Raw genomic sequence first — 144,179 nt, forward strand, 5'->3', positions numbered from 1 at the left:
TATGGAGCCTACTCACACTCAAAACAAGTTTAAGAGACATGCAGACACTAAAGAAAAAATAACTGATACAAAGTTATGTGGAACAAAATGATTTTGTTAATTTTCAGGCAATATTCAAAGTTGTAAACATGGCTCTCTACAATTAAAGATGTCTGGTGCAAGATTTTGAAGGCCATCAATCTTAAACCTCTTTGCACAAATGGCAAATGTGGCCTATCCTTTCCCATTCATGTTGTGTTCTATTTAAGGCTTTTTACAATACTATGCACAATTTGTTTATGTGCATAATTTAGGGAGAAATAAAGTGCAACAAATACAATTATCTTGGTGAAAATACAATAATAAAGCTGTTCTTTAGTTTGAAATGAAATGCCGAGAGATCATATATATATATATATATATATATATAACTATACATGTCCTGGATTATACGATTGTTGACCTCAAGTGTGCACAATCTGAGGGTGATATGCAGAACTACTACAGACCTATGAAGCAAAACAGTAACCTGGTGTCCATTAAACCATGCTCACACTACATGACTCTACGCCCGGTTTTATTCTACAGCTATATATATATATTCTATAGCTGTCAACTACTGATTTTCACATTTGGGCAGAAAAGCGCTCGTTGGTAGCTTGATTGGGTCATTTGGTCAGCACTGATCGTTTTGTAGTGTGCGCGGGTCAATGACACACCGTTGTCTTCATTTTTTTTCCTCAGTTGTCTGTAATCTTCTTTTTCCAACAGCAAGGCTAGAAATCTGAGCTTTATTCTTGCTGTACATGATAATATGTTTATATGATTAGTTGCTTCAGAGATAAATAGCTTGTTAGGCTACATTTTCTGTGTTAAACTTAGCATGAAACTTTTGTTACAAAGGTGATAATCTCTTATTGCGTTATGTTTTGCACAGACTGTGATATTTCTTTAAATGTGACCATTAAAAATGAGTTTTTAAAAATGAATCGATTTGTTAGTTTGAACAAAAAACCATTAGTGAAGTAATGTAAACATCAAAAGATTGAATAAGATGGATGAGATTGGATGTTCATGGATTTCTGCTGTAACATGTAGATGGTGGACTCAGAATTTGGTGCAAGCAGCATGAGTCCATGCATCGATCTTGGGTTGTGTCGACTGTGAGCCGGTGGCGGCGGTGTAATTGTGTGGGGAATGTTTTCCTGACACAAATTTGACCCCTTATTACCAACTAAGTATCATTTGAATGCCACAATGTCTCTAAGCATTGTTTCTGACCTTGGGCATCCCTTTATAGCCACAGTCTACTTTTTTTTCAAATGGATACTTCCAGCAGGATGATGTGCCAGGTCACAAAGCACACACATCCAATAGAGGTTCCATGAACGTGACAGTGCCTTCAGTTTATTCTGATGGCCTGCACAGGCCCCCTGATAATCACATTTTCTGCATCCATGATTAAGATAATAGCAAGTTGCCTGCCCTTAGCTAAGCTAGCTAGCTAATGGAAAAATGAATTATTATTATTATTAGTATTATTATTATTATTATTATTATTATTGTTATTATTGTTATTATTATTATTATGGGAAGTTATTTTTACATCTCCATAATTTCCTAATTTTCAGATAAACACATTTTATTATTATTATTATTATTATTATTATTATGTCCTACAACTCATTTAAACTAAAGCAAATTAGCAAACAAAACAATTTTCCATACATTTCTATGCTTTTGATCTGACGAAAGACTAAAAAGTCTATATGAAAAATCCCTTGGAAAATCTGCCAACAGGGTTATTGATAAACTGCAAGAAAATAAAACAAATGCATGCCTACCGTATTAATTAAGCCCTCTTAAGTATTAAGTATGCAAGGAATGAGTGTTCTTCAAACTGCTGTTCGTACTTCAATCGGCATGTAAGAAAGGTGTGCTGAAAATATAAAGTAACTTGGAAAATATCTTATTTTCTTTAGTTTTCCAAGAAGTTATTTTCTCGTCCCCATAATATTTTTCTTTATTATCGGTTGAGCACATTTTATTGAAGTTGCATGAGTTATTCTTATAATTGGTTGATATTTATCTTTGTATATTATTTGCCATCTGTTTTTTCAATGTCATTTTATGTTACAATTATTACATACGTACTATAATTTCTTTTATTCGCTCCGCAGATAACCTTATCTAGGTCAACTTGCATCACTTACTTTTTTTTTTTTTTTGCATATTGTTCATTTGTATAGCAGAGCTAAGTGCCTTGCTCAAGGATATGGGAGCGTCTCCCCACCCCGGAAACCTCCACACTACCGTCTGATGGAATCCCAGTTTCCTAACTACTGCTCCTTACTGCCACACACAATCTGAATTTAGCCAGTGATCTGTCTGTAGAAAATGGTTCAATCAGTGGTTACTTTTCTTAACTATATTTATTCAACAATCATGTCCTGCCACCAGTTAATTTAAGAAGTTAATGGTACACACTGTCTGAAATATAAGTGGCAAGTTTGACTTCTTCAAATTAATCAATATTATTATTGCATATGCAATATATATGTGCCAAATGCCACTTAAAATAAGCATGTTGAAAATCATTATATGGAAACAACCCCATGATGAAGTTGCATGATGTAATAGGATACATTTAGAGATTTTTTGTGACTGGGAATTATTAACTAAGGTAAATTGCATAGATGTCTTTTTTTTTCTTAAAACAGTTGTTGATTTTTGCCTGTACATAGCTTTCAATAAAGTGTAACACGCTATATGGATTACTGTAGGCTTGATTTCAATATCATGAAATATTCACAAAGTTAAATTATTGTTTGTGTGTTTCTGATAGATACATGAAAGGAAAAAAAAAGATGTACATGAATTAAACATTCAAATAATGTGGACCCTTAAAGGTTGATTTAATGAAACCACATATGTTTTTAGTTCCAGTAGTTCTTATACATAAACATTATTTCTCCAAATATGAATATCTGCCATTGGATGACCTTTATTACATCTGTTTTCTCTTATTGTGTTGAAAAAGTGTCTCTATTATTATGTAAAAATATGCTTATGAAAACACAAGCATGCCCCACTCATCCGCTCACCTTCACCTGGTGAATTTGTCTCAAATTCGCATTTCCCCTCAGTTGTGAACTACTTTTTCTTATTAAATCCAGGTGTACAGAAACCTCCTGACCTGGCAGTGCTCATCAGCATAAAAAACTATAGGTTTTCATGAAGGTGTTAATCTTCGTCTTGATGGAAAAAAAAACGATGCCTTTGTTGAAAATATGGTTGTTGTTTTTTTTTTTTTTTTCCTTTGTAGGAAATTGTCTCATATCGACGGTGTACGAGTATCAGTGTAGCTATTGCATCTGATTGCTGCTGCTGGTGAAGAGGGGGTGTGTGGGTAGTCACAGTTAAGCAACAGGAAAAGACCAAATTGCTATCCAAATTCACTGTGAATCTCTGTCCGTACCTGGTTTTCATTTTCGTTAACATAAATTTTACTGAAATGTAAAAAATTTCTGCCTGTGGTATTTACTGCCTTTTTTTTTTTTGGTTTTGTTTTTGTTAAACCGCAAAATTAATACAATTTGTAGCTCAAAGGAATGCACACAAATTTACTAGTCAGTGATAGTCTAGGATCCAGCTTCTTTGTGGTATAGCCCCTCTTCTCTTTTACCATTGGCGCAATAGCTTTTCTGAATTTATTGAGGCCAGCTGGAGAATTAGGTGTCTACACTTTTTCCCTCTTCTTCAATACTCTCTAGTGTTACTGTAAGAATAGATCCCCAGTCATTGGTTGAGTAGGCTGGACTGCCTACTGTGAGAGGGATTGAGCCGCTCAAACTCAAAAGCAGGGCATGCAGTAGTTCAAATGGAGTGGAAAATGGTCAACAGTGGCATATATTTATAGATAATCTACTTCACATTTTTTTTCCTCAGTTGTCTGTAATCTTCTTTTTCCAACAGCAAGGCTAAAAATCTGAGCTTTATTCTTGCTGTACATGATAATATGTTTATATGATTAGTTGCTTTGGAGCTGGGCAAGGGAAAGCTCATAGTGTGTGTGTGTGTGAGAGAGAGAGAAGGAGGAATCCATGTCAGGTTTTGACAGTAGCCCATTCAAAGCCAGCTCATGCAGAAGGCAGCCTGCACACGACTCACTGCACTGGTTCTGTGTACTGGGAGCCTGTTCCTCCGTTTTGAGCCATTCTGAGAGCGCTGTGAGCGGGACCTTCACCAAAAGCAAGCAGCTTGAAACTTAGCAGACACTCTGCTAAGGCCACATTGTCATTCAGGGGGACCCAAAGTGGATTGACATCAGCGGTGAAGAGGTTTCCTTTTCCCCCCTTTTTTCTTGCCATTTCAGACTGGAGCTGAAAACAGCTCTCCTCTTTTGCCTGATTTTGCTTCTCTCTCCTCTCACGTTGCCGTGTGCCGTGCTTTTCCTACATGTTTTGACTCCTGTGGAAGAGAGGGGACGAAATCAAATCCTTAAGCAGGACTGTTGATGACTTTAGACTGAGTAGCGGCTCGCCATGGAGCAGTTTGTCCGGTCTACGGGAATGTGCGGACTGAAAGAAAGACCTGCTGTCTGATAAAGCACTATCTGTCCCAGATAAGTGGAGCATGCATCAGAGCTGCAGAGCTTCTCTTTATGCTGCCTGCTGTGCATTGAGCTGCAGAGGAGTTCTCATTACAAGCCTGCCTGCCTTCTACTTACTTCCATTGTCTGACTGATTTTGCCATTGCCGTCAAAATATTCCACTTGTCCGTTTTCTCAAAAAAGGTAAGAATCCAAACCCGAGCATTCCCTTTTGCCCACAGTGTGTTTTGTCTCTGCCTTAGCATTGCTTCGCTACCTTATCCAAGCTTTTTACTTTTTTTTTTTTTTCTTTGCGCAAGTTGGAAACAAAGTATTGTAACTTTGGATACACAGTAGTAAAAGAAATGGCTCTCATTTATACTTTTTGTTTCCTGTCTACAGAAACTGTGTGCAGATAAAGCCGTAATCATATTTAAAAGTTTTATATATTCCTGTTGCCCAAGCTCAACCCAATACTTTCTGAGACTTCAAAATAAAAAAAGCACAGATAAAAAACATTAACAAACAGACTTAATCACGAATTACACTTTTAAAGAACAGAACCAGTCTGTTTGGAGTAATTAAAGTGATTGAAGGTATGCCATGTTTAATTGAAAAATGGTTAATCAAATGCTACCAGATGTGGATTGATTTAGTAGGTTGCAGTTTCTTTCAGAACTGGAATGAATGGAAACTATTAGAGAGAGAGAGAGAGTGTGTGTGCGTGCATGTGTGTGTGTTTGTGTGCGTGTATGTGTGTGCGCGCGCACATTTGTGTGTGTTACTTTCATATGAGGCAAAGCAAGTAAATCACCAATTAATTAGAAATTAGGCTTTTGAAGTAAGAAGGGACTGAGGGAATAATTGTTTATTGTCCAATATTAGAATGTACTGATGTGCTGGTAGGAAGAACGGGTTTGAAAGGCATGAATGTTTTTCACAGTGTTTCTGCGTGTGAATGTGTGAATGCATTTGAGCAATGAACCTTTTTCTATTTTGTACAATGCAGAGGCAGGGCCTAGACTAAAATTCTATGTAAAACAGGTTTCAGGAAATGTGAGACATGGTTGATTGAATAAACATAGCTGAAAGGAATGAGTTTTTTTTTAAATCCATTATTATAGTTTTTTAACTGGAAGATTATCTTGAATGCTCAATATTTTCCAATATATTCTCTATATCTTCTAGAAGAAGGGGAAAAAAAAACAAAAAAACATGGTCACTGTAGGTTTTAATCTCATTTGATACACCACAGCACATGGCGGCAGTAAAATTAGATCCTTTTACTACATATGCATTATTTACACATATCCCAGCCTTGCATGTCAACCATGTGCTAACGGCTGAGGAGAATGCTCAGAAGCTGAACGCGACTGTGCCATTGGCTCGGCAAGCTTAGCTTCCTAACGGCTGCTCAGAAGCAGGTTTGTGATGCAGAGGGGCTTGACGGTGGCTCAATTGATCGATCATTCGAAAGGATAAATTTAGCTCCAGTCAGTCTTTCTCCACTTGCCAGCGCGGGGAGACACCGCAATACCTGGGACTTTTTTTTGTAAAAATGCGCTGCTCACTGCGAACAGCCATTAAAAAATCCTGATTGGATTTATTCGAAAAGAAGCCGGATCGTTAGCATTTGCTTTTCTGTGGGACTATTGATTGTTAATAATCCAATGACCTTTAAAGGGGAAATTTAACTAGGTCAAGATATTTGAAATTCGATTTAAGTTCAATTTTGTAATAGATTTTTTTTTTTTCAATAGATATAGTCCCAATACACGCATAGCTGAATTTATATGCGTATAAACCATACATACACCTCATAAGAATGGACAAAATAACACTACAGCAATATGACAATAAGTTTGACTTAAATTCAATTTATTTTTGTCTTATTGAAATTATGCATGTGCAAAGAGCAACAGCTTTAATTTCCCACTTTATTAAGTTATAAAATATAAAAACTTCTAATGTTAAGTTTGTTCATATGATATGAGTCCCACATCAATTTTGAAACATGATAGCAATCACATCAACATCGTTGTAGTTTTATTTAAAATCTTCGGCAAACAACAGCAGTATTTTTGTTTTAATGTGGCCGGGTCTAACTGAAAGGAGGAATTCAGCAGAACAAATGTGCTGTTGTTTGATTTCCTTGGCCACACTGTGATACACTCCTTTTGTTCTGCTTCTCTTAAAAGAGATGCCATTTCACATCATTCTGCACAAATTGTTTGAATTAATGCAAGTGCAAATTCTTACTGTTTGAAGGCATTGATTAGCATATCAAAGTAGTCACTGCTCCTGCTCAATGGAGGGAACTTCAGCCCTGTCCCCCATTTGTTTTGGCTCAGGCCAAAAGGGCAGGGGGGAATGTGAAGAAGTAAAATGGGGAGGTGGACTTGGAGCCTGTCTCCACACTTTTTTGTCTTTCTGTGTGAAAACACGCACAACATGCTGTCCTTCGCTTGCCAAGAGAATGACTTTTAGATGCAAAATTATTCAGGTGCTTCAGTGTGGAGTAATATTACTTCAAGAAATGTCTTTACCCCCCCTCTCTCTCTTTGTATGTGTATGCGTGTGTGTGCATGTGTGCGCGCATGCAAGTGTGCACATTTGTAATCCATTGATGTATAAAATGAATCTTTGCTGTCATGGTGCTGTTAATATGTCTGCTGAAGGAAACCTTTATGTAGAAACTTGAGCAGCTTAGCCAGTTTACTGTATTTTCTATATTCAATTTAGAGTGGATATTCTATGTGGCACCTTTTTAAAAAAAAAGAGAGACTGGGTATTCTTTTATGTTGCTAAACCTGGAACTTGAAAACAACGTATTCTCTGCAATTGCTTGAAAGGAGCCACAGATCAAAATGTTTGCACACAAAACCTGATTATTGGTAAAAAAAGCATTTAGTGTGTACGGTCTGTGCTCATAGAAACCTACTTAAGCTCAGTTGCACTGATAGTCATACATTTTTCTATTGCACGATTGGTTGGTGTCGTTTTCTGTGCCTCATATGTGAAAATCAGGTCAACAATATAGAATTAGGCCTATGATTTTCATGTGTGACAGTTGGATATTCTCATTCGCAGTGGGCCTAGAGTTCTACTTTATGGAAAATTAAGAAATTGTTTTTTTTTAGAGTTTACAGTATGTTTGAGAGTAGACCCTGGTCTTCTCAGTGGTTATTAACTGCTATTAGACTCAAACTGATTACTTTTTGTAACTCTTTAGCCATTTAGTGGCAAGAGATAGCATATTTATTTTCTGTGAACTGCAGCTGTTGTTTATCTGTCAGTACAAGGGATTGCTTTGCTTCTCTATTCATTTCCACTCACAGATCAATAGCTCAGCGTAGCACAGCATAGATTTTTGGAGAAAACACTGAGATATATGATTAGTTTGGCTCTCTTAATGATGGCAGACAGTTATAAGACTTTGTCAGTCATACAACATGCAAGACAATTTTTTATTTTTTTTTTGTTTAATTACAGAATGTATTAATTTTGTTTGCAAAATGAGTAATGTGTCCAGATGGACTGACTCATGCACATACATAAGATAATTACATGTAGTGTGAAATCCCCTAATATATAAAACATGTTTCCACACATTACCACAAACATAAAATCGCATAATAAATAAATAAATAAATGAATAATGGCTGCCATCTATCAGTTTGCTTTTGGAGAGTAAAGAGTAAAGAGGTTTTTCCAGCGTGTACAGGATTTTCAGATAATTGGTTATGTGTCAGATTATGAAGTCTGCACCTGCAACTAAATTCCTTGAAAATGTTTCCATCAGTTAGGCACAGAATGTGTTTGTTGTGGCATAGGCACATGCACCGTTGTAATCACCATTATCACACCAGAGCTTTGATTAACTGTGCATTACACAGCATTGGTGGGAAAGTATATTAGCTACTATGTTCTTAGGGAATATACTGCAGGTTTAGAGCATTTTCATACAACATATTACATGTTTTCACAATGAAGATAGAATGTGTATTATTGGAAGAGTACAATATTTCCCATGATAACATGAGATCAAGTTGTAAAGAAACAACTTAAAGAAAAAAGTTAGCATTAGGAACAGGCCACCTAGCTTCATCTGATTTATCGCTTGTCGCGCTAAAAATAGGTATAGCTACAGAAAGGTCTGACAGTGAAATCAAATCAATGAATTATTTTCCCAACTACAGGAGTCATTACTAGACATTCAAATTGGCTCATTTTCATTGGTTTCTTCCCTTATTCCATATTTTTTGGTGACATGCTATTTAGATAACTGCCCACCATCAAAGGGAATAAGCAAGCTTGTTAAAACAGCACAATGCATTTGAAATAATACATATGCTGTGCAAGTCTTTGGTCAACTAGAATACCATTCCATGGCATTTTAAGCTTTGCATATGTTAATCGGTAAAATACTGAGAGCTTGCATTTTTTCAAAGAAACAATTGGTTTTCTACTTGCTAAAGACTTCTGTAATATTATGGGAATCCATGTCTCTTCCAATGGCAGATCAAACTTTGTGTATGTTCATTTCCCATTGGGACATTAAACACCAGATTAGGAATTTAAAAAGGGTCATTTCTATGCTTTTCTGGAAGACAAAGGGAAATTTTACTGCAGAGTTGTTTTTTTGGTTCCTTCCCTCTCTTTGGTCAGATGCAGTTACTTATTGTGCTTGTTTGTAGTATTTCGGTTTTTCTTTAAGCTTGTATGTAGTATAAATCTACCGATTTGCATAATATAGCTACCAGTGGAAATGAATCACTTTTACTAAAAGTGGCCATGTAATTAGCATGAAACTAGATTTATTTTAATGTGTGGTAGAAAAATTGAAAGCACCTGGGAATGTGTGTGATGTTTGATGATGGCAGTTTGATTTTTGGGCACATATCACTGAAGACACTAATCCCATGTGATGGATTGTCCAACATCACAATCTACATATATTTTAAGATTAGCACTCACCTGTGAAATGTTCAGGTCTACCTTAATTCATTCAATACCAGTACATTCACACCAGAGTGCTGTCATTACCATCACAGAAACTACCTGAGAGGTGTGGAAAATAATAATAATAATAATGATAATAGCAATTATTATTATTATTATTATTATTATTATACAAGTATTTATTTCAATACATTTATAATAATGGATTAATGAATTGGTTAATGTAGCTAGCTCTGTAATTCTCATTGACAAAATTGCCACCGTGCTATTATTTTTATAGTATGAGGGTATACTTTTAGTACTATTTGTATTTATTTAAAATAAATATTAAAATATAAGTACATCAGAAATCATTCTCAATCTGATAATATATAGAAATGGAACATTTTCTAGACTATGGTGCAGAAATACTGTAGTATTCAATACATTAAATGAATAAGCATACAGGGAATAACATAAACCGGGCAAAAACAGGCACGCACGTATTTGCAAACACGCACGTACATACACTCAGTTATGTGCTTACACACATCTGCTGGCAAATGAGTCACAACCTTATCATCACTTGGTGTCTTCATTGTAAGGGAATTGTTCCATTTAATTGTCAAAGAAGTGAGAAACTGTGGCAATGCTTAAAATAAATAGCAGTTACTGAGCAAAAGGCTTTGGCTGTTCAAAAAGAGGCCTAGCTTGAGAGTGAGAATCTGCCAGGTAACGATCACATCTCCACTGGATTATGAGAGAGTGCGATGCATCAATGATTAAAAGATCTGTTTGAACGAGAGGCCAGACATTTTGCCATGATGTATGAAGAGCTTGGTGTTTTTTATAACAATTTACATTTTTTCCTCAGAGCTAGTATATACACTAATAATAATAATAATAATAATAATAATAATAATAATAATTTTAATAATATCTTTTTTTTGTTTTGCTATAGTTAATCAGATCAGTCTGTGTTGGATTGTATGGAATAAATTAAGGAATTATTTATGACTGTATTATATGATTGCAGCATTGTGCTTGCTTCTATAAAAATATCAACAATAGTAAAAATATCCTACACTTCAATTTTTAACTAGAGGATTTGTTTGCATGACAATCTTATTTTAATTGATTTTGATGTTAACGGCTTTTATTATTTGTTGTCATGCACAAATGATGTAAATGTGGTGTATATACCCCTCTGACTGTACCATCCCTGAGTCAGTAAAAAGACCAAAATGTGCATAGGACTACAACACTTTGTCCATAATATGGTTTAAAGTCCACAGACAGGTGATGGGTATAATATGTCAGTCAGGAATGCCCTCTCCTAGTAATGTGCTGCACTGAATTCTTTTTTTATTATTAGCAACTACTCCACAAGCTTCTGTGTGGTCCCTATATGTTAGCTTGCTTCCCTGAATGTACATTTAGGGTTTTTCTCTGTAGATATCTATTTATGATTGTTTGTTGAGAAGGAAGGGGAAGAAATCATTCGCATTAAAGAACATGAAATCTTTCTCAGAAGTATTCTCACCTACTTTCCTATCAAACTGCACTTTGAATAGTTGGTCAGTTGGTCAAAAACAAAACATAAGATCATTTTAGCCTAGGGCAAATAATAACTTTATTTTCATGCAGTAAGTAATTTTGAATGCACTATAATGCTCAGGGCTATGTATGGCATGATTAGATGTCCAAACAATGGCCCCCACCTGCAGGTGAAATATAGCCCAACATGACATTGATTTCTTTTGAGGCACACAGCTACCTTTGCATATGAAATTACATGTAATTATCAACAAAAGCGGTATGATAAACAAATGCAATCAGCATTTTAGTTAAATTCAAACATTCCTCTAGACCCTGCAGATTTGTCTTGATTTGTGGAATTATAACATTTCTGAACAAAGAGTTTAATTGTGTAAAAGTAAATAAGCCATATTTGTTTGTATGATTTCTTATTGAATTGGCAGTTGCTTGTGCTTATTTGTTTAATTTCTTTGTTATGCTCAACTAACATTTTTCTTACACGTTTATAGACTTTTTGCTTTGTAACACCAAGGTCATAGTTGAATAATTTAAACGTGGCTGACCATTTGAGATAAGCCTGGCTTTTCTATGAGCTGCGCCACACTACAAATATTCATACAGAGATGGCCGGAGGGAAAGCTTCTCTGGACAAAGATGCTTTGTTGAAAGGAACCTATAAACCATTGCGCTGAATGGATACATCTGTGATTTTCATCTTTACTACTGTGAGGGCCAGTAACAACACAGCAACTGGCACCGTTGCACCTGCTGGTGTCTCTGCAAGAGGTTTTCTGTGGAGCCCAGCGTAATAATATCGCTCTCCCGATCCTGACAAGCCAGAAGCAATGGGCTACTCTTGGGTCACGCAGTCAACTTGAAGGAATTTCTGGGGAAAGTGCACCAAACGCGGAGGACAAACGTCAGCCCAAATAGAGATGTTTAAATCTGATTTCCGCCCTTGGGGTGAAATTTAGCTCCATTTGAGCCTTGATATAATGTCTCCCTCTGCAGAGTGTAGCATTAATCACAGACTGACAAGGGGGACCGAGGACCAGGTAAAACAGGACCCCTTTGGTCTTGTCATTGGTTTTCACAATCTGTTAGGGGTGCATTATTATCTTGAACACTCACACCTTGGGATTGAGACTGAGATGTTAAAGAAGGGGGGGGGGGGGGTGAGGAAGGGGTCTCAGGTTGTCAGTTTAATGTGAGGGGTCTTGGGGGATAGTTGTGACGGTCGCTCCGCTTCACGCCGTTGCTTGCACAGCTGCTTGTGACTTGGCAGACGGGTCACTTCGTTCATAAAATGCTATTCCTGGCCCCCCTCTGTTGCCTGTTTCTCAACATTTCACCCCAGCTTTGTCAGATCATGTGGCATTGACACAGACCTGCTTTGGTGTTTCTGCAATCAGGTAGCATTTATTATTAATAATGAGATTAATTGATATATACAGTATATATATATATATATATATATATATATATATATTATGATAAAAATTGAACTCGCGCAGGCCAAAAAACAATTTAGTATAATGCAAGTATACAGTAGATACATTTTTGTGTGCTATATTTGTATTGTAATTTCTGTTAGTAAGGCTTTGTACTGTGTGTGTGTGTGTGTGTGTGCGCGCGCGCGCAAAACTATTACTGTTACACCTACCACTACCACTAATGAAAATAAAATAAAAATAATCATGATAATAATACATTTATATTTCAAAGCCTTGTTTTTCTAAGCCATGGGAGTTGTTAAAGCATGAGGTAATGTGTTAAGATGAATGAATAATGGATTTAGTACAACTCCCACCTCCAATCTGCAATGTCAAAATTATTGTCTTTATCTTAGAATTTGAGAGATAATTCTTGTACAGTTATGTTGAGCAGTGGAAAGTAAATATGGACATTGAACTACAGGAATGTGGACTTGGATCCAATTCCAAAATAATTGTTTTGTTAAAATGGATAATATGGAATGTGCAAAAGATGTAAGCCATGCAAATCACTTAAAGAGAAATATAGTTTGCTGTCATTCTGTTTTGTAAAAATTATGATACCACCCTGTGTTGGAAAAAACAAAACAAAACAAACAAAACAACAATAATAACATTATGTTATGGTTTAAATAGGTGAAAATGTTTCACTTTGAATACAGTCATGAAGAAAGTGATAAATGTAAAAACAGTTTTATCCTTGAAAGAAACAGTGTAGTCACAGAAGTCAACAAAAATGTATGAAAACATTCTGCATAAAATGGAGGCCGTTGCATTGAATGGAATGCTTCTCCGTTCTTGCTTGGCATAGACAGTGAGCCAAGCTATTGTATTTCCTGTGGAAATGAAAAAAAGTGCAGAAGAAAAGGACAATAGGTTTAGGATCTTTGTCCTTACAGAGCAGTGTTGGCTGCTCAGGGCATTTCCATCATTCAGCACCTCGAGCTGATTACTACTGAACGTGGACCTAGCTGACGGGGTACTACTCTAACACCCATTACCATCCGAAATAAGTGCAGCGAGCCTGGGGGCAGCCAAGTAGCCACTGTGGGGAAAAAAATGTTCAAAGAATTTAATAGTTTCTTTGTTGTGCCTGATAACATCTAGGTGGATTTGAACAGGTTTTTTTTTTTCTTCCAAGCTTAGCTTAAAAGATCTTGCTGTTGTCCACCTTGTAACCCTAGTTCAATTACTGGTGATAATAGTCAGGCAAAACCACCAGCAACTGCGAGTATCCTTTAAGAAATAGAGACATAAAACCTGGATTCTGTGCAAAATCGGACACCTTCTTTTCCTGTGCATTAGCCTTGTCACCAATGAAAAATATCCAAGAAAATGTCAATAACTGAGCACGGCCTACAGCACTTCTTCCACTTTTAATGATCCGTGTATGGCCTTGTATGGTTATCGTCTCTGCTCTTTTGCCTGAGCTGCTTAAATGTGTGCAGTGAAATCTGCTTTCATTTGATAGTCTGAACTGTAATATGCAGCCAGTGAGGGAGGTATTTTTACTTGTTGTGATTAATTCTAAGCACACTTAGAAAATCACGTTGTGCCACGCGCACTGTTCTCTTTGGTCGGTATAAGATTTCAGCATGTTGCCTCAGCCTGCAACAAAAGTGTTAATTGGCGTGTCATAGCATCATCTGACCTGCTGGCCTTTAAGGGAGGTAAGGCAGGTTTAAAAACCATGCTCATTAATATCTTAACAAAAAAAAGAGTAGGTGTCTGTCATAATTATTTTATCTCGTATCCATATGGAGAGCTATAGGATGTTTCTTCAGACCTCACCATTCCTCACTTCTCACCTGTAGGGGGCGCCTGTGACGTGAGCTCAAAACCATGCAGTTCAGTCACAGAACAGCCTACTCCTTTACTTTTACATTGGAAGCGTATTTTATATTTACCAAAGCAATATTCCCAGTTGGTGATGAAATTAATGATCTAATGTAAAGTACACATCTCACTTGTAATTCACAATTATGGTGAATCACACATGCCAAATATGTTATGTTAAAAGCAGCCATCGTTGGACATATTTATAACATGATAAAAGCAAGATGCAAAGATGTGAACAAAAGCTGTATTATTGCTTATCACATGGTGAATAAAATTCTGATTTTAAAATTGCAATGGATTTAATTAGAAAAGTCATGTTGCGCTTCCTGTTTCTGCGCATGGTTAACTATCAAACATGCTTGAGTGAATGATTTATTATTTTGCCTGTGGTTAAATTGTAATAAAAAGTGCCATCTATGCTTTTATATGCAGTGGAGTATGGAGAAAGTGTGCGATTCAAATTTTAATTTATTTATAAAAAATTATAACTGTCAGTGCTATAAGGCTACATTTCATATTTTATGTCTGTAAAAGTCTTAGGAAATCTAAAACTTGTACATGTGCAAATAATGCAAATTATAGTATAGTATGCCATATACTGTATGTATTTTCATACACGCAAATAAACAGAGAGAGAGAGAGAGAGAGAGAGAGAGAGATGCTAGTAGTTTTGAATTTGAATGTGTTTTCTTTTCCATCTTGAGAATCCTGGATTGGCGATACTCAATTTGAGAAATTACCTTTGCTAAAGTCACATTAGTCCTGTAATAAGATAATCTTCTAGGCTCAGTGCATTCTCTGACTCAGAATGCTTTCTCGTGTCAAGAAACAGTTAAGTAGATGTCTTGCAGAGAGTCTGTTGTCTTACAAGGAGATTTCCTCCATCAACAAGAGCTATTGTCAAGGTATTACCTTCTCTCACAGCATGGAGCTGTGTTATCAGTATTGCTCCATATTCATTTAGAGTTTTATATTACTATTATTTATATAACTTTCAGTGTCTTAGTTGCACCAATTACACTTTAGTGAATCACCTAAAAGTAGATAAATAGAAATATTTATTTCATGCTTCCTCTCAGTACTGATTGAGAGGTATGTCCCTAACTGAATTTTTTTTGAAGAATGCAGCCTTGAGCAATCGCCCAGGATTTGCCAGAATATTGAAGTAAAATTAATTTTAAAATTAAATAAAAAGTTACATTACACATGATTATATATATATATATATATATATATATATATATATATATATATATATATATATATATATATATAATTATACAATTATTATTATTAATTTCTGTTTTTTTTTTGTAATCTTTTTTTGAGATTCATATCCAGCCAAAAATTATATTCTGATGTTTTTTATATAATATTGTGTGCCGCCAAACATTGTCAGGATTATTCAATATATATGTTTCATTTATCTTAGCATTTGTTCTAATACTTCCACAATGGACAAAATTAGTCATTACTTATTTGTCTGTTGTCTTGCCATCATGGTAGAATATGTCATATCCAGTAATCCACTTTCATTTAAGTTGTAATCATTTCTGCATCTTGATATTTTCAGACCTTGCCATGAACTGAAAGGGATAATTCTCAGGAAGGGGAGCTTATTTTCCGGCCTTCCATTATTGCAGAATGAGTTATAAACTTCAAACTCTCTATCTCACCATTTTATAAAAAATTAGGCCATGATAACACCATAATTTATGGATAATGTTTTTTATTTTGTTTTTCTTTTCTTCTTTTTTTATCCAGTAGCAGATACTGTCTCATGTTTTGTTGTGTTAATTTATCCGTCATATATAAGAGAAGCTACAATAAAATTATTTTAGTATATATATATATATGTATATGTATATATATATATATATATAAGTATATCTTTCTCTTCCTTCAAATTCAGTGGCATGTATTCTTAAATTAAACCTGCATTATACTTGTAGAGAATGCTTTTTTTTTCCTAAAGTGTGCATTTCATGCCTGGAAACAAGTCTGTTTTAAATTTAACTGTAGACTATGTGTGGAAAGTATCTCAACATAGTATTGCCCTGTTTTATTCTGTCGTGATTGCTTTTTAACTCTATCTGTGGGGGGAAAGACAGTAGAAACCCAATTGGGCTCCAGTGGCATTCTTTAATGCACACGGGCGTGCTCAATGAGCCAATCGAAGGACTTTTGCATCACAATGATTTTGATAACACTCGTGCTTAACACATGTTAATGAACATGTAACGATCCAGGCCAGTGTGCAGCGCGAAGCTCTCTTGTGTCCTGAGATTCTGTACCTCTGGGAGAGGAGCATTAGACACATTGAAACAGGATCTAATTGAACTATGCTAAGAAGAACTTCCCCGCATCCCTGCATCGACCACTGATTTCACATTTCCGTTGCTTTCCTTTGTATTTATCTGGAGTCGGCACATCACACAAGACTGGGAAGCCAAAATAGCATTTGTGCAGGCTAAAGGAGGAAACAAAATTAGCCTCTTGCCGTTGCTTCCCATGCAAGCTTATTGCTAGAGTCACACTGTACGTTTGGCTGGATGTATGAATTTGTTATTTCACTGCTGAACTAATTTTAAAAAGCTTTAAATCCAACAGTTTTGTAGCACACATGCTCTAGTTTGCACTGCAGAATTTACATAGCAGCTGCACCTTGATATCGCAATATATGTGAGTATGTTCTAATTAGATTGTTTTTATTTGACTTCACCTTTCATAGACAAAAAAGGATCATTTTAAAAGATAATTACATTTGAATTTGTATTGTGTAAGCATTTTGGAGAGTGCATTGGCCTCTCAAGTATTTTGGCTTTGAAAAAACAGCAGAGTAGCTTCATCATGTTTGGCAGACAGCGTTGTCATTTGGTTTGTCAGAACAAATTTAGTAGTGACAGCTGTTTCAGAAAAAAAGATGGTACACTTGCCACACATGTTCACATTTCCTCATTTCCTTACTTAGCTCACACCAGTCAAAAGGAAAGGCCATTAATCAAAAATTAAGTCAAAATCCTGGCCACATTATATCAACACTAAATGTCATCCAACCCACCTGATTGTTCACTCAACATACATGTGTTGGGTCTTTCTTTTGTAGTCTGGTTTCAGGTTAAGGTAAATTAATTATTGAACCATTCAGTGTATGTACAGCAATACCTGAGACATTTTGTAGCTATTACATCACTGTAGGTTCTGAAGATGTTGTAAAATGTACCATATGCTAGAGTAAATATGGCTTTTCTCGATATCTTGCCACAAAAATGTGGGTGAAATAATCTTTTTATTTGTTATTTGGCCTATCTTCAGCAAAAGCTGTTCTTACAAGTTGTCTCCTGTGGTACCTTTTTCGTGTTTTGCGTTGCCACCCGCTATCATTAAAATTAAAATGAATCATTCTTTTGAATAACATCTCGCGATCATAGTGAATTATTGATAGCCTGGTGCGTAACAGAGGGAACGAGCTGAATTTTTACTGGTAGTCTTTTTTTTTTCTTTATTCATGTTATAATGATATAGCACATCGCCACCCACTGGAGCAATTTGGTGAAAGTTGTAATACATCAGATGATTTTGTCGGGGGGGGGGGGGGGGAACAAAAAAAAAAAAAAAAAAAACTATGATTTATTTTAATATCAGGTATGTATACAACCATAGTGATACCAAACGCCATGGCATGGTAGTAAGACGGCAATCCAATGTGGGTGATAAAAGCAGTACCCTGTTTTCAAAACCCCTTTGGTTTTTTTCTGGGGCAATCTGTAGGATACTCGAAAAGACTGAGATATCTGTGGAGAGGAGCAGGGGCGTCGCTGGGAAATGAAGCCCAGACCCTTGGGTGCAGATGAACTTGAGGACTGTGACGACAGCGGCCCATTGATGTGCGGGTCTTTTACGCCCGTGCACTCTCTCTCTCTTTCTCTCTCTCTCTCTCTCTCGGTTTCAGCCTCGCTTTGTGTGCATCGCGCGAATGAAAAGCAACATTCATGCACTCGGCCGAAATTGAGAAGATGAGCCTCGGCAAGCTTGTCAGACGCAACTGCACTGCTTCGTTTGCGAATTCCTGATGTGTTGTGACTAATTTAGGCTCAGCGTGGCACAATTCATAATGCAGCATGTTTCATATATTGTTCATCCCTTTTCGCATAAAATTCACACCGAGAAAATGCATTCTAAATTTTGTTAATTCAGTGCATATTGGTTTATGTTTTTTTTTTTTTTTTTTTTTTTTTTTTTTCTCTTCCAAGCCGGCTAATGATAAAATACAGTTGGCCAATTAACAATTCTATATGATTTACGAAAAAGGATGTGCCTACGTGGAAGCGACTAAGATGCAATATTGTTCCGAGTTATTGTAAGAAGTGAGATCAATTAATGAGCATTTTTTCATTATATATATATCATAAAGGACATGTCAAGTTAAGATGTGCATTTCTGGATCAGCCTTTTTTTTATTCTGCAAAACTTGATTAGGTAAATTAATTTGTATGTATTCTGAGGAATTTAATTAGGGAACTAATTATTTTAAAAGGGAATGCATGCTATTCCTGGCTACTACAGCAGGTTGAAAACATTTGAGTAGTAAGTCTAATGTTTCAATATTATCCAATAAGATTGTTATGATGGATGTAATAAATAGAAGTACCAGGGCAGTTGATTTAAAAGCAAGAAGCAGAAGTGTATTTGTGTACTTTCAGTCAGATTTCAAGGAGAAATTTAAACAGTGCCATGGACTCATGTCAAAAGTTAAAGCGGTTGATTGGCAGGAACTGACGATGTGAGATGCCTATGTAATGGTGGCCCTTCCATATTTCTGACCTTCTCATACATCTGCTTGTATTAATGTCAGCCTATTAATTCCTAAGCTGAGAAGCATTTGGCAAAAACACCATTTACGGCCGTGGCAGAATTATCCTTATCATTCGAGGCCTGAAAGGAATCGTTTTGTGTTATCAGTAAATGGAAATGGCATTTCAAATTTCATTTGCGATAACCCACTTCACTCTCACTAAAACATCAGGATTATTGCTAACAATGTATAAACCCTGTATTAAAACTGTGTTACCTTTACCAATTATTCCTCTTCTAATCCATATTGAGAGACAGGTATACCATTGCATTTTACATTTTAAATGTTATTTATTTTATTTTTTTTCCTGGATGGCTAGCGTGAATATGAAGGTAGACATTTGTGCATTGAATTTCTCATAAAATACATGAAATTCCGCCAAGAAAAGTATTCCTATCAGCGTAGTAAAAAAAAAAAAATATATATATATATATATATATATATATATATATATTGAGCAACAATATAAAGCATATATATTTCAGATAGCTTCAAACATTGCACTTGCAGTGATTAAAAAAAAAAAATCTTATATGACCTTTATTTAAACCTTTTCACAAAGCAGAAATAATTTATTCCATACATCAAAACTGTAATTAGTTCATCCAACTCACAGCTTTTATTCATATTTCACAGATTGGTTGTAAAATGTGTTTATTATTCTCATTATGATATTTTAATTTTCTTTACCAAGATCTACCACTTTCTTGTTTACTTTGCGGAAATTGTGTGTACGAGAGTGTACGCGTCAATTTCAGACACACACACACACACACACACACACACTTCATCAGTTTTTTTCTAGAATCTTCATTATCAGAATGCCTCCAAAAATTCTTAAATTTAACTTTCACCTTCCTTTTAATGATGGCCTACAGCTATGACAGCTATGAGGCCATAATTGTTTCATTTAGTTGCCATATGTCTGAATCAATGGGGAATACAAGAATCGATTAATTGAATGGATAGTAAAAATGATGTATGGGGAGCACATTTAGAGCAATGAGTGAAACATGCTTCAGCTTACAAATTGTCTGACTATGGCTCGATATTGCTCTCTTAGACTTGGATAAAAGGCTGACTCATTCTCAAGAACCCTTTAAAGGAACACTTCACGAGAATCCCACCACTAAAACCGGCTGTCCAGCTTGCAATATATGAAATAATCCTATTGAAAAAGTTTATTGTGTAGCATCTTTTATAAAACATATCTCTTATGTATCCTAGTTTGCAGTTGTCAAATGTGCCTTTCCAGTTACCATTGTGGTACTGCAACTTGTGCAAGGAGCACTACAGCTGACATTTGCGGTTTTCCACTACCCTTGCTCAGGAGCTAGTGACTATTTTGCACATTACAGGCAACACAGTATTAAAGGACAGCCAACACCAATTGGAGGGAAGGTGTATCTGTCACTGACAACTTGAAGCCTGTGTCTGCCTGGTATGTCATTACCAACTGATACAGCAGTAACGTGAGGAACCGTGGTCAACTTAAATGCACCTTACTGTGCATGGGAGGAAACCAGTTGTTTACCATCACTGTGAACTCCCTAGCCAGCTAATGACACCCTAGGCTATAAGGCCCAGGTTGCAAGGCCCAGCCTACATCTGTGGTAAGCATCTCTTACAGACAAAGCAACTTGGGAGCTCAATTATGCACAGTATGGGTCATGGATCTGTCACAGAGTACAGGTGATACACAAAGTACAGTAGTATGCCTTTGGACCAAATACAAACCACAATAAATTCCATAATTGTAGGGAATAGACTGTTTTTAAGCAAACCAGGACATCATGTCTAAGAGTGTCTCACTCCTTATCATGACAACACAATTAAATTTGATTGCCATTTTTGTCTGAATGGGCCAACATTATGCCAAATATTTCATTTTGTTACAGTTTTTATCCACCAAATATAAGAACAGCTGCGGTAAATTATTTTATGTATCACGTTTTCTGGTTGTCTCATTACAAAAATAAGTAAATAAATAAGTTCAGAGTACAACAAAAACAGACATGAAATTGATGTAATATTATAATACAATGATATTAAATAAATACATAAGCAAATACATGAATGTTTGAGGTTTTCATTCATTTATTTATTTATTTTTACATTATTCTATCAAATTGGTTTCATCTGAAATATACACATATTGTAATGAAGTATCAAATTGCTTAAGATGCCATTATTTACATAGTATTTACTATCTTAGTTCTAATAATTCCAATATTGTGTGCACTTAGCACAAATTAAACTAGTGCATACTATTACAGATTACATACAATCGTATTGGGGCCATTCTAGAGCTGTAAAAGAATGTACTTTTTTATACAGTATTGAGAACTGAATACAGTATGCATGACGCTAGAAGTTGCATTACATTTTAGCCATTTAGCGGACACACATATCTAAAGCAGATTTCCTTTGTTCTTTTATACTCACAGTTCATTTGCAAAATATGGATATAATGGATATTTACTGACAAAATTCATGTTAGGTACCTTGCTTAAGGGTACAACGATTTCACCCCACCTGGGAATCGAACCTACAACCTTGGATTTTTAATCCCGGTTACCTAACCATTCCCTAGATTATCACATATAATTGTCCTCTAATGCTCAGTTTGTGGCACGTCAATTATTTAGATAATGTCGAATGTACTTCAACGTTTGTCCCTCCCATTGTGTAACACAGTATCTGTGTGTATTTGGGTGCCAGGCCATGTTTTTTTCTACATTTGACCTTTCTGTGTCCGTGGTTGTGTGCCGTGCCGAGGACAGCGTCTGACTCACTTGGTCAGCCGGTTTAGTCAGCCTTGCTCCTTGCTCTTTGCTCGAGCCGAGCTCCGCGCTCTCGCGTTGCTTCCCTTCACCTGGCCGGAGAAGGTCAGTCTCTTTCAGTGGTCTGCTCCCTGTAAGCCAGGAGCCAGTTTCCCTCTCTTGTGCATCTCTCTCTCTCTCTCCGTGTCAACATCTGCCAACATTTGATCGGCAGCTCCGTCTGAAAGCACGTCCGCAGTTCAAAGTTGCATTGAGCGTAGACTTTGCATTCACTGGTAGCCCCAAGGTGTGATTTTCACCACTGAATGATTTGTGGAAACAAACCACGACTGAAGCTGGATTTGATTGAAGTCGGAATCTGTGACAAATCTTCCTTATATGTCATTAATGCTCTGTATGTAGTGCAAAACCAGGCTCAATAGTGCACAGCAGGGAATATTGATTGCTACAAAGACTAAGAAATTTAAGTTGATGTTGCATGCCCTTGTAAACTCCAGAATTAAATGTATTAAAGAGCCACTGCAATACCTTCACAATAAGATATTTCCTTTTCTCAATCATCATTTGTTCTTAACATTGACTTGCAAATAAATTCATGTAATAGGTTACAAACACAATTTTGTGAGGATTGTTGAACTGTGTTTGTCAAATCCAAGTCAATAATAATAATAATAATAATAATAATAATAATAATACCTTTATATAGTGTTTTTCCTACAGTGTGCTGAAAGCACTTTACAAATTATAATTTAGCAGCACGCACAATCAAGAGGCAATGGAATGCAGACACAAATGTGAAATAAACATAAATGTTATTTATTTATAAAACTTGCAAGTATTGTAATATAATGGGCAACAGGCAGAAGTAGAATTTTTTTTTCCACTTCACTTGATACTGGAAAGACATTGAGTGACATCTGAATAGGTGTGTTTGCCTCTTCTTGTACAACACAATCGCAGGGCTCCCTTTCCTGCTTGATTTATCATGACAACATGGACCTTCAATCCTTTTCGCAGACAATGAGGAGGTTATTGTGGCTACAATTGAAATGCAAACCACCTTTTGCATCAAGCAAATTGCCCAGCTTCCTCTTCCAAACGAGTGGTGGTGGTTGTTCACTTATACCACCAAGGATGAAAGACCAATAAAATTTCCCTTTGAAGCAAATGTGCATATGCGAAACAGCTTCTTCCTCTCGCAAATAAATGGTTTCCCTTTGCTTCTGCAAGTTATGCATTCCCAGAAAAAGCCTAGAAAACAATGCTACATTTCTGAGGGATGCATATCATCTGAAAACCTTGTTGGGGGTTGTCTGTGTGGCTGTCCCACTGTGCCAAAGCATGAGGATCATATAAGGTGTGACAGGAGAACCGAGAAATGGAGAGGTGTGGAGTTTGTGCAACTGCCTCCCTGTGTTATGTTATGTGGATATACCATCAATCGTTAAATTGATGGTATATCAAGAGCATTCCTCTAGAGCACAAATATCTGAAACTTGTTATTTTGAATTCCCTTTGTATGTCATTTCAGATTTGCTTAGATTTAATCTGTGACATTTTGGGATAGTTTTTTTTATTTTTTTTTTTAGAAAAATCGTAACACCCCCTCCCCCCCCCCCCCCCCACCCCCCTTTCTTCCCTTGCTTTGAAAATTAACATCCCGGCTCTTTCTTTAAGTCCGTTGAAAGCTTGGGGGCTAATTCAGAGGTCAAGCAAGACTTGCAGGCTGTCAATCTTTTATAGTTACCTCTGTACCCTTCCCCCCTTTTAGTTCCTTTCTCTTGTCTCTTTCCTATTCATTCACCCTTTCCTTAATAGAATGGCCGGCTCTTCTTCTATTCTCTGGTGGCCCCCTCACCGGCTTGAGAGGAACAACCACAAGCTTTGTCGAAAGAATCCAGCATGCTTTCACATCTGCCTCTGATTTCATTCTGCTGCATCCTAATTGTGAACTCTTTTCAGGGGATATTTTAATAGCCCCCTTCCCTTAAAATTCTTGTCTTTTGTGCTTTTGATCGTAAGAACAATTCCGCACTGCAATTTTTGTTGCTTTTCCGCTGATTTGGTGATAAACCTGTTTCTTTTCTCTGGTGCAGAAAGCAGCAGATGTATCATGTGCACATATGTTTTAACCCTTTGGGTCCAAGCCCCCGTGGCTTTCTATCTATCAGAGCACTTGTCTGAACATCTGTCTGCAGTGGCTTCATATTTAGTGAAACAATGGAGTGCCTGTTGACATTTTGCAATCTGTGCATAACATTTACAGACCATAAGTACCAACCGTGTTTCTCCTGAAATATATAAAATCACACGGGGTGCCTGCAACAAGACAAAGGTTATGTAATATGTACATATTGTAATTAATTACAATAAAATATAATTAATTATAAAAATTACAATTACAATGCCCTTGTCATCTTTTTGAATTCTCCTAATCAGCTTAACCGTCATTTTAAGTCTGATCCAATCCTGTCAAAATCCATTAAAGAAAACAGTTTACAGATGATCATCAGTTGTTCATGTATAGGCTTAGGAGAAAAAAAGTCTCCAACTGAGAAGGGAGACCCAACATGTTTAATGAGGAAGACGGCAGTCAGGCAGACAGTCTTAGTCTTTGCCTTTGGTGTCTGGAATGATCAGCATGCTAAACCCTCTCAGCATGATTCAAAGATATTAAAGTTTATAACTGTTATCACTGATTTACAGAACACCCATCTCTATGTAGTGGGGATTTATTTATTTATTTTCAACATGGGGGAGCCAGCTGTCTCAGTGGCTTTTACTGCTGTTGACATTTTGCCTTTTTTTCTTCAGAGTATGTGAAGTGGAGATTTGGGGGTGTGAATGGGTCCTAAATTATTACTTCAATGTTGATTGAAATGAAATGTATGCTTTTTAAAGGGTTAAACTAAAATCCAAAGCCATGGATTCTTTATATGGTTTATTTTCCTTTCACATATGTACATTTTTATTTTACAATTTTACTTTCATTTATTAGATTTATCAATTTTGTAAATTTATTGTGTTCTTGATTTTTCTCTTACAATATGCTTCCATATAATATATAACTGGTTCATATGTGAGCAAATACATTGATGAACACATATTACATGTACATACACATACATGCTGCCCTCATAGTGATTGCGATTGTGAGCTTACAGAACTTTCCTTTTTACTTATGGTTGCCATTGGTTTCATTTTGGTTTATTTGGATACAGCATGGTGATGTTTGGAATATATATTTTTTTTTTTTTACATTTTTCGCAATGCTGGTTGCTTGCCATTGCAATAGTATATTAAAGGCAACAACACGATGCTGAACTATAGATCACAGCCCTGTTCACTTTGGAAGCTATAGTGACACACTGTATAAATCCAGTCCTAAATTCTGATTCATCTTTGGGAATGCCTTATTTGGAGAATGGATTCACTATTCACTTGTCCCTTAACAGTAATACATCAGAGAATTCATGAAGCATGCAATTTCAGCAACTGAAAGTTTTTATGTTTTTTTTATTTTTATTTTTTCTCTGGGTCAACTCCCAGGCTTGTTTAGACTGTATTCCTTTTGACCTGTTTTAAATGCTTCCTGGAATAAGAAGGCATAATGCAATTTCGAGTTAGTTAATCATGAAAAGCTCAACTGTGGCTTTTTCTGCTAATGTGGAAGATTCCAGTTTTCTGATGAATAATTACTTTGAAATAGTTTTCTTTGTTTTGTGCTGTTGGGGAAGAATTAGAAATGGATGTACACATGTTAACAATGTACAAAAAAAAAGAAAAAAGGCTGAAACTTTTGGTTGGGGATATTATTTAGCTTCATTAGAAACCTATAATCTTTTTTCTGCATTTCATTTAAAGCCTGAACACCATATTTACAGCAGAACATTTTTACATTTGCATCTCTGACAGAAACCTTTAACACAGACAAATCAGTCCGAGTTGTTTTTCTCCCCCTGAGTTAAGGACAAGACATAGAAAAACACAAAATGTCTTTAATGGTGTCCTGTGTGACTGGTTGCCAGAGTGACTGTGTTTTCCTGTGTGGACGTGATAATGGTTCACGGGAGGAAAGAGGTGGCGGGGGGAGGGGTTTTGGGGCGGGGGGGGGGGGGGGGGAGCCAGTCAGTGTAAACATTGAGACAAAGCAAGGCGGTAAAGATTGAGAACATACATACCTGAGCTTTCTGGTAGGTATCAGATTTCAGCAGTAGTCTACCAGTCATTTGTGCTTCGTCTTATCGACCCTGCAGCAATTAGAAGTGGGGAAAAAAAAATAGAAACGGCACAACAAGTGAGGCAGGTATGAATGGAGCGTGTGGGTGGAGGTGTGGGATTGTGGGTGGTACAGGTGACACGGGTGTGTGATCACTCAAAACAGCTTATTTAGCTGCTGCGTGTTTATTTTAAGATGCTTTTGTAAACAGTGGCAGCTCAGTTATGCAGCGTTGGAGGTCAGCCTTTTGGAAGTAGGAGGAGTGAACCAAACTGCTCTGCTTCATGAAACGGGCAGCATTTGCTGCCATTGAGCTGTCTTCCCTCTTCTGCGTTATTAACCTTTTTGCTTTTTTTCGGATTTGTGGCATTTTTCTGTTTGTTTGCCAGGACATCTTGTTTTTAACTCAATACTGGATGAAAATAAGTGACAACAGTGGCAAAAACATAAGGGAAGAAGCACATAGATGCAGAACTCATGAATTAAAAAATGAGGAACGGATTAAAGAAAGTATACCGTGTATTTTTAGCACATTGCACATGATTGGCTCCCTTCATTTTGCTTTCAGGTAAGAAGATCAATGATGAAGATCATTGAGATCTGCAAGTCTGGAGTTTTTTAACTACAGCCAACATCACCAAGCAAGTGAGGCCAACCAAGCAAAGCACAATGGCAAGCTCAGTGTGGAAACTACAAACCTTCTGCTGGCTGATGTTCACTATGGCTCATTTACAGTGTTCAGATGGTAAGTTGACATTATTTAAAATGTACTGCATCACTGTTGGAAAATTGAGTTGACTGAGGAATGCATTAGGAATATGAATATTGCATTTTTTTTCTACTGGATTTTCCCATATAAAATGCGTTATGATGTTATGATCTTGGCTCATGGTTCATGTATGTATGTATATATATATATATATATATATATATATACACACACACACACACACACACACACACACACATGCACATATATATCCACCCACCAAAAACATGTAGGAAGAGATAAACAAAGGTAACCCTTCAGGGTTTGACTCTCTCAGGGATTTAACTTTGCCAAAACAGCTCCAATGATCACATACATTTCTAGCAAGAGAGTGTAGCTTTGAAGACACTGGCCTCTGAGGAGTGGGTTAATCTTGAGTGGTTTCATTAGTTGGTAAATTGTGATTCGTTAGAGATTTTACGCTTCTGCGCTTTCTTTGCCCCTGGTGGCATTTGATGTGGATACATATTTAGGTAGTTTTTTATTGTGGGCTACAGATAGGATTGGATAAAAAAGGAACATTAATGCACCCAGACCATATTGGGCTGAAACGTTTTTTTGCCTTGATTATGTCTAAATATGGCACAGAGTAGCTGGTACAATTAAAATATTTCACAAAAAATCCTTGTTTATGAGTATATGTATTTAAGCATTATGACAGTATTTCTGAATTTGCGCTTTTATTTTCTCATTGCATAAACCTTTTAAATTAAATCTCCTAGTAGTATGCCAAACCTTTTATTTTATTTTATTTTATTTTTTAATGAAACAGCAGCACATTTTCTGGTGAATTACTTTGAAAGTACAAACATAATATCGCTTGAAACATTTTTTATTGACTTATTTTGCACTGTTTTGGTTTTACTTAATGGAATGGTTCAGTCTTGGAAAACCCTTAATTAAAGATGTGAATAAAAACAATGCTCCATGGGTAGTTGTTGGCAGTTTTCCAATCCATGTGATGTGCTGCTCATAAAAAATGCATCTTATTGTAATATCCAGAATTCTTTGCTTTGCAAATGCAAAATATTTTATTTCTGAAGTGCATGCTTTCTTGTCATTTTGGCAGAAACCAAATGATTCATCCCATTTGATGTTTTGTAGAATGCTGAACATATTGCTCTGTTCATTTTTTACTATTATTTTATATTAGCCTACATAGTCAAATTGATTTCAGGCATTGGGAAAAATGGCTTTATAAATGTTACCCTGAGCATTGTCTGTTTTTAACAGTTAATACATATTGGCATTATGTTTCATATCAGTTCATCTGCAATTATGTTTAAAAAATCCAGATATAAGATCATGTATTTATTGGACCATATATTTGCTTTACCATTCGGTTTTAACTACAGGGATCAACCCAGCAACCATTCAGTTTAAGCAAAAGCCCCACATAAATATGGCTCATTAAACTGCATCCTGTCTGTAATATCTTTTTAATGAATTTTTGTAATTGAATTAAATGGGTTACTGGCAAGCTATAAATGGCGAGAACTTTTCGATTTTCGTGAAGCTTGGCTTGAGATTGATGGCTTCAGGCCTTTTCCCTCCTACTTCCAGGGAAACTTCACATCTCATCTATCCTCTACTATCTTGTGGTCAGAGTCATTTTTTTTCTACATATGTGTAATTAGTCTCGATTTTACAATTCAGACTGTGGTTGCTTAGTAAGATGCAATTCTTTTCAGGGTCATTTTCAATATTTCTTTTTTTATTAGAAAATGCTGATTTCTGTTCTTATTCCATGTTTAGCAACATTGGAAACTAGGCATTAAATTCCATTATAAAATGTCTTCCTGTATATTAAAGCAGAGAGAATGAGTAGGAAACTTAGGGTCTTTGTGTTAGAAATGACCTTCCTGATTTACTGTTTGTGTCCAAAAGTGGCATTGCAAAAATTTTCGGAAACATTTTATGAAAATGTTGCTATATGCAATTTTTCACTGACCTTCCACCCACCCTTTTTTTAAAAAAAAAAAGTTTTAAAAAGTACTGATTCCTTAGGTAAACCAAATAAATTAGTATAATCAATATAATATTCTATGCAAAGAGCCATAAAAATTGTTTTTCAATTTTTTAAAATATTTTTTAAAAAAAAACTTTTCATGAGGTGACAGAAAAGGGAAAAGGCAGTTTCTAACCATATTCTTGTTGTCTTTGAATGGAGAAACCTGTGTGGACAAGTCTGCCTCCAAAAAAAAAATCCCGTTTCATCCTTGTACCTTGAAAATACCACATTGTTCTCCTGTGAAGCTTAGCGAGTTTGGAGCACTTGTCATTTCACAAGGGAAACCCAGCCGGATGCCCTGTAATTTGCATGTTGTGAGAATGTTGTGACAAAGCCTGATCATCTCATCAGATTACTACGTTCAATTCAATGCTTTGCATTCATAAGGGAATTTGCGCATAGCATTTTTTTTCACTGCACTGAATAAGTGTAATACATCTTTCGAACAGAGCGTAACCACAGCGAGTTTGAGTTTATTGCTTTCACAGCAATAATACGCATTCCCTTTTAAGGACCTTTTAAAATAGCCCCGCTCTTCTGCGTACAGGGAGTGGTTAGTGGAAAAGGAAAGGAAAGGTGCTCTCTTTCCGCACCTTTCAGTTAAATAGCTTCTATTGGTTTTGGCTTTCGCCTCCCCCCCCCCACAAGTTTCGCTGCCCTCCTGGTATTCACGGCCGGTTGAAGAAACAGGCTTCCCGAGGAGCTAAGAGGGGTGAGGGTGCTGATGGAGACTGGCCATACTGCCCTGGCCTGTCATCAAATGCTGGCCCTACGAGATGGGGAGATAAGGGCACAATGGACTGAAAACATGCAGCCGTAAGGTGTGACTGCAGCCCAGGTCCCCACCCTGCCGGGCACTTTTAATCCCCATTAGGATTTTCAGTAAGGAAGGAGGGATTTGGGTGGATTAGAGCTCATCACAGCTGGCTCCAGGTTTGTGTTTGTCATGCAAGAATTTGAATGACTGGGGTGCATGAATAACAATCCCCCCCCCCCCCCAGTTCCTCTTGAAGTATTTCCATCTCTATTGACACTCCCAGAATAAAGTCTAACACAGAGATAAGGGTGGGCGGAGGGGCTGGGGGGGGGGGGTTGTGAGCGTGTGATGCAGAGTATGTTGTTACTTTTTGTTCTCATAGTTGGGGGCTTCCAGTCAAAAATTGTGCATCTCTCACTCTCGTTGGGTGGTAATGTATGTTTTTAGTAGCACATCAGTAATATAAGATTTAATTTAATTTAAGACTATAAGGTCTTTCAAACAGAATGGAAATGTGACGGATTTGTTAAAGTCATAAATCACAATTATCATGATTGTGACAAGGTTAGGTCAAACCCCCCGGAAACACTGAGTATCTATTGTTTTTGCTTTGATTTTTTATTTATTTAATTTTTCTGAAGAGATATCCTACTGGGCTGTTTCTCCTACTTTGCCTAATTTTGACAGCAATACTATGCAGTCTACCATATAATAATATATGTATTTTTTTAATTACATGTGGACTTAGCTATAAAGTCAAAGGTTATCACCATGAACCCTTCATGATTTGGAATACCTATCTCATTAACAGTCTGATGCAGACACTATTATTGTGTTCAGAAGTTCCTAAATTTTTATATTTAATTAAGGGTTCCCAAGGTTCACCTGATATTCCCTTAACAGACATTCAGTACTCAAAGACAAATGGCCGAAAACACTTAAGACAAGGATGTTGATGAGTATTTGGTATTTCTGCATTTTACAACTTACTAGAACATATTAATGAGGGAATGTTACATTAACAGTGTCAAAATAGGGGAATGACTGAACTGCCCTCATTGAAAGTACTTGGAATAATATCCATTTATTGAGATTCAACAGTACTTAGGTTGTTACATTGTATTTAATGGTCTGTTTCTCATTTTCTGGAATTCTCTGGAAGTTGAGTTAAAGTATGTTTTCTAGTGTGCAATACCAATGTTTAAGTCATTGTCGAAGGTAAAGGAAAACAACTTAAATTTCTGTTTGTTATGCAAACACTAAAATCTTCCCACTGAGCAAGCGATGTCTAGTGGTGTTGCACGGTTGATCAGATTAAGTCGAAATGGGTTTGTCGATCTTGGCTCTCTTGTCAATGTCTAGTGAACATCCACATCAGATGGCATGTATGCCAATCTTGACCGAGACCACAAAAATATTGTTAAATGTCAAAACAGTGTCTTCTAATTCGACCTAAATCACAAAAAAGAGTGTCGTGTATGGACGTATGTAGGCGAAATCTGGATGAGATGTCTTAAAAACTTTCATTCTGGTTAGTTGGGAGACGTCAAACAGACAGCACGGTAATGTTCCACGTAGGTCGAATGTACACAGTTTTGCTCTGGGGGTTAGTTGATTAGTTTTCATTTCCGTGTAGAGAACATATATTGATTGTTACAACACTTGTGTAGTTTATTCTTAAATAACTATTGCAGGTTTAGCAAATGTTAATCAAACACCAGTGTGAATGGACGTGCATGTAATATACCCAGAGGAGGCACAGAACATTGATTTATAGGAACCCTGCACAAAATTAGCCATTTGCCCCCATCCTGTCCTTCTTGTATGTTGTCTTTTTATGCTTTGTCTTATTTCTTCTTGCTTTGACTGAATTATGAGGGCTTCTAACAACCCTATCGTGAATCATCGGCATAACATGGGGAGACAGATTGCAGCAATGTCTGCATACCAAGAAAAGGCAAAGATATGACTTATCAACCTTTTGTGCAGTAAGCCAAAAGAAATTGTTCCTGGAACAATGTTTTTATTTTTTTCCATAAACAATGCAGATTGACTGCAATCTAGTCATGACAGACATGTTTGCTGGAATGCGGGTGCAATGTGAAAAAAGCAAATCTCAATCTCCCTAAGACTTTATCAGTTTTTAGGCTCCGCATTTCATTGTTGATTCTGTTATTTCCTGAAATCCTCCCCCCCCCCCCTTTCCCTTACCCTAACTCCCACATTCACGTGCTTATATGTGTGAATGTCCAGAGGCCAGGGATATTTGGGCTTATTTTGATACCTCTTGTACTGTTTTAGAAACACACTGTAGAATTATCAAGGTTATCATCGCATAAGGCAGCTGGTGAATGACTGCGACAGTGGAGCCAGAATTGAGACATTAGCCCCTTTTCCACTACCATGCTGTACCGTCCTGTGAAATTGTGATCATGGGCTCTGAAATTAAATTTCACTACCCTTTCAGAGAGGTATCAAAAAGTTACCTGCAACTATAGCAAGTAATCATAGTACCGGTAAACGTAGCAAACAGTCTAAAAGTGGAAACTACATGTTTCTGTACATAGAATGTATCTTGAAGATTTAAAGAACCTTTATGCACAATTGTGAGGTGCTGGCTGCAGCAAGACAATACTGAGCATAGACAGCAATGGGGCATTGTTCATTCTGAATCTGCAAAAATCAGATTCATATTTGTTTTTTTTGCACAAGGAAAGTCCTGTTTTGAGTGGCTGACTCTCAGAAAGCTCGAGCTTTCCATACAAACTTATCATGCTTATATACAGCTGGTCACATTAACAGGCTGGGGGGATTTAAATGCTAACGGACTGGCTTCCTGTTTTCTCCCCTGATATTATGGAATTTGAAGGTGATTAGGCACTGCAGGATTAGGGTCACACAGGCTTTAACATTAATTTCACGTGACTCATCCAGGCTTACAGATGTTCATATTCTATAGGTGAGTGAAAATGAAAGCAGCAGTATATTACCCTTGAAAATGTCAAAATCATTTATTGTTAGTCATTTCATTTTTTTTATTTTTTATTTTTTTTTATTTTGAAAGTATTAGGACATTTTAGCTTGATTGACGGAATTGCATGCTGAATGTTCACAGCCAGAACAGGAACTGTTTGTTTTCACCAGCAGTGCTCCTGTGTGACAGTTTCCTTTCCGCCCTTGCCAGGTGTCGCTTCATTAGGCCCTTACAATTGCTGTTTAGAAATAAATGGTCCACACTTTTAAAGACAGTGTTATTGGACAACGGAAAACCAGGTTAGCGTGTGCAGAATTCTCCACAGGCAAGTGGATTGTAACACTAGACATGCATGCTATTTAAGCAGTAATTGAATTACCTTCAGACCTACTAATGGACAGACAATGGCATTAGTGTGCTCAGTGTATATTAACAGACTCATTTTATCCCTTACAAAGATTTGACTTTTTAACTTTTGGATTACAAATAAACATGATCACAACATGATTGTACCCGGAGAGGAGGGGGGGGGGGGGTGCTGTGTATAAAATGTGATGTCATTTCTACATGGTAATACCAAAATTAATATAAAATACTCTTTTTTTAACCCGTAAAAGCTGAAAGTCTGGCCTTTAGCCACATGTCAATTGTTTTATTACAAATCTGGAAAAAAAAAATAATAATTCTGGAACAATTAATGGAAAATTTTCTTCACCCACACAGTGATATAAATTAAGATGCAACTGTTGTTGGGTCTGAAGCAAAAAAAACAATGGGTATTGTTCATATAAGCATGGCTGCTCTTTGCCTTTTTTTGCCTCCTAGTGCCTCAATGTTACCCCAGTAGCTACTAAGTTAGAGAGTGAGGAATGTTCATGGTTTGAGAGCTGTTTTTTTCTTGACACGTGGAGTTCCAGCTAAATATATTAGAAAAAACACAGCAACCTGCATACTGCCTTTATATGTGTACACCTAACTATTTATTGGCATTCAAAATAATGAATACCTTACCTTTCTACCCTTGTACACTCACAGAGATTCTGCGTAGTGGTGTCATAGTATTTTAATGGACGCAGTGGGTGCATGTAATATAGAAAGCATAATGTTCGGAAATAAGTATGTAGATGCTGTTCCTGGCTGATACCTTAACACAGACCTACGGCCAGCTATAATTTTAGCTTAACATAATTTGGCCTCAGACTAACCTGCCTCACTCCACTCATACGATTACATGCTGGTTTGCAGGTCTCTTCTAAAAACTGATTTTAGGACTTAAATTGTTCAGTGTATCTTACCGTTCCTCAGTGATTTGGTTATGCCATGCCTTTGGTACATTGTAGCATGTTAACGAGTGGTGGTGGTGCGTTTCCCATTTGCAACAAAATGTAAAAACATGTTTTGGCATATTAGAAGAGGTGGTAACATTGATCACTGTTCCTGTGACATTGGTGTGTATTGCATGTTGATATGGAATTTGATTTATAATTAAAGATTTATTGTGAGGTTGTCATTTGATATTGTTCAAAGGCTCAATTTACAATTGAGAAGATGAAAAGAAAGTTTCACAACAAATAGTCTATATGGCTCTTTTAATTTCATAGATGGCTTGAATGAGAAATGTTTTCTGAAGATGGTTCAGTAAAATGGCCAAAAGTATGATTTCTTCTTAATTAAATATTGTTTAAAAATGATGGACAGATGAAGGAACATTTGCTGCATACATGCCATTGCTGATTTATTTCATACGTACTCCAGTTTTCTGGGGTTCCTGGTAATATTTCCTGCCAATGAAAAAACTGTCACTGTACATGGATTTGTATATTTCAGCATGGGAAATTTACTCAGGAACCACAACTTTTACATTTTTCATGAATTCATTTTTCTATTTAGTGAACTCACTCAGACAAAGCAGTTCGCTCCCTGGATATGAACAGTGTAGCCAAACCCTCCCTTGCATCAAGCAATCATTATGACCTCATCTCCTGACTCAATGGCTGACCTTCCGTGAGTCATCTGACCTCTGTGTGCTTCAGTCTGTCAGGGGTTTGAATAGAGGCAGGGGCCCATGCACTTTTCCGTAGCCCAGAGTAAATCATTTCCAAGCAAACAATCATTAAGTAGTATATGCTTAATATTCCCAGAGGAGAGACAATGCCAATCAATATCAAAGCCTGAGACCCTTTAAAAACATGCCTCTGTGATATAAGTTCCCTAACCTTTTCATTATTGACTTCTCACAGCTGCCACACAGGGACAAGTTTTTTTCATATTACTCGTTGTCTTCATTACCAGAAGCTCAAGAATAATTTTGAAAGGGTTGTATGTCATGCTCAGGTTTTACCTTATGATATAAGAATAAACCTTAATAATCTCAAATTAAAAACCTTAAAATTCTAGTTTTGCTTATTGTCATAAGTGAAGCTTGGTGCTAGTTGACAGTATGGTTTTATGCACAGCATACAGAGGGAAAAAAAGATATTAAAAAATGAACCCAGAGTTTGTTTTTATCTTGAAAAAATATAATCACATATTAGTAGCGTTTGTGAACCATTGTCTGCTTTATTAGTGTCTACATAAACCTTCAGTTAACTTGTGCTCTTTTGTTGCAGCCTGAATACTAGTTGACTGTCTCAGCTGCTCCTGTCAAACTCATTCCATTTCAAAGCTCAGCCTTCCATTTTGTTGTCCTGGACCTCTGCACAATGGTGGTAGATGCAATGCAATGGAAAATGACTTGTCTGATCTACATTTGTAAAAAGCTGCTCAATGTGTTTAATCAGAACAATTGTAATTGGTGTAATCAAATTAGAGTTTAATTAATTATCTTCAATAGTTGATACTTCTAATTATAATACAGGATTTTCACACCCAATAATTTCCCAGTTGGAATAAAAAGATCCCCTTTGTTTCATTTTTATATATAGTTATCCAAATAGATAGTTCAGTAGTCAGGAAAAGCTTCAGGGTCTGACATATGAGGCCCAATGCTGTTCAATACATTTTTGTGGTTATTGTCTTGGTCTAAACACACGTGCGCACATGCATGCACACACATGCATATTGTGCAATATATAAATCTGAATGCGAACATGTGCATATCCGCACGTAAGAAATAATTGTTTTGCCTTAATAGAAAAGTTAAACTAATTTTGTGGCGGTATGCAAACCCCAATTATAATCAACAGCTTTATGTTGTGTACAACCACACGAATAACTTATTCAGCTGATGCGCTGGTGTTATGAAGCATAATTGGGCAATTGGTCTGGGGAGATGCTTAAGGGGGTCATTTGCAGGACAGCGTTAGAGTAATGTGTGTGCGTCAAAAGTGTACACAAGGTAAGGAGCGCATTTCCCCCCCGATGCAACCGAAATAGAAATGCCTGGGAAAAAAAGTCTAGACAGGGCATAAAGACAACCTTTGTTTGCCAGTACTACCAGCACTGACCCATGTGATATTTTCTTTATTGAATTAGAGGTGCAATGGCTTCTAAAGACAGAAAAGGAAGTATTCTCTTTCCAAGGTCTTCAGATCTTTTTTTTTTTTTTTTTTTATCAGTTGGCTTGTGTCTCTCATTGACTACAGCGCCAAATCCCACAGACACAGGGGATGAGGAATGGCAAGGTCAACATAGTAACTCGAGTAAAAGACACAGGCCAGGTTTTGATGAGCTTGTTATTATTATTATTATTATTATTATTATTATTATTATTATTATTATTATTATTATTGTTACATTTATTTTCCCTAACCAGTGACAAAAACCCGACTCTTTTTAAGCAATTTAATCTTGTTCACAGGATTAAATGACGTTGAATGGGAATATACTTTTGAATTTAGGTAATAATATAATTTACCTTTAAAGGTCCAGGCAACTGAATTCAAATTGTGGTTATATTCCCCATAAGTGATTGTCTTCTTAATATTTATTTTAACTCAATTATAACCATTTAATTGTAATAAACACATTGTGACCTGTTCAACAGACAAGGACAGGACAGGCGTGTATCCTGCACTCATTAACATTCATATCCATGTGATACATCATATGCAATCCATTCCTAATCGCTAGCTAGGTTAGAGCCGGTTAGAGCAGTAACCTTACACTATCAGACAAAACAAAAGAGCATAACAACATAAATTAAGTTTTACCACTGTATAGTTAAACATGAAGATCATTCACTGTGTTATAATGTTATAACACTGAGCTACTGTATGCTAACATTAGACTCTATAGCAGTCACAAATTCTGGACTTTACATCCAAATACAGAAAGTCTTTGATTCCACATGTCTAAAAGCATGAAAGCCATTTGATCATAGCCAGCTAATGGTAGGCCTGCCTACTGATTCACCACATTCTGAGACATGATCCAGGTGAAAATGGGAACTGCAGATAGTAACTGTATTTGGTTATTGTAATATCTGGCTCCAGAAATAATACCCATTTTTTGTAGGTTAATTTTTGTGAAAAGAAAAAAATGCATTGCTTTCCATGCATCCAGAGAAGGGGCAATGCTTAGGCATTTTCAACATAGCTTACCTTACCCGCACAAAAATACCAAGTGTGTCATTTACATATAGCATATAGAAAACATTTAATTGGACTTAAGGTTATTGTTACTTAACACCCAGTTATACCCATCCATCGAAAAACTGCCATTTAACCAAGGGGTTATTGGTTTTTTCTCCTTTTTTTTTTTTTTTTTCAAGAATCATTCTAAAATATTTCTCGGCCGTTTGTGAATGCACAAAAAAAAAAAAAAAATAAGGAATGTTTTGCCAACAGTTTGTCTGACTGACATCATGTCATAAACTCAAGGACACCATTGCTTCACAGTCTTGGTATTGGTTGCCTCCAAATATCTGCCAACCATGGTAACCCAGCAATATGCAGTCCTCTGTGGCTTTTGGATTTAAAAAAAATCTACATTTGAGAAATGGTGCACTTGCGTAACCTTACGAAGTGTAATTAGAAAAAGTAGATCACGTCTCTAGTCAGTAGCAATTAACAATTTCTTTTTACAGCACTAATGAAAGGTTTTTCCACCCTTTTTATACTTAATAAATCTGTCTTTTATGTGTGTATAGCAAAACATTTCAGTTGGACATCTTTGAATTTTTTCTTCATTATCCAAAGATGTCATCTCTCATCATAAGTGGATCCGTGTGATTCATTGATGTTTTAAATTGAGGGTTGGGCATGGCGCATGGGTGAAGCTTAGCCCTGCTGCCCTGTTGAGCACTGAACCAGGCGATGTAATTCAGGAGCGAGAGGGACTCAGGAACATAAAGCGGGACTCCATGGATCCTAATTAGCAATAAAGTCGCTGGAGTGGGAAGGGGGGGAGTGGGGTGCTGTTTAACAGCATAAATACATTTACTGAGATCGGGAGACAAACATATTGAAATAAAAATGAAATGACAGATCCAGATTTAATCTACCTGCAGCTAAGCATCATCCTCAACACTGCAAAAGGAAATTATACCACCCCTCCCCCAAATCATCATAAGATTTAGTGGGTTTTGTAGATTCCAGATGTACATTCATTGGAAACAATTTTTTTTTTTTTGGTTCTACACAGATAATTAATGATTACTCCAATGGTTATGTTGACATAGTCAAAGGATGTTATCAGTTATGCCTGGTCATTTAACTTGAATTCAGTCTCAAAATGATATGTTAATATGTTCAGCAGTTGTCAAAAAAAGGTTTTCATACTAAGAAAAAGTATAAATTGTATTTATATGTTAATAAAAGTTACAGATAATCGCTGCTTGAATATAGGAGCCATTGTTTGCCTTATTATATTTTCTCAAATTACTATGACTATTCCAGAAGGGCCTTGTTGGATGGCTACTTCTTTAATACAGTGCCAAGCAAATCTGTTTCATTTGGTTTGACATTACTGAATGACAGTTAAGTAATACCATAAAGATTCTTTCCATAAGCCTGCTGGGTGGCTTATCCTGTTAAGACACTGTTCTAATGCATGGATGGACCCCACAGTCTGCTATTGCAACAGTTCTAGTACTGTAGCTGTAGCTAGCAGCACCGCAGGATCAAACATTAGTGTCTAGTGGCTCTAGTGTCGCCCAACAAGATTTTCAGCTGGGCAGGGTGACAGCTTTCTGTCAAGCATAAGAGACCCCTGCTGGTTGATCGGGCTCCTGCAAGTCCACCTGTTAAGCTGTACATGAAGTGTCTTCCTTCAGCTCATGTCTGTGTGAGCCCGACCTCTCTGGTGTATTAAGAAGCAGTGGCTGACATGCTTCAGAGGAGAGCACATGCTTGTCAGCACCATTCGGAATCAATAACGGAGGTTGCAATGAGAACAGCAGCATGAACATGATAGTGCATTTCAAATTGGGGAGAAAGAGAGGGAAAATAATAAGAAATAATACAAATTGAGGAGGTAAAGAGGGGCAAGCATTAAAGAAGAGATGTTTTTTTTTTTTTTTTTGTAAATGCAACTATAAAGCCATGTTTGAAAAATAATGCATAATTTTATGTCCAGTGATAAAAACTGCTTTCATTCCTTTCTTAAAAAAAAAAAAAAAAAAAAAAAAAAAAAAGATTAATCCTCTTTGAATCAAACTGCAGTCTCAAAGTAGGGACCAGTGAGACTGTTAAGGCTATTTTTTCTTTAAGCATCCAATTTTTCCATTAGGTGGTGTCTCCCTTTGTGTGTGGGTTTTTTTATTTTAATACACTCCAATAAATGTGCCCAATCTTGAATACAGAGCACATGCACGGGCTATTTTTAGCATGGTAAGAAAAAGACTGAATTTCCATGAAGACAACCAGGCCATTTGGTTATTGTATGTCCTTATGTCCTTACTTCTCTCTGTCCCAAAATATGTTCCCCCAGGTTATCAGATATTGGACTGGAGTTGGCATTGTTCCTGTTTAAGTTCAGTCTAGCATTCGGCAAAAATATTTAGTCAAGAATTCATGAAAAAAAGGAATTAATGATGTATGACCTTGATGAGCCCCCATTGTGTTTATTTAGGTTTACAGAATACTGAACATATACAAACATGTGCAAACATCATATTTTAATGGTCTGAACAATTATCACTGTATGCACATCACAAAGCTTATGTTTTCTGAAGTCTTTTATACAGCTTGGCTGGCTAGGCTTCTTCTTGAGTTATATTCAAATAATGGGACTTATTATTGCAAGAGGTTTGCCACATGGCATTCAAATGCAAGGATTATTAGCATTTCAAAACAGCAGTAATTTTATTTATTCAAGATTATCACTTTTTTGTTTGTTTTATTAAATATCTTCATTTTAAAGATTCCAGTACAAAATGTTATTTTATATTCAGTATTTCTAAAATGCTTATTCTAAGCACATAAGGGCATAATTCTGCAAAACGAGCGGTGCATTAAAATGCTTTTGAACAAATCAGCGCATATGCTTTCACTGGGGTGCCCGAACGTGTGTGTTTGTGGATGTGTGTGTGTGTTTGCATGTCTATAAGTGCACTAGGGTTGCAGCATCCAGATGAAATCCAAATATTCGCTGTGACAAGCTAAATTTCTGTTTAAAGGGACTCACCTGAACAGCAAGAGCAAAACAGTGGGGGCTTTTTTATGATGTCTATCCTGGGCTAAATGACAAGATATTTTTTGAGGCATGTACCTATATCAAAGATGCTCCTGATAGCCCTCCCGCTGTTGCTATGGAAGAAAAAGATGTAAATGAACTGGAGCGAACTGTATGGTTGTGAATACAAATGAGGTTGAGAACCTAGTGCCCCAGTCTGAGAATAATACAGCATGGAGGAAACAGTACCAAGTCCTGCTTTCATTACATGTCTTTCTTGAAATACAATACATATTAAATTCAGGGATTCTAATACATCACACAGGCAATATGTTCACATGAGCCATAGCTGTTGGTTTTGAGCTCCATCAATAAAAATGGATAGATATGAACCTATGGAATAGATAGATACTAGGGATTTCATAAAATATTGATATATCGAATATTGATTGGCATAATGTTACATCATGAAATGTTTAAGGCATCAAAGTATTAAAATTACAGTAGACCTTAATTTTTTGGTGTTCTGTTCTCGTATTCATTTTCATTTGTAATGCAATACAATGGGCAACCACAGAGAGGCAATATAACACTCTGCCACCACCTGCACACCCTTCTTCCTCTGCCCTACTTTAGTTGCCAGTTTGATCGAATTTTATAGATACAATGTTATAATCTATTTAGACTACGACCTTGGCTACAAATCTTCTTTCTGGACTTGTACAGCAATAGGCTACAATGGGCAGTGGGCCTTTCTTCTTCTTCTTCTTCTTCTTCATCTGCTCTTCTTCTTATTCTTCTTCTTCTTCGTTTAGCTTAGTTTATGTTTTTTTTTTAATTTTATTTTATTTTATTTTTTTCTGTTACATACATCGATAATCATTGGGACATTTTCCCAATTATTGATACGTGAGAGAGGCATCGATACCAAGCCTAATAGATACATGTCCAAACTTTGATAAAAGATCACGGCATTTCTGCAAACAGTTTGCTAAGTTTTGTATTTAGTAGCACGGTTGTATGTCTTAAAATTAAAACATAATTTCAGCGTGGCATGTTATTTTGATAAAGGGAAAAAAATTGTTACTTTTGCATGGGACAATTTGACCAAATCGTATTCTGTTTTCTCCTTGAAGCCACTGGGTTCTTCTCAATTGCAAATGAAATAGGTATGTTTCTCAAGAAAGCATGATCATGAAATCATGCAAAATGTATCAGATAAATGCTATCATTATGCAAGAGTGATATTGGAACAGTTTTAACAGAACAAACACAAACTTTATATCTGCCTGTGATCCACCAAAACAGCTGACGATGAAAAAGTGCTTCTGTTTGTTTTGTGTTTGTTCCTCCCTGTTTTTTCCCCAAGAAAAAAATAAGGTCTAAAAGACCAATACCTTGTATTGCAGAAAAAAGCTCTGCTTAGTCTTTTTCAGTGCAGTTCTAAGATGTTGCTTTATTTTTATCATTCACTTATTTAGCATATAATAAATGAGCAAAAAACAAAAACAAAAGTAGCACAAGCATTAAAGAATGTTTATTCATTAGAAGCTCACACTTGCGATTTTATTTTCCCCCTCAACACTGGCTGGGAAACTTGCAGCCAAATTAGATGATTGTTCTTATTCATAAGTATTGTGCTTTGTGAAAATCTCTGAATAGCTGTGAATTGGAAGGAATAACATTTTCACATCAGTCTAGGTTGAGTAGAAATTCAAATCTCTTGGTGACTGTTACTTTTGATTGCTTTTTAGGTTGTTATTTAGGTGCCAAAATGGATGGCATTCTAGTGAGAGAGAGAAAAAAAAAAACAATATTTATTGGTATTTCAGCCCTGCAAGCATGTTTTACATTGAAATATATTTTCATTTTTTTTTGCTTTTTTCTTTCCCTCTGAAAACCTGACTTCTTAAGACAACATGCTCTTGTAAAGGATATCACCGGATTATAGCATCAGCACTGTGGGAAGAAGCTTGACTTAAAGGTTCCTTTCCCCTCCTTATACTTCCTCTGCCAACGCTGCAGGAGAAAGAGAGAAAAAAGAAAAAACCTGAAGGACTCAAGCTGTGTTTCCTGCAATTCCAATCTTATTCCATGGGCCATGCTCTCCTCTCCCCACCCCCACCCCGCTCCACACACCAAATCCCCTCAGCAAGCGACCTTGTCAACTGAAAGTGCAGAATAATGGTAGCCAACCTAGGGCCGATAGCTCATTTACAAGCAGCTGTTTGCTGTTGTCAGAACAAAGGCGAATCAAAGCTGTTTTAACACTGGGCGACAAGCGTCATGAGCGTCTGTGCCCTCTTTGTGCTCTCGGTTGCTGAAAAATTATCTGGTTTCGGATCAGAATAACTTAATGCCACTTTTGTGTTGAAGCTTCACGGTTTGAGTGGTAAATGAGCCCTTGCATTGATTTCAAACTTTTGATCAGATGGGTCCATCGTGGAAAGTTATTAAATATCTCTTTACCCTGGTTTACAGAAACAAACATTGTTTACAGTGTCTTGACAAAAATCCTATGCACTTCAAACAAATTATTTTAAAGGCCAATTTATCAGAAAATTAAAGATTTAAAACCTAAATTGAGGCCTCTGAACGCAGACACACACATTTGCTGATAGCAAATGAATTGTTTATTAAAAACAACCTTTGTGATTGTTTTTTTCCTTGATACTAATTGAGTACAAAGGAATGTAATAAGTAATTTGCATATTAAGAATATTGTCACAGGATACAGAATGCTTGCCCCTAATATGGCTCTCTAACATGTGACTGAATTCTTCAGCATTAATGCTGATGCTGTTAATGAGTAAGACATTTTGTTCATTACCCCTACGTCAATGGTACTCATATTACGGCAGATGGTCAGTTTCCAATTGGTTTGCCTTGTAGAAGACATTAAAATATTATGGCACTAGGGAGGCTAATATGCCCTCTTTGAATTGGCAGGTTTTTTTATTTATTTCCTAAACGGCTTCACAGAGATCCACTCAAAGTCACAGAAAAGGTTAAAAGTGAGTGTAAATAACGTTGCAGGTATTTGTAAATAAACACAATCTGAAGAAGCTTGTTTATCCTGGCTGGTGGAGCATCATGGTGAATTTAATTAATCAGCGAGTCGCTATTGCAAGTACACATTAAGCTTGTGAAAAAATGCATATGGTCCTACTGTTTACAAGCGATAATTTAGGCATTTCTGATTTAGGAAAGTTTGCAAGTTAATTTGACGCAGTAAACACAGTCGTTTTGATGTTTTGGAATGTTACCATAAGCACGTCTACTTTTTATGTCTGATCTTGATAGAAATATGCTCTATTTCATACAATGGGGATTAAAAGTTAATTACAGTCTGCAGTAAGAAAAAAGGAGGCTCCTGAATGCTATGCATTGTGCAGTGGTATGAGTCTGTTCACTTGAGTTTAATGCTGGCTACATGGGTGCATGAGAGGAATATAAAAGCTACTTTCTCAGTCGCTGACCAGAATGCCTGATAAGGTGCAGTGTCAACAAGGCCAGAAACGGGAATCGCGGCAATTATGGAACTGGTGGACAAGTTGCCATGGAGATGGGATTGAGTATTCCTTGTAATATATTATTTACTGCTTCAGATCCTCATTCCATCATTTAATTAGAAGGAGAAAAAAATCTTTGGATCCTTGTCACTTTTATATGTGGGATTGACAGGGCTCCTTTTTTATATTAGTTTTTTTCTGTACTGCTTCTGGCGCATCACCACAGGCTTGGGTAACTGCGCAGCAACGTTTTGAACATTGTGAAAATGAACCGAAGCAATTGAATGGGAGATGGAACAGTGGCTTAGTGTGCTCCGGAAACAAAAGAGAGCCAGATTAACAACACTTTTTGTAGTTTTACTCCACACCGTGGAATTAAGTACATCTCTGCAGCCTGGCAGCTTCCCAAGGACAAAGTTCGGAGTCTTTGGTTGGTGTTAGGGAATAGCAAAAGTCCAGGTTTTTTTATTTTATTTTTTTTTTTTTAAAGGCCTTTGTGGCACTAAATATGGAAACAATTGAAACAGAAGAGGACTTTCACAAAAGTTGTTATTTTTCTCACAGCTATAAAACATTGCAGATGTCATAAAACAATGGCATAAGTGAAAATGATAGGACATTTCTTCATTTTCAGGCATGGGAAGGGAAAAGCAGGTTTACTGGAACTTACAGACTCGTTTGTCATTAAAGTGCCACGTTGTCTGGTGAGCAGCATGTTTGGTTCATATCACTGAGGTGCTAACGTGGTTCAGATATACTTTTGTCCCAATTTCCCTGGCAACCAACTGTGAAAACTCTTGATTTAGATTTCTGATAAATCAGGGGGGTGCTCATCCTCATTTTCATTCATTTACATTCAGATTTCAGCTCCAGCTCCAGCTGATGCTCCTGCACCTATGGGGAAATAATATTATTTTTGTTTACAAATGTCAGGCCAAGGACCAAATTTGGCCTGGCAGAAACTGATCAAAAAAAAAAAAAAAAGACCAGCTGCTCAGTCTGGAGTGGATCTAATTCTGCTTTCATGATACGCTTTTCAAGGTTTTTATTTATTTAATTTTTATTTTATTTGATAAATATTTCACTATATATATATACACACATAGTCAAACAGTTAGCATAAACATTTTACATACACTGTGTTCTGTGTATAATGCATCTATTAATTATTCCTAAGTTTACCACCTTTGATTGCATAAAATTGAGTGGGGGAAAAAAATCTGATTTTGGTAAAGCAGTAAGAACATGGCTTTGGTCCATTTGCTGGAGTGGGTAGGAACTAGTCAACTAGTGGTTGCCAGATGATTGTTGGTTATGTTAAATGTAAAAAAAAAAAATTAAAAAAAAAAAATTAAACAGAACCATCTTAGTCTTTCTTGGACAAATTTTATATTACTATGTAATACAATTGCGTTTTCAGTAACACAGTAAGTAAATCTAAAATTATTTTTATATGAAGGGGTCCAAAGTCAATTGAGATGAATCATATAAAACTGACAGCGATGAAAACTCATATAATTTGCCCTTAAATAGGCTTGTTAGCACGTCCAGATATACCCTCCCCTGTATTGATCTGGTCATGTCACTCACCCCTCCATCCTGAAAGACCATCCAACATTGGGGTGAGAAAGTAGTTCAGCCCTAGGCCTAATCAATTGCGAGGCTTCTGACAGTTGTTTACGAACAAGCTGCTGCTCTGTGATGTATGAACTGCGGTAGTCGACATTTGGGGAGCGCAGATGAGATCTTTCCATTCTTTTCCAGAAATCTGCGTAGACAAAGTAGTGTGCATTATAAACCCGTCATCCTTGCCATGGAAAAAAAGGAGTTGTTCATTAATCTTTGCTATGAAGTGGAGGGAAACTATTTTTTTTTTCTTTTTTTCAACACTGCTCTGGTTTCTGTTTCGGAAGTGAGGAATTGATGGTGGTCCAAATGATAAAACCAGAAGTACAGTTTTACAGCTATAGCACACAGTGGTTTGAGAAACACACACACACGCACATAAAAATCAGTTATTTAAGTATTTAAGCAGCTTTTGAAAAACAGATCATCGGAGTTTTGGCTTCATTCTGGTATCCAATTATGTGCATGTGCATGTAAGGCCTCTAAATCTATATATATATATGACTGTAACCCAATTGATCCATGTGAAGTCCATGTGACCTCTTATACAGAGTGGCACAGGGATGTGAAATCTAGGCCGCAGAAAAAAGAAAAACTTAAATCTCTCAAATGTTTTAACAGCTCGCTCAGTAGCCTACAACCGCACTGTTCTGGTTGTAAGCCATGAAGCAGGAAAGGGGGAAAACGTGTCTTGATTACATTTGGCTCTGAGGTACATAAGGCTCAAGAAAAAATGTTTAGAACATCGATTGTTGGGTTTTTTTTGTGTTTTTTTCTGGTATAGTGTGTGCCTGACACAAGGCTGAATTATACACAAATGCACTGACATTCAAATTGGCTTTCAAAACCTGGTCATGTTGTGCCAGGCTTTCATTCTTGCACTTAAAATTTTGTGGAAAATCAGCTTTTCTGATTGTGCGTGTGAGCGTGCGTGCATGCATGTGTGTGTGTGTGTGTCTGGATAACTCCGTGTGTATATGAATAGCAAAATGACAGTGGTTGCACAATGTATGTGACATACAAGGTACAATACAAAGAAATTCAAGTCATTGTTCATAAAAGTGTGCAAAGGGGAACGGATACCAGCTCAACGTGTATAAATAGACAGAGCCAACGCTTGGCCCGAAGCATGTTGGAGTTTTTAATGTTCTAATATGAACTAGCCATATATTAAAACTTTATAACTTTAGAAGAGTGCCTTGGTTCTACTCGTTTTTCCTTGATGACCCTTGTTTACCAAAGAGCACCTTCAACTACCCTGCTGAACACCTAAGCTCCAACTATTTTTGCACGCTGTAACCCTCTATTTATCCCGTCTTGTTCATAAAAGTGTATTTTGGTTTAATACAAAGAGTATCTCCCTCGTGCACGAGGGTATACATATCGTATATGCATGCATTTATTAAAAGCACAATCATATAATGAGCTGTAAAAAATAAAAAAAGTTTTAAAAGCAGTACATTTGCATTTAGTAATTTAGGAAATGTCTTTATCCAGATTGAGTTACTTTTGACTGAAAATCTTGGCAAGGAGCAGTAACATTACATATACTAAGTATATTATGGGCCATTACCAATACTAAGTATATTACATGACTTCTAAATTTGTGATATGTACTACAGTAGGCATATGAGGGAGTTTAAGGACAAAGAGTGATGAGTACAGTATTTTTGAGAGCGTAGTGCTACATGTCAAGGGGTATTATACCCACCCAAATGCTCAAAGGTTAGAAGGAGAGTATAGGGAAATTATAAAAAAGTTATAGGTGTTTGTTGAGCCAAGATGCAAAATACAGGTGTGTAGCAGAAGATGAACAGAGACTCTGCTTTCTAGACTACTATGGGGAGTCCATTGCGCCACTGTGTGTGGGGGGGAGGGGGGGGGGGGGGAGAGTAAGCTGTTTCTATGGCAGAAGTGTGTTGTAAGATGCATTTCAGGCATTGATTGTGTGGCAGACAGTCATCTGAATGGTGTCTGCAGGATCTTGCAAAATAAATAATTTCTCTTAGACTGTAGCTACTACACTACAGTGCCAAATGGCTATTCTCGTGTTTCTTTCACATTGAATTGATTCAGACAGGAGTAACCTCAGTTGTCCTCAGTAGATGAAGCATCTAATGGCCAAAATTAACTCGGCATCACAATCCATTTTAAGTGGTTTTCAGGTAATCGGTCTGAGCAGTGTGCACTTGTATTTTTACAAGTACAAACAGTGTCATCCATGACAGTCAAAGGTTTGTAATTAGCAAGAACAGTACAAGGGGATAGGGCAGTGTTTTCAAGTGCCAATCTTACAAAACAAATTAGAGTATGAAAAAGAGCAATGATTTTTTTTCAAGGCACCAGACTGTGAACATTGACTCATTAAGAAAGCAGAGCACTGTCAACAGAAATGGCCTTCGCCACAGCCAAGACAGAAAGTTGCCTCTAACAATGATCATTATTGGCAGTGCATGTGGGAGTGGTGCTCTTTTCACTGTACAAATCCTGGCTGCTGTGTCTATGATCTATAAATCATGGCCGCTTTGTACCAAGCAACTCTCTTTCTGTGCAAGGACTGTCCACTTTTTAAAAAAGTGAATTTTAATAGTGCAAACAAAAGCTGGCGTGCCTGTTTCTGAAAAAGGACTTTCTCTTTTTTTAATTTTCTTTTGTTCCTTAATTTCCCACTGTTTCTTTCTTTTTTTTCCCATAGAGTTTGACATTTTATTGCGTGAAGAAAGCTGTATTTTCAAAATAATTTGTAGAGAGAGGAGAAAATGGAGCAAAATAGTTCATTTTACCCTAAGCGCAGCTATTTGGCAGTGTTCGCATTTGCAGAGCACAAAGCCACAGTATTGATTTTTTTTTTCTTCTAGCTCTGCCTCCTGCCAGTCGTCTCTTCGATTGTCAGGGCTATAAGATGGATTAAATTACACTTCGTGCTGTTGAGATGTTTGTATTGTTGTTTCTTTGCTGATAGAAAAAGATTGCAAATAAACTTAGAGGTACCAATGATGGTTAGTTATCGTAAAACACTTTGATTGTAAAACATGCTGTTTGTTTAAATATTTCATGCATTTCTGAAACATGAAATATGGTCAAAACATTTTCATAAAGTTAGCTAATTGGGACGGCGGGTATACCATCTGCCAAGTTTTGCCTTGGTGGGGCATGCCCCATATCTATATAGCACTTTGAGAGTTTCAGGGTTTTCTACAGAAATAACCACAATGTTCACAGATTCTCAGCCCCTATGAACATTACTTTCTGTACTATTTGACCTCATGTAAACACACAGAATCCAGATACAACTTCACACGTCCATGCAATAAAGCTCCAAAGTTATGTTATTTTGTGTTTTCACATACTTTTCCCTGCTGATTTGTCATCACAAAGGCTCCAGTCCCACAATCGATAATTCTCCCCGTCGGACATTTAACTTCATCTGCCAATAACAACATCTCATCAAAGTAGTCTAATGAAAGCAGAATACTCAGAAACACAGGCAAAATGGACGCATAAAGAAGTGCACATGTGATGCTACTTCAGCCAATAGGACATGATTTTCAAAACTTAGTGGTAACATCTTTATTTTGTGCGGAAGCTAGCTTGCTTGCTAACTAATATTTGCCAAAAATAAATAAATAAATAAAGCTATAAAACTATTGCTTTTACAGCTGTATAATCTTAATGGGAAACAAATGTTTCTGAAACTAAGTGTTTAGGAATAGTCTTGAAGGGGGAGCTATGTGGATTTCATGACGGCAGATATATTGATGGCAGATATTCTTGAAATGACAATGGTCAAATTGACCACTGTGGCATTCCCAGTGTTAACTACATTTTAATTAGGCTACTGTAGCTACTTTGCAAATGCATTTTTTTTTAAATTAATGTCAGCTAGGCCTACAAATCATCTGCCAACATATAAACAATCAGTAGGTCTATTGTGTATACAATGACCCATTGAAACACACTGTGTAATCCATTTAAAAATATGACAAACACTTTCAAATATTTGTAATTCATGGTAAAGAAAAAAGACTGAATCCACGCCTATATCTTTCTTTGAGCTAGAATATCTGTGTGTTTGCAAGTATGTATGTGTATGCATGTCTTTCTCTAGATGTAATTATCTTATGGTTCATACATTTATATGCATTCATATTATCAGTTACTTGTAGCAAATACAGTACAAACCATTTTGATATCAATACTTTTAATGTCAGGTCAAATTTTAATTGATGACTTATAGACAGTGCTTTGTCTGAATGAGTAACTTGGCATCTTTGTACATTGAAAAGTGTTTTTGTTTTTTAATTATTATTAAATTATTATTATTTTTTTTAAATTTTAGATAAAATAACCCCTTACTTACAAACATGAAAATATGTGGAGCAACAGGATACATAATTATCACTTTGATTGCTTTACACTCTTATGGGCTGTGGATGAATTTGATTAGATGGTCATAACAAGTGGTCAGCATGCTATTGCTAAAGCAATCAACCCAGTATAAAAAAAAACACAGCTGAGTATTTTAAAAATATATAGTTTTGATTGCTATTTAGTTGCGTATTGACAACAATCCACTAGTAAGTGTTTTTATTTTGTTATATTTATTTTCAAGTGCTCTTCCTGTGTGCAATTCATGAGGAAACATATTGGATTCCTGCATCTCCCTCACATGTGCAGACCATTAAGATCCCATTGTAAATGTGCAGAGGTTACCAACAACTGACGATTGTTAACAGAGCCACATTAATTATCTAGACAGCACATGAAATGTATCCTCACTGATCTCAGCCCTACCTGAAGAACACAGGCCTTAACCAAACTTCCAGCCACTACACACTACAAAGGGGGGGGGGGGAAGAAAAAAAAAAACTTGAAGCATGACTGAACAGTATTTCCTTTTCAGGAATGAATTTTAACTTAATTGCAAAGATCTGGGAAAAAGAAGGGTCATTTCAAAGAAATAAATCTTTAGACTGAGAGACTGTAAGGGACTGTACGGGAACATTTAACAGTAGCTATGTAATATACGCATCACATACAGTAAAAGTGTATTTTTCTGTGTGTTTTCTCTTTTACATCTCTAGAAAATGTCAATTGCTATCTCTCATCTTCCTTCTCGTGATGTTCCTGGTCAAAACCGCTCTTCCCTCGATTTTCCTCTGTACTGATACAAGGTGTTCCTCCTCCTCAGGGTTTAGCCGCGCAGCGATGCCGTTTGGCTTGGTGAGAAGAGAACTGTCTTGCGAGGGTTACCCGATCGACCTACGCTGTCCAGGAAGTGATGTCATCATGATTGAGAGTGCCAACTACGGCCGGACGGATGACAAAATCTGTGATGCCGACCCCTTCCAGATGGAAAACATTAACTGCTACCTCCCTGATGCCTACAAAATTATGTCACAAAGGTAAAGAACCTCAAAGGCCTGTTTAATCTTAAATGGTTCCATTTAAATTATGTCACATTACCATGCAATCACACCTGTTCAGATACAAAACGTGTATTTTTCGATTATTTTACATATTAAGGAGTTCATAGGCTCTTTACTTTTTAGATCTGAAACCTAATTTAGCCCTGTAGAAGGATATTTCCTAAGATTGTGGCTACACATATGTGAAGTGCTCCTTCACTCCAATATTTATGCACTGCTGATCAGAGTACTTGCTGGGAGTATTTTTGAAATATATATTTTTCTTTGTTGATTTCAGTAATTCAAACTCCATATTTAATTTTTTTTTAAAGTAATTTTGAGCAATTATTACTTCAGACAGTAATGCTATTGCTTTCTTTGGTTTGAAGCACTTGCAAATATGTACTTTACTTATACAAAACAAATACTGGATGGATAGTATAGTCTGTCAATTGTTAATTGGTAAAAATCTCTGGTCTGTATGAACTCACAATAATGAACATGAATCTGCAGATTAAAAAAATAAAAAATTCCAGCTTGAAAATGTATCAAAAAAATGTGACAAAAGTAACATTACATTACATTACAGGCATTTAGCAGACGCTCTTATCCAGAGCGACTTACACAACTTTTTACATAGCACTTTACATTGTATCCATTTATACAGCTGGATATATACTGAAGCAACGCAGGTTAAGTACCTTGCTCAAGGGTACAACGGCAGTGTCCTTACCCGGGATTCGAACCTGCGACCTTTCGGTTACGAGCGCAGTTCCTTACCCACTGTGCCACACTCCGCACCGCTGTAACAATTACAGCATTAAGAATCTGTGAACTGAGTACTGAAACAAACTATGAAATGTTACTCTGTGAGATTTATTACATTGATGAGGCAACATAAGGCAACAATTAGGTTGGTTATGAAATATGGAACTTAAATATTCTGTGTTATGGATATGCAATGCATTTTTGCATACGCAGTGCAAATGCATACATTGCTAGGCTTTGAGTCAATCAAAAATGTGTCTGTATTTAGATACACACGTACACACAAGCAGACACTCACGCACACACAATTTACTGTGCATATGTTTGGGCCATAGCCTTTACCTTGGTATTGTTCAATTGCGTAATACTATGTGGACGATACTGCGTTCCCACACCTGCAGTAGATTCCGCGACTATCATAATGGCAGGGTACATTGGACTCTTCTGTCAATCACACCAGTGTGTATTTTGGTAGTGTTTCTGTGTATTCCAAGGCACAACATGTTGCCTTGATATTCAGGATTAAGCTGATATGTGTACAGTAGTCTCACACAACAAAATTAATTCAACTTTGGCAGAACATTTTACTGTGTATATCTTCCGCCTCATGATGATTGCATCATATGTTATGCATGTTTTTTTTTTTTTTTTTGTGTGTGTGCAGGCTTATTTTAGGTCAAAAATGGCTGACTGACATTTGAAAGACTGACATCAACTCCATGCGATTCATGGCATATTTGTCAACAATGTAGTGTTGTCTACAGGTCCACACAAAAGTGTCTGACATCCCTGGATATTGACACACTGTCCGTCAGTATCTTGGTCTGGAATGGATGTCATAGTTAAGCCTTCGTCTAATATGCCAACTAAGTTTGCTGTTTATATGCTTTATTATTCGTTTTTATTTTATTTTTATTTTTTAATGAAATTATTGATGATTATGAAATACATTTGTACTTCACGTCATCATATTTACTGAAATGCAAAAAAAAAAAAAAAATGAAGCTCAAGCATATTATCAGCGAATAGTGATATTTGATGATGAACTACATTATTACGTTTAACAAAGGATTTAATTGTAGCACTTGGCTGTTAGTGTGGAATGTCCAGGTTAACCGTAATGTGCATTGCCTGCAACTCTCATTGATAATCAATTAGATCGTTCCCCTAGGTTTTATACAGCATTATTATTTGATTTTAATGATGTTCATGTTTTATTTCATAAAACCTACTGAACTATTTTTGGCCATAAGTAATAACTGCAAAAAGTCCTTCAAGTTAAAATGCATCGAGTTAAGACTGAATTCAGGTCAGTGTTGTAGGGGAGCAGTTTCTAAACTGAGATGGAGCATGAGAATCGTAGATTTGGCAAAACAAGGAAATTGGATGATATAAGGCTGTCAGCAACTCTTGGTATCTGTCTGGGGAAATAAGAAATTATTAAATAAAACTGCACCGCAGCAACATTAGATGTATTCAAGGGGGTATTGTCAACCCTTATTTGATAAAATAAGTTAGACAGCTGACTCAATTTTTTTGGTTTATAGAGGTGGCTGGCCTAATGATCCTTATTTGTGAGCTCATAGATCCATGTTGTTCAGTTACACTTTTAAACTCTTAAAACTTTTAAGTGTGTTTGTGTGTGTGCGTGTGTGTGTGTGTATTAGCATATATGTAGGTCATCCTAAATGTCAATATCATTGATATTAAAAAAGAAAGTTGCGTTTATAATAATTTCTGCATATTGAGATTCATACTAAGTGTAAACAAATTTGATAGAACAGATCCTCAATAAGCCCTGTAATCTTACTGATTCAGATTCATACTTTATAAGCTGTGCAGAGACAATAATGAATACGCACACCTTATTGAAAGGAACCGCATGCCACTCCTGCACAATGCATATTCACAAGGCAGCAGGAGCAGCAGGGACAGTTAGTACTGGTGAACAGATTAAGGTGTCTGTGAACAGATGTAATAGACTGACTGTACTCGCACTGCACTGTGGAACGGTGGAATTTATTGCCGTCATCAGGCCATTCAGGTGCCTGTTGGTGACATTTATAAGAAGCTAAGAGATGGCCTTCAAACTTAATTTGTATTTCATTCACCTTTTGGTTAATTTGCAGTAGATTCAGTAATGTATTTCTGCTAATGAAAGCCAGGGTATCCTTGCAAATGAAGGAAAAAAAAAAAAAAAATATGATGCCCATTGCACTGGCTTATTTGGCCTTGTCCTTATCAGTCAAATGGCATGTATTAGTAATTTTCCTAAGCAGCCCTACGTGTCCACTTTTTTGCTATCTAATAATAGTTCAAATTGAATTTTATAACACAATTTGATATTTTTGTAATCCACATTGATAATTCAATGTGTTGCATTCAAAAAGACCTGCATGATACTAAATAGAATTATTGCTGTTATTTCATATTTTATAAATTAACTGTGTGTTGCGTCATAAAGAAATATTAAATGATAAACAATATACAGTGAGCTCCATAATGTTTGGGACAAAGACATTTTTCTTTATTTGGTTCTGACATCCACAATTTTCGATGTGTAGTCATACAATTAAAATGCACATTTATTGAAAGGTCTTTTTATGCTTTTTAGTTTCACCATGTAGAAATTACAGCACTTTTTATGCTTACCCCCCCATTTCAGGACACCATAATGTTTGGAACATATCAATGTTATCTAAATGAAAGTAGTCTTGTTTAGTGCATTGTTGCATATCCTTTGCATGCAGTGACTACTTTAAATCTGTGACCCATAGAAATCACCAAGTGTTGAGTATCTTCTCTGGTGATGAGTACTCTGGTGAGTATCTTCTCTGCTAGGCCTGTACTGTAGCTATCTTCAGCTTCTGCTTGTTTTACGTTGCTTTAGCAATTTGTTTGGGATCATTGTCTTGCTGTAGGATGAGGCCTCATCCAATGCAGTGGGAAGCAGTTTTTGAAATTGAGCAGATAATATTATTTTGTACACCTCAGAATTCATTTTGCTGCTGCTATCAGCAGTTACATCATTGATGAAGACAAGTGAGCCAGTACCTGTGGCAGCTGTACATGCCCAAACAAGAACACCCCCACCACCATGTTTCACAGATGAGGTGGTTATTTGTATCTAGGGCAGTTCCTTTTGGCCTCCACACTTTGCCCTTGCCATCATTCTGATATACGTGAACCTTGGTCTGATCTGACCACAAGACCTTTATCCAGAACTTTCCAGGTTCTTTTAGGTACATCTTAGCAAATTGTAACCTAGCCATGCTATTTTTGAAGCTAAGCTTTTGAAGTGGTTTGCATCATGCAGTGTAGCCTCTGTAGTTCTGTTCCTGAAGCCTTCTGCCCACAATAGTCACTGACACCACTCCTGCCTCCTGAAGAGTGTTTCTGATCTGTCAGACAGTTGTTTAGGGGTTTTTTCTTCATTACAGTGAGAATTATTTGGTCATTAACTATAGAGGTCGTCCTTGGCCTTCCAGGCCCTTTGCAATTGCTGAGCTCACCAGTGCTGTTTTTTCTTCTTAATTATCATGTTTTTTTTTTGTTTTTTTTTCCTCAGCCTTGTAATGGCTTCCTTCACTTTCATTGGGACAACTCTGGTCCTCATGTTGATAAATACCTCAAATATTAACAAACTCCAAAGGCAATCAAAAGCCTAGACAATATATTGAAATCTCTCTTATACCTGCAATGGTGGGACTATGTATAAAACGTGCTGTGATTTCTACATGATATACCTCAGCGAATAAAATGGATTCTACTGTTTTTTTTTTTTTTTCATTTACAGCATAATTATTCACTTTAATTAAATAAATTACCTTTAAATGCATTTATTTTAATGTGCATGTCATCAAGTCGTTACACTGTTCTATATTTCTAACCACAGTTTCTGTACATTCAGTATAGTTTTCTGAATGGAAACTTTGCCTCTTGTAGAAGGCATGGCATGCTGCTAAGTGCATTCCACCAAGTATCCATTTGTGAAGTACTTAGCAATTTGGTTGGATTTGCAATGTATATGAATCATTACTATGCCATGATTGTCATTTTCTAGCTCATATTTCAAGAGAGACAACATGTATTATGTATTTATACTGTATATCTCAGGCTATCTATCAGGAAATGTTTTCCCCATTACGCCAAGATTCATCAGTCCGGGTTACACATGTTAATTGGAGAGAAATGTATATGTCTATATTCACATGCACTATTTTCAAATATTTGACTTTTGACAGAAAATACTAAAGTTATACAAAGGCTACACACGCAACACAGAGGGTTAAAAAAAAAAAAAACTAAATATTGGTACCCAAATTCCTCCATGACTGCCTGCTTAAAATAATAAAAAAAGTATTCTTCAATTCACACTTTACCTTTTGGCTCTGACAAGTAAACAAGAAAACATCCAAGAAATTTTGATGAATACTCAAGTTTTGGAATGGGACTAGGTCCATCGGACATATAATTATATACACCCTAGATAGCGTGTGTGTATACATTATGGGATACAGCCTTTTTTAAGTATTCAAGGGAATCACCTTATAATGATTATAAAGGCTACTGTCTGCAGGGAAGCATTTTCAATTAGTAGATGTCACCTTTTATTTATTAAAATTAACTGCTCTAATCAGTGAAAAAGACCTTTTCATATTCCATAATGAAATTACAAGATCTGGTCTAGGAATTCTCATTTTTACTTATTTTGCATATTATAACATGTTCTATGATTTTATGAAAATAGCCCTAGGACTATTGTGGCTCAATTAGGCATTTCAGCTGCAAGCAATTAGCTGTCTCAAGTGGGTGATAATCTGCACAGGAACTTATCAGGGGTACCCTTCCTAATGTTTTCATAAGAGCAGATGTGAAAATACTTTCTTGAAGAAAGTGTTAGACATTGTACAACATTGGAACTTTGGAAATAAAACTGAGTAAAGACATTAATTAGGGGAATAGTGGATGCATGATTTCTATGGGACTTCGCTCTTCAATGGTAAGTTTATGTTTGCAAGCATGTTAATGTGGACCAAAAGTGGGTAAAAATATCTCCATTATGGACTTGTGGACTCCCATCAATTTCATTTGATTAATGAGGTTTAGACTAGTTATTCAATATCATTGGTATTGATTGATCTAATATAATGTAGTCTAGTCCTGTCTGTGCCATTCTGCATGCGCTCAGAAAAGATAGTCGATACTTGCGGTTTAGAATAAGCTAATGCTGTGCATTTGAGCATAAAGGAATTGAAGTGTATGGCTGAAACCTGAATACAGTTGTGCAATTTATCCTGGGCTCAGGAAGGATGGACATTTATAATTCCTCGAAAGCTAGCGTTTTTGTTACGATAAAGAATTGTTTTTTTTTTGTTGTTGTTTTTTTTTTTAGGTGGGCATGCCCCCACTAGCACCCTAGTGATGGCGATGATGTTGATAACGGTGTTGTTATTTCATACATAGGTGGCTCGAGTTAAAATTTAATTGCAGAAGTAAAACGTCCGTTATGTTTTGAGTGCTGAGTAATGCTTTCTGCCTACACTATTTATATCAGAGACAGAAGCGCTTGCACGGCTCTCTAAAGACTTCCATCGCTGCCACCTGACAGAACACAGCCGTGTACATCAGGGCTGGGCATATGGTGTTAGTGCATATTTTAAGATCCCCAGATTAAGATTTTATGAGAATTGATGAAGTTTATCATCAGTTATATTCAATAAAACTTCACGGCTGTAGCTCAGAGTGAACGGAATACATTCTTTGTATTTTACTTTCTAATACGATTTAATCATTGCATTACTAAGTGTATATGAAATTGAGAATGAGTAGAGACCTTTAAATTCTGTTTCTAATGTATGCAACTAGAGGGATGTTTGTAGTAAGTGAAGTGTTGGTTCAAAAATGTGAATTTGTTTGTTTAGCAGGCACACAAACAGGGTCTATCACCTTCTGATTTCTTACTTCATTCCGTCTCACAATGGTTAAATTCTGTCCATTGGCTGCTCTAAATAAATGTGATAAAACTGAAATATTATAAACAAAATGCTATTCAGAATAATACAATTTACAAAAGTTAATTTTATTAAAAAAGTGACCTCCAAACAGCCATATTTTGTGCATTGCATGTGGGCCAGCACAAATTAAGGTCATGTTATAACCCTCTGCTGCCAATGCTAAATGTCATAAACTGTGAGCTAGCTTGCTGGTGTGCAGCAGGAAATCCCTTTTATTTGTATTCATTCATTCTTTCATGAATTAGGGAATATAAAACAATATGCCTACCATTGATTTTGTGGACAGTTAGTATATTAAACATGCAGGGATTATCTATTTTTAAGACAATCAACACGTAAATGAGTAAAGGGTAGAACTGTGACAGTATTTTTGATGGATTTATTGAAAGATCATAAACTTACCAGGTCACTGTCTGTGAGGATTAGGCAGTGGGCTGCATTATTTCCTCCTCAGAGTTTGTTGTCTTTGGAATCTGTCTTTGGGAAACTATAATTCAAATCCCTCTTGATACTTTGCCTTTCACAGAAAGTTTGGTAATCTAACCACAAATGAGCATTCAAATTCTGATGGCGTACGCGAAAGCATTCAAACATAGCTTACTCTTTCACCCATAAGGCATTTATACAGCTGGATTTTTGTATTATTTTATAGAATCAGTGTAGATGAAGTCAGTGGCTCAAGGGTGTAACATTGAAACTCCCTCTGGGAACTGAATCAGGGACCCTGGCACTGGTTGCAAACATTGTTCCTTAACCACCATGACCCACTGCTGATTTGCTGTGGACAAATCACTCATTTTTAACGGCATATCTTGCCCCACCAGCCCCAGAACAGGCAGCGTAAATGCACCGACATAAAGAAAACTGTTTGTGGGATTTATATGCCTTGCCTGCATTCTGACTGGTTTATGTAGCTTTGGGAGTACTTTAGTTTTTTTCCAAAGGCTACCGCAATCAGCAGGTCATCCTTTAAATGGGAAGTCTGCCTTGATAATTGGTCATGAACCACATCAGAATTTCAGATGAAATTAAAGCTCTATGGGTCATGCTGAGTTTAACAGACTTAAATTCAATAAAAATTCAAAGTGGAAGTTTGGCGATGTAAATAGTCCTTTCGTTTCTAAGAGGCATTCCAGGCTGTCACCTTCCCTTACACTTTGTGTATGAAGGGTTATATATATTTTTTTTTTCGGGGCTATATTATTTGATTGTGTAATTATTTGATCAGTTATTACAGCTTGATGTCTGTGAAAATTAGAGAACAGTAACAATTTTATCCGATTTTACTAGCAATTTTATTGAAAGAGGATATCCATTGATTAATCGCACATTAATATCTCCAGGTCTGTTAAATGTAGCAATGAATATAATTACCCATAAACTGCTGAAATGTGGCATAATCAGGTCTAACATCTGCCAGTGAGAGGTGAATGCTCCAGGAAATTAAGCTCTGGAGATGTATGTTGCAGTGTTCGACATGACCATAAAGGAAATGTAAAAGTGCTGTTGAAATGGAAATCAGTTCATACCAATGAAATGTGATTGTACGCAATTGTACTCCCCGGCATGTAAATAGTAACTCAATATATCACTCTTTCTTCATTTTCATAATGTGGCATTGATCACGGGTTGAAACTCCGGTTAAATATATGTATATGTTTCAGTCTGACCTTTAACCCAGCCATGAACCTTCTTGGTAGGCGCTAGTTAAATTAGTTTGAGATGCAGAGGTTATTCCAAACGGAATGAAATGCTGCAGGAGCAGCATTTTTAAAAGAGATTTTTATTGAATTGTTTCCCATGTGAATCTCAAACATGGAGCAGTTGTGGAGCAAAGCTTATATAGATTAATATTTAATATTTGGTTAAAATGTAGGTGAGGGACATGTCCATGCTATCACAAGTGATATCAGTTGGAGCAAGCTATAATCAGACATTTTCTGCCATCAGTGGGGTCCTTATTAGCATTGTGTAGTGCTTTAATTGTGCTGGATATCTTTGGAAATCCTGAAAGGTCAGGGATGAGATAGGATTAGAGGTGGAATATTTTGCTGTGATTAAAAAGCTATCGTGGAAAAACCAAAGTTATAAGGCAATTTCCTCTGCTTACTTGGTAGACCTGGGTAAGACCCTAAATACTGATTGAAAATGATTTGCCATTGGAGTGCAGCTGAACTATGATTCATTTTACCCAGATTAGTCAGTTTATCTCTGAAAGTAAATGGAATGGCACATCAATCATGAAAATCATTGCCCCAATATGAAGAATTTTACAGGGTCTTTGAATGTGAAGAGGGGATATGAAGATGTGTGACGGAAATTGTGAAGTTACTTTTTAAATCTCAACCTGGTCAATAAGAGTTAAGGGCCTGTAAGAAAAATGAAAATGTATTTGTATTGAAAATAGTACATTATTTGTTTTATGTGTATGCTATGGATTATGTTGATAGCTCTTCAGTTGCAGGAAAGTGCTATGATTTCTGGCAAGAGGATCCATTAAGGCATCTGAATTAATCCTGTTTGTTGCTTTGCATTTATTCTCGAGATACAGTGCAGATTCAGAAATGAGGCACGAATGAATGTCACAGCCCACATATCATGCCATAACAAGGCATGAAAACATAGAAAGAAGTCAAGTAAAATATTGGGGCATCCCCTAAGGAAGTTTTTGCAAAAAGACTGCAATGCAGTTAAAAATGTATTTTCCCCTCTTTATTTTATCTTAGTTTTGTCCTGAATTCAGTTTTCCCTAGTCCCCATAAAAGTGTGCATCACTGCCACATAGAAGAAATATGTACATTATCCATGCAAATGGAGGCTGATACCAGAAAAAAAAAAAAAAAAAAACTATTAATTGAATAAATAATAAAATAAGTAATGTTTCAATTGTGATATAATTTAATTAACTCATATTACATTAATGATTTGTCCACATAAATGTACAGATGTGTGTGTGTGTGTGTATATATATATATACATATATATATATATATATAAAGGAAGAGAGAGGGAGAGAGAGGGGGAGGGAGGGGGTACGAGATAAGGAGATAACTACAGCATCCCTCCAGTCAAGTCATATACTTCAAGTAATATAGTTAATAGGGACTATTTATAAAACCTTAGAATTACAGACTAGCCAGTCAATTGATTAGATGTAACATATGGAATTATGTCTCGTCAAATCATTTTAAGCTTGTTATCACTCATGCAAAAATGGAAGCATTAAACAAAAGTGAGTCACATTTTCATGTTGATTAAAAATGAAATTCCCCACTATCAAAATTGAGGGGGACATATCTTAGGTTATTGCAAGAGATGACAATGTGGCTAAGTCCACAGAGTTTTCTATGAAGCAGGAAAGGGCATGTTTTGCATTTTGTATCCAAGCAGAGGTATTTGCATACCAGGGATATTTTTCCCCTTTTAAACGCTCTGGTATTCTCATCTCGTGCCACACATAATGGTTGTTAGGAGAGCAGTGCCATGTATCACTGATGTTCTCCCAGTGTGGAAAATCTCATTGGTTGCCATTGCATGTTTCTTTGAATGAAACCAACAGGGAATATTTGCACTTGTGTATCATATTTTTTGGTTTGTGCAGTTACTGCTTTTATATTTATGGTGAAACAAAAGAGAGGATTTTTTTTCAAGCAGCATTTATATGCATATTTTGGCCAAAAGTAAACATATTCCACATTAGCATATTTCACAAATGTCTCAATGACCGTTTTGAAAAAAAATTAATAAAACATTCAACATTTGTGCTGATTTAACAAAAAACGTGAGGACTAGAGGGAGATTAATTGCCTGTAGGCCTGGGCAGAAAAGTCTTCAGGCTACTTCTGCATGGCAATGTTATAACAATATAGTTTTTAATACCACAACAGTACTCACTTGACTCAGTCAAACTGGGAAAAAAAAAAAAAAAAAACACAGTAATTACATTTCATTAATGCATCATTTCAAACAGAAGCCTCACTTGGTCATAAACAACATACTGGACTTACATAACAGGCTGTGGGGAGGCCACACTATTCTGTTGATAGTGACAAAAGGACTGTAAAAAATGTCATTTCAAAGAAGAGTGAAGATCGAAAATGATTTTAATGTACCAAACTTTTATGCTAACATCCACAATGATATGTTCAAGATATGCTTTCTTGTGCATGCCGATATAACTGCATGTTATCTGTTCTCTAAATCAGCAGAACAGAACTATTGATGAGAGGGCATCGCACACCACAGGCTCCCTTGCACCCTTGCTGACTGTTCTCCTGTAGAATTGATAAATAAGCCAGCAAAAAGAGTAACAGTGACAAAAAATAAAATGGGATATTAATATCACTGAAGAGTGGATTTTTTAAAAAGCTTTTTTAATGATACCACAATACTATTTCTATTTAATATCATAGCACATATAAGTAGTTAAGGGAGACGAAACTTGAACATGGTGTCAAACTTCAGTCCTGGAGGGTCACGGTGTTGCAGGTATCAATCAACATCCAATTAATACCTAAAATGAATCACTGGTGCTGAAATACTTTAAAGCATCAGTTTGTTTTTGGCAAATATTATCATTATCATGTTAATAAATCATATACATTATCTCTGTATTCTCTCACAACAAATATTATGGAAGATAAGTTGATATATTTGTGTATATTAAAAGGATAAGCACAAAAGATTGGATGAGGATTTCAATGTTTTTAACCCAGTTTTTTTTTTTTGTTTGTTTTGTTGTTGTCCTGAAAAATGTGTATGTGTACCTTGATTACAATTAGCGATGCGCGTGGTAATTGAGGACCACCTATAAATAAGATGAATCCAAACACTTTGTTATAACAAACATAAATAAAATAGCAAGATACTGTGTACTGCATGTTTTTAAAGGGTAGTCTTGCAGCAGTACTAAGGAGGACAGCCTCCTCTTGGTTTAAGGGAGTTGTGGAATAACATCGGGAGATGGATCTGAAGCATTGTAAACAAAGCAGGGCTCAGGCACCTCTGTGTGGATATCCATGAGGGACTCTTCCTTCCAGTGGTGGCAGTCTGACAAACAAAAACAAATGATAGCACTGCTCTCACTAATCAGGCTGTCATCTCCTACACAGGGACAATTTGTAACTGGATAGCACATGTCTTTAATGATTAAACAATTAATTTTGATGTGTAATAATTTGCGAGCAAATGACCGTCTCTGCCAGTGAATGACAAAGTTATTGCTGTGTTGAGGTTTAATAAATGGAGGTGTTAAGAATCGCTTGGAACTGTTTTCAAACCTCAGTTATCAATCACTAGGCAGGACATTCTTTATTCTAGTAATGTTTATTTGCACTCTAATGGGTATCTGTTTGTCAAAGCAGTTTTCTCATAAGTTTCTTAGCTCTGACATATTTTCTTAATATCACTAGACAAGGTTTTTTATTTTCATTTTTTTTATTTTAGTAATGTTTATTTGCATTCTAATGGGCATAGGTTTGCCACAGCTCGTGTCTTATACATGTCTTAGCTCCGAGATATGTTTAATTATAATCATTCTTATCGTTGAGAGACTATTTTTATTGTAGTCAATACAGCTACTACAGTGGTTATTCCTCTAGTCAAAAATATCAAAAATACGGTTGACAGCAGTGAAGTAATGTCAGGTCATGAAGCATAAAAAATAGGTAATTCAGAACTATTTATTTTATGTATAATTAACTTAATTCCAAAAAGATTACATTGTACAATAGCAGAGTCTCGAGTACTGTTTCATAAGTATGAGTTGAAAGTAGGTTTTTTCATCTTTATCTTTACATTTAAAGGTCCAGGAAACTTGAAACAAGACTAGGTCAAAACCTAGTATATGGCTGGACCAAACACGTCATCCTGCCGACCAATGGTGTAACTTCATAACTTTGCCGACCAATGGTGTAACTTCTTCACTCAGTCACTCAGTCACAGATATTCGCGTTTGTAGGGCTGGCCCCATTGTTGCGGTCCAGCCAAAAAGCATATTGATTCTGGATCCAGAGAAGGCGCAATGCTTAGGCATTTCAAACTTAGCTTGCCTGCACATGTGGTGCACAAGCATTATTTACGTATTTCAAGTAGAAAGGATTTCCTCAGGTTTAGGGTTTTAGCGACACACATTTGACCTGGCTTTCCCGCCCACTGAAAACCTTACCACAAGCCAATCTCGGCACAGGATTTTCTTTTCTTTTTTTGCAAGAATCATTAAAAAAATATCTCTGGGCCATTTACAAATACAAAAAAAGTATTAAAACAACACATCAGCAAATAATTCACATATTCCAGTTTCCAGGGCCTTTAACTCGCATATTTTAAAATTGAACTCACATTCACACTGGAGCATGTGCCACAATAACTGTCTCAGGCTGCTCTGCTAACTATTGATATTGTGCAACAGTATGACATTAAGAGCTTTGTTTTTGTCATTGCAAATATTGATTAATGAAATATTAATGAACTGTGCTATATTACTGACTGCTGCAAATGTGTGTGTGTATATGTGTGTGTGTGTGCTTTATTTATTTTTTTTTTTTATTTTTTTTTTTATTTTTTTTATTTATTTTTTTTTTAATTTATTTTTTTTTTAATTATTTTTTGGGGGGGGGCGGGGTGATTGTACCTCATTATTCAAAAGATGTGCTATATCAGATTAAAGTCCAGGTGTGAATTCACTGGTTCACACTTCTTCTTTTTCTGTCTTCCAGGTGCAACAATCGAACACAATGTGTTGTGATCACTGGGTCAGATGTCTTCCCCGACCCCTGTCCAGGGACTTACAAATACCTAGAGGTCCAGTATGAATGTGTTCCCTACAGTAAGTATACACTCTCCTGCCAGCTTTTACATGTTCTACCTGTGTGGGTGACGAGACAGTAATTAATCTGACAATGTCCTGGATTTTGTTCATTGTGAATGCCAAGCAACTGATTTATTTGGAGTGCCATTTGTCCAAGTCTTTCGGTGTCTTAAAATACACAAAAATATTTTCTATGTTCTCAGTCTTATTATTAGTATTATATATTTCCACTATAGCAGTGCATCCCCATTTGTGTTTTGTTTACCTAGAGAAAGCAGATGAGATCATAGCCGGGGGTAGCATGCAAGGTATAATAGTGTTTCAGAATCTGGGAGAGAAGTGCCCCCCAAAATAGCTCAATAGCAAAACCGATATCAAAAAAGAAGGATGATGATCCCTTCTGGCACATTTGCTGAAAATGACTGTTTAAAGTAATCAATCAGACAGGGGAAAATAAGCATGAAAACAAGCCAGTAACTACATTTTTGCGCCTTGGTACCTAGTAACTGAGAACATCGACTGCGACGCGTGTGGCAGAGACAGATGATAATCAGCTCTGTTTATAGCCTCCCCATGTGCACATTTATCTTCATCTTTAAGAATAACTGTGACAGCCGCATTTAGCTCATCCTCCTACAATAAACACAATGGCAACAGCACTGCTCAGATACTTGACTGTTTAAAAATCTCAGATAATGTTGTGTTTATACCATATTTTGATTACGCTTTATGAGTCTATCATAAAAGGCAACACTCGTTGTCATTATAAGGGATATTCAGTAAAACTTTAAATCACCTTTCTCATCAATTAAGAAAAAAAGGTGGGAAATTGCTTCGGTACCTATCAAAATTTGAATTTGTTAAATGGCCAAACATTATTATTATTATCACTACTACTATTACTACTACTACTACTACTTATTTCAGCTTTGGACAAAAGTTGACCTGTGTGAATTTATGCAACTGATCCTTGCATGACCTATGTATAGCTCTCTAAATCAAAGTTGTCAAAAACAGAAGTAGAAGCTGCAGTCTGTGTAGAGATGGTTTGCTCGCTCTTAGTGTCTGCAGCAACAAACAGGTGTGCCATAATGTTTGAAATGGTGAAACAAAAAGAAACGAAAAACATTCTCCTCTAAAAATATGGAAAACAGTTAGACGCGGCCTTTGAAGAACTGCAGAATGCTATTATTGCATGTCATTACATGAATGACACTTCTTCGTGTCTTTTGAAGTTTAGCTTTTACTCTGACAGCTGCACCACTTTTTCCTGCTCAACAACCTGCTATTAAGAGAAAAATGGAAAATGTTCTTCTGACTTTTCCAGGATCACTCAGGGTCTATGGTCTCCATTTGCTATCAAATGTTATCCATACACTGAGCAAGGTAATCTCTTGATTGGAGTTGAAGTTTGATGCTGACTGTACAATTGCTGAAATTATACCTTTTTGTTTCCATTTGTTTCTTCAGTGTTTTTTTTTTTTTCTGTGATTGATCCTTTACTCCTACTCCCCACCGCACCCCATAAATGCTTCAAATTTTGCATCCTGGGTAATGGGTGGGGAGTTATACGCATGACTTTTAACAACAAGGAGGAGGTGTTTTTACTTATACTGTATCTACAGGTCATATCAAATTGGACCATGTATAAGATTTTTTAAAATGCTGTCAGGGTTAATATTTTGCACACATCTCCCAGAACAATTAGAAATAGAACATTGTAATGTTTGATTCCATGTTTCATATGAATCTGCCCTCAAGCACAGTGTTCAGGTACATAATTTAAAAGATAAGAATGAAACAACCCATCTTCTTTCAGGAATCAGTTTTAGTGTGCAGCAGACCTAGTCATTTGTAATACATTTTCTTTTACATTTTGGCAGGCTATTTCCTACTATTGCTATTTTATGACCTTGGCAGTAAGATGGGGCATGATTGGTTAAAAAATAAAAAATAAAAAGCAGTTAGGTGCAGTTTATCCCCAAAAAGCCCACTGAAATACTTTTGGTATAATCTTTCACCCATCTGATAATAGGAAATTTATTTTGTATCACACTTGTTGTGATCTATTACTATTAATGACAGCTGGACAGCCATAAATCTGTTGCTAAACCCATCAAACAAATGGAATAAACTGCTTAACTATTGAAAGGAAAAATCACACCATGCCCCGAGAGAGAAGACTGACTCCTCTTGGTTTGCTCATATTAAGTATGGAGAAGTCAAAATCCAGGTAGGGTATAGTTTATTAAAATAATAATAATAATAATAATAATATAGTGCTAACATCTAGCAACATCTGTTACGGTTAATCCCCCTCTCCTCAAAGGCAGCATATATTCACAATTCAGTTTATGAGCAGTTAAATAGTACTAGATTTGGCAAGCTGCAAGGGGATATCCAGTGGGAAATGATCCAATGTTATAATCCTATTTGGTAGATCAATTAAAGGAGTAAGACATCTATGTTTGCAGCATTAATGGTTTCAACAATTTGTCATTTTTTTTCTAATTTTTTTTTCCTGTATTGCAAACACATGTTACCTAGGTATTTTACTTTCCTGCAAAACGGTTCACATGCTGTATTATTTTGCCTTAACTACAGACCACAAATAGATATAAAATCCAAATTAGAAATATTAGAACTATTATAAAATTAAAATCATTATGTCCGCACAACCATGTAAACCTCATTCAGGATTCTTAGCAGAAACAAATGCATGTTGTTTAAAATGATTTGATTGGCAAGATTATCTAGTTATTACCTAACCACTTCAAAGCTAGCCAATGCTAGATAGCAATTTATCTAGCAAGCATTTCAACAAAGAAGTTTTAAATAAGTCCCTGAATATAACTGAATAGTGGCATTACCAGAGACAGACCATAACCTCAGTCAAAAAAATAAAAAATGTCACAGAACAAGAGGATGTCTTGTCAGCCTAGCCAAAACACAAAAAAATGTTTTTTTATGCTTAGCTGTCTTTTATGCTTAACTTCATCAACTCTACTTTGTAAAGTTGTCACTAAACTCGTTTTACACACTGACTGCAAGCTATTGTAAACACAGCTAGCAAGCAATAGCACCTTCACCTATAGCTAGCTAGCTCTTGCGCAACTTGCTGTGCGAGAGCAAGGGAGAGCAAATAACAAGCTTATTTGAGTATAGTATACAGTCCAACAATAAGTTAATTACAGCAGGTGCTATATATTTATTGCTGTATATTAACTTTGGCCATTTACCAACATGGAAGTTCCTACTTGCACGTTGTGCAGAAAATGCAGGTGGACTAGTTATCAGGCTAGCCAGCCGGCAGATTGTACTTTACTGGTTTCACGGCAGAGGGGGTGCTACTGTGCACCCGGCGGTGGTGATGGTGACAGGCCTCGTCTTTGACAGCCGATATTGGTGGAATTACAAGCCACAATGTGCAGGTGGCTGTGGTGCAGTCGCTGCTGCTGCCGCTACCCTGCTGTTGGTCTTGTGTGGATGCGGTGCTGTGGCTAACAGTTACCTTAGCCTCTTCCATGCTGGTGCTATCCCATGACTGTGCTTTTTAAAAGCTAGAAATTAAAATATACATTTTCACGAATGGCTGCTTCCTTCACGTTAAAGCAAGGTTATATCAATCAAAGTGGTCCCTTGCTACCTGTCACTAATGCCTTCAATGATTGGCTGCTTCATATTCCTCACCGCCAACCAAAACCAATTTTTATTCAATTGAAAATTATCATTGTATATTGTATATTGTCTTATATTAATTAAAACAGTTTTTTATTTGTTTACTTTTAGCCATTTTTTGGGCGCCTTTTTGTCGTGGGCCAGTAGGTACATGCCCAGCTGGCCCATGCGTTAATCCATCCTTAGGTTGCATTATATAAAACCTTTCAAGATAAACAAACAATCACATCCCTCTTAAGCGTGCATAGAACCCTCCTCATCTCAAAGGTAGAGTGAAGATCGATCGGACGCATGCTGTTTAATTAGATAAGTCAATTCACAGTACAGGAACACCTTGATGAGTTGAGTCAATTTGCAGTACAGGAACACCTCCTAATATGTCAGAATAAATTGATCTACCACCATTTGTCTAGCTTAGCATCCAACATGTCCCTATATTTAATCAGGGTGTATTAATACACAAGATAAACTTTTCACTTGATCGTATTTATTTGTTTAAAGGAATGTGCTAATTATTAATTAATTCCCTTCAAGGGATCGCTTTCTGTGTTCTTTTCTAAGCGACATGAAAGGAAACCATCTTCTTTTTGCACAAAAGCAAATATTGCAAACCCCACAAAACATGGCTCAAGAAACAATCTGTCCTTACCATTCACATTCAGAAATGTGCTGTGTAATTCATATAGTTATGGTTCTTATTGGAACCCTCTTTTCTAACTGGATAGCTTAGCTTATTTTCTTTAACGTGACCACAATACATATGTTCCCATGATCCTCTTGTACACCCCCCCCCCCCACCCCAACCACCACCAGCACCACCACAATCTAGCATAGCTTATCTTGAGAGATGTACTCATTTGGTAGTTTATATCTGTGGTGAGGCGCAAAATATGAACCATTAGCTTTCTTCCGTTCTTGTCATATAATAGCCTCTCGAATACGCCGCACTGATTGCCTTAAAACATGCAACATAAGAGTGAGGGAGTGCCTTCATCAAGAATATTGTGTACATGTTCAAAACATGTTAGCACTGATTTCTTTTTTTGAGCCGTTGTTATGCCATCTCATAAAAATGCAGAGATATGCTAAGATATGCTAACTGCCTTCTGAAGCAATCAGATGTCATTTTATTCCATGCCATGTATTTCGGCACTCAACCATGTTCCTAACTGCACTACAGAAATAAAGCTTTATATCTATGAGGGGGAAAAAACATCATTTGTTTGCCAATGTTAATCAATGTCCATTCAAGCAAGTGGAGTTTCACTCCCACAGATTTGCCATTATACTTCTCTTTTTTCCCCTTATATTATACGCTCATAGTTGACTCATTGGCATTATTTGCTAATTGAGTTGCTGCCCTACTGTCTATTACTGAGAAAAACAACAAAGTACTTAGGAATGCTGGAGTCACTGATTGTGCCTGTCATCTTGACAGGCCACAGTGAGGGGCATAATGTCTGCATATATATGACGCATTGCCAACCCCTTCCCTGACTACAGTAAAGCACGTTCATGAAAAATCTGAAACATGAATGTATTAATTGAATATTTTGTGTAATAGTGTACATTGAGAAAAGAAGAGGTGTAATCATTTCACTTCACTGGAGATAAAGTTGTGCACATGTGTATTAAGTATGGAATTAATGCACAGCTAATCGCAAGGGCACAATATGCAACTACAGAGTTATCGGGGTTGTTCTAAATGTTGTTGAATGTACAGTTTTAAAGGGGTGGGAGCATCTGAGCTGTCTTGTGAATGACCTTTTTTATGTTTTTCATTCCCTTTTCCCTTGTACAGTCTGCAGAAACCTTTCTTTCCAAACTGCTTTGTACAGTCTTCTGTCTAGAACTGGTTACTGGTTGCAAGATTTTTTATTTATTTATTTTTTCACTAACATCTACTCAAGACTCCTGTCTCCTTTCCTTTCCAGATTCTCTCCTCCTGTTCTCTCACCAGCAAATTACTTAAACTGAAATTGTTTTGTTCTGTGTTTGATTTCTTTGGCAGCCAGAATCCAGCTCACTCATTTGCACTCCCCTCACTGAGCATGCCTGATGTCTTTACATGTAAAAATGGCATTGATTACAATTAGATGTTTCTCTGATATTAACTCTTATCTTTCAGAATATGCATGACGACTAACTCAAACAATGTATGTTGAGGTGACGTGTCCATAATTTAGATGTTTTACAGAATGACTGTTTTGTCATGAATTCTACATGCTTTAATTCAAGGGCAAGAATGGATTAGTGGCGTAGTTGTAGTGTTGAATGAAGATGCAAAAGATGATTACAAAATGTAGGTCCATTTCTATGAATAAATTTTGGGGTTTATTTCTTAGAATCAATTTTAAATGGTTTGTTACTGACATTTTTATATGTAAATTCGAAAAAGGCTATTCATAAAAGCTATTGTGAATGTTGTGATGGCAGGGGCTAAAAGCACACCATCTTTTTAGTGCATTTCATAAAGACATTTTTAAAAAGATTTTATTATCAAAACTTCCTCAATTATATATTCTGTGCGTATATGCATGTGTGTTCATGGTATGAGTGTGGTTAATAAAATTCAAATGCAATTGTAAAAATAGCATCCGTTCAGGCCCTTCTGGGAAGCATGTCCAGCTAAAGCACTAGTCAGCATTAGTGCAGCAGCAACATACCTCGCAGCCTGAAATTAAATCTGACTGCACCAGTGTCAACTACGCCAGTGTCAACTGTAGTCAGGAGCCCCCCCCCCCCCCCCCCCCCCCCAGGGCATTGCACATTTGGCAATAATGCTTCCCATGGAAGGACGGTTTCGGTTGACAGAGTTCCCCCTGCCTCATTTTGCAAGAGCAGTACCTGCAGTCTGCCTGCGCCGCTTGTGCATAAAGTGTAGTCCTCCGATGCAACAGCTGCACAACCCAGCTAGCGTATAGCAGAGTGAAAATTGGACGTTCACTGCAGAGGACACTACTGTGCTAGTCCGTGCTGTCCTGAATTTTTGGAGGCTATTGCAGCACTGAAACAGGCCAACACATGGTTGGTATGTTGATTATTTATGTAATTTAATATAATATAAAAGTGAATACAGACATAAATAAATAGTTTATCTGTTCCTCTGTGTGAAATGTATTTCAGTGCTCTTCTGTTGTAACACATCAGTCTAAATGTTAAAAATGTTCACTGGTTATGGTGATATATAAGGTAATATACCATGAGGAATAAAACAATAATACCCTCACTTTTATCATCACGACAAGAAAACTGCCATCACTTTGAAAAACACAGACATCTTGGCTTTTATGAATAAGCCTGATTGTGTTTGAATCCATATATCATTAGATGACGTGATTGCATTGTTTGAATATTGCTGAATTTTAATGAGACCTTATATGATATGAATTTATAAAATTTGATATACTTAACCAATAGAGACAAATCTTTTCTTACTTTTCCCCTCCATATTTTGTTACTCAGTGCTGTATGGTGGCATCCTTTGGTATCTATGAAAACCGGCTCCACATTATGGCCCAGATTCAGTCAACTTATATAAGACAATGCTGACTGATATTCAGACCATTGATCATTTTTGTGATCTATCTATCTATTTACACACACACACACACACACACATACACACACACAAGTGCGGACACATTAATAATCAAATGTATGGTGTGTCAATTACTTTTTAATATGTGCCATCCCCCAAAGATGAGTAAATAAATCATGCTGATGTTGCCTAATGTGCTGATGCTCATACTGATAGGCAAGGAATATATAAGTAAATCAATACAGTGCCACAACCTTAAATGTGATCCAACATCCACCACTTCCAGTGTGTAAGATCAATGTCTTTTATATGAGGTGACAGCTCAGCTTTACCAACCCTTCATTTTAATAACATGCTAAAGCAAGGGGATCATAATTTATAATACAGATGTCCAAAACCATGACAAGAGGTTTTGGACATCTGAAGAACACTTTTGGCAGATCTTGAAAGCCAGTCACCATTTGATCTCCCTTACCTGTCGCTGCGTTACAGCTACCCTTCTGTTCTTAACCACCAGCTCATTTCATCACACACTGGGATAACTTGCACACACTTACAGACGGTAATTAGTTCTAGCATACTCAATGAACTATGATGTCCAGCTTGGCAAGGGAAGCTCCCTAGTACTTGACCTCTTGCATTATAATTATGTGCACCATCACTCAGTAGTGGCATCATTTAAAAATGTGTTGAAACATGCTATGTAAATGACCCATAAAGTACACACACACACACAAACACTCGCACATGCACACACACATGCACACACATTTATGGGTACATGGTGCACCCATAAACCTGTAGAAATGCATTGTACCTTTAGGCCGGGAATGAGTCTTGACATTCCCTACAAAGCACACATTTGTCCTTGTGTGTCTCATCAAACGTTACATGCTACGTGCAAAGTGGTAGTATGATTGAATCTGGGCCATTGTTGCTTCAAAAGCCCAGGCAATATACCATTTTGAAAATTCACTGATACACAGTTTTTTTTAGTATCAATGTGCTTTGCATTTTAATTAGTTGTTTTTTTTCCAAGTATCAAAAATAATCAATTCGTTTTGAAGGTGAATAATGTGGTGGTAAGTGACTATTTAAGTGAGCCAATTTTCTTTGAAAAAAATACATGAGTGGGTGGTAGAACTTTTTGTATGAGTGTTATATCAAGTGGATATTTTAATATCACAGCCACCATAGGACTGCAAGCTACAAACTCAAACTTACACAACGTGATCAAGTAGTTTTTACCTTGGCACTCATGTAATTAGGAGTTGAACAAACATGACTTTGAGTGAACAGGTTGACTCCAAGGTTAGAAATTTATGTTTTCCTACGGTGCTAAAAACAGGTAACCTATGATTTACCAGTCATTTAAACAGTGTTGCTTCATCAGCTGAAGGAGTAATAGTCCACACTGTATAAACAGTAGAAAATATAGAGTGTTAATTGTTATTGCTTGCACTTAACTTCTCAGATCCAAAAAGTATGTTTACAGGCTTTGGCTTGCAGCCAATTCATATAAATTCTAGACATTGAAACACATTGCTTTGTGGTTGTTATCAAGAACTCCACGACTACTCTCCATGTGCGTATTGCAATACAGAAAAGACATTGCTGTAATGTTTGTAACAATACCAATACAATAAATGTTTTGGTATATCATTATATTTGGCATATTACTATTACTGTAATAATACACTTGATCTATTGTACATTTTTTACTTAAACTTGTATTTATTTTAATTCAAAATATGACATTTGGCCACACCAAAGCCAACATATCTTGTTTGGTTTATTTTATAATTTGTTTCAGGCTGCACTATGTTGCTTGTATATCATAATGAGTTAAAGAGAGAATGTGTTGTTCTAATTCTGTTATGTTTTGCCATCCATTCGAAGCAAATATTAAATGCTTTAGCGTGCTCTTAATAGGCGGGTGTGTCACTTCTTATCTCTTGACCCTGTTAACAACAGCAGAGGGCTTTGTCCGGATGTCATGACATTGTACATGTTTTCATTGGCCTCGGCCTCCTAACCTGATCTTCTCTTCATGTCAGGGGTCGCCTGCTGTGTCTAATGTTAATTCACTTTCTCTTTGTTTTCCCCTTGCCAAAATAGGTATCTTTGTCCTTGTCTCATATCATATGTTACTGAGTGTGTAACCATAGCGATGATAGTTAATTCATGTTAATCTCTTTTTTTTCCTTGCACTCCTTTTCATTCTCTCTTCCAACGCTTAAAATAGAAGTGGAGCAAAAAGGTAAATAACTGACACGATCCAAACCCTAGCTCCTTGTTTTGTGGCATATGGTTGTAAACCTTCCTATCCCTACTGGTGTTCTGATCCTAGCAGGCAGTAGAAAAAAAAAAAAAAAAAAAAAAAAACTCTTCAGAACTGTAAAAGGTCAGTAAACTGTAACCATGGAAGTAAAATTATTAAGAATCTGATAATGCACTGGCAGCATAAAGAAGTAAATGGGGTGTAGTGACTGGACTCCTTAGGGGTTCTTTTTCCATACCCCTGGGTGCTTTCTCTTGTTAGCACAATCTCATTTTGCCTGGCTTCTCAAACCCTCTCCATAGCATGTCATGGTAACAGGGTTTCTCAGCCTTTTAGAGCTCGCTGCTTCTACTGTCTTTCTCTCTGCCCTCTCCCTCCCCTCAGTCCCGCCACTTCTTCTCTGCACCTTTGATTCTTTGTTTTGTGTTTCTGAAAAAAAAAAAAAAATCAAAGTAGAGTTTTCAACATTTATATAAAATTTAAAAGATGTGACATTTGCACCACTTGTAACAAGCCTGTCTGATACAAGATAAAAGGTGGTGTAATCAAAAAGTGTCACACAACCAACATTTACAGACATACTGAATTGTGCTCTTTAAACCACCCTTTGTCACAAACTGTTTTTATTTGGCTGCTTTTATTTACAGGGCAATTGTTTTCTTTCTTTTTTTTTTTTTCTATTTTCCCCTCCTTTTAGTTTCAGTGTCTGTACATAAGTCCAAGAAGCAAGACCTCAGTGTTTCAGAAATTTAATATATTATTTTATATAATATTAATTGTTTAATACTCCTTTTTTTCCATGCACAAAACCAAACTCCAAATACTGCTTGAGAATATCTGTCATTTGTAGTCCATTGGCCACTGAAATAATTTTTTTGTCCCATTTTTCTTGGACAGCCCAATTTCCAAGACAATTAAAAAATACAAAAAAAACAATATAGACCTCCAAGTGGCCTGTTTCAATATATGACTGTTAATTGATGTTTCGTTTACTTAAATTTGTCTCTTGTTTTACTCTCCCCCATTACTAGTTTTTGTTTGTCCTGGAACACTGAAAGCAGTTGGAGATACTTCCTTTCTGTACGAGGCGGAGCAACAAGCAGGAGCATGGTGCAAAGACCCCCTTCAAGCGGGGGACAAAATCTATTTCATGCCCTGGACTCCTTATCGCACAGATACGCTTATTGAGTATGCTTCACTTGATGACTTCCAAAATACTAGACAAACCACAACGTATAAACTTCCTCACCGGGTGGACGGCACTGGATTTGTGGTGTATGACGGTGCAGTGTTTTTTAACAAGGAACGGACCCGAAACATAGTCAAGTTTGACCTGAGGACCCGGATCAAAAGTGGGGAGGCCATCATCAACAATGCCAACTACCACGACACCTCGCCCTACAAGTGGGGGGGAAAAACTGACATCGACTTGGCCGTAGATGAGAATGGCCTGTGGGTCATCTATGCCACAGAGCAAAATAACGGGATGATGGTCATCAGCCAGTTGAACCCTTACACCCTCAGGTTCGAGGCGACCTGGGAGACGACGTATGACAAGCGCTCGGCCTCCAACGCCTTCATGATCTGCGGAGTCCTCTACGTAGTGAGGTCCACGTACGAGGACAATGAGAGCGAAGTCAGCAAGAGCCTGATCGACTACATTTACAACACCAAGCAGAATCGGGGCGAATACGTGGATATTCACTTTCCCAACCAGTACCAGTATATTGCAGCTGTGGATTATAATCCCAGAGATAACCAGCTATATGTGTGGAATAATTATTACATATTGAGGTATAATCTGGAGTTTGGACCCCCGGACCCCGCACAAGGTAAATACATTTTTTTTTTTTTTTACTTTCATTCTTGCATGAGAAAAAAATGTGTGTTTTGACCTAGTAATATGAACAAGCATTCAGTGTGTGCCCCACATCCCTTTAGTATTCCCCCTATTGCATTTGGCCATGTTACAGATGACTGATTTTTAATTTAGAATCAAATACATGTTAGATATGTAACAGGAGCTCGTTGGGTATAGTAGGGATGGCAGACTGAAGTAATACAGCTCAGCAGTAAACAAAATCACCAACTCAGTTACCATATCATAAGGGATCAGTGCCCAGGGATTTCTGCGAGTCGACAGTGTTTACAGTACCTCGCACACCCTTTGCGCTAATACCCATGGGGCGAGACTATGAGCTCTGCTCGCGAGGAGATTTAACCTCATCAGGCTGAATCCTACCTGCCCAGGCAGGTGTGCTGTCTGCCTCGGGGGCAACAATAGGTCTCGCCCGCTAGTGCAGAGCCCGGAGTCCCTTTAGGCCTTTGAACAAACAGTTAACACTTACAGGGTAGTGTGAAGTGTGGCGTGTCCTAGGGAAGAAGCACCAGACTGTGCAGAGAAACGAGATCAATCAGGGTCATGCCAGAGGAGAGGTTTTTAATTTAGCTCTCAAGAACTGAAATGAGGCAGACTTAACACCAGATAGTCTCTATACCAGGGGTATAATAACCATAATTACTATACGTAATCCCTTCTCACCCAAAAGCCAGATTCCAAGGAATGCAGCATGTACCGAGTCTGGAGGTCAAGAAACTGTCCTCAGATTGTCACACCACAGCATATTATTCATGTATTTACTTGACAACTTTTCTGTTTCTGAAAATCTCCTGATTCAGTCCAGGCAATGTATCTTGGACCCCACTCTGTTGGAGAATTGGTATTTGACAGGTTCAGCGACAGGTATTGAAAAAGTTGATTTCATTTAAATATTTGCAGCATAACTAAAATTAAAGTTGAAGTGTTGTAATGCAATAAGATAAAATGTACTTCATATCACAAACACCAAACTGCATGTTCTTATGTACATCTCCATAATTCTGAAACCACATTATTATTACCTAGGCATAGCATTGGTGTGTATGAAAACGCTGCTGACTTATGGAATTAAAACACCCATAGTGTTAAGTTGTTTTATTCATACCATTTATTAAAGCCTGGGCACGTAAATCTTGTGAATGAATCACATTTAATTAGGCATTGAAACAGTCTCACACATCTAAACAAATATGTGTGGAGAAATCGATGAAAAGTGTGTGCACTATTGCAATTTGGAAGTCAATATAAGCCACAACATTTGTTTGCTTCCGTTAATGACCTCCTGACATATCATAGGTACATACTAGTTATCAATTCAATTTGATTCAGTTCAATCCTTATTAATGTGATTTAAATGTGGCACAACAGGGAAAGATAATAGACCAAATACATTTAATGCAATACATAAATATAATACATCAAAACTGTCCAGCTAGAATATCAGCTGGTGGAACTGGCCAATTACTTTTTTTTTTTTTTTTTTTTTTGGGGGGGGGGGGGGGGTTATTCGTTCAATAATTGACTGAAGCCATTCTGTCATTTAATTTAATTAATTTCATCTGTAATTAGTGGCAGATTATCTATGGGAAAATGTAATTATCATAAGTCACTGATTTAAAATAAAAATGAAGCTTCTGCTCATGATAATGTAAAAGTAGAACAAACTAGTTTGACTCAATACAGCAAATCATAATGACTGCACATTATATGTATCTGGATAGCATTGACAGTGATGATGACAATTAGGTTTCAAAATTGACAGTGCTTAATTTTCGCAACATTAGCTTTATTTTCATATTTCACAAGTGATGATTAGTGCTTCCACATACATATATTTTTACAGTGGTTTTCAGAAATCTTTGAAAAGATTATGTACACAGTAAAATGGCCATCCCACTCTCTACCAAATGTTATCTATTGAGAGTTGAATTAATACTTAGAGTTGAATTAACCACAGACATTTTACTGTGTAAGTACACAATTATTACTGTCAGCATAGTGTATTCATGAATATGTCTGTATAATATTGTTATTTGAAGAGATGTATTTCTTGCATTGCAATAAGACATCTGTGTGGGTTCATTATCCTTGTTTGACTATTGAACTAATGTCCACAGCACTTTAGAAGCACTTTCATAAGGATACAAGTCATTTGGCTTATGCTGTTTGGTCTCATTCTGGCATTGCTATGACACATTAACTGTAGCATAAACATAATTCACATGATGAAAATTAATTATGCATTTTAGGACTGTTTATTATTACTATATTACAATTTGGTGTATAGCTATTATAAGCCATATAATTTAGAAACCAGTGTTTCTAATGCTTTGATTTATTTTATTTTTTTTCAGTTTGATTTTCTTTGGATGTTATCTGGTCATCTGCTTTTTCATATGCACTTGCCAGGGCAGAGAATAGCTTATTTTCATTTTTCTTTATAAAAAGACTCACAAGACAGCTTGTACGTTGTTTTGCTTCACACTGAGGCACACTGAAATCCATATGTAAAATGGCATATAGCTCCAAAATATTAGGGAAAAAGTCATATATTTTTTTATTTGGCTCTACCCTCCACAATTTTATATTTGTAATCAAACGTTAAAGTGCAGATTCTCAACTTTTATTAAGTGGTATTTTTATACATTTTGGTTTTACTATGTAAAGCTTACAGCACTTTATTACACATAGTCCCACTATTCCCGGGCATCATTATGTTTGGGACAATGTAGTCAGGGGTGTTCAATTGCTCCCTTGGCTTTTGATTGCCTTAAGAATATGTTTTTGACATTGTCAAAATTAGGACTAGAGTTGTGCCACTGAAAGTAAAGGAAGCCATTATATGAGGCTGAGAAATAAGAATAAAACAGCCAGAGACATAGGCCAAACCTTAGGCTTACCAAAATCAATTGTTTGGAACATCATCAAAAAGAAAGAGAGCACTGCTCTGTAATCGCAAAAGGCCTGGTCGGCTAAGGAAGACCTCTATGGTCAATGACCAAAGAATTCTCACAATAATGAAACAGCCCCAAACGCCTGTCCAACAGATCAGAAACACTCTTCAGGAGGCAGGCGTGGATGTGTCAGTGACTGCTATCCTCAGAAGACTTCACGGACAGAACTATAGAGGCTATACTGCAAGATGAAATCCACTAGTTAGCCACAACAACAGGATGACCAGGCTACAGTTTGCTAAGAAGTACCTAAAAGAGCTTGCAGGGTTCTGCAAATGTGTTTTGTGGACATATGAGGCTAAGATTGACTTGTATCAGAGTGATGGCAAGAGCAAAGTGTGGAGACCAAAAGTAAGATCCAAAGATCCAAAGCAACCCTCCTCATCTGTGAAACATGGTGGTGGGGTTTTATTGTTTGGGCATGTATAGCTGCCACTGGTACTGGCTCACTTGTTTTCATTGATTATGTACTGTAACTGCTGATAGCAGCAGCAGAATTAATTCTGAAGTGCACTGATGCATCTTATCTACTCAGGTTCAATCAGATGGCACCAAACCCATTGGATAGTGTTTCATCCTATGACAAGACAATTATCCCAAACGTACTGCTAAAGCAACAAAGTGGTTTTTCAAAGGCAAAAACTGGAAAATTCTTGACAGGCCACCTGATCACCCGATTCAAAACATGCATTGCATATGCTGAAAAGAGACCTTAAGCAAACTAGCCCCTGGAACAAGCAGGAGCTAAAGACTGCTGCAGCAAAGTCCATGCAGAGCATTATCAGAGAAGATACTCAGCACCTGGCGATGTCTATGGGTGACAGACTTATTGCAGTCATTGCATGTAAGGGATATGCAACTAAACATGGCTTATTTTATTTACATGACATTAATATGTCCCAAACATTATAGTGCCCTGAAATGGGGGGCTATGTATAAATAGTGCTTTAATTTCTACTTGGTGAAGCCAAAGTGTAAAAATACCCTTACATAAAAGCTAAGAACGTGCACTTTAAGCTCATATAAATTGTTTGATTACAAATCTAAAATGAAAAATATGCCTTTGTCCCAAACATTATGGACCTCACTGAATATATCAGAACAAAAATGCAGTGAAACAATCTCCCACGCGTTCTTCATTATTGCAGGCAAATATAATTTCACTTGAGTTGACTATATTGTGTAGCACGTGCCGTCAAATTTGTACGTATTATATATCCAAGAAATAACTTATACATTCCCCTACCCACTTTAGGGGCCATGTATCATTTTCCAGTTACTCACCCCCCATTAAACTGCAGATTTGTAATCACTAATATCACAAATGGTTCTCCTTTTAATGTAGCTGTATGTCCTAATTATGGATCTGTTTCAAAACAAATGCACCAGGGTGTTAAAAAAAAAAAAAAAATGAAAATCACATGCTGCACATGCACATACCCAATGCACCAGGAATAGAAATGCAACCGGAGTGAATTGAATGGCTGAATTGAATATGTATAACAAAGCCTGCAGTGGTCCAAGGTGCTCTGAATCAGAATTGTAAATGCTTCTCTGTACATGCCCCAAGTTATGCAGGATCAAAGATCAGGGTTCTGGGGAAAATGTTAAAGATAGCACTGTTTGTATGAACAATATTAAGTGAATGTGCAATGCATCGAAGTGGATACAATGTGAAAGAAATGTACTGATGTGGAAAATTACCATTGTTATTCTTTCTGTCTCAGGTGTGTATATGTACACGAGGGCTTCTGTCACTGCTGTTGCTGATAGCGTCCTCCATTGTTCTCTATAGTCATATGTCCTTGTCCCTACAGATGAGTACTGGTATGTTTGGCAGAGATTTGTGTCTGGCCTCTGATCAAGGTAGACTTTAGGATACTGAATGACAGTGCCCACAGACTCTTATTTATGATTCAGCACCCAGCAGCAGTCCTTTGGAGCTTTACCTCTACATTCATAATTAATTTATTAATTTCTTCTTTAGCACTCTGCATTGATTGGAAGAACATTTTTATCCTATGATGAGCAGAGCCCTTGTGTGCAATCCACCTTTCTGTGGATTGCACTAATGGCACAAAAGTCAACACCTATGTGCAGTTCTGAAAGCTTCGGGATAGGTTTATTGGTGAAATAGAGTTTACTTATATATTTTCTTCAGAGGTTCAAGGCCAGATCTACAGAGATTCACAGTACTAGCATTGCTGCAATGATTTGCTTCTATTTAGCCAGAAGAGCATTTGTGAGGGTGGGCACTGATTGGGCAATTCGGCCTGGCTCATAGTTGGCTTTTCCTGTTGTTGATGGATGGGGTTAAGGTCAGGGCTCTGTGCAGGCCTTCCACTGTTCAAGTTCTTCCACACCATTCTCGACAAAAACTCATATGGACCTCGTGTCACGGAACGGGTATGTAGGACCCAAACGCTCCGTTCCGAGACACCTCGCTGTGTATTGCCTTGCTGAAACAGGAATGGCCCTTCCCAAAACTGTTGGGGAAGTACAGAATTATGTAGTATGTGATAGTATGCTGTAGCATTAAGATTTCACTGGAACTAAGGTAGCCCAAACCACGAAAAGCAGCTCCAGATAATTTAGGTCATATACTGTGTGTGCAGGAGCCCTGTAAGATTCCAAGGGCCCTGACTGACACACATAAAAAATAAAAATATATATATATATAGTATACATACACACATTTTATAGCTAGCTATCTGTCATAACAAACATTCTGAGACCATTCAGTCGTAAAAACTTAACTGGATTTTAATATTAGGCAACGTGAGTGACGGTGAACCAAGCATTAAACTAGCTTGCTACCTAGCCCGGTCAAGAGAGGAGCTAGAAAGAAGCGTTCATTGCTGAGTGGTACAGGGTTTCTGACATTTGCTGGAATGCTGAAGTAATATTTTGATTGGCTAAAATTATGCCTTTTGTTGGTAAGCTGTTGCATAAGCAGGATGTTGACCTCAGGGCTGGGCATTAAGCAGTTTCAATGCCTTTCGCAGAGAAAAATCGCCCTCAGCTTCCTTTCGGGCAGTGTACTGCATCAGGCATTCAGACTGCATAATGCCCAGCCGCTTAGTCATACTGTTGTAAAGATTTTGCTGAACGTTAAACGAAGATAATGCGTTGGTAAAATGTTTGATTCGGATCTGTAAATGGCCCAGGCATTACCAAATGCACACTCAAGAAAAGTATTTCACGGCATCAAATAGACTGCTTGCATAATTTGTATAGTGTGTATGGACCTACAGTGGTTCAAACCAGTGGTTTAGTAGTCACATAGAATTTATGAAAAGCTTCTTGCAAACACAACAATAGCATGCACATACAAAACCACACCGAAGAAAAGTAGAATAGATGTTGGAAGTCACAGTGGTGACTCTCAACTTTTTGTGTTTGCCTTTTGTATGAGTAACCTTAAAGAAACATAAAAAAGTGTTCAAAGATAGATTTGTTTGAAGGAGAAATATTAACCTACCTCCCTCTAATGAGCATGTTGTCAATACACAAACATTTTGAAGGGCAATCAGCAAACACAAGAATGTGGAAGCTAATAAACCAATAGGTGCACATCAACTGCAGGAATTCTTCCAATATGTGGGCCATGTAAGGTAAATGATTGCATAGCCCCATACCAATTATAATGTGGTTGCATTTTCCCAGTATCTGCAGACATGTACTCATTATACTTTTTACTGCAGTTATTATGTTAGTTATGTTACTGTTATTTTTAGTGCTGTTATGGTACAGAATTTGTGTGTAGTGTCATGAAGCTTATTCTCTCATCTTATTCCTAGAGTCTGGTCAGGCTCATTATAATTTTCACTGTACTCACTCTTCCATCCTATAATATTATACTACCAATTTGTGTTTTTTAAATAGATATTTTAAGTTTTTTGTCAACTTCAGATTTACACTGCAGGTTTATGAAGGGTTAACTGTTTTGCAAATAATTTCTTATGAAGCAGATGGTTTATTCATTTCTTTCTTTGCTTGATTCATTTTTTGGATTCCTTGCAGAGATACCTGGCATCATTTTGATCTCAGAAACAAAGTTTTAAGTTCTTAAGCCACTATTGTTTTATTCCAGTAGCTATTATGCCACCATTAATAGGTGCTTGCCACCTGGAACATGCATTTCTCAACTGATAAAGGCTTATGGGGCTCTTGCATGGAAAAGAACAAAAAAATCTTTTAAAAGAGTTTTGCTTCCCAAAGCAAAGTTTTCAGAGTGACAACTGGAGCAGGACCAATACGTTTTATGTGTTTTAAATAAATTAAATCATATGTTTCATTTTTTTTTAAATTTAATTAATAGATTTTTTAATCACTTGAGCAAAACATTACTCATTTGAAAACTCGTACCTTCCTCTTGACAACTGCAGCAGTTAAGCATAATAATAAGGGTACACTTGCTGTCAGTTCTAATTTCTTCACTTTAGTGCTGAGTGCTGAGCCCTAGTGAAGTCTAATCATTGTTGTTATTGGGGTTGTTAACCTGCTGACTACAAGAGACAGGTGTTTTACTCCCATCTGTCTTTTCACCAATTATTGTCTTGATTCAACTAAAACAAAGCCCTGTATGCTCATTGGCAGGGCTACAGATATTGTTTCCGGGATTGCAAGTAGGGTGTGATCATATAGAGGCCATAAATACGGTTGTTCTGACTATCTCAATAATTTATAAGATCTCTGTTTCACAGCCTCTCATTCCATGACACCTAATTGAAGGCCTGTCTTGGCTGAAGTGTCAGACAGCCTTGTTAATTTAGGATTGTGTTTCTTTGTTCCCAGCCTGCTTGATTGCCTCAGTTGCAATCAAAAGAATCATAACTGGGGGGGAGTTGTGGGGCAAAGTGTGAATAGGCACTCGTTTAGATTGAGCTGAAATATTTAGTATTGCTGGTGGTCAGTTTTGATGCATGAGTTGGTTTAGGTTTGTCATTTAAACGATCGATGAAGTCCCACCGTGGTGACTCTGCTACTCTCTGTGATTGTGATTGAATGATCATTTTTCTCTGGTTTATACATGAAAAGTCTGTCTATAGGTAATGAGAGTTAATGACTTTTGAAATCTTTCACAACAGAACTACAGTGTGTATCCTGCGTACCTGTTTACTGCTCACTGTAGCCTTGTAAGTCCACAGCACAACTGGAAAGCATTATCATTATCACTAGAAACATTATTAAATAAGCACAATGAATCAGGGAAGGAAATTAGCAGTTGGAAAAAATAACTCCCTAGGCATATTCTAGAAGGTTACAGAGGTTCCAAGTAATGCTACTGCTGACTTGTAAAACAAAACATCAAAGAGGCACAATTTTTCACAGTTTAACTCACCAATTAAAGAATTACAGCAATCCAATACAAGTAGCCTGCTGGAAACATTTATAAAAACAGCGCACATGGTGATCACCCTGTAGACATGGTGAAAATGATAACCCAAATGTCAAAACATGTTTGCCGGTATTTTGTGGTGTGTTTCATTTTTTCTTTTCATCAATTCATATGCAAAGTTAAATTATTCATCCCCCCCCCCCCTTCCTTGTTTTACTACCCCTGAACTGAACAGACTCAAAACCAGCCATGTATTTCGTCAAGATGTTATATGTGATAGATAGGAAATTGTCATGATCACTGAATGTTAGAGGCCTTATCAGCATGTTGCTAAGCTGCTCTGTTTTCTAATGAGGTCATTCATTCAGCCAGGATGTGAATTAAACTGGATAACAAAAAGTATTCAACACATTGTTGTGGAAGGTTCCTCCATTGGTTATTTATAGTTGTGGAAAGCACAGATATTCTCTGAACTGGCCTCAGGCTTTCAGACGCTGTGACAGCATAGCGCCAAGGAATTATGCATTTTGAGAAAAGGATTGGAGGTAAGAGGTGTTGGGGTGGGGGTGGTTGTGGTTAAGAAAAAACGCAACAAAATCTAACGTCAGCTCGATATCGAAAAAGATCCATCCGGCCAAAACTCTTCCATTTTAAATCGAGACACATTGCATCTCATGAAACGTTTGCTACTGCCAAGACGGCCCCTGCAGGGACTGCACTGAGTGATCTCTGCTGGTCAGCTGAGGCTGATTCAAAACAGATAGTTGCTTCCTCATCCTTGCCTTGCTGAAATGTTACATCGACAAAAAGTGTGTTTTTGAAGGGCTGCCAAAGTCTCGACTATTGTATCAGACAGTCACGTAATCCCGTGACAACAAGAGTCTGAAAGTCTTCCCACCCATCAAATTAGTTTTTTTGTACAAATGGATAAAAACTACTTTTTTTGTGGGGAGCATACTAAAATAATTTCTTCTGCCCAAAATGTATCTCAGTTTAAATAATATGCATTTTAATTCAACAGTAAGTTAGACGTACTGTACTGGTGCAGTCACAAAAGTCAAATGCTCTTGAAGCTATGAAATGTGCGGTTGATTCTCGTGTCCTGCCCCCTACCTGTAAGGAAACTTGTAGATAATGAGTGACATGGTGTGCGTTGTCACCTTTACCTCCAGCTGTCATTGTCTGATCCCTTAAGGGGGGAAAAATTTAAAAACATGAATCTCAATGTGCTGCGATTTCCATATCAAAACGCCTCTGTGTGGATGGCTTTGCAAGAGAGACACTTGTCTTTTTTTTATCATATTTAAGTCAGAGGAAAAATTAAACAGCACATCTGTAATTACAGAGAACAAGAAAAAAAAAATGAGTCATGCTGTTTTGCTTGGTCTGCTTCACCAACTTGATATATTTATAAAATAACTATGCTTTTGACAGTATTCAAAGCCATAATGAAAGCAGTCATTTTGACATGGCTAGAATACAGTTTCACACCAATGTATTTTACACAACTGTGAAACATTTGCATAATTTGTTTTAACATATCTGCTAAAAATGTATTTTATTAATTAATTACTGTTTCTTATTTTATTTTAACTAATTTACGTATTACGTTATTTTAGTGCATAGCTGAAAGTGTTTGGAATAAAATGTTCATGAAAGGGATTCATTTACTAAACAAATATTGCCTTCGCTTTCCATAATATATTTATAATTTACCAGCCTCACTCTGTAACTTGTTCAGCTTGAGCACCATGGTCCTGTTTCAACGGGTGGATCGTTCCTTGGGATTTGGGAAAGGGATTCAGGGCCATGAGGAAAATAACTAAACTAATGTTGTCCTCAAATCTGTTTCAGTGCCAACCATATCAGAAGCAACCATTATCCCTGAGCTCCCCAAAACGACGACTACCACCACCACCACTACTGCACAGAAAGGCCAGATGAACACCACCACCACAGTCGGCCCAAGAGAAGGAAACAAAGGGCCCAAGGCACCTCCAGAAATTCCTGAAACGACAGCCCCGCCCTCCCCTGACTCCTTCCCTTTGCCGGAGCGATTTTGTGAGGGTACAGAGAAAAGGGATATAGCATGGCCCCAGACACAGAGAGGAATGATAGTGGAGAGGCCTTGCCCCAAGGGAACGAGAGGTAAGCACCACATTTAGCTTTGACCCACAAATAAATGGATTTCCCACCTCTCATGAGTTATAAATAGGGCTGAGGTGAACATCCATTTTTTTTCTATCAATACATTTTGCCTGTAATATTGATATTTTATCAATAGCTTAAATACATTCAAAGATCTAAGGGCTACAAATATTGGATTGCATTATGCAGCATTGTGTATACTGTAATTTATTATACCATAATAAACATGTTTAAGGAGGAAATGATGGTAATTGTAAAGGGTAATTTTATTATTCTTTCATTGTGATACACATCATCAATTAAAAAATACACATATCCAATTTGTAGCAATAGTAAGCAAACTACAGTGCAGTACCTAATATAAATGCTACAGTGATTTATAGCTTGCTAAATATAATGTTCACTACTATCCAATGTCCAGCAACAAGCTCATGTAGCTTTTTTGTACATCCACCTGTTCTAGTAGTTTAACTGAAAGGACACTTTGTTGTTCTTTGCAAGAAACTAAAAAACGTACATAAGCTAAATGCATTTTCATTCTATGCTGTGTTCTTACTTATAGGGTTGTTTGTAGCTTACCATTAGGTGGCTTTATATAAACCTGAATATTACATTAATTTCATTTTTTATTCACTGGCAGGTAAAAGATTAGTGTGTCTATTAAATTTCCCTGATGTAGGTTGCATTAAGGCTGTATATTGGTGGTTTATTGACCAATATATAGTTAGTAAAGTACAATAGCATGTTATTTAGTTCAGTCCTGCAGGCAGAACTTTTCTGTGAGCAAGTGCCAGTGAGGCTCAAGATTGGCATGTTTCAACACTAAGGATAGTATTGACAAAATGGAGCTAGGCCTGCAAAGGTGAAACATGAATTGAGAGTTCATCAAACATTAAGTCTTTAGACATTGAACTCATTATATTGACGCTGCTCAAACTGTCGTCTTTGGCAAGGTGTTGACCAACTAAAACCCGGTGGTTCATAGAATGGGTAAATTGATATGGTTGCATTCACTTGTTATTTTTTTTTAATTTAATACAGCAATGCTATCCTCTGAGCAGCCATCTTGTTCAGAACACAGCTAGACATGACAGCTGTTTTGAATAAAGCAATGTTTTTCTTTAATCAGGATGACTAACATATTGAATAGTTTATGCAACATTTCATGTGACAGCATGCATAGAATAATGTGAATGTATAATATACAGTTTTTGTTGAATCTGGTATACTCTTGGCACTGGACAAGAGAAGGTTTAATGAAAGCCTTATTAAATCAGCATTCTGATTCATATTTAGCTATTTTGATGACTAGATAAAACAAATAATTGCAGGACCCTTTTAGGAGTCTTGGTGCAGCCCTGCATAAATTATAGAGTAGAGAGCATTACTTAAAAATTTTTTTTTAAAAAGTCAAAACATCTAGTGCAATTACCTGTTTGAAGATAAATGTTTAAGACAACTTAATAGTTAGTAATGATGTGAATCACTGACGTACGAAGTCTTGTTAGTAGCAAATAGTTTTTTCAAAATAAGTTTTGTGGGGGTGGGGTTGAAGTGTTGAGATACTCAGTAAAGGGATACTAACACAGTAAAACTGTTTTTCTACTCCTGTCTCTTAGGCACTGCCTCCTATCTGTGTGTGCTAACCACTGGGGTCTGGCACCCAAAAGGGCCTGACCTTAGCAACTGTACCTCCCACTGGGTTAATCAAGTTGCTCAGAAGGTTTGTTGGAGGATTCCCTGTGCTTCCTCTGCTTCTCCTACTCTACTCTTTTATTCATTCATTCCAAAGTTGAAAAGAAAGAACATTATTCAGCATCTTCGTGAAAAACAGCATACATGCCTAACAATATAACCTTTCACTATTCAATGACTATCCTGCTGTGTGTACCAATATTACTTGGCTCTTTCCCTAGGATTTTTGGAATTGTGTCTTATGTACAAAAATGTATTAATTAAAACACCATTCTTACACATTCCTTGCTATTTGTGATGGCATGCTTTTATCAAGGAATCTTGGCTAATAAACCCAAGGAATGTTATCAGCTTTAATTAGTCACCGATTTCTCATGTGTAGCGGTGTAAAGGAATATTTCATCACAGCATGGGTATGTTGTAATGAGAGGGGAGAGCCTCACCGTCTACAGCAATATTTTCTGAACCATGCTGAGATGATAATTTATATCACTCCAGATCAGAAGCGGTGAAAATGCAGCTAACCTTGCAAATGAGCTGGCCAAGCATACCAAAGGACCCATCTTTGCCGGCGATGTTAGTTCATCGGTGAGATTGATGGAGCAGCTGGTTGATATCTTAGACGCTCAGCTACAGGAGCTGAGACCCAGCGAGAAGGACTCTGCAGGCCGGAGTTTTAATAAGGTATTTCGTTTGCCATTACCCCTGGTGGCTATTCTGGCCCTTCCCTCCTTATTAAATATTCTGTGTTGATAAGCTTTGTTCTAATTTACCTGTGTCTTTCTTTGTGGGTTCTAAGCAACTTTTAATGTATGTTAATATCTGTCTCCGTGGGACGAAATTATTATTATTTTTTCTCTCTATACTTGCAATGATATTATTCAAATACTAAGAAAATATTAAGCTTTTTTTTTTTTTTTCCAAAAATTATCTTGATGTTGGATCATTATTAAGTTCCAGTGGGTATATTTTTCTCCATATTTATATATTTAAGTCCGACAAAACTGAAAAATGCAGTCTCAGAAGTACATGGGATAGATGTGATGGTCACGTCCTATGTCAACAAAAACAAAATAAAAAATCTAAAATGGGTGGCAGTATGCTGTTCTCTTAAATACATATTTAATATGAGCATGGGTGATTGTACACTGCATTTCCAAAGACCAATTTTTGATTCATCATGGAAATGCCATTCATCATGTTGAGTGCACTTTAGTCAGGACGGAGTACACTTTATATACGGGAGAACAATATGGCCACAAGCCTTAAATGCAGTCATATACTCTATTACAGTGGAATTTATCAATCCAAAATACAAATGTTGTTAGGTTAAATGAATATTAAAATGTTAACTGTTAGTTTTAACTGTAACTTTAAATATCTACAATGTTGACATTCTAGCATGTCCTTATACGTGAATTAAAATGCATGTATTCTACACTGGGCATAATAATTTCTAAGGTAGCTCTGAGGGAAGTATTGTCTGGCTTTGATATTACGTCTACATGACTGGAAGTGTAGGAAGGTTCAATTTCAGAACTGTATCTAGGTCAGAAGAAAAACAACACAGGTAGAGAGTTATATTGTAAAAACGGCTTGAACATCAAATTAAATGCATGGACACTTGTGCTGAAGCTCCTAAATTTGCTAATTGTGTGTTTCTGTGTTTTAATCTTTTTTTCTTTCTAATGAAAAAGCTTCAAAAACGTGAAAGGACATGCAGGGCATACATGAAGGTATCTGAGCTATGCTACTGTATCACTCTGCTTGTCCGCAACCCCTCCCCGCCCCTTGCTCAGCAGCATGCGTACTTTTGTATTGCTGTGTAGCCTCCCTCTCTCTCTCTGTGCTCTGTGTAATTGATTTCCCACAGCTGTAATTGTGCCTCAGTTCTGACAGTGTGAATTGTGATTTAAGTGGCAGGGAAATCCAGTCCAATTTCGACATTTTTGTGACATTTTCCGACTGCTTTTTTCCTCCTTCTTTATTGTTGTAAGAGTTTTTGATTTTTGATTTTTTTTTATACATATGTATGTACTCACTTTTCCATGTTCTGCAAATATTCTTCGCTCACTTTTTATTTTATTCTGTGTTGAACATTATGAATTGCGATTTTACTCATGTAGATCTCCAAAGAAACCTTCAGATAAAGACTATGAGCATGTATGCTATTTAAAAATATTAACAGACAGAGAGGCCTTTTTATTGGATTAAACATGTTGTAGTAAGAATTGTATACACTGGGCGTTGGGTGTTTGTAGGGTGACAGTCATTTATTTATTTATTTATTTGTGTATTTGTTTTATTTTATTTTATTTGGATTTTATTTGGATTTTATTTGGATTTTATTTGGATTTTATTTGGATTTTATTCGGATTTTATTTGGATTTTATTTGGATTTTATTTTATTTTACCACAAAGGAATTACTAAAGCCTACAAAACAACTACCTTTATGCCACTGAAGAAAGTTCATTTATCAGGATAGGAATTTGCATTTGTGTCATAAAGTAGTAGCGCAAATCCACGATTTTCTGTGGCTAATAAGGTTGTCTAGGGCAAATCAATTTGTGTCCTTCGTCACTTAATGCCCTATCACTGTGAGCATTGAACAATTCCCTCTCTCATCACATCCAAGTGCAACCCACCTCCTTTCAAGGTTGACAGCTTGCAATCTTGATATACATCATACATAAACATACAGCATATTCCTTTTTTTTTCTTTTTTGAACACTTGCATGCAAACCTTATCCCAGTCAATGGAGAAGGTCATATTTATGTGCCTAATGTCACATTATGAATGTGCAATGATGGGCTTCAGGCAAAATTGGTGAATCAGCAGTATTTGACATATTTAATGCGAGGCTGCATTATCTCTGCATTAGTAGAAGAGCCGGATGCCCATTGATTAGCTGATTAGTCTAATTCATTTGCTTATTTTCTGAGGAAATTTCGGTCATCTCATTAAATCTTCGTTTTTTAAAAATTTATTATTATTTATTTATTTTTTTGCATAGATACTGCCTGACGGATACTCAACAAAGCAGGCTAAAATTCGATTAGGAATTTACAAATTAATAAATTACAGTTGTTGTGCTCAATTAAGAAAAAAATTTCCCCCCAAAATATTCTATTTTACAAATGTATGTGTTTTACAAATTTAACAAGTGTTAAATTTGCAGTGAATATTGCCTGGCTGAGTAAGGAAGGCAGTCAGGTATTTCTATGGGATTTAATGTAGTTTGCACTATTTGAGACCACTTGGTCTTGGGAAAATATTTAGTGGAAAGGGATTTTGGCCCCGATTCTGACTTCTGTATGTATATGAAATGCTTTGAAATTTAAATAAGGTATGCACCCTTTTCTCTTCTAGATGGATTTTAATTAATAATAATGTTTTAATTAAAAATCTTTTAAAATTAATAATTCAAATATTAATTAAGTTATTATTATTGCACTTGGAAATTGTATGGTAAGCATGGTTACTGAATACTTGCCATAGAATCAAGACATTTCAAGTTAGCGAAATATATTGCACCGTTAATGTAAATGCAATTCACGTAACCATATGTTAGCATGTTGCACAGATTAAATTAATTTTCCTTTGTGGGTACAGTAGACCACCCATGAGAATGCTTGCAAATGTCACTACAGAGTGAGCAGGCGAGAAGCAACCGGACGGACAGCTCAGAATAATCTACAGTTCGGCATGTCAGTTACTCATGAACGGACATAGCCTGTATCACTGAGTCTCGCGCATAGAATCTAGGTCAGTTGGCATCAAGCAGTCAATCAGAGAGTAGGAACACTCCACTTGAGAACCATTTGAGCTTCTGTGTGAAGTAAAAATTGTAGCAGAGAAGGTATGAGAAGTTCAAAAAAGGAAGGGAAAATCATGGGACTTGTCTGAAAAAAAATGCTTGAAGAAACATTTCAGCTTATAGAAGCTTGGATTTTTAATTATACCTTTTAACAGGCATCTATTCCAGTGAAGTTCAAAACACATTTTGTTCTCTGTTATAAGGCATTCAATCATGTTGGTGTGAAATATGGAAAAAAAAAGATTGATATATATTTTTCTTTTAACCTGTTTTTTGAGTGTAAGGACAGAAATGTTGCTTTACTTCTTTCTGGAGTGGTTATTATTGTTTCCCTGCACAGCTTCAGCGCACATGTGGAGAACACCGTAGGAACTGTGTGCCCTGGCTTGACTTGTGTAGAGGGCTTAAGGAGTGCTTAAGTCGTATACTGCCCAACTCGTTTTTCACTGTCATCAACTCAGAATCGGGACCTACAGAACAATATGAAGAATTATAGAACAAAGTTCAAAGCTAATTTTCCAGGATCAATGCTTGTATGAAACCAGAAGTTTACTCTTCCTCTTACTTCTTGTTCGCACATTTGAACATGTTTAATTATCTACTTGAACGCTCAGATACACTTGCAAGTATTTTCGATAAGGAAGAATCTTTCTTGTCAGTTCCATTTGTTTAAATTGGCCATCGTAAGCAGAAATAGTTGTTGAATCAGCATATATCTGTGTAGAATTTAGCTTTTTTGCAAAAATATTTCAGTGAAATTGAATATTTATTTCTTTCTTTTTTTTTTCTCTATGCTTTATTTTTCCTTTGTCCAAAGTGTCTTTGCTGCTGTTTGCTTGGACCGTACCAACTCTACTCAAATTCTGGCAGGTCTCTGAGTATATTTTCTAAAGTGCTGACATGTCTCTTCTTTGCTCACAGGCTATTGTAGATACGGTTGACAATCTTCTGAGACCCGAAGCCTTGAAATCCTGGCAAGATATGAACTCCACGGAGCAAACACATGCTGCAACAATGCTACTCGATACCTTGGAGGAAGGAGCCTTTGTCCTTGCTGACAATCTAATGGAACCAGCTATAGTGAAAGTACCGGCAGAAAATATAAGTAAGTGATTTACTCTAAAAAAATAAATAAATAAAGAAGAAAGTATGCCTTTGGAAAAAATATGCTTGCTTCAATTATTTAATTGATTATTATCATCATGTGTAAATAAAATAAAGCATTGATGTCAGAGGTTTTTTCTTTTTTTTTTTTTTTTTTTTTACACACAAGCATTAATCTCAGAATGTGTTCTTGTTTTGTTTTTCTGTTTTTCATCGGAATACTGAGGGACTGTTGGGAATGAAATTGGATGTGGGGGAAACTGCGTCTGTTTCTGTCAAAGCGGTGAACTTTAAGAAGCAAAAGATGGAAAGTGTTGTTAAATTGATACTTCTGACCCAAGTATATTCACACATCAATTTAACCTTGCTGTGGAATCCTGCAAAGGACTGAATATATTTACTCGGTTTTTTATCAAAAAAAAATGAAACGCATAACCCCCTGAGCCCATATTAATATTTTTAAGCACACTATTAGTAGCCTTACGCATGTTCTAATGAATGTTAATGAAATGCTTTCTGCTTTTTATTTAATTAAGACACCATGCAAAATTAGCAAAGCCTTTTTATAGTTGCATAGCATTTTATTTTACTTAACAAAAAAACAAAGGAAATCAAACCATTGAAATAAATCATGAAGTCATCATTGTGTGTATACATATTTTCAAGACCATTTCATTTTTTTTTTTTTTTTTTTAGATACTGATATGTCAGCTAGGCAATTTCTTTCTTAATATGGGGTTATTGTATGTATGTGTAGAGAGTGCATCTGAATGATATGCTGTTGTGCATTGTGTTGTTATGGTGTTTGAATTTTGCTGCATTTTTGTGTGTCTTTGTTTGATAACTTGTGAGAAACAGAAGAAAAGCAGGGTGGCAGTAAACATTTTAGATTATTTTCCAATAGCTCAATTCCCCACTTTAACTCTGCGTGTTTTCTGAAAATATAAATATAATATAATATTTATTTTTTACACAGATTTCTTTACCTTATAATTCATTGTTGTGATGTATTGTAAGTTTTTTATTGGAATTTATTGTCTTTGTTTGTTTATTTATGTAAAAGGATGCTTTTGCTTAGCCATAGCATTGAATGTTATAGGTAGAAATATCTCTTCTATTTCTTAAACTTTTTCTTGGCGACTTGAACACACTAAAATTTTTGGTATCCCACTGTCCCCTCTTTCCCCTCCACCACTGGGCCCTGCCAGTCTTGGATGTTTACGTGCTCAGCACAGATGGCCAGGTGCAGGATTTCAGGTTTCCCCAGACCAGTAAGGGTGCTCTATCTATCCAGCTGTCCTCCAACACCGTGAAACTCAACAGTCGAAATGGTAAGCATGGGCCACACGCACCATCCATAGGCAGGACTGCAGGAGTTTTCCCGTGCAGTGCTTGTTTTGACTTTGGTTCCCCTGTCAAATATCTATGAAAAGGTGTCAAACAACAATGTCAAAGCTCCATGTCAGAACTGACAATACACTATGATTACTCATCACTGCATTGTTATAAGAAGCCGCTTCAATGTACCTGAATTTCAAACTCAAGTTCTGACAGACAAGGCTTACAATGAAATTCCTAAGTTCCATTTGTTCTCTAGTCCATAGTTTAATTTTAGTATTTCAACAAGGTTTAGCTGTTTGAGTTTGTTTATTCTGCTCATATTTTTTTTTTTTTTTTTCAGGTGTGGCCAAGTTGGTATTTGTTCTTTATAAAAACCTGGGGCAGTTCCTCAGCACAGAAAATGCCACAATTAAATTTGGCAATGAAGCTAACGGACGGAACCATTCTGTGGCAGTAAACTCACACATCATTGCAGCTTCAATCAACAAAGAGTCCAGTCGTGTGTTTATTACGGATCCTGTGATTTTTACCCTGGAGCACATTGACGTGAGTCCTCCTGATGAATAAATGGAGAGGTCATAAAACCAATGGGAGAGAACAGCTAGGCAGACACAATCCTTCCATTTGCATTGTAAAAGCCTGGCTAGGTCACAGAAGAGTTTATTTAAGTCATTGAACATAAAATTAAATAAGTCTGCACCAATGGTTATTAGAACTTAAGTGAATTCTTAATGAAAACTAATTCTCTAATCAACATTAGGATGTAAATGATGCCATTTTCTTTTATGGTGGAAAATTAACTCCTAGATTAGCCATACAATGCAGGATGAAATTGCTTGAAGACCAATTATCTTCTGTCTTTTAAAGTTGTCAAGAGTGATCCCAGAGGGCCCTGGCTTGATTCTGTTCTTTATCAAGGAAATAATGCAATTCTAAAGACATGCCATCAAACAATTATCTAACCCTTAAAGAGACTCATATAATCAATGATGCCAAAGCACAGTTTTTCAAGCATTTTATACAGAATGAAAGATAAGTGTAAAAGTGAGATTAGTTCTTTGTGAAATACATCAGCAGTTCTCCCTTTGGTCTATAGTCATTTCAAACAGCATAAAATACAGGATAAATCTCACTTACTACATGACCCACATATTAATGACATTAGATGTGCATGTATTATTCTGGTCATGGATATTGACATTCCCTCACTGAGCAGCGTATTCTAATTAAATTATGTCAAATTTTTCGAATTTCAGACTGAGCATTACTTCAACGCAAACTGTTCATTCTGGAACTATTCGGAGAGGAGCATGATGGGATACTGGTCCACCCAAGGCTGCAAACGCCTGGATACTAACAAAACCCACACAACCTGTTCCTGTAGCCACCTTACCAACTTTGCTATTCTCATGGCGCATCGTGAAATTGCGGTGAGTAAAAAGCAAGATTTATTTTGTCTTGTTCTTTGTCAAACTAGATTTATAGCTGTGTGGTTTTAGTGGCATTTCCAGGCTAGTAATATTCTTCCTTTTGTAATCAAAATTTGATCAAGCGTAGACAGGCGGAAAATGTTATCAAACAAGCCTGGAGCACACTCCAGTTTGCAATTTATAGAGTGGACAAAAGTGGCTGGTCATCCTCATAGGAGCTAATCGTGCTGTGCTTGCGCACTCAGCTTTTGATTGATGACAGTTGAACAGCTATATCCGCATGTCGCCTCGGAAATAAAATGGTTATTTTCTGGTCTGTACCAACTGAAATGATGAATGTCAACATCTGGGGTCTTCTGTTTTTTATTGACAAGCAGACATGTTAATTTGCTCCGTCCTTCATTTCTCAGGGTAAAGACGGCGTGCACGAGTTGCTCTTAACTGTCATCACCCGGGTGGGGATCGTCGTCAGTCTGGTCTGCTTGGCCGTCAGCATCTTCACCTTCTGCTTCTTCCGAGGCTTGCAGAGCGATCGCAACACCATCCACAAGAACTTATGTATCAATCTCTTCATCGCTGAGTTAATTTTTCTAATTGGTATCGATATGACAGAACCCAGGGTAAGCCCAGAGATTTCAGTATCGATTTTGTGATCCATTTCCTCTGCTTCACACCAAACGAAAGAAAAAAAAACCTTCCATTTGAAATTGACTAGTTTTGAACATGACTCTGCGCTCAACCTTTAGTGTTGTTTACTGACGCAGCAAGTGTCAGGCAGCAACATTTTTATGGATTAAAGAAGTCAGCCTTTTTCTTCTGTGTCCCCGTAGCTAAGCTGTTGACTTAAAAAAAATAAATGTTGGAACTAATCAAAGGAATTGATTTTTCATGTTAACCATTTCTTTCCTAGAATTAGTTGTTTGGAATCTTCCTCATGTCCCCTCTGTTATTTATGAGAAACACTGATGTTTTGTGTAGTCACTGCATGATGATGATTTCTACATTTACTATTCATTGTCAGACTATGGCTATGCTAGTTTACAAATCAAGGAGAAAGCAAATGGATTAACCTTGGGACCCTAGAGCATTTATTTATCATTGCAATACCTTTGCAAATGCTGATAGATGCAAGGTCAAATCAGACCAGTATAGAATGTATTTATTGAAGAAATTCAGTATGTGACAAGATGTTCGAAGTAACCACTTTCCTTAAAATGTGCATATTTGTGGTTCATATGTGAATATAGCATATACCAGCTAGGCAGTCCCACTGCTACTGTATATTATTAAATACATTGGAATAAAGCAGGGTTTAAATTTGTATTGGTTATTTTCATCTTTTTTTTTATTTTAACAATTATGTAACCAAAACTATCTCAGACAGGTTTTTCAAAATCATTTTCTCTCTTGTTACCCATTTTAGATTGGCTGCTCCATCATTGCTGGGATATTGCATTTTTTCTTTCTGGCTGCATTTGCCTGGATGTGTCTGGAAGGCGTGCAGCTTTATCTCATGCTGGTCGAAGTTTTTGAGAGTGAATATTCGCGCAGAAAGTATTACTACGTTTCTGGCTACATTGTCCCTGCCATAGTCGTGGGTGTCTCTGCAGCAATTGACTACAGGAGCTATGGAACAAAGAAGGCGTAAGTGAAACCCTAAAGATTTCATTTTTGTTCCTCTTAATAATGACCCACATAGGTATGCAAATTTGCAGAATTTGCCTTATGTTGCAAATCTGAAGATGAAATCCTGTGTGGTTGTGGTGCTAAAATAGAAATAAGAATGAATCACATGTGCTGTTATTCTTGCAGTCAGCTGAACCTGGGAAATTGTTCAAAAGTAAACTGCTTGTCTAAAATGGCATTTCTTTTAATTTAATCTTTTAAATGCCTTAAACAGTGATTTAAGCAAATGCTATAATGTAGTTTTTTTCAAAGGCCCTCTGGCATCTTTCCGTAGTAAATGGTCTTTCAAAAAGTGGAGTGCCACACTGTATTTTAAGGCTGACGATGTTTCAGCACGCATGCATGAAAACCAGGCTGTCTTTTTACATTTGACTCTATATGCTTATGCACACATTTTAGACATCTTGATTATGTATACTGACTGCTTGGCTTTAAAAAACATAGATTATATATGATCTGAAAATGTTTTGGATTTAAAGGAGGGAGGAGCACGTTATGTGGGCAAATTGTAAAATCATTTGAAAGTTTCCTTTTGCATAACAAAAAAAAAAAATCTCTAAGCTTTCAAAAGTTCAAAACTGAAACATATGACATTATTTTCTTGAGGTGTGCTAATAGTTTAACATATTAGCATGTGACTCAGTTTAACCCCAATCTCTTGAAATGTGGCCTTTGCGTATGGGCTTACGTGCAGGGATTTTCATATCGGGCTTCAGTCGAAACCTAGATATTGTTACATGTTCTGTTTTTAAATGAATGGAGCCAAGTACATGTCACAGTAAATGTCACAGCAGGAGTACACATTTCCTTATATATCATTTACTACAGACTTCCTACTTTAACATTTATTTCATCTTTTATCCATGGCCAGTTATGTTGCTTTCATGAACTGCAATGAGAGCAGTGTATGTTTTATTGTTTGGAGGCACCAAATTTATTTCTCTGCCTGCTACTAGGGAAGGAACAAAAGCCCTTCAGTAGTATATCCTTGCACTGCATTAACTGTTTTTGCTCAAAGGCAAAGAATTAGACTGCTCCATCTGTTCTATGTTAATCCTCTCTGACAGGGTTGTTTTGTGTTTTCCAGTTGTTGGCTAAGGGTGGACAATCACTTCATATGGAGCTTCATTGGTCCAGTCACGTTCATCATTATGGTAGGTTGTGTTTTCTGCACTGTGTGGGTTTGTGCGTGTCCGCGAGCGTGCGTGCGTGTGTGTGCCCGAGCACATGTACGTGTGTTCATGTGTGGGTGACGATGGTTGTGTGCATGCATTAGTGAGTGTGTGCACATGTGTTTGTATGTGTGTTTGTGATCAAAAGGGTGGGAATGGGAGTATGGATCTCAACAACTGGCTGCAGAAATGTGCTTCAAAGCTTAATGGGACCTCTCCATGTACAAGAACAGATGCTGTAACAACAATCTTTTCAGTGGGGAAGCAGGTGTTTGAGTGATACGTTTTGTAATTTTCCTCTGCTTGCTTCACTAATTCCCAAAGGTGTTGAATCTTGGGTAATGTAGTCAGTGTTGCTCTTTAAATACATTGTAATTAACATATTGGATAAGTTTCTATTCAATATTTTGCTCTTTTAATGCCTTTTATCTTTATCTTTTGATGAGTGTACTGCTATTGGCTCCTCTGATTAATATAATTATGGTGTTGTTTTTGAGCACAAAAGGTGTTGTGTCTTTGGGAAGACTTTGTGTTGTTGTTTGTCCTCGCTCATATAAGTAATCATAATTTAATGTTCCAGATCAATGATGTTATTTTGAGTGTCAACGCAAAGTTGATTTGCTGACATGTTTGATGAAGTGTTTCATTTCATTTTTTGCGTGTGCGCGAGTGTGTCTCCCTAAGTATACAATGTTCCTTGAGAATACCAGTTGGCGATTGAGAATGGAATCCAAAAGCACCTTTCTGTTTGGTCAAGGAGCATGTAGGTGAAGGACATATAGCATATTATATTGACATATGTGCTGTTCAAGAGTGCAGTTATTTACTGGTCATGACATTATTATCTTCAACTAGATCTTACTCAGAACTAAGAGGCCTGGGGGAGCTCTAGTCTGTACTTCAAAGAAATGAAATAGCAGGTGGCATTCGTTGGACAAGCCCTTGGAACCCTTATGCTGTGTATTGGCTTGCCCTCTAATCTTTCACACTGGCGGATGATTAACTGTTCAAAATGGGCTCACACAAAGTTCAGAGAAGAAAGGCAATATTTGCTCAGTGGTGTGTTCAGTGACCTCCCAGAACGTTCATGTATGGTCTGAATAAAGTCACAACTTTAGTTTGAATATTGGGGGGAGTTGAAATGCAGACAATGAGAACTGCAACCCTGTAGAGGGATCCCTGGAATAGATTTTTTAAAAAGAACAACAGAGAAATTACAATTTCTGGTGAATTCTAGGGGGGAAATGTTACAGATTACCAAACATTAAGGCTGGGTATCACAAGAAATATTGGCTGAAATCACAGTGACGTCTGGCAAATCAGAGAATCTGAAAAAAAAAGCGGAATAAATTGCGTTTATTAAAGTTTTAAATTAAATATTTATTAGCAGAAAACAATTTAAATAGCATGCACAACTGTAGCAATAGTAAAAAGTGCTATGGTTGCTGGCTGCTCTGAACAACCGACCAGTGAAATACATTGATAGGCTGGGGCACTTAAATCGCTTAATTTGGTCTAGCACGAAAAGAAAGAGCATGCGTTTTTGCCGTTATTTTAACAGAACGTTGTCAGAAATAGAGTACGCTCAAATTACATCACTAAAATAAAACAGGGTTGCCGGGTGTCCATTTTAATCTCCCTAAAGTTGAGGGGGCCATCAATTATCTGATAGCAACAACTGGCAAGAATGAGAATCTAGATCCCAGAATCTGGATACATTCTTTGTTTCTCCCAGAATTTGGTAATAGGATGTTGTTAAGAACCGTAGTAACACTGTAGGCTATATTAAAGTTGACAGTTACCATCCAAAACTGCCAAAAAATAATGGAAAGGAAAAGAGGAAAACTAAAAGAAAATAATGACAAAGGCAAAAAAAATAAAAATTTGGACTGTTTTTTAAAAAATATATATATATTGGGAGGGGGGGTGGGGGGTTGTACCCCCTTATCAACCCTAAGTTTCGCCCTTGGGTCTGAACATTATTTAGGTAGCTGCCTTTTTCTGAGTCCTATCAAGTAATTTCACCTTGCTTGGCCAGCAGCAGTTTATGACGTAACACATAACATCCTCAAAGTCACTGTCACTGGCACCGGCACTGTCATAGCAAATAATAGTTGAAAACGGCAATTACCCCACTGTTGGGTTCTTGCACCAATAGCGTGTTTGATTAAAAAAAAAAAAAAAAAAAAAAAACCTGCTATAATGTGGCTTTGACTCTTCTTTGTTATAATGATGATAAACAGTATCTTTTGCTTTGTCAAAAAAAAAAAAAAAAAACTGATTAAATGGTTACTATCAAGGTACCACTGTTGGTCTTCAGGGCAAAATGCACTGAGTATATCAAGCTTTAACAACTGTTACATCACCATACCACCTCTCGGTTTAAAATAATGAATATATTTTGAAAATACTTTTCGTAGGTCCATAAGTCAGACACTAGCTCAAAGGATATTATCTGTCCCTTGCTAGATTCATATTTATTAAATTCACATTCATTTTGACAATGTGTTGTAATGATTATGATTTCATGCAGAAAAAAAGTAATGATGCAGAAGTGAAAAAATATTACTACACATATAATTACGTAAATATACTCTCATGTCAGTCATAGTGCTCCAAACACACAAATTCAAGAAATCATACATATGTATGATTCATACATATTGCACTTAAATTGCTCTGGTTTCATCATATTATCAATGACAATTCAATTTTTTGCTTCCTTTCATTTTTAATTGCTTTTCACGCCTATTTCACTCATTATTTCTGTAGTGCACCATGTGAGAACCTTCACATCTGGACAATGGCACTAATGTTGATCTTACCAATTGAGTCATACAAGGATTTCTTGGATGTTTTATAAGGTTTTTAGGAGTGGCATTCACAGTATTTAAATGTCAGTATATGTCTTTTCCTTACTTAATAAGCGTATTATAAAACTATTCTTGGGTCATTGTATTCTTAATGGTGAAACTTCAACACTGAGAGACTTCTCAGTCTGGTTTTCTTTGAAAACTGACATTGCGTGATAAAACACAGATGCAGTTTATCAAGGGCAGTGTTTTGATGCAGCGTTTCAGAGAGCATATAACCCTGGTTCCTACAAACCAGTTTAACAACGTCCTTGTCAACGAGAGGCACAAAACACTCAGCATTCATTGGCTACAGCTGCATACCCTGCTTTGAGACACAACTCTGCTGCTGTGCACCTTCTACTTACACTCTATGGTAGCCTTTGTGCTTTGACAGAGAGAAACACCCCCCCCCCCCCCCCCCACACACACACACACCCTTCTTTTTAAACTTGTCTTAAAGCTCAACTTAAGCAAGTCTCGAGGAAGCACTTTCAGCTAGTATGCAGGCTGAGGTTGCCCTTCCTCTCAGCATGAGGGGTATTAGATCGATGAAAAAGGAACATGGAAGTAATGAGTGGTGGGGAGCCATTAGTATGCCTGAAATGCTTTAACGCAAGCCTGGATCATGACACGTCGCGAGCTGTTCTTATCATCTGGACAGCTCCATCTGCACCTTTAATATTTCATCCAGTTCATTCGGAGTTCACTATGTGCAAACTCACTCAAAAGCTTTCTCCGCAGTCCCAGGGTGGCACAGGCTTCTGCTTGGCTAACGCCGAGGATTGGGGGAGGCTTGGGTAGCTGTAGCCCTGCTCTTGCATGGTAGTGGAAGCCCCCGGGACAACAAAGGTGGGGGGGGGGGGTTGTAGGGGGGGTGGGGTGGGGTGGGAACATGTGCTGTTCTGCAAGGTTACTTTAGAGTACTGTTTCACGTTTCTCCTGTCTCATCAGATCCATGTCACAACTGCAGGCTGTGTAAAATGCATTTCAAGCTATTCAACTTGTGATAAAAATGACTGGTCTGATGGCTAAACAGCAAAATGCAACATTACTGTAATCCATGATCTAAAAGCCCCCTTCTCCCCCATCCCCTTTTCTACTGATCTTGTTTTGTGGCTCCCTGGTTGATTGCAGGAGAAGGGGTATTGATTAACCCAGTGTTTAGATGGCAGTCCACCGAGCATTGGGTGCATGATTGAATGATAAGTCACAGTCTAGTCATTCTGAAACACACAAAAGCTGCCGCCTATCTCATTCCACGATCGCGGTCTTGTTTGTTCATCATAGCCTGCTTTGTCTTTAACAGTTAGGCAAACAACAAAAAAGATAGAGAGACAGGCTTGTGCATCTTCTTTGTTCACAGGGGCGGTAGTGATCTTGGATCTATGTAACGTGGAGTGATAAATGAAAGGTCGAAAAAGAATGTAGATCTTCCTGTTATTTTAGACCACATTAGTTTGTATCGAGAAAGGAAGGAGTAATATACTTACATGCTCAGAAAAAAATAAAAAACTGAATGAATTAATTTATAAAGTTTCATGTTGTTCACTGGTATAAACATAATTAATAATTGGCTTTTGCTTACAAGGTGTTCTTTGTGTCAGTTGTAGCACTTCAAAATAACCTGCACTTGGAATTTGTTTCAGTTATTTACCATTGCAATGTATAACGTATAGTATATAAGCATGTGGTGAGTGTACTTTTCCTGGACTATACTCATTTTTCTTAAAATTCCACTCCTCTCCCCTTCAGCATCCCTGGTTTTACACCCAGCAGTGAGTGTAATTATGATTTTTTTTTTTTTTCACAGAGACTGGTCAGGTTTCAGAATGAATAAGTTACAGAGTGTATTATGTTGAGCATTGACCAGCTGTCATGGTTGACCAGTCCAGCTTTTATAATTCTAAATCATGATATTGATTTTAAGGGCTGAGATAAATGGGCAGAAATGCAGCGAGCTGTAACCTTGTCTGAACTTGATATCCAGGACTTGCTTTCTGAAGAATTAATGCAGTATAAAAATAAAAAAAATAAAAAAATGCAAATCCCCTCCACATTCCACTGGAAGACAACCATTGCAATCCATGAAGAGAACAATCCGTATTTCCTTTATGCTTTTTATAGTCTTGAATATGGAAGTGTTTTTTTTTTTTTTTTTTCCCTCCCCTCCCCTGGTTCCAGACGTGTATTTGTTTTGTACAATATCGCAAGCTCAGATTTCTTTTTTCTTTCCTTTCTGTCTTTATAGTAACAGTTTTTTTTTGTCTCCATTGGATTTTAATGCATTTCCATTCTCTTATTGATATAGAATGACACTAAAATTGGCGCCAGTCTGCCTGTCTGAGTCTTGCAGCAGGATAGATGTATATTACATTAGTCTCAGTGAGGGAGAGGCTTTGAAGACAGACCTTTTTAATCGTTATAGACAAATTAACAGCTTTCTTCTTTAATTCTGCCATTTATTTCAGTGTGTTATCTATGTCATTATTCTGTTTTGACAGCTAAACCTCATCTTCCTGGTTATTACGATGTACAAAATGGTGAAGCACTCTACTTCATTAAAACCTGACTCCAGCAAGTTGGAGAATATCAAGTAAGTGCTATTGTTCAATGTCCAAATTGTTTAACTGTCTCATCTTGGAAGATATTTAACAAAAATGCCAAATGATGAGATCTAGATTTCATTACTCACATTGGTAACTGCCAATTACCAGATTGCCCCTCTCTCTCTCTCTCTCTCTCTTTCTCTCTCTCTCTCTCTCTCTCTCTCTCTTTCTGTATATGTGAATATATATGTGTGAATATATATAGTGAGCTCCATAATGTTTGGGACAAAGACATTTTGTCTTTATTTGGCTCTGTACTCCACAATTTTAGATTTGTAATCAAACAATTCACATATGGTTAAAGCCTACATTTTCTCTTTAGCATGTGAAATGCGTATTTAGATCTGGGGACTGACTTGGCCCAACCAGAATTTTCCAGTTTTTTGGCGTTGATAAATTCCCTTAATGCTTTTTCAGTATGCTTGGGATCAATGTCTTGCTGTAGGTCGAAGCACCATCCAATCAGTTTGGAGGCATTTGTTTGAACTTGAGCAGATAAGACGCTTCTGTACACTTCAGAATTCATTCTACCGCTGCTATCAGCAGTTACATCATCACTGAAGACAAGTGAGCCGGTGCCTGTGGCAGCCATGTGTGCCCACACTATAACACCCCCCACAGTCATCTTTCACAGATCTGGGGGTGCTTTGGAACTTGGGCAGTTCATTTTAGCCTCAACACTTTGCTCTTGCCATCACTCTGATACAAGAGAATCTTGGTCTTATCTGTCCACAAGGTACTTTTAAGTACTTCTTTGTAAACTGTAACCTGGCCATCCTGTTTTTTTTCATCTTTCCTAAATAGAGGTTTGCATTTTGCAGTATTACCTCTGTTTGTTTGTCAGTTCTGTTCATTAAGTCTTCTGCAGTCAGTAGTCAATCACACATCCATGCCTACTTCCTGAAGAGTGTTTCTGATCTGACAGGTTTTTGGAAGTTTTTATTAATTATGGTGATAATTCTTTGCTCCTAAATTGTAGTGGTCCTTTTTGTCCTACCATGTCCTTTGCGATTACTGAGCTCGCCAGTGTTCCCTTTCTTCTTAATGATGTTCCAAAACAGTTTATTTTGGTTAGCCTAAGGTTTGGCCTATGTCTCTTTTAGTGTATTTCTCAGTCTCATAATGGCTTCCTTGACTTTCATTGGCACAACTCATTGGTCATTTATTGGTCCTCATGTTGACAAATGCCAATAAGCAGAGGCAATCAAAGGCTAGAATAAAAGCTAGATACTGAAAGCTCTCTTATAACTGCTCTAAGGAAGAAATTGAACACACCTGACTAATCTGAAACACCTGTGAAGCCATTTGTCCCAAACATTATGGTGCCCTAAAATTGGTGGTCTATGTATAATGAGTGCTGTAATTTATACAGGGTGAAACCAAAATGTATAAAAATACCCTTTCATAAAAGCTGAGAACCTGCACTTTCAACACATGTTAATTGTTTGATTACAAAGCTAAAATTGTGGGGCACAGTGTCAAATCAAGAGAATAAATATATATAAAAATACATACAATTCAGATGAAATATCTTTCAATGAAGAGCATGGAGACACATCAGTTGAGGCTTTGCCGTTTACATACCATTTTATCTTGGGTAAAAAAGTGATGTTTTAGTCAAATAGACTCTAGCAAAGATATATTTTAATAGTCTCCCTTCTAGTATATACATAAATGATCCAGACAAAACATTTACCCAAGGAATTTAAATTGACTCCAGATAGACTGTATTTTGCATAGAGCATGATTTTTATTTGTATTTTTCTTTAATTTGATTTACGGTAAGACCTACCCGTAATGATGACAAACAGTATTTCTTCTCTGAAAATCATGCCACTATACTTTGCCACTATTTTATTCTGTTGTATTCCTCTGTGTAACTGACCACAAAATTCTGCTGGCAATTGCTCAGCATCTAAAGTCTCTCTGGAACACACTGATTCAAACACATGTTGGCAGGATTTTAGGGTGGGGCAAGGAAAAAGCACTGCAATGTGTTTCTCATGGGAAAGCACACATGCGCACGCACACACACACGCACGCACACACACACGCACATACATATGGATTTGTGCACCCAGTCCAAAAAAGATAAGGTTGTTTTCCAATAAGTTTTCATGCTGTCTCTTCTGTTTTTCATCAGAATGCCTTGGGGAGGAAATGGATTGCATGTGCTTTAATTGTTTATTGAACTAATAAACTTTATTTTGTTTTTGTTGATGTGTACAATGCTGTATGCACATGTATTATTAACATTCTGGGAATATACTACCTGGTGTGCAATAAATATTCATTCAACTAAATTATACAGACCCAAAAAATTTGTCTATTTCTGGTGACTTTAACAAAGTCCAGATGACTTTTAATGTATAGAAAAATTACAGTGTGATATCGGAACCCTTACCTTATTTTAATATATTTTTATATACAAAATCATGCACTCTTGATTTCTGAGTTCATATTTATCTTTTCCTATTCATATTCATTACTGGGCGGCACGGTGGTGCAGTGGGTAGCGCTGTCACCTCACAGCAAGGAGGTCCTGGGTTTGAATCTCAGCCTGGGCTTTTCTGTGTGGAGTTTGCATGTTCTCCCCGTGTTTGTGTGGTTTTCCTCTGGATTCTCCAGTTTCCTCCCACAGTCCAAAGACATGCAGGTAGGCTAATTGGAGACTCTAAAATTGCCCATAGGTGTGAGTGTGTGAGTGAATAGTGTATGTCCAGGGTATATTTCCGCCTCTCTGTATTTCTGGGATAGGCTCCAGCACTCCCTGCGACCCTGACCAAGATAAGCGGGTGTAGATGATGGATGGAGGGATATTAATTACTGAAAAATGTTCACCTTTCCTACTGATTCAAACTTAAATTCACACTACCGCTAACTAAATTTGAAAAGTAAAATCTTGGCATGCATACCAAAAAAGCAAGTCACTACAAATAACTCACTTTTTATATACTGTAATCACAGTGTGTATTATGATTACCTGTCTGCATTCTACTTGTCACAGCTCTGCAATAATTCTATTTTTAAGGATCCTGTCCTAAGTACACTTATACAGGATTTATGCAGTATGGTGAAATGTGAAGGCCTATGTGCATTATGCTGCTACAAAAAGAATGATTCAATGAACTGATGTTGTTTCACTAACACTGATGGGCCCTTCTTTCTGTTGTCTTGTTGGTTACACGTTGTCTGCATGGGTCCTCTAAGACAAGAAGTACCTGTCACAGAAAGGCTAAGAGACACAGTGTTACACCAGCCTCATTGCATGCTTCATGTTGAGAGAGAGCTAATCTATAGCATCTCTCATTTCTCTTCTCCTTTTCCTCCTCTTCCTATCTTCTTCTCATCCACACCAGTAATTACCGTGTTTGTGATGGCTACTATAATACCGATTTGCCTGGGTAAGCTTCCACCCTACCTTAATTGATCCTTTTTAGTTCCAGAATCCAAATTTAATAATTAAAAAAAACAAAAAAAACAAATAAGATTAATTTGTGTGCTTGTGGCATTAAAAATAAATGCAATAATGAACCCCTTTCTACTTAAATCATAGCGAAGATACATTTTAAATGGCCAAACCTCTGTACAAACCTCTTTACTTTGCTATTTTCTAGTTTTCAAGATCCAATCTTAGATTTCTGACTCACGTGCTTACTAACGACTTTGTGATACTCTTGGTCTAATTTTTGTTTCTCTTTCCCGCCTATCATGCTCTCTAGCTATGAAGATAATAAGCCATTTATCAAGTAAGAACTAGCGAGAAGCCCAATTTGTTCTTGAGCTTGTAGTTTACTCTCTTTTCCTTTCTCTGTTTCTTGTTCCTTTCTTTAAACCCATCCGTTCCGGGGTTCCTCATTCGTTCTTATATGCTCGCATCCTCCATAACTGTCATCATTCCAGTTTACCGTTGTGCATCTGATCTCTGAAGGTGCCTGGAGGCACTGTGGAGCCTTCAGACATCTTCTATTTGTTTCCTTTCCTCTAACTATTTTTTTTAGTTCCCTAGCTGTCCAAGATAGACCTGTTGTCAGCGTACTCTCAACTAAATGATGTAGCGAACAGCACACTAAAGAGCCATAAAACACCTTGGACTTTCTCCCCTCTTCTTTTTTGGACATGCAGCCCAAACTCATACTGCATAGCATATGTTGACATAATAGTGTGGCATGCAGCAGTGTTTCCACCCAACCATTAGCATATAAAAAAAGCAAAATCTTACAGTCTCTTGTGAATACGAAAAAGATTTCTGTTGTCCTTTTTGTATTTTATTTGTTTATGTCTTGTGTTCTCAGCTGTGATGCAAAATCTAAAGGCCTGTACTCTAGCCTGGGTGTGCTATGACTGTTGTTTGACTGTTTTGGGCTTCTTTATGTGTCCCCCCTTGTCCCTTCTGCTGTCGTTAACTACCACTTGTCGTATGGCTTATGATTATTTTGGAAAAATTTACGTCCTCATATAATATAGGTTGTTTTGTTTTGCATTGTTTTCCAGATCCTGGGTCCTTGGTGCTTTTGCATTGCTCTGCCTGCTGGGGCTGACTTGGTCTTTTGGTTTATTTTTTATTAACGAATCTTCTGTAGTGATGGCTTACCTTTTCACGATATTCAACACATTTCAAGGAATGTTCATCTTTATATTCCACTGCCTACTTCAGAAAAAGGTAAGCTGGCCGGAATAATATTTGTAATATGAACATAGTTTTTTTTAGCTGAAAGTAGTGTGACATTTTTAATGCTTACATGGAAAATGTGGTTAGTTTAACTTGTGTAATTAGTCTTTCAGATTGGGAGTCAGATTTTGGTTAAATGTCTTCTTAATGGAGACACTGCTGCAAACATTCACTTGTCCACAGTATTTTGCAAAGTCAAAACAGAACATATCCAGATCTGAATATCTCCAGGTCTGAATAAAGCTTAATAATATCACTTCCAAAAAGAAGATATTTTAGCTTTTTATTTCTTCAGTAAAGGCATTTATGGTGGGACGAAGCCACACCTACTCATTGAGTGGGCACACACACTTGGGTTGCATTGGAAAATCAGCCCTGGGAATAAAGGTGTGCTCACTCTTCACGGAAGGAGGTTCAGACCAGGAACACGCATGCCAGTGAAAATCGGAAATGCTGACCTCCCTGTGTTCAGCAATTCTCTCCCTCCCAGGGGGGTCACCTGGCGTGACAGCATGTTTCCACACAGACATTTCGCTACACCTGCTGGCTAGCCAGTTATTAAAACAAAGTTGGAAAAATAAATCCAATGTAAAGACTTTGAAAGTCATCTTTATGGAAAATTATGGATCAGAAAGAAATCTGTGGAAAAATAAAAATAATAGATGTAATCACTTTGAACTGTTTAGAGTTTTGCATTTGTGCATGATATAAAACGGAATTTTAAAATTCCTGTACAGATTGTTTACAAATACATTATTTTGCAGCATTCAGGTTATTTTCTTTTTTTATATATATAATAATATATGGTGAGGCGTTTTATTATTTTTCTTTACTTGTAGTCCCAGAAATATTTTAAAAGACTGACCAGAACCCACCCTTGAAAAACTGGCAGTTCTTATGACAAATACTTAATTTTCCAAACATTACCTCAAATAAGTATATCATCCGGGGCCCACTTTTCAGGATCCACAATGGGCCACCAACCATCCTCACAGTTGGCTAGTAACTTGAGGGATAGTCCCTGTGGTAGTTGAAATGGCTTACTGTGGTTTGGAAATCAAAATGTTGAAGTAAACGAATCACAGGACGAATGAGGCTGGGACCATCGTTAAAGCACTGGCCATTTAATGCTGGTCATCCATCTGCATATAAGCAGACACACTCCCATGTAACTAGACAGGCAACAAAGGGGCACTGCAAAGCTCAATCATAGAAACACCAATTCTAACATGACTACTGGTGTGCACATGCATACTTGTACGAGAGAGAGAGAGTGAGAGAGAGAGAGAGAGAGAGAGAGAGAGAGAGAGAGAGAATGAGAATGAACCAATACCTTTCTTTAATTATATTCCCTCTTTTATTTTTCATCCAACACACACACTATTTGGTAACAGGAGAAGCAGCAGGTGTTGTTAAATTAACCAACGCCTGTGTCCCACCTTCAATGAAAAATTATAAAAAGAATAACAGGCCAGTGAATGCAAAAGGAACAAGCTGTACATCACATCAAAATGCACGTTGCTCTGAAATCAAAATCTCACACTTTGGACTGCAGCCAAGGTTCTTCTTGCAAAAAAAAAAGGCAGTTCTGGAAGGGCGCTGTATGCTTTCAGTTGAGAGATTTAGAACACATAGTGGCAACACATAGATTTTGCAGCCAGCAACCAATAACACCTGCAGTGATATACACCAGGCATGCTGAAAAGCCATCGTTGCCATCTGAGCCACTCTGAAAATTCAAATTTTTCTCCAAGCTCAATTGTTGTTTGCTTGTTTTTCCAGTTTCTTTCACACATCTCCAAGTCTGCTTTTGCAGAAAAGCCGAAATATTCTTGTGTAATACAGCACTCAAAACCCGTCGATGGAATGATTCCTGAAATGCAGAGATCACGAACTGTTTCTCTTGAGATGTAGCTACAGGGGATTTAAAAATACAGGTGCTAACTCTACCCATTATTTTCTTTCACAGGTCCGTAAAGAGTACAGCAAATGTTTCCGCCATACCTACTGCTGTGGCGGATTGCCCACTGAGAGCTCCCACAGCTCAGCAAAGACATCCACAACCAGGACTAGTGCCCGCTACTCCTCCGGCACACAGGTAAAGCCCTGTTAAAGCCTACCATTTTATTAGCCTGCTTTATGGACAAGGCTAGCTTAAGTGAAATGGCAGACTCGAACCAGGTCAATTGTCCACGTTCCTGTTTCTTCTTAGTTTTTTTGTTGCCCTTGTATCTGTGCCCTGTTTTTCAAAGACTGTCTTTGGCCAGCTGAACTGCAAATTGTGGGGGGGGGGGGGGGGGGGGGGGGGGGGGGGGGGGGGGGTGATCCAATGTATCATAAATGCTATATGATATTGTGCTCAGCCAGAAAACTGGGTCAGATAAAGAAAAAGAGGTTTCAACAAGTGCACATAATAAAAAAAGACCACAAAATGAAGTGAAGGTGTAAGCCCTGCAAGGTCCTAATAACTCCTCTGTGTTCAAATAGAGCCGTATCAGGAGAATGTGGAATGACACTGTAAGAAAGCAATCTGAGTCCTCCTTTATCTCAGGTGACATCAACAGCACCTCAACCCTCAACCAAGGTCAGTCCTCCTTTCTACTTTTCTAACAATTTGTTTAACATGCTTTGTATTTCTGCAGTCAATGGCTGTACTTTGTGCTCTTTATTCTGAATTATTTGCAATGCTAGTGCGGTAGCCGAGTAGGAACTGGCTGTTGCTCTGCGTAATTTCCACTGTATGTAAACGAAAAAAAAAATGTAAAAAAATGCATGGCTAGCATCACGTTTATGCTTTTAGTCTTGACTAACTTAACTCATCTTCAAATCCTTTGTGCTTCCTTTACTACGGGCGACAAAGCTAGACAGAATAAGGAAGGAAATGTTCATGGAAAACTGCTGCCATCTGACTCACTAAAAACTGAACAAGGACAGCAAATTCAAAACAAAGAAAAACACATTTTAAAACCTTGTTTGCTGGGCTTGGAAAAAAAGTACATTAAATACTCAGCAGCCCAGATACAGTTGCTATTTAAAGGATTTCAGACAACAGACTTCATTTATTTTTTAGTCTGAGCAGAGATATGACGGTGATGAGAAGATGATGTTAAACTCTGGGTGACCCTCTGTGCGCTGTTCAGCTTTACTGCACCTGCATGCATTAAAAAGGCTTTTCAAGCATGCAAGGGATGAGAGGTTACCACAAAGCTGATGAAATGGTTCTCTTTTCCCCCCTTCCAAACATTGTACTCAGTTTCAGTGAACCGAAGCTAGCATTGTGCCACATGCCTTGGAATCTATTGTAGGTTCTTTATAAAGCCTCAATGAGTGTCTCAATTAGATGTGTGTCATATAATAATCGTAAGGTCAAGTATTGATCATTTTCCAGAGAAAAACTGTGCAATAGGTGCCCTTGAACAAACTAAAGATGAGTCAAACATGTTGGTGAATTAAGCTGAATTGGTGAAATCAGACCCTGAAAATAAAATTGACTCAATTAAAGTTTAGCTTTTCAATATGTCAATATGCATCAGAAGGAAATGTATCTTGTGCCACAGGCAGACATGGCAACAACCTTAAATGAAGCCTCCCTGATAAGATTTTAAGCAGAGAGGAATCATTCAATATATAAGCATACAAGAATAAGTAATAAAGAGAAATAAAGCTGTACTATGGCCATTTATCATGTACAACTTAAGGCCATGTGTGAGGTGTGCTGGTTGCTGACAGTAATATGTGATGTGAGAACTAGCACATTTTATATTTTTTATTAACTAATTATTATTTTGGATTGACTGAAGGTGTCTGAAATTAAATAGCCTTTTCATTTTTTAATGTATTAAAATACATTTTCACTGTCCCGCTTTATATATGCAGTGTATGTGTGTGTGTGTGTGTGTGTGTGAGAGAGAAAGAGAGAGAGAGAGAGTCTGTCTAATTATTACTGAAGACAACAGTATGATTAAACTGATGAGGATACATTAGCTTACCATTAAGAAGATGCTGTTTCTTTGGAAGAATGACTGTAAGAACCCATCACAGGAAAACCTTGGACATAAACCATCATAAAATTTTAAGCAAGGCATAAATGTCCAGAGTATCTGGGATGATATAATCATGAAAGGGACACTTTTACTGAAATGCCCACTGTGGAAATGTACAGAACTTATTTGTCTTCTTCTGTTTTACTGCTCCAGGGATGACGGGCAATTATCTACTAACAAATCCTCTTCTTCGACCGCAAGGCACTAACAACCCCTATAACACCTTACTCGCTGAAACGGTTGTATGTAACACCCCCTCGGCTCCAGTGTTTAACTCTCCAGGTGTGCTTATTTACCACTTCAGAAAAACATATTTGCTTTTATTGCTTGCTTGCGCGTTATATTTCTTAGACATTGAGCAGACGAGCCCTTATCACTGCACCAAGAGTAGAAAGCAATGTCGTATACCCAATCTTTGGCCTTTCGCTTTCTAGCTATTAAATAAAATACTGTAGTGCTTTATAAGCCACATTTTTTCAGGAGTTTGTAGTGAAGTACTACTCCATGGTCTAGATTTAAACCTCGGCTGTCATATTATGGACACCGAGATCCCTTCACTTCTCTGTGATGGGTTTAATTTATATTAAATTACGTAAGTGTGGGAAGAAGATACTGCATTTCCTTTCTTGATAGATGTGCAAAAAGAGTAAAGCATTATGTATTTTACTGTACCTGACAATGGGGTAAAAAATATGAGTTTATTTAATCACAAAAGGTTACACCCATTTGTGAAGAACATACAGCCTCATATCAAAGTCAAATAAAATGCACCTATTTAAAATGTGTTTGAGCCAAAGCAAAACATGTTTGTGGCTTTTAATGAAGAGTTACATTTAAAGTTACATTTTTAAATTATGTTAAAAACTGTTTTTGAACTTTGGGGGCTGTTAAATGACATGGCAATTTAAATGTCAATATCTTATTTTTGCTTTTTTTATTTTTGCTCTTTCCTTATGCTTTCCTCTAGTGACCTACAGAGAGACAAGTATGGGAGTAAAACTTAACTTTGCCTATCAAATGTAAATTTTTTTCAGCATGATTATTAAAAACAAACCCTGGCACTATCAATGGTTACTTCAGGTCATTGACTTACACTCAGTGGGCAAGTGGTTCAGAAAACTTTAACAAAAGAAGTAGTTACTGTTGTATATAAAAATTGTTTTCACATTTCATTTTCCTCTGGTACACATAATCTCTGATTCTAGTCATTTTCCAAATCACCCAAATTTAATCATTAATAATTGAAAGTAAATTCTCATCAATTATTGGGAAGCCTGCAGTGCAGTTCCTTTTCCAAAAAGTAGATTTTTTATTATTATTATTATTTTTTTTTTTTTTTTACCAAGACTAGAATTTGAATGCTGCACTTACACTGACAGCACTTCTAGCAGGTTTGCTTCAGCCTGAGGGATGTCTGCTTTCAGAATAGAGCTTCTAGAAGCTTGCCTTTAAAAGCTTTGCATTCCAAGATGCCTTCAACAGAAAGGTTATAATTAAAGCTGCTGTGTATTATATATATATATATATATATATATATAAAATTTACATTTTTAATTAATTCTGTATTATTATTTCTGGAGCATGTGGTGTGCAGGAGCAAATGAGATTTCTCTTTTTAATTTCCATTAATAAAGAACAAAGATCAGTATGCTAAATGTTCTATCCCATTCGATTATTATTATTATTATTATTATTATTATTATTATTATTATTATTAATATTTACTTCCGATATCTGTATCTGGTTGCTATAATACACTGCAGCTTTGCGCCATTGTGACATGGTGGAAATGGTAATCAGGAATTCAAGGGAATAGACGATTGTAGTTGTAAAGGTTCTGTTCCCTTGAATTGTCTTCCAGAATGCAGCAGACTCATAGTGTCCAATTTCACTCCACTTAGATCAGTTCTCCTCCCTCCCGACCACCAGACTGGATCAAAATTATGCTATGGCAATGCATAAACAAACTACATGACTGTCACAGTAGCAGCTGTTCATAATCTTTTTTTTTTTTTCTCTCTCTCTCTCTCTTTCCTCCCTCATTTTCCACTCCTCTCTGATAAGCCCTGTGATGTCTATTTTACATGTTTGTGTGTCTACAAAATAGAAATTCCTTATCTGAACAACAGCATGCGACCATAAAATACCCATTTCTCTTAATCTCTCCCTCATATCTCCAACAGGAATTTAAGTTAATCTCATGTCCTGCTTTGGATGAGCCATGGCTGATACTTCTCTCCTCCTCCCACTCTCCCTCCATTACCTCACTAATATTTATTCCTTCACTCCTGATTTCTGTCAACTGTGCTTCCAAATGTTGTCGACCTCCCATATATATATATATATATATATATATAGTAAGCTCCGTAATGTTTGAGACAAAGACATATTTTTCTTCATTTGGCTCTGTGCTCCAAAATTTTGGATTTGCAATATGATTAATGAATAAGGTGTGTCTGGTTAGTTATGTATGTTCAATTGCTTCCTTAGTGCAGGTATACATTATTGTATTTAGTGTTGATTCTAGGCTTTTGATTGCCTTTGGAGACTGCTGTTGGTGTTTGTCAACATGGTGACCAGAGTTGTGCCAGTGAAAGTCAAGGCTGCCATTTTGGGTCTGAGAAATAAGAAAAAACAGTCAGAGACATAGGCCAAATCCCAGGCATACCAAAATCAGCTGTTTGGACCATTATTGAGAAGAAAGAGCCTGGGTGAGCTTAGTAATTGCAAAAGGGCTGGAAGGATATATATATGCGCTGTAATATTTGTGAAACCAAAGTGTATACAAATACCCTTAAAAATAAAAGCTTAGAATGTGCACCACATGTGAATGGTTTGATTACAAATATAAAATTGTGGAGTACAGAGCCAAATCAAGAAAAAATATGTCCACATTGTGGAGGTCATTGTATTTGTATCCCTTTCATTTAAGAATTGTTATGACTGAAGGTTACACCGGGAACTGTCACTGTGACTGATGCAAGATGCAGAGCTGTAGGCTTACTCTGACCTATTCAAGCTTAGGACACCAGCTGCCAGAGAGAAACTGTAAAGGCACACACATAACAAATTAACCACATGAAGAAAATATGTGGCGTTTATTTTCTCTAAAGATTTTGTGATTGCTTGTTAATTTAATTTGCTGAACCCTTGCTCTGACTAAGTTGCTAAGTTGTTTTTGTTTCAGTTTCTTTTGTTACATTTTGTTATTTCAGTGATTATTCATCATGTTACAATAAATCATTTTACTTTCTTTTGTACATCAGCTACTTTTAGGCCAGATAGCCTGAGCAGACAGACATGATGTGAGTTGTCCAAAGTGAGTCATTCCACCTGCTGTCTGTCGTGATGTCGGATGGTGCTTGTGAGCCCCTGTAGTGAGAGAGATGGCTGTCCGTGTTGAACATGGCTGTTTTCTGTATTTGTTTATATTTTCTCATTCTTTTCCCCCCACACATCTCCAAAAAGGAGTAAGATCTCATGTTAATGTAGTAGCTTGCCCGTTTGTGGCTACACATTTGTACATTTACCTATACTTTGTGTATGTGATGTTTTCTTTTTTTAATTAATTAATTTATTCCTTTTGAACTTTTAATGTTGTTTCGGACAAAATCTATTTAATTTAATTTAGCAGGAATTGGGAATATGTACAAAGAATATGTATAAGGATTTTCTTCCTCTTTTGAAAAAGAAATTATAGCATGGTGCAAAATATATCAGATCCTATCTTATGGTTCATTCTATGTACTGAAAATTTGCTATCCAAATGGCATGCCTATATCTTAAGGCTGGATAAAAATATGTCAGCATGAAGTGACAGTTGTGTCCTGAACAGCATAAAGGTTTTTTGTTTTTCTTTTGCATTTAAAAAAAATATGTATGTAGGGCCGAATGGTGGTAACTAATGTAAATCCCCTCACGTGTTTTCTCATTTCAGGACTTTCATTGAACAATCCGAGGGATACAAATGCAATGGATACTCTACCGCTAAATGGTAATTTTAATAATAGCTATTCTTTTCGCAATGGGGACTACGGTGACAGTGTGCAGGCGGTGGACTGTGGACTCAGCCTAGACGATGCAGCCTTTGAGAAAATGATCATCTCCAAACTTGTGCAGAACAACCTCAGGGCCTGCAGCAAAAACCACAATTTGGAGAGAACTTCGACCAAAGTGGCTGTGGGCGGGAGCAGCAGCGAAGATGACGCCATCTTGGCTGACGCCTCGTCTCTGGTGCACGGGGACAACCCGGGCCTCAGCCTGGATTTGCACCACAAGGAGCTGGAGGCCCCGCTCATTCCCCAACGGACTCACTCGCTTCTGTACCACCCGCAGAAGAAAGTGAAGGCTGAGGGCGTGGACAGTTACGTCGCTCAGCTCGCGGTCGAGACTGAGGACAATTTGCAGTCACCAAACAGAGACTCGTTGTACACTAGTATGCCTAACCTAAGAGACTCTCCCTACCCCGAGAGTAGCCCCGACGTAGAAGAGGACCTTTCACCTTCTAAGAAGAGCGAGAGTGAGGATGTTTATTACAAGAGCATGCCCAACCTTGGAGCTGGAAACCAGCTTCAGGCTTATTACCAGATCAGCAGGGGCAATAGCGATGGATATATTATACCTATTAACAAAGAAGGCTGCATCCCTGAAGGAGATGTAAGGGAAGGACAGATGCAATTGGTGACCAGCCTTTAAATGTGTTTAGATACCTGCCCCCCCCCCCCACACACACACACACGCACACCTAGTCAACCCTACTTGCAAAAACAACATGAATGATATAGAAGGATTCCTACCTAAGTCAGGCATTGAAACCCAAAACTCTACCCGTGCCCCACCACCTGCTCTTGCACCTACACCCCTTGTCTTCACAGACAGACTGCAGTGTATGACTGGAGGTTGCTCTGCACTGGCATTTAGATTGCTGTGAAGTTTTTAAAAGACTGTGTAAATACTATACAGAACGTTTTAAAAAAATTAAAGACAAGCCGATTATGTATTTAAATGTTCTTCTGCTGCTGTTGAATGACCGAAAAGGACAGAAAACGTACTGGCCATTCCGATTCAGCAGTTGTCGGGCAGGTTGTACATACACCTACATCATTGTTTTTTTTTGTTTTTTTTTTTTGTTGTTTTTTTTCAAAGCCTGTTTTGTATTATATACAAAATCAAGCTCCAGGACCATAACTGGATGTATGGGACTGACATTTTCCTGATGATAATTAAATTAGGAATATAAAGGTCCTGGATTCTAGAACAGACACATCCCCATCCTCGTGAAGATTGGATCTTATAACCACTAGCAATCAAGCCCCAGGCCTTATATTTTCTCAATTGTACATTGAACTGTTGTCAAGGATAATGGTAAAAAATATATATATTTTGTTGTATTGCTAGTGTAAAATAAAATTCATGGCAACCAGAAATATAAAAGAAGACATTTTAATTAAAATTTAAAGGTTTGAAGAGACTATTGTGTAAAAGTTGCACATATATTATAAAAATGTGTTTATTCTTCTTACACTTCATTCATTGTAGTATGTTTGAACAGGAAAGGATATAGAAATTAAAATATCAGAATACAAGGTAATCTCATTCTCACTTTTTCCACTTGTGAACAGTGTTTTTTTTTTTTCTTACATGAATCATGCATATTACCCATAAAAACAGGTCAATTTGAAATTGCCAAATTTTTTATTTTATTTTATTTATTTTTATTTTTTATTTTTAGGACAGCACAAAATGAATGCCCAATTTTAGCCAATAAAGCCATGCCTTACAAAAACATGGTCTGAATCAGATGACGAAACCTACATTTTAGCAAATTATATTATGAAGAAATAAGGCACAAGGCACTTGAAACCAACATTTTGACATCTATACAGTTTTGTTTTTTTTATCTTTTCCAAATATGTTTCCGCTGACAGGGTTGGGTTCATTTATTTATTTAAAATTTTTAAAATCAAGAAAAAAAGTGTATGAATTATTATTATTATTTTTTTTTTCCAGCACTGGTATGCTTATTTCATTATTTTCTGTAAACACAATTAATAAAGAGCCCATCACTAAAAAAAAAGAAACCAATGTAAAGTTCAACACTTGTTTAACAATAAATAAATGTGAGAGTTTTTGTCAAGTGCTTGCTAGCTCTTTTTATTAATGGGTTTATATTAGTGGAAGAACACTGTTCTATTCTGCAAAACAAAGACCCTTTTTTGTTTCATGTACCAATTAGGCTACATGCCTGGATAAGGATTGGTGACCTTAGTGGAATATTTGTTTTCACAGAATCCAGTTGGTTGGTCAAGCCCAGTTACCACATTTTGGATGTGACAGCCAATTCAGTTAAGTTAATGATGAGGTTGGGGAAATTACTTTGTAAGTGCTCCTCTATGTGCTTTATAGCACTCCAATGAAGACCCTGAAACTCCACTCCATTTACCAGTTTGTCCAGTTAGTTGATTATTGAACATTTGTTCCTTAAATCAGTAGATTACAATACTTTATAAGAGGCCTCTAAAATGCCATTGGAGAGTATCATGATAATTAAGGCAGTACAAAAAGTACACCTGGCATAATTTTGGACATAGAAAATTAGCCGATAGATTGCATCAACTTAATATCAATGCCATCATTAGAAATGAGTTCAAATGACTTTCACAGCTATAAAATAATGCGATTCAGCTGCTATTGCAGTGATTATGTCTGCTGTTTTGCGATTTACAGGCATACTGTACAAATAAGATATTCTTCTAGATTCTACATAGAATTTGCACATTATTCTCAGCACATTTATTTTATTTTTTTAATGAATTCATGCTGACGACCACGACCACAACCAACCCCTGAATTATGCCTCAGGTACTGCTATCAATTAATTTAGTGTTTTTTTTTTTTTTTTTTTTCTAATAGCATAACAGGTAGAATGATGTTGCACTGAAAGAAATGTTGAAATTGTGCTGCACACCAAGTGTCATTGAAACAAATTAGTCATATTCCCTGCTAGGGGAATTTTTGGTAATTTTGCATCCTCATGTCAAATTTATCATAAATGTATGTATGGGCAGAGAAGAAAGTTTTCTATGGTTGTCAGAAGCTTAAATTGAAATCTTGAATGTCTTTACTGAGTAGCCAGAACGCCTACTTGGGCACATCAATATATCAGTAACTTAGAGCAAGCTTTCAAACTTAAGCAGAGGATCAGTCAAAAGCACAGATTTTAACCTTTATGATTGTCCAAGTAATTTTCACATACAGTCTCTTGTATAGTGGAACCACAAGAGGTGATCCATTTAAAAACCAAAAAGAAATGTTTTTTCATGCCCCTTTGTGTTTTCTTTTTTTTTTTTTTTTCATTTAATGACAGTGACCATGGTAATTTTCATGCTGAAGTCATGAAAAATAGAAGGATTTCAATTTGATTTCAATTTGATATTGCCATTACTTAATTCAAAAATTGAGTGTGCCTTTGATGGTATCAAAGCATATTTGTGTATTCCTTTTTTATTTTTCTATTTTCCAAATAGCATCTGCAATGCCAGGGGTGTATAATATTAACAGCACATCTGTGAGCTATTGCTAAGCTGATATTTCCCTTTTTGTGTGGGTGCTGTTTTAATTCAGTCATGTAGCTCAATTAAACTGGTCTATTATCTGGGGTTAGGCACAGTTGGTGCAAAAGTAGGCATTAGCTGAGGAATGGAAATTCAGGATTACAAGTGATACTAATCTGGAAAGAGATGTTTTTTGCTATCCATAAAATTTGGCACATGCTGCAGACAGAAGGAAATGTGTTCATTTTCAAATTTGTGTCCACCCCGTCAATCAGTGGTCTCCAACCCTGGTCCTGGAGAGCTACAGTGTCTGCTGGTTTTTGTTTTGACCTTAAAGCACCCAATTGAGACCCAAGACACCAGGTGAGTTGAGTTAACTGTGTAATCAACTGGTCTAATTGATTCATGAAGTGCAGAGTCACTATGAAAACCAGCAGACCCTGTAGCTCTCCAGGACCAGGGTTGATGACCACTGCCGTAAATGCACCTTTGCATGCAGTGCATATGAAAATCAATATTATCCAAAAAGGGCCTGTGTGCTAAGATGTCTGATTCTACTTAAAGTCTTGATTGAAGACCATCCATTATTTAGTTAAATGATTTAACTTTTTTTGTGCAAGTTAAATGTTATATAACTGCTCATTTTTAATGGAGACATTCCCCTCTGCTTCTAATAAAACGTATCATGCCCCTGTACAACATTTAAAAATACTACAGCAAGTCCATGGTAGTAAGTAATCAGACTGAATTTAAGTGAGAGTGAGTGACGTGAGTGTCGCTTGCAAACATCTCTGTCAATCATCATCTGTTCTTAATTAGTGGCAATTACTTTATCAATTTAGATTAGTAAGGTGTTGCAAATGGGATAATTGTTTGAGAAGGGGCTTGACAAAGAGGCATTAGTGTCTTCTAGCTGGCGGAGGACTGAAGTACAATGCAAGAAAACAAAGGGAGACAAACTGGTTGTCCTAATTATGATACTTGAACGATGAAACACATGTAGCACGAAGTCCGAAGCCTCCCTGGCTTACTCCTACAATGCGTTGAAAGAATACTGGCCAGTTCAGATGCTTACCTTATTTTATTTCAGTACTTCATTTAAACAGTGGTATTATTCAACTCCTGCCACCCATACACACACACAAACAGTATATTTATTTATGAAATATTTAACAAAATCTTAAACAAAAACTTTTTTTTTTCTTTTTAAACGTGATTATAGAGCTCAAGAGGCTTTCACAAATTGCGAGATATCTGCAGACATCTCAGGATGTCCATGAATGTCTACAGCTGCTTGGTACAGCTGATGGCACTTGTCAGCACTGATTGCTTACTGTCCTGGATATTTTCTGCTGATTCAACATGTTAAATTGTTGCAGATAATCATCTTTGAAGGTCTTTTTGTTCTGTAGCTCCCGAAGATGAAGCAAAAAAAGCATGAATTATGCATTTAGATCTTTAGATAAACATTAGAAAAATATGTAATATTAGACATAGGAAGCTGAGTAAACATTAAGGTTTAATTATTTCATTTATTTAATGAAAAAAGTTATCAAACACTCATATCACCCATGTTAAAAAGTAATTGGCTCTAATTACTCCATCAACCAATTAAACAAATTTAATTGATAATTCGATTCAGCTGATTGGACACAGCCAGGCTTGATTGCAACCAGCCCTGTTGAATCTAAACCTCACTCATACTGAACCTTACTATCAGAGTGAAGTAATCATCACAAGGTTTCTACAAGCACACTATGCCACGATTAAAGGAAGTTTCAGAAGAGATGAGAAAAAAGTTGTTGAAATATATCAGTCTGAAAAGGGTTACAAAGCCATTTCTAAGGCTCGAGGACTCCATCAAACTACAGTGAGAGCCATTATTTCCAAATGGGGAACACTTGAAACACTCGGTGAATCTTTCCAAGAGTGGCCTGCAATGCATCGCAAAAGATCCCAGAAGAACATTCAAAGAACTGCAGGCCTCTCTAGTCTCAGCTAAGGTCAGTGTTTATGACTCCACAATAAAAAAGAGACTGGGCAAAAATGGCATTCATGGGAGAGCAGCAAGTTGGAAACCACTGCTAACCAAGAGAAACATCAATGCTCATCTCACATTTGCAAAAATGTGCCGGAATGAACAGCGTTCTATGGACATTGAAGGAACCATAAATTCTGGTAAGTACCCAAAGTTTCTTATGGAGAATGTCTGGTCATCTGTCTGTGAGCTGAAACTGAAGTGTAATTTTGTTATACCGCAAGACAATTATCCAAAACCCAAAAGCAAGTCCACATCTGAAAGAAACAAAATTGAACAAAATTTTTTTTAGATTGGCCTAGTCATAGTCCTGACTCTAACTCAGTAGAGATGCCTAGCACGACCTGAAATTAGCTGTCTGTGCTTGAAAACCAATCAATTCTGAATCTATGCAGTTCTGCAAAGAAGCGTGGGCCAAAATTCCTCCACAGCATTATGGAAGACTGTAATATAATTATAGGAAGTGTTTAGTTGCAGCTATTACATCTACGTGGTCCAACTAGTTAAGTTAATGGGGAAATTCATTTTCACATGGGTGATATTGGCGTTTTGATAACTTGTTCATTAAAAAAAAAAGAAATAATTAAAAACATGTTTTGTGTTTACTCTGGTTCCCTTTATCTAAACTTGCATGTTTTGTAACAAAATATTCAATAATAGAAATCAGGAAGAGACAAATAATTTTTCATGGCACTGTAAGTAGATGGGAGGAAATTTCTAAATGACAATTGTTACTTTGGACCACGAGGGCACGTTCAATTAGTAACAATCAAATTCCATAAAGAGAACCATGGCCCTGAAAAGCTTTCCTTTTTGAACAGAAACGTTAAATTAACTTCCCACCTCTTGTTCCTTGTTTGTTTACCTAAAGTCAGAGCTACAGGCCTGGAGTAAGCAAGGCTAAAAGGCCAGTCTATTTCCTTTATTCGCAGCCAATGTGACTTTGGATTGGCTACAAAACAGTGAGCTCCAACTCAACCCCCAAGCCAAGTGTGTGGCCTTCGCAGCATCTAAGAGCCTCAATAACTCCCACTCCAGCAGCAGGGGAGGCTCACTCTTTGTCAAACATTGATTTAGAAGTAGGCCAGGAGCTGTGGGGCTCATAGATCAGCAGCTCCCAGTGAAGAAGGCATGGCGCTCTTAGTGCAGATGAGACAGGGACCAGGGAGAAAAGATTAGTGTCAGCAAAACAGAGAAACGCATTAATATCCTGGAATAATATCCTGTATAATCAGAGAACATGGCGCGTACCAACAGAGATACTCACACAGGTGACACACATGATATTAATCGATAGAGCCTTTTATTGTCTTATCATGGTATTCCATCTCTAGGTAGAGTCAGTTACTGTAACACAGTAAAACAAAAAAAAGTCATTGCACTAATTTGCTTACATGGTGGTCTACCCCCACATAAGAGGCATAAAGAAAATAATGATTCAATATATTTTAATTGGAATACTCAGCAAAGTAAAAACCATCTTTGTAAATTATATGTCCACAGGATAGCGCTTACTTTATTAGGTAATGCAGCGGTTGTGTTAAGCAGGATTCTGTGTTTTCATACGCAGAAAAAAAAGCCAAAATGCCGGGGGGGCGGAAAGACACTGCATTTTATAAAGGCAGATATTCCAGTGCTTTCTTTAAGGATTACAGCAGGGTGATGACCCAGACATGAACCACAACAAAATAATCACTCTTGTTTCCTTGAGCCAATTGTCTTTCAGTGTCTGACATTTCTGTTGTTTATAGAACATAATATTTACACAGCTGTTGATATTCAAAGAGAAAGATCTTAATTTGAATGAAAAGTTCATTTTGAATGATAACGAGATGTCATGCTCTAGGTAGCTTGCTCAACATGAGTAAATTAAAGCAGAAATTGCTCCAAGGGTGTTTGGTTTTTTTTTTTTGGTTTTTTTTTTTGATATGGCAAAAAATTTGTTTGAATTGAACACCAAAACATTAGCTATTTGTAGCTTATTTTATCACAATAATTCCGCTATTTTATGCTGCTTCTGTTACAAGGGTTATAAAATTATGAACAATTTACATTTGTGTTATTAGTGAGTTGGCATATGATATAAATGAGAATTTTTTTTTTTTTTTTTTTTTTTTTTTTAATCAGAATACAAGTGGAATCAATGTCCTGCATTCCAAAGGCAGTATTCCATGGGCTAGCATGACCACTTAAATACTGTATTTATTAACTTTTCACATTTGAGCAGTTTGTATCACACAACATAGATCAAACATCTTGCTTAAAAAATCAACTATGGTGAGACGTGTGGCATAGTCCACAGGGCATCTCAAGGATTTGATTCCCCACCATGGTACATTCTGAGCTGTGATCTCTTCTTTTCAGTTACTCTGTTTTCTACCTGCCTGAATGTAGCATTAAAAAAAAAAGACCGTGACTGTCTGCTGTCCTAAAAAAAAAAAAAAAAATTCAGCTAGCAGCTGACAGATGATAATGTTCAATCCTCTGTAGATAAGAATATCTCTTTGAACACAGTATGCATTGCAGTTTTTATTCAGCAGCACATTGGCACAGGTACTAGGGGTGCTGCAGGTGCACCAGTACCCTCATCTAGAACAGGGTCCAGTCCTTGTGGTGAAAGCAATAATTTCCCCAAACAGAAATAGATCCAATCTAAATATAATTTTTAATTAATTACTTAACGCAACTAGCCCCCGAAACAAGCAGTACAAGAGCTTAAGTTGGCTGCAGTACAAGCCCGACAGAGCATGACCAGCGAGGATACTCAGCACCTGGTGATATCTACTGTATGGGTCAAAAACTTCAAGCAGTCATTGCATGCAGAGATATGCAACAAAGTACTAAAATGACTACTTTCATTTGCATAACATTAATGTCCCAAGCATTATGTTGCCCTGAAATGGGGGCATAAAAATGCACAAAGTGCTGCCATCTCTACATCATGATGCCAAAGTGTGTAAAAATACCCTTAAATACCCCTTCTCAGGCCTTCGATACAGACGACCATTCCATGTTATTGCACATACTATCACATGGCTTACACACTACAGCACAAAACTGATTACATAATTACCTCTTGGACAGATCTCTGTGTGGAAGTGGGTGATGTACAGTAAGAATGTTTACAGCTGTCAAAGGGTGTTCCTCTAAGGTCCATACTGGGCCAGGTGTTGTTCACCATTTACATAACTGACATTATTGAATTTTTCAAAAACTGTAATTTTCCATTCAGATGATACAGTTCTCTTGCTTTCCCCACTCTATCGCCTTGGCTGTTAAAAATCTGCAACTTGCTTTTGTTGCTTTGCTAACGGCAAATCTTAGGATCTTAAAACAAAGTGCATGCTGTTTACCAGATCAAAAAAATAAATTAAATCTAGATAGTACTATAAGCTGCTGGTGAAGCTAGGCTTCTTAAATGAAACCAGAACTGGCTTCACAATGTTTACCACAAAGGAGTTTTGTATTTGTTTCTTTATAAAGCTCTCCTTCACAAATTAGCTTTTTACCTCACTTCACTTTTAGTCTACACGTTCCCAAGTTTTAGTTCAAGTTCCTCAAATTTTTCCTGACCTGAAAAAAAGTGTATGCCCCTCAAACCTTGAATGTATTTCATGAAACCACACTGTTTTAACTTGGTAATCTTAAGCCTCTGATCTCCACCTTAATTACAATAGAGTTTACAATGTTTGTTTTAGAGTCCTTGTGAACTCTTATTTGTTATATTATTACTTCAAGTTATTTTTAGAATTTTTTTTTTTTAATTTTTGTTTAAATTGCATTTTGTAATCTTGCACCATTGTAAATGAGGGCTAGTTCCCTCAGCGTGTCTCCCAATAAATAAATAAAGTTTGATTAATTGAAATAAAAGCAGAGAATCTGCACTGTAACCCCATGTGAATTGTTTGAATACAAATGTCAAAATTGTGGAGTACAGAGCAAAATTAAAATAGAGCCAAGAAAAAATATGTCTGTTCCAAAGGTTATGGAGTTCAGTATATTTCCATAAGAGAATGTACACTGTAACAGTAGATAAACATGTGGATGTCAGATTTCAGCTGGTTGTTTTTTTTAGAGGGTAACAGAGGGAACAAACAATACAAGATGAAAAGAAAACACACTCGCATAATCTGACAAATTGGATTTTCTTATCTGAATATGAAGCAGCCAAAGTTAATGTCTTTTGTCTCTGCGCTGTTGGTCAGAGGATGGACTCGAACCAGATGTTTTCTCACCGTGTCCACCTGGGAAATGGATGATGTTGCAGATCATGTCACATAAGGTCTCCTGTTCTCTGGTATATTTGACAGTGCGCTCACAGCGATGTGCTCAGAGCCTCTGTGTTTGTTAGATTGTGTCATGTTCGGCTCCGCTGAGGTGAGCCTCGGAAACGAGGCAGGCTTGATGGAGTGTGAAGTGACACAATGCACATATGAGTCATCGTGTGTGCTAATGGATTTTGCAAGAAAAGGAACGTGCACACTGCAGAGAGAGCTTGATGCAAAGCCGACAAAGAAGCACATTGAAACTATTCATATTAGAATATCATATCATATAAGAAAATCTGAAATAAAAAAATATATATGCATACATCTTTTAGATGGGATGTCATACCGGCATTCTGCTTCACTGTGCCCTGTCCAGATCCCACAGCACTCAATTTGTGTGTGCCCTACCATAAGGCCCGATTCTAGGCATTCGGTGACAACAAGGGCAGTTGGCTGGGGCAATGGTTCTCCAACTTGGTCCTGGTGACAAGTGCATGCTGCTTTTGTTCCAAACACTATTTTAACAAGCTTCTCATTCTTCTTAATCAGATGTTTTTTTTTTTTTTTCATGTTTTGAGGAATTATTTAGCCAGTGAAACCACTTTATTTCAGAAAAAATAAAATACAAATAATAATACATAAAAAGAGGTCAAAAAAATTCCTGATCAAATTAAGGATTGAGGTGAATCAACAGGCTCCTGATTGGTGAAATTGTGAACACCTATACTCAAACACACCATTTGTTAAAAAATGCAGAATTCAAAGACAAAGCACATGATAAAAAGCCAAATTACCGTGTTAAGTTAACATCGGAAGGGTACACAATCTTGAAAAACAGCTTTATTCTCCTGACTAAGTAGCTTAACATAGGCTACAGTTACTGTATCCAACCAATGCTAACTGTACATACTGTGCTCGACCAGTTTACACAGCATGCACGTAACTACATGAATGCTTCTTGGTAATCCAATCTAATAAATTGTCATGTCAGCTTCCTTCTTTGTACTGCAACCTTCTTAGAGGTCAGAGCTGTGTTGACTACTTTTCTCCCGTTGTCACGTTAAGTATGCTAACCTAATATATATATATATATATATATATATATGTACACATGCTTGAAACAGCATTGATTTATGTGTTAATTAAGAGGCTAGTGGGTTTCAGGCTGTGCATAATTGTTGAGAAAATAACTGAAATCTACTCGTAACACTCCTCAACAGGTGAGAATGTGTCTCCAGACAGTGTTATTTGTGGTTCACATTTAAGCCTATAAAAAAAAAATAAAGACTCGGTTACTTTGAAACTCCAGCCCTGATGTTTTAAAAGAAAAACAACTTCACCATCAAGCCTTTTCTTCTTCATGGTCTTTTTTTCTCCATCCAGATTCATATGCGTTTGTGTGACCTGCTCGCCATCCAGTCCCACAGAGGTGAAAAACCTAATTAACCTATTGCTCCAGCAGCTCTCTCGATAATCCCTGCTCATAATTAAGAAATTGCTCCACGCTGGATTTCAAATGAAAAGGATGAGCATCCCTTTCACTTTGCAGAGCATGAAGTTTAAATATTGCCCAAGCAAGCTGCAGAAGAACCTGATATTTGCCTCAAACCATTTCACTAATTGGAGAGTACTGTAGACATTGTGTTTTATATGACCAGTGGCAACAGTGAAGCCGACTTGGTATGTATTTGAGTCATGAAGGTCACAAGCTAAAAATTGGACTTGGCTTTGAGAAACCTGCACTGGGATATCTGTGGGGGTACTGCAACCTTTCCTTTAGTAAAAGTAAAGTCATACAGCCAGAATGAATTTGGTCTCAGAAGGGTGTTGCCTATGGGAAGAATTTTTGCTAAAGTGATGTAACCTTGTTAAAAAATACACTTAATACATCTGGGACTCAGTATTGCTTTTTTTGCTCCTTTCCTAATAATTTGTGCTGTTTTTTCTTTGTTTACCACTCATATTTTATGCAATTAACTGTTAAAAAACCAAACCAAAAGGTTCTGAGAAACTAAATAACACATCACTTTCGTGTCATTTTAAGAACCCCCCCTGTCTTAGTGTTTCTAACAAAATGAATGAATGCAGTGAGTTGTTCCATTAAAACAAATGGAAATGGTGGGAGATTTAATCCAGATGTGTGCTGGGCAATTTTCTTGGAAAGTGTGAGCATCAACTTTGTCACTACCATACATAGTTATGTTTTAGCCAGGCAGACAGCAGGAAACCTCACACCCAATTGATAATTTCACCGTCACTGGCTGCAAGGAAGCCCCAGGCAACCTCTGCTCCGCAAGGTATCTGCTGAGAAAAGTGAATACTTCTCTTTTTCACTGGCAAACATAATTCAGACTGATCAATGCTGGTATTGTATGCCTCTTAGTCCCTGTTTGAAAGCTAAAATCTACTACTGAACACACTGTTACATCACACAGGTGGTTTAGATTCAGAGAAGATGTTTCTCACTTGTTCTTTAAAGCCTAATACAAGTCGGAAGACATTTGTCATGATTTGGCTCTTTGTCCTTCAGAGTTTGCTATGACTTTGTATGCTCACTGTAGGATGTACTATAGCATAAAACCTTAAAGCTAAAATAGTTCATGGTAAGTGTGTAATTACCCACTTTTCATGAAAAAGAAAATTCAAATCATATGGTTATTTTCCATAACTTACATCTACTCTCTCTCTTCATTTACAATCTATACCAATGGCTTTGAAGGCTAGGGATATATCCAGTGATTGTCTAACAAAACCTGACCCTATTTGTAAATGTACACTGCTTACAGATTTTTTTTTTTTTGTTCTCCCTTAAGTTTAGCAAGCTATTCAAAATTCCTCTTTCTGCAGTTGGTAAGTCATGCAATTCTCATGTGTTTTTATAGAAAGTATCCTGTTTTGCATTCCTCACAATAAAGTGAGAAATAAACAGAAAGGAATGATTTAAAAAAAAAAAAAAAAAAAAAAAAAAAACACTGGGAAAAATCTGCTCTTAAGTTGCACACTGGGTCCACCTAAAATCAGCTATTTCTTAAGAGCAGCATGATGAAAAAGAAAGCCCTGTTCACTTCTAGCACATAATGAAACAGCCATTTTCCTTCATTTCTCAGCAAATAGACATACAGTATGCATTTGGCAATGCTGCTAGAAGCTGTTGAGCTGTGTAGCCAGAGTTGCGTTTGTGTCCACTGACTGCTGCTCACTGTTAAATATCCCCTCACTTACGCCATAGCCTTTATAGCACTAACCATTCCCACCATTAATGGTATGTTTAAAACTGTGACATTACATTTTTCCCTTAACTCTATTACATATGTTTTGCAATACTATGAAAATCAGACCCAGGTTGAAAAAATAAACAAGTATGCTTTAATGGATAGATGAGCCTATTTGTATACAGGGCAGGTTGTAAATATTTGGACAGCGACACAATTTTTGTTTTGGATCTGTACTCCAGCACATTTGCATTTGTGTCTGAAATCAAACAATGAATATGAGATTAAAGTACAGACTGGTATCTTCATTCATATTGGGTCAACTAGGGAATTGCGCCCTTTTTATACATAGTTACCCTATTTTTGGGGAACAAGTGATTGGATAGTGTCTGCTCAGCTGTTTCTTGGCAAGCTGAGTGTTGTTGCATCATTTGTTCATGCACAAGAAAGCTGCACAAATTTGCATTCGGAGTCTTTTTCTGTTGTCTCAACAAGAGGACCAAATAAATGTCAATTCCAGTAAAGCAGGCCATCATGGAGTGGGAAAATTATAATAAATCAGAGACTTTGCCAAAAGCAGTGTCAATCAACTGTTTGGTACATTGCTAAGAAGCAATATGCACTGGTGTGTTCAAGCAATAGCAAACAACCTGGCAGACCATGGAAGACCACTGTATTGTATGATTGAAGAATACTTTCAATTGTGGAGACCATTTTTCAGAGGTGGGTAACCCGGGTTCAAAGAGTAAAATACTGACCATGTATTTGCTCCACCAACATGAACTAAACCAGCTGATTACAATAATTAGTTCTCCTATCATGCTGAAGAGTTATGCTAATTAGAATCAGCTGGTTTAGTGCATGGTGATGGAGCAAATGCATGGTCAGTCTTTTTACTCTTTGAAGCCGGGTTACCCACCTCTGCCCCTTTTCAATTCTCTAATTCTCCATAGTGCAGAACATACACTGTCAGCTCCATAATGTCCACCAGGTCAAGTCAGGTAATGTGTGTGCCCCGTGAGCTCCATAATGTTTTAGACAAATGCATATGCTTTGTCTTGATTTAGCACTGTACTCCAAATTAGATTTGCAATAAAACAATTCACATGTGGAATAGGGATACACTGATTTCCCATCCATGAAATTCCTGAAATACAGCCAGACATTCTTAGTGAAAATTAGGCATACTGACTGATGTCCTATGGCATGGTCAAGTGGTGTATTTAAAACTTTTTTCAACAGAAAACAAAGAGCGTGGAGGGCCTTTGAAATTTAAACTAGTCATTTTCAAGAGCATTCTTCATATTAAGAATTAAGAATATTCATATATTAAAATTTCTTCTGAAGTATCTTCTATACATGCAATTGAGGAAAGAAATGTTTTATAATTTGTTACACACCATTATATTTAGATATAACTATTTATCTAATTTGTTTTCATTTGTTTTCAGCCATCTGGTAAGCAGTTGCAATATGGTAATCAATTGTTAGCACTGTCATAATTAATAACTACAGGTTTTGTTCTCTGTGGATGAAATATGTGAGTACTTAATGAAGCAAATGTTAATGCTAAATTGCCTTAATATTGTGATATTTTAGCAGCTGCTAAATTGTTGGAATTAACTGTTACACAATTTCACTTAATATATAATATTAGCAAGCGGTATTAATCACAGCTTTTTAATTTTATTTTAAAAAGCCCCGATAAGAAGAGAAAAAAGGAAATCACCTGTATCAAATAAAAACCAAGGCATAACAGTACTTTTTTTTTAATGAATGAAAACTTTAAAAAAAGGATTTAACCTTGAGTGTGCATAAGTATTGCAGGTGAACACTGATTTTGAATTTCCTTGCTGATGGCTAAGGTGCAAGGTGACAGAACACAAGCAATTAAATATATTAAACATGTTTCTGAAGTACTTTAGCCCGACATTAAGATTCAAGGTGGAATTTAGATAGAGTTGTCTTCTTGAAAACACTGATCCAGGAACCAATGCATTTGTTCTGGTAGACTATCATAATTTATCCAAAAAGATATTTTAAAAATAAAACATTTAAATTCATTGTACAAGTATTCATATATAGAGATGTTTTGTGCAAGAACATATTTTTTTCATTTGTAGTGTCTGTGAGCAGGGGGTGGGGTCACATGCATATCAAATGTATGACAAATCATGGCTGTTAATGTTTGCTAATAGTACATTAAAATGAATAAATCCATGACACATGTATTCAGAATGTGAATTTAGAAAAAGGTCTCCAAGGATCTTTGGATATATTCCCTTGTTATAATGCAGAATAAGTGTTGTCATTCATTAAAGTAATATTAACCACCATTTGGATTATGGAGCAGATGACCTCATAAATTACATTTCATTTTAATTTGTCAGTTCTGTAATGCATTGCTCTTTGTCATCTAGTTCACACCCATCAATACAATTAAATGAGGCAGATATAAGAGTAAATGATAAACCCATTTTAGATGCTCTTGAGGAATTCACCCACCATAATTGAATGTCTTTTGAACTCGGGTCAGTTTCAATATAGAATGAGTGAAGTGTAGCAACATCTAATCTAATTTCAGATTATCAAAATAAGCATTTCAAAAGACTGAAATTTTTATATCATTGCATGATAATATTTTAAATAAATACTTTCATTTTAATTGAGCAATACTGGCACTTTCCAAAGGAAAGGAATCACGATTTAGTCTCCCTTTTTTTTACCTTTCAATTGTAAATTTTCTCTCTTTGAAATGGTGTTATGTTTCGCTTCAGTCAAGTAAAATCTGCACATACTGTAGTTATCATTAATGTGGCTGATAATGTGTTACCACACACTGCATATTTACAACAATTAGGTACGGTGTGCGCATCCATTTTTTTCATTGTGTCTTATCTATTGAAAATCATGGAAACCATTGGAAAGACCACAGCAGAAGCCATCGTATCCTGATGGTAGTGTAGAGGCTATGCATCTGTTTGGAGTCAACAGGAAAAACTCACTTCACAATCTCATGATTACGGCTGGAAAGGCTGATCACATGACTGGGTACAGTACACCAATTTCTGTAGGCTAAAATTCTTGTATGTGCATACATCAAAGACGTAGTCTGAGCAGGCACGTGGTGAACAGTGCAAATGACAGAGTGGACTGAGCTGCCAAAATTGCACCGTGCCTAGCGATATTCACTGACACGGCCTCAAAAGCTGTTCCCCTCACATTTAAGTGCACAGCAAGTCTCGACATTACCAAACCGCCTGTGTGCATCAAAATAGGGGGCAAAAATACCTGTGCGACAGCTCGCAACACGCCATCCACAGGCTGGAAAATAGAGCCTCAAATGCAGAATAGATGGAAGGAAAAGATAAGAGAAATGGAACATAACAATGCTAGGCACAACAAGGAAACCAATAGATGTTAATGAGCTGTGGGGAGGGTCATAACTCATGATGGAGCGGAATGAGGAACAGCCTCAATGATTTTGACTCCAATTAAATGGGTATATAGTAAAACATAAGCTGCTAATGAGTGAAAACCTGCTGCACCTGTAGAAAAACTTCAAATCTAGTGGATAATAATGCAAAATGTTTCATTTCAGTGAATCAAATTGCCTAATAAAACTCATCCTGTCAGCCACTTATTAGAGCAAATGATTATGAGCAGAAAATTCTCCACTGGATGCCCAGAAGAATGAATACATACTTAAATCTTGACAAATATAACAACCCTGTTCATTACAATAACAATACTGATCTCCACAATGCAGCATTTATCTAGAAATGATTGTTTCTTTCTAGTTGTTCCCTTAAGAGGTTTAGCAATGAAGCACTAGTGGAATCTGTAAAAAGAGAAGTCATTGATCATCATACATTTATTTTATACACCTCAAGATATCAAACAGACATTGCTCAACTGCATATAAATGCTATAAACCAAAAATAGATTGACATCTGTTCAGAAGTCATGAAATCTATTGGACATTAACAAATATTATTGCTTGTGATTGACTTACCAGATTCATTGACATTTTTATTTTTTTTTTATTTACTAATTGCCTTTTTTAACCGATCAATGTACTCAGCTGATACAAATTTCATTAAGACCATATACCTTGAATGTCTTTTGGAGCAATGACACTGATGACAGCTGGTAACAGAAATGCTTGCCTTAGACATTAAAACAAAAAAAAAAAAACATTAAATTATCTGAGCACTGTGCACCATAGATGAATTTTTTTTTTTTTCCTATTTTTCTTTCCTCAGTGTCTTGTCTATTGTAGTGTGCAGACATTCCGTCATTAGGACTTTATGGGCTGGGTTCACAGACACAGATCTAGTCCTAGACTAAATTCAATTTTGGAGATTCTCCATACAAAGCTCACTTTAGTCCAGGACTACACTTAATCTGTGTCTGTGAAACTGGGTCTATAATACTTATTGATGAGCACAACACTTGTTCTTGCAATTTTTAACATGCACACACACAAAAGCTCTGTAAATGCATTGGTGGAGGCATGTGCAAACCACTTTGGCATTCTCTGGCCTCACACCTGTAGTGACTCTTTGAATTCAATTTCTGGCATTTCTGGAGTTCAAAGGACACTCACTTCCCCGAAGAATCACAGTGCTGTACAAGCACCGGCGTATCAGAATGTGTCATCAGAATAGAGATGTCAATTTAAGAGTGACATGTGGCCCATGCAAAATGCAACGTGTGAGCCTTGAGCAATATTTTCTGCATTAATTTGGTGACCTGCGGTTCAAAGTCTTTGTCACCCCCATGTCAGTAATATCACTTTCGCGGTGCCGCTCCGGGGGCCCCTGGGTGCCAGCTGAAAATGTGTTCGTCTTAACGGTACACTGTGTCACTCAATCGATGGCGTTAGAGAGCCTTTGGGGTCATCCGTGCTGACATGGACCGGTGCTGTCACCGGCGTCCTGTTGCCAGAGCCTGCCGAGGTAATGCTCAGAGGAGTTCTCACAACGAGCACCGCCGTACCCCAAACAAAGAGACGAACCATTCAAGCACAACATACTTGCCTTTTCAGACTGAAGTCTTGTGACTCAATCAATAGCAAAGTCAAGATCGCAAGGGACAAAACTGGATAACCCCGTGTGTAAGAGCAGCGTTTCTGATTCTGACTTGCCGGTTTACATGCCTTAAAGTGAGCACTGTTGCAATCAGCAGTCAAGAAGCTAATCCAAATATCACTCAAAAATAATGAACGCTGATGATCTCTGCTCATGGGTAATTGTTACAGCTATTATTGGGCCTATTTGTGTCAGTATGAGAGCATCAACAGCGATTACTCCATCCACTTCACTCATTCAGTATTAACTGAATGTTTTTACGTGGAGTTGTACTTGTGTTGAGCAAAATGAGCATCTATTCATAGTAAGATATCGACATTTTATGAAATATCGATGATCTGCCACGGTTATGATCTGGAATTTCAAGAAACATTGCACCTTTTTGTCTGCCACTTTCACAATAAGGTTACGAGACAGGGAACGCTTCCAAAACTACCCAAAGTCATGCAAAATTTGCAAGGTGGATTTCTTAATCTTTGCTTAAATTGCCTTTGCAGACTGGTCCATTGATCATAACTGAGTGATACTAGATAAATGATTTTGCAAAAAATCCACATCATATTTTCAAGTGACGTGTGCTTTTATCTTCTCCATTCAAGCAGGAAAACTGCAGGAGCTCAGTTTTCAATTTCACAACCGTTGGCTCTGGAGGCATGATGATATTTCTAAGTCCAGCAGATATTTCTGCCCAAATCAGTTTCATTGTATTCCCCCTGGACACTAGTTCTGAGGTTCAAATGGTCAGTCCTTCAAGCTTTTTTAAGTTACACATTGTGTTTGCGAATATTTTATTAGGTTTTCACAATTTTAGTGACTTTTGATAAGGTTCATGGGAAATGAAATGATGGGACTTTGATCAGAGTTTCAAGGCTAATATTAGCAGACAAGATAATCAAGAATGGCGTTATACCTGAAGAGCATTCTATTTAGTAAAATAAGCTTTAACTCTCTTTAGATCCAAACTTAGCAGCCCTGTTAATATCATATCACCTGTTTGCATTGCACATTTAACATAGGGGCAATAATGACACAGAACCCTATCATTATCTCTGTCAAGTGGCATGCCAGCAAAACAGAACATTAATAATAATACTAATAATAATATTTTGCTAAAATTAAGTGGAGGGGTGGGAAGGAGGTGGAGTATTTAATTAAATTAAGCAAAATGTTATCTTTAAACACATGAAAACCCAGTAGCCTAATGCCTTTAGACTGTAGTGTAAGTAAAATAGGCAAAGTTGCAAGAAATATGACAAAGAAAGTTTGAGAATATGAGCAAAAGTGTTAAGCTTAGATGTGCAAGGCCAAGTAAACATTGTGGCAAGAAGATCATTTCCGGTGAGAAATTGCAAAGAAGCTTGGTTTCTAGGTTCAGTGGTCAGTGCACTCTGAAGGTTCCAGCTCTCTGTGCAGTACTTTGCAGATTCAGGAATAACTCATCACTACATGTCTGGCCCACTGTAGGTGGCACTTCTGGATAATACTTTCTGTTGAAGGACAGCAAGCCCTGGTTAGCACTTCCTGGTTTGGTACGCTGTCCATCCATATTAGATTTTTTTTTTTCTCAGACAACACTAATGGAATGCCTCCGGCTGCCAGATGATGCGAGTGTATGTTGTCAAAGCTCCTTATAACTGTGCTTTGGACAATGGCTCTAGACTGCTAACTTGGTGGTGAGAACAAAATAGTTCTTTCATGATTTTTATTAGGTGTGTATACAGTAGAACATGTTTCATTGCTTTGGCAAAAAAAGTTAACAAAGGACCATTATAAACAAATAATTATTTTCCTGTCCAGCACCACTGTATTTGCTATAAAATAATTTACATATTTGTTTAACATACAGCTATACAGATGTAACCTGATGCCGCTTTTGTAAATGGTTTACATGCAAAGTTTTATTATTCCAACAATTGTCACCTGCTGTTTGGAATGTATATTGCCAACGAAATCAAGGATAAATACAATAACCCAACAATATTTCTCTCCTTCTGACACCAGTACAATAATAAAGGTGCTGTAATTTTTCACATGGTGTAATTGTCCTCATACATATATATTGGGTTATTAGGTTTAAACCAATCTCAAATTTTCACCTTTGAATCTAATTAACACCTCCAGGAACAACACATTGATGTAAATAACTGCTCAGTGAAAATGCTGACATATTTTTTCTGTGATCGTATCATTTTCTTCCACAGTATAGCAATGCATTTTCTAAGCATTGGTCTAATTTCCACAGACATTAAGATTATTTCAGGACTTGTATGTCACACATACTATATATTTATCCTATTTAGTCTGTCACAGGAACAATGGGCCAGATTTACTAAGCGTTTTGTGGCTATTTTCAGATGCAGATATGACACACTCTGCCCCAGAATCATGTGTCTTAAGTATCAGAGACACACAGGGCTGGAAACGCAGTATGTACGTCTTCGACATGAGTCATAGCATGTGTGTGTGTTTTGTTTTTTTTTGTTTTTATTCTCCGTAATGCATGTGCATTTAAGGGAGGATTGCACATGAAGGGCAGAGATATTATAAGTATGGGTGAATTCCACTGAATTTACTATTGTTCAAACAATAAACAAGGGTCAATTTTTTGTGTGAATTGTATCTGTCTATGAAGAGTAGGCATGGATCAAGGTGCAAGCAAGACAGAGACACAGATATAGTCCTCAAAGATGTACTGACAGAATCGTTGCAACAAGGATCATATTACTTCAACTTCCCAAACAAGAAATCAAATGGTGTAGATTGTTAATATGAATTACTATTAATTAATTATTGCAGCCAAGCAATAAAGGCTGGCTGTTTGTCATGTAATATATTGGCTAAAGTCATGGAGCAGTCATGGCAAAGTTGTTCAAAATCACAGAAAACTTAAGAGGCAGAAATCACATAGTGCCTAAAAACATAAATTTATTCAATTAACCCCTTTGTGAGAGCCCCCTAGTGGCCAGGACACCAGCGTCCTGTGATTGCTCAACTCAGACATTCAGTGCTCCTGCAAACAAACTATGAGTGTAAACTGCAATCTAAGTTCTTGCTTCATTAGTAATAGATATGTGTGTAAGCCCTTCACATGAATTGTGCAGAATGTGGTTTCCCTTCCAGCCTGCCATAGCTTAATAGTGCACTCATTTATAACCTCCTGTTAGACAGACCTGCTGCTTTTGAGACAGGCATTGCAGTTGAGTTTGATTTCTTTGCAGTTCAGCTAACCAGAGATGTTCATATGACAGGTTGGTCACCTTGGGGGCCATTATTCTGTGTCAGCTTACCTGATGCGGAAACGCAAGATTGAGAAGAACAGTCTATGATTTATAATTCTACTGGGATGATAATTAACTTTCCCTTCACACCAATTACTTCTGTTTAGAGCATAAAGTGTTTTAATGCACAGCAACTGACAAAATTATTGCCACTCATTGCTGAAGAAGTTTGTGACATTTATTGCACTTGGCTTAGTCCCAAGCAGAACAATAAGCTTTTCAAAACAACAAAATTTAAGTTCTGTTGGCTTCCCAGTAAGAAGCAAGGCATATTAATGCTTTGTTTTGCAAGCGCATTTCCCACAAGTCTGTCCAAGATGAGTACACAAAAGTAGTCGTGTGGAAAAATAGCATACATCAGCATACTTGAGTTAAATTATGCTTCTAGTATTATACAGTATAGAATAATATACTTGAAGTACATTTTAGCATGGTTGTTCATACTGTTCCACCATTTTTCATTCTTGAGTTTTATATAATGAAGTTATTTTGTGATTATTGGAGTTGGTCATCCCTTTCTTCAACTTGTGGAGAAAGAGCAGATGGTGGTCAGAGTGGCTGTAGCTAGTGTACATTGTATCTGTTTTTATGCAGTGTTTTTATTACACTGTGTCTTAAGAACTAGCTATAAATAGCTTGCATGCATCTTTATAGCTGCGCCTGTCCTATCAGAAAAGATAGCTTCCTATCTAGACATCTAGCCACATGCTGAACAACTGGCAGAATGTAATGTAACTAAACTACTATATTTTTAATCGGTGTAAAGTAAGACACTCTGCAGCTACCAAGCTAGTTGACTACCCTGATTTCACTCTTATTAATAACAGTAATACTGATTCTTAATTGTTAGTGTAGCATTCGGTCCGCCAGAAAAGCGGATTTCTCTCTGCAACGCCAGCTGGTGGAGAGAGCACACGCACCTGGGTTGTGTTAACTAATCAGCCAGTTATTTTGTGTTCACTGTGCTGCTTGGTGGTTCATCTTGTTAAGTCACAGTTCTAGTGCAATAGTCTAGTATTGAATTTGAATTGTGCTAGGGCCAAGTATGGCCAACAGCCCAGCAGAGCAACATAAAATTGGTTCTAGCGTTGGTTCTGGATGTCTGTATGAGCCCAACTTGAAAATTACCAGCTGATAGGTAACAGCTGACATGACAAGATTCTGAAGAGAACACATGATTGTCTGCACTCTCCTGAATCAGTAGTGGAGGTTTCAGCAATGAGCACTGATAAATGCAATTGGGCATTCCAAATTTGGGAAGCATTAAAAATTACATTATATTTATTTGGTAAATGCTTTTATCCAAAGCGATGTACAATAAGTGTATACTGAATGTTCAGGGATATCTCAGCATTTATTGGGTCAGAGGCAGGAATACACACTGGACAAGTCAGTAGTCTATCACTGGGCAAACACACCATTCACTCACACACATACCTACAGGCAATTTAGACTCGCCAATTAGCCTAACCTGCATGTTTTTAGACTGCAGGGGGAAACTGGAGTACCCTGAGGAAACCCGTGTGGACATGGAGAGAACATGTTAGCTCTACACAGAAAGGCCCTGGCTGGGATACAACCCCAGGGCCTTCTTGCTGTGCAGTGACAGTACTATCTACTGCATCACCGTGCCACCCTTGGCTATTTTTCCAGAAAGAAAAAAATGATAGTAACTTAGAGGAATGGTCTCCACACTGTCATAAATATGTGCCTTCTTTGCCTCTGGTATTTACAAGCAAAGAAACCACCACACCAGAGCACTAGCAGATTCATTTTTCTAACTGTGCCACAAATTTCCAACTCACTGGTTCAAAGCAGTTTGACTTCAATCATTCTTGAGTGGTTCATGCTTATTGCCTGCTTTCATTCATACTCAGTATTGTATAAGAAGGGCATAGTGATTGGACTCCGAGACACATGACTACGGCTCGCCCTCAGAACTTTCCTTTCCACAAAGAAGACACTGTAATAAGCATGGCCTCTGTTCTGTTGTGCTGCTTATTTGTTCTTGGCACCACGGTTCTTATTCTCTCAAAGCATTTTCTCTTTTGTGTAAAACGTAATTGTTTCAGGCAACTCCATTGTCTCATATTTTCTCCAGACAGACATGACCCCTCACGTCACAGATTGTGGCTGTTTTCTAAATGATTGATTTGTGCATTTTTAATGTATTGCAAGTTGCATCATGTGAAACTGTTCTGTCCATTCTGTCTTTTCTGTTACGGATAATTAGGTTACCTTTCCCAGAAAGAGGATTGCAAAGGATGCTTCACAGACTATTTCAATAATTGCATTGTCTTCTGCTATTCAGTAAATCTCATTTAAAAGAAACGGAGTCATATAGAGGCCATTTCTGCGTAGTTGTGACCACAGACCATACATGTATCTAAAATGCATTCTCACCTAATCTTTTCATTTTCTTTTTGCAAAATGTGTATTAAGAAGGCATCTCATATCAACAAAACAAATACAGTTCTAAAAGTAATTTCACTTGTGACCTTACAGAGAATGGTACTCGGATAAGTGTCGGTGCTGATATAAACTAGACCTTTGAAAATTTTTGTTGTTGTTGTTTTTGAAGCCAATGGAGCATGACATCATGCAGATCTACCATAAGTACAAACTTTGTCCTCCTCTCTGAGTAGTCAACATGTTAATCAGATGACAGCTATCATATTATTAGTAAACAATATTTCTGCTCTGTTGTAATGCTGCTGATGATTAATGAGATACGTGGTATGGAATTTCAGAAACTAATTATTTAAAATAAATAAATAAATAATATATATATATATATATATATATGGCAAGCTATATGTCATTGTAATTATAAGAAAATTGGCTGCTTCAGTGCACAACTAAGTTGACACAGCTGCTCGTTTACAGCTATGTACTATGTTTTATCATCTACCTATTTAAACTACCTTGTAGTGGACATGTAAAAGAAAAGTGAGGACTGCATTGCCAGAGGCAGAAGATTAATGCAGATATTACAGTAGTTAGTTTCAGGATGTTTTAGCAGTCCTGTTTTTCCGGTGAAGAATCTCATCAACATTCTGTGGTCAAGAATTCTTTTTCTTTTCTTTTTTGTACATGCACGCCTGATTTCAGTGCACAGAAAAGTAGATATTGTGGACTTAACAAGGCTCACCGTAAACTCATCTACATTGCGCTTATGTCTGAAGCTTAGGTAATATTTATAAAGTTATCTTTTTCAAGTACTCAGAATGTTGAGTGAACAATTGAAAATATGGTTCACTGGGTTGAAAATAGGGTACCCTTGCTCGAAGAGAAAAAAGTAAGTGATCTTTTATTTTTTAATCTGAAATACAAGTTGGGATCATTTGCTTCTTCATACCAGTGCCAAGAGGTTAAGAATAGCCTTGTACCCATCCACATGAGTAACAAAGATAATATCAATCAATGCTTTGTTATACATTTGCTTTATGAAGTGGGGTTTTACAGACACTGTAGAAATAGAAATTGAACTGCATTTCTCCACTTGTAGAAACAAAAATCAAATGCATTTCTTTAGCTTTTGTTTCATTTGCTAGCCTGGCTTAATCAGTTTGTGCACAACACTGGTTTAGAGGAAGCTATCTGTAAGCTAGTAATCAGTCAGTGTGCATTAGAAAGGCTGTCACCGATCATCATTGTACCCTCATAATGTTCCCAGTAGATGTATAGGCTACATTTGTGCATTGACTACTATTCAATATCCCCACCATCCTGCCCACCACTTAATTAATAGATTTATTTATATAGTGCTTTTCATACAGTGAGCACAAAGCAATGTGATGGACTTTCAGGGAGTTACTTTTCTGAATAGTTGTATTTCATATTTTATGTGTCCTTCACTGAATACTTTTCACAACAACACTATGAATTATGCAGGATCATTTTCAAGTTGTTACTTGTAAGGTTAATAGTTTAGTTATGAGAGCAAAGGGAGCAATTTACTGCACTTAATAAAAATATTTCAGCTTGATTTTTTTCTGAATGGAAAACTGTGAAATGCTTCATATCTATAGAACAAAAAATGAATAAATTAATAAAAAAACATTATTTCACTTATCAGGTAATGTTTGGGAGGTGCACATAATTGCCAGGTGGGTGCCCAGTCACCCTGTTGGATGCACTATCAATGTGAGTCAGTCAGTTATCACGAGAAGTAGTATTTCATGGTGTATACGAGCACTGGTGTACTTTGGTTATAGTGTACCATTGACCAGCACACCCATGCTAATATACACCATACAATGTGTGATCTTGCTTTTATAATGTACTACAGTTTTATGCAACAGTTTTGCTAAGATAGATATATTGTCAGGAGCTTGCTAAACGGAAGTTGAAATGTAGCTAGCTAATGAAATAACCTCTTTAGATTTGGGTGATGTATCAATCTAACGTAAACAATGCTGATTGATTCCAGTCAGTGATGAGGAAGCGACGTAATACTGTATATCAGCACTCATGGAACGAATTTTGGCCAATCACAATGTGTGGTTAGCACTAACTGCTGTATCAAAATGCTAAAAATTTTAAACATCCAGCATTTTGCTGATTGCTGACAAACTAGATTAACATTGGAATGTTATTCTTCCCAAGACAGATGAACAGGTTGAACTGGGTCCCTATGAGAGGCATTAAATTAGTGTCATTGTACTTTATCTTTTTTTTTTTTTTTTTTTTTTTTTAAAGCACTGGATTTTTTAGCACTTGTTCCCATTTTACACTCTCCTTGCTGTCTTCACTCTGCAAAATATGAGCCAGATCTAGGGTATGATCCATACTGTGCACCATGTTCATGCACAGCCAATCCAAAGAAAACAACAGTTCAGTCACACCAATTTCTGAAGTGTTCCAGAGGTGGATATGTGAAAGCATCCAGTAATCTGATCAGGATTCTGCAGTGCTGCCGTCTGCTCCTTCCTGTCTGTATTGGAAGGATACATTTCAGCAAGTGAGAGGTAGACATATGAAGAGTCTTGCACACAAGTCCAATGTCACTCCACAGACAGGATATGTCTGTTACTATATCCATTGCTGCGCACAGCAGGACAGTTTTAAATCAGCTCGTCTACGGCAATGCAGTCAGTCCTGAAGCTCCAGCACCAACACCAGACTAAACCCTTTTAGGAAATGACTGAAGGGCTGGTCATGGTGCATTTTGCTCACCTGCACCAATTCTTTAATTTTATTTGGTGTGATCTTTCTATGATGGAAAATGTAACTGGTTTTAGTAAAGGTTGGACTGTTTAAATCCTGCCTTTCGTAATTTTGCAGTTTAGCAAAATAATGTTTGGACGTATTTGTGGCTGTATTATGTCACACAGGTGTGACATCTGTCTCACGATTTCCTTGCATAGATTTTTATTTAATTTACATAATTTGCCTGTAATTAATTGAAGGGTGACTGAGTAACTGATTGAAATTGGCACTGACTGATGACATCAGTAAAGCTCTTTGTTTTGAATGCGTCAGTGTGCCCATCTGTGGGACTGTGCACCCAATGGAGAAGCAGGGCACGTGCATAAAAATAGGCACATATAGCTGAAGTGCTCAAATAGTAGTTTCCATTGACATAGCACTGACCATTGTATCTGTCATGTTTTGTTGTTTTTGTTGCCTGTATGATTCTACCAGTTGTATGACTGCAATACATATTACTTGTGGTTATGCTTTCTGAAGGTGGCAATGTCATGCTTATCGTGTCTAGAATTGCTACCCTATTGCTGAATAGGTGGCTTTATATTCATGCACAAGGTATTTCTGTGAACAAAAGGGATTATGCAATACTAATGTGAAAATACAGTTTAAATGTCATGGCCTTGGACTATTCGTTATTGTCTCCCTCAACAAAGGAACTTACCTTGGACAACAAGGACTTACTGTAAGCTCTCAAAACAGCTCTAGTCAGGAACACCATATTTTGACAAATTATTTTTAACACATTCCATTGGGTACACTTTTTCTTTTTTTTTTTCTTTCAGATGCCCAGTGGAGTATGCGATATAAAGGAATGCCCACAATTTAAAGAATTTAATCT

At 36.9% G+C, this 144,179-nt stretch overlaps 1 protein-coding gene across 32 annotated transcripts; it reads left to right on the top strand.

The window, feature by feature from the left end:
- Positions 1–4,055: 4,055 nt before the first annotated feature.
- adgrl2a (adhesion G protein-coupled receptor L2a) lies at positions 4,056–118,824 on the top strand. Of its 32 annotated transcripts, none has more exons than XM_035414776.1 (27): positions 4,058–4,774; positions 26,808–26,984; positions 50,634–50,847; positions 64,352–64,461; positions 73,908–73,922; positions 74,975–75,775; positions 85,972–86,265; positions 87,885–87,988; positions 88,459–88,644; positions 89,658–89,696; positions 92,701–92,884; positions 94,092–94,214; positions 94,565–94,770; positions 95,481–95,654; positions 96,065–96,274; positions 97,078–97,298; positions 98,428–98,494; positions 103,869–103,960; positions 107,333–107,377; positions 107,696–107,722; positions 108,468–108,636; positions 110,615–110,743; positions 111,133–111,229; positions 112,842–112,970; positions 113,656–113,673; positions 115,955–116,007; positions 116,626–116,761. In XM_035414776.1, the coding sequence occupies exons 2-26, from the start codon at positions 26,909–26,911 to the stop codon at positions 115,990–115,992; spliced, it is 3,768 nt and encodes a 1,255-aa protein (XP_035270667.1). In that variant the 5' UTR covers positions 4,058–4,774; positions 26,808–26,908; the 3' UTR covers positions 115,993–116,007; positions 116,626–116,761. The 32 variants fall into 32 exon arrangements, with proteins under 32 accessions (XP_035270674.1, XP_035270675.1, XP_035270667.1 ...); XM_035414777.1 differs by having other exon boundaries at positions 115,955–115,993; positions 116,626–116,759; XM_035414775.1 differs by lacking the exon at positions 115,955–116,007 and having other exon boundaries at positions 113,656–113,707; positions 116,626–116,818.
- Positions 118,825–144,179: the final 25,355 nt, after the last annotated feature.

This window comes from Anguilla anguilla, chromosome 4, assembly GCF_013347855.1.
Source record: "Anguilla anguilla isolate fAngAng1 chromosome 4, fAngAng1.pri, whole genome shotgun sequence".
Taxonomy (NCBI): Eukaryota; Metazoa; Chordata; class Actinopteri; order Anguilliformes; family Anguillidae; genus Anguilla; species Anguilla anguilla.

Excerpts from the sequence above, each read along its gene's own strand:
- adgrl2a (XM_035414752.1), top strand. The coding sequence starts at position 26,909 with ATGGCAAGCTCAGTGTGGAAACTACAAACCTTCTGCTGGCTGATGTTC. Across the intron at positions 92,885-94,091 it reads AGTACCGGCAGAAAATATAA|TCTTGGATGTTTACGTGCTC; the intron begins GTAAGTGATTTA and ends GGGCCCTGCCAG. Across the intron at positions 96,275-97,077 it reads TCGATATGACAGAACCCAGG|ATTGGCTGCTCCATCATTGC; the intron begins GTAAGCCCAGAG and ends TACCCATTTTAG.